The sequence below is a fragment of the Trachinotus anak genome, unplaced genomic scaffold (assembly GCF_046630095.1).
Source record: "Trachinotus anak isolate AG129_WGS33_773 ecotype Australia unplaced genomic scaffold, CSIRO_AGI_Tana_v1 ptg000003l, whole genome shotgun sequence".
Classification (NCBI taxonomy): Eukaryota; Metazoa; Chordata; class Actinopteri; order Carangiformes; family Carangidae; genus Trachinotus; species Trachinotus anak.
Genome location: NW_027273854.1, coordinates 21,719,045 through 21,858,634, shown reverse-complemented (window position 1 = coordinate 21,858,634; position 139,590 = coordinate 21,719,045). Strand labels below are relative to the sequence as shown.

The window sequence follows — 139,590 nt, the reverse complement described above, 5'->3', positions numbered from 1 at the left end:
TACGGAGTGTTTGAGTGTCTTTCAGCTCAGTGTTTTGGATTTCAGCCCCACAACTTTACTGTTTCAATTCACTTGTTACATCAGCATCAGGCAGCTGTTTTCAGCAAAAAATCCTTAGAGCTAGGGCTGTTAATGATGTTCTGCGGGACATGTTGAACAGATTTGTATTTGTGTGCCTGGATGACATCCTAATCTTCTCCTGTAAGAACATCAGCAACAAGTAAGGTTACTTCTCCAGAAGCCACTACAGAACAAATTGTTTGTAAAGGCAGAAAAGTGTGAGTTTCACCGCGATTCTGTCAGTTTTCTAGGCTACATTGTGGAGAAGGGGAGACTGAGGTCGGATCCAACAAAGGTACGAGCGGTGGCAGAGTGGCCTAAACCAGAGAGCCGTAAGGAGCTCCACCGTTTCCTGGGATTTGCCAACTTCTACCGTCGATTCATCAGGGATTACAGTAAGGTTGCTGCACCCTTAACTAGACTCACATCCACTTTGCTCCCATTCTCTTGGTCCTCTGAAGCTGAGGAGGCTTTTAGAGAATTAAAGACTTTGTTCACCAGTGCTCCTATCCTCATGCACCCTGATCCATCCCGGCAGTTTGTTGTGGAGGTAGATGCCTCAGACACTGGGGTTGGAGCGGTATTGTCTCAAAAATCACCCAAAGATCAAAAATTGCATCCTTGTGCCTTTTTCTCCCGTCGTTTGTCCCCCGTAGAAAAGAATTATGATGTCGGCAACTGGGAGCTTCTGGCGGTGGTCCTAGCCTTGGAAGAATGGAGGCACTGGCTAGAAGGGGCTGAACATCCGTTCCTGGTCTGGACAGATCAAAAGAACCTCGCCTACCTCCGGTCAGCCAAAAGATTGACCCCCCCACCAAGCTTGTTGGTTTTTGTTCCTGGGACAGTTCAATTTTACCCTGTCCGACTGGCTTGGCTCCTGGAACGGCAAACCCGACACTCTGTCCCGTCAAACAGAACAAGAAAGGACTAGTCCTTCACCCGAACCCATACTGCCGGCATCCTGTGTTGTTGCTGCCGCCACCTGGGAAATCAAAACACTGGTGAAAGAGGCTCAGCTCACTCATCCAGATCCAAGTAATGGTCCCCCTTACTGTTTGTTTGTTCCCGAGCCTGTACGTTCCCAGGTACTCCAGTGGGGGCACTCATCTAAGTTAACCTGTCACCCTGGCGTCTCCTGAACCTTCTCCTTCATCAGACAGCGGTTTTGGTGGCCCACCATCTCTCGAGACACAAGAGAATTCGTAGCTACCTGCTCTGTTTGTTCCCGAAGTAAGTCTTCTCATTAGCCACCAGCCGGCCTGCTGTGCCCGCTACCGGTCCCAAGCTGCCCTTGGTCTCATACTGCTGTGGATTTCATCACTGGTCTGCCTGCTTCTGGAGGTAACACCACCATACTCACTATTGTGGATCAATTTTCCAAGGCTGTACACTTTGTCCCCCTCTCAAAACTTCCTTCAGCTTCAGAAACGGCAGACCTACTGGTTCAAATATGTGTTCCGCGTCCATGGTATTCCCAGCGACATAGTGTCAGACCGGGGCCCTCAATTTGCCTCCCAGGTATGGAGGGGGTTCTGCAAGGCTCTGGGTGCCACGGCCAATCTCAGCTCGGGCTACCATAGGACAGAACACATTTGTGCCAAATCTGAAGGGATTCCCATGAGGGGTTCCCAAGATATTGCATTCACAAGGACAAAACTGTGTTTTGTGAGGTAATTTTGATCTTGACCTTTGACCTTTAACCACCAAAACTGATCAGTTCATCCTTGAGTTCAAATGGACAAATTTGAAGAAATTCCCACAAGGCGTTACTGAGATATCGTGTTCATGAGAATGGGATGGACCGACATACAGAGAACCCAAAAATATAATGTCTCCAGTCCAGCCTGTCACCAGCACCGAGGCATTATGTGTATATTTCAGTGTGGTTTTACTGGTTGTTTCACTGTTTAGAATTAAAAGTCAATTCAGTTCAGAGAGAAAATGTAATAAAGGCTTTGCAAGATTTTTCCCAAGCTTAATCGCAGACCACAGATCACATAAACTCCATAAAACTAATACATTAAAGATGTTACATCAGATGACCAGGTCTTACAGTCGTGCATAAAATTACAGTTGACAGGAATTACTTCAAATTAATTATACTGTCCAAGCCTTAGAAGGCAGCTAAACTTTTTTAGGTGACGTTTTCTGATATTTGTATACATGAGAACCTAAATATATACCCAGTCATGTACTTTCTCAGCGCGTGTCTTGTGACAACGATGTAGGTGTTAGGCTGCATGTAAATGACATCATTACATCAAATGTATTGTTGTCAGTGATCACAGAAAGAGAAACATCACATTATCAGGCTGCAGTCTCAGCTCTTTTTTGTTTAGGTGGCTGCTGTGGCTGGTGGCTTACAGTGGTTTCAGTTAGGGGATTTGACAAATGAAGTGCTGTGCCACTTTCTCACGGCCAACAGCTTCTCTATCTTTCTGTCACCAGTTTACCCCCACCCACCCATTTACACTCATTTTCTCACATCTTTCAACTTTCTCTCTCTTTGGTTGGCAAAAGAGCAAAGTTTACGGACAGTTCAAGACTTTCTTTTCCTTGTTTGGCAAAATAAAAGAAATCAAAAAAGACAGAGAGCTTAGTGAGAGTTTGGTGTTGATGTTGATAATGTCCAGATAACACAAGAGAAGCAGTGGTGACAGAAGAAGACATTTTCTTTGCAGTATATGACGTATGAAATCTATAATTACTATAGCCATGGGAACTGTGGACGGTACCAGCTCTCAATATCATACTATATCGCAGGGTCATGTACAAAGGTAAAGCCACAACACTCAACTAGGCTTGTGCCTCCCACTGAACAGGAAACAAGTATTTGCTGAGGTATTTTTTTTCTTTCTTACGGCTTATCATATCCTCCCTCTCTCTTCAATCAATTTCTGTCAGATTGAAAACATCACAGATTCAGATTAAAGTCTAGTTACAGTGTTTTCTATCAAAGAAACTGCAGAAGAAAAAAAAAAAGAAAAAGTGTAGTGAGACACTACGCCCCCACAGTGGTGTCTATGAAAATATTTTCCACCCTAGCTCAATATACTACAACTGATAGCACCATATAAGGAGCACAAAGAAAACGATGGTGGAGATATTGGTGATGGTAATGATGATGATGATGATGATGATGACAATTTCTCAAGTTCAGCCAACAGATGGGCATCCCCACTCCCACACATGCAGTCATCACTCAGAGTGTATCACTCTGACAATGCAAGGTTACAGCAAGGTAAGGGGGTGTGAGAACACCAAAATGATATAGTACCCAAGAAGCAGGCTGCCTACACTGGCAAGATTGGTGTTGGAATCTGTAAAGAGCATTTAAATATCTAGGGACAAGCTTAAATAGTAAATAAATGTATAATTTAGTGTTATATAATCCTCATATATTCACTTTCATGTCAAGACAGATGTCTTAATTTAGATTAACAACAATGTTTCAAACAAGACTATGAATCTACAGGATTGCAAGTGGCTCTTTGAGGCTGTACTAGTCAACAACAGTGCTACATGCTAATGTCAGCATACTGATATGCTCACAATGACAATGCTAATATGGTGATGTATAGCATTAACCATGTTCATCATCTAAGTTTAGTATATTTGCATGCTAATATTTCCTCGGACATAGTACAGTAGTATTGCACAAGGTGAATTTTAAGCTGCTGATGGTGCTCGATGAAAAGTTTAAGTTTCATCAGAGGGTTTGTTGTAGTGGTTGAGACATTTAGCTGAAAAACCAAAACTGTCTCAACAAAAATGCAGAAGCCCTCATCTAAGCTCTTCATTTAATTCAACACTTTGTTGTTGCAGTAGTTGTCCTCACACAGTCCTGACACAAAAGAGTTTCAATGTGTTGGCCAATGTAAAGACACATTTTAGATACGTAACATCTAATTCTACAGTTTACCCCTCATCATCACTGTGCAGGTTAACACTATGACAAATGATAGCTTTCCAAAGTTGTAAAACCTGTCTCATAGTTTAATAAACCACTGCCCAGTGCTTTAGCCTCATGTGAACCTTAATTATAGTTTGACATTTTTGGAAATATACTCATTTGCTTGTTGCAGAAAGTTATGAAGCTAGATACCACTCTGATGCCAGCACATCCAAGTTTACTAATTAGCATTTTGTTTGTTTAATCCATACAAAATCTAAAGTATAAAAACAGCACATTGTGGTTTTACAGAGAGTTATCTGTCAGAATAGATTAAGCTAAATTACAATCTCATGTTTTGTTCTTTGTTACTATATTGTCTTATCGTCTGTTGTCAGTCATTTGAAATGAAAGCCAACTCCAGACAAAGAACCATACAATTAACTAATTAACTCAAATCCAAAATCCTTAAACATTAAGTAGCTCTAGTTTAACCAGAGGCAGTCATAGTGTGTGTAATGTCTAAAGTGTTTGCAAAGATATTTCATCTGCTGAGGTCTGTAGTAAGCTTGTGATGTTTTTTCGCAACATGGACGTGTGAATCCTTTCACATAACCCCACCCAAAACATCCCTGCCTATGGGTTTGGTTGAGCAAGCGTGTCAATGTGCGTGTGTCTGTGTGTGTATATTGCAGATGAAAAGGTGTGAAGCCGCAGGCCTTTTCTCAGCAGAACTTCTAAACCGAGGCTGATGATATGATATCGGCCCCTTCTAATGTTGAGGCTGCCACACCACAGCCCTGCTGTCTAATTTTAAAGCCATGCTGCTCTCAAAGGGATACAAAAATCAGTTTCTCATGCAATAAGCTCATGGGACCTTTACTGCCCTCTTGAAAAACAAACTAGTAACAGGAAAAGAAAAAAAATCTTCAGGCACTTTCTTATCTTCTTCTCTGTATACCTGTGAACCTAATTCCTTTACTCGCCAGCTGTCTACAGAGGTGGAAAACAACCCTCTTGTTTTGCTTCTATTTATATTACTTATTTTTTTCTATTTAATTAGCATGCTAATCAGCTGGCTTCAACCCAGTGTGGTCACGATCCAGTACCGCTCTGTGTATTGTAACCTCCTTTACTTGAATATATTAATGGCTGAAGCTCTTGACAAGACTGTTAAGAAACAACTGTTAATACTAATACTGGCTATGTAGCAATAGCAAAACTCACAAATAGCTCCTTAAAGTTTGAAATAGTTAGACATTCTGGGTAATGCACTTATACACTTTCTTGCGGAGGATTAAATGAGAATATTGATACCACTCTCATATCTGGGCGCTGAATCCCAGGAGGCAGTTAGCTTAGCATAAAGCTTTTTTGGCAATGAGCATATTTGTGGCCAAGCTAGTGGTATGGCTTTAGGGACAGCAATACTCCATATGACCTGTATCTCCTGGATAAGTAAATAGGTAACTGTTTGCTAACACTTTAGCAATAGCAACTTTACAAGTGATTATATGTCAATGTTGTGTTTACAGCTGGAAGTGAATTAATGCAAGTTTTAAGACAATGGCGTAATTAAAGGAGGTTTGGAGTTTGAGATGAGTTTTGCTAGTTCACAGACAAAAAATATCTTCCTTTCTAATCCAAAGTAACACTGTAGTTGTTGATATCTGGTTTCATGAATGTTGTGTCTGTTGCCCTCATATATGTACTGTAATAGCACTAATTTGATGTGTAGCCTAGTGTCCATCCATGGTCAGTCAGTCCGTTCACCAGTCTGGTCCAGACTGAAATATCTCAACAACTGCTAGAGAGATTGCTGTGATATTTTGTACAGATATTCCCCAGATGATGAAATTGGCAAAACAACTGACCTTTCTTCTGGCACCACCATGAGGTTTTGTATGCATGGACTTATTGGATGGATCATCATTAAATTTGTTTAAGAAATTCATATCCCCCATTCAGGATAAATTCTAATAATTCTGATCATCCCTTCCAGTCTCATCATCATGTCAAAGTTTTAATTTGTTTTAATTTTTTAATTTGTGACCAAACACTTGCAAAATGAATAACATTCCCACCAGCATCAGCTGTATTTCATGTTTAGAGCTATAAGCAAAATGTCATCATGTTCACATGATAAACTAAGTTGATGAACATGGCATACTTTATCAGTGCATTTGTATTGAAGGCAGACAGACTGCCAGGGCAACGCTGCACTGTGATTCTTTAGGCTATTTATCAGATACTGTGGATTGCACTCAGGTGCCCTCTGTAGCTGATTTCAGATTTAACAAGTTTCAAAAACACAGTAATCCAAGTACAGTATACTGTGGGCTTGACTTTGTATTTAGCGGTAGATGGTGATAATACATTACCTAAGGAACAGTCCTCTTCCCTCAAAGTTACTCTTTCACGCTTTAGCTGGAGATTTTAAGCTGTGGCAAAACTAGAAGCCAGTCTTACTCACACATACCGTTTACCACCACTGCTGCAACTACCACATTTCTGCACACACATATGCACACTTACACACATGCACACATGCACATTTAGCACAGCATACATAGTAAATACACACACCAGCTGTGGGGAGTAGATCACGTTGTGGTTCAGTGTCAGTTTGAGTCTTTGCTGCAGATTCTTTTTAGCCCAGATACAGCACACTGACTTACATATGACCCTCTCACACACACACAAACACACACACACACACACACACACACACACACACACACACGTATTGACACACAAGAACTTGGCTCATTTAAAAATGTTCCAAACCTGGTTTTTCTCTTCATCCCTTCATAAAGAGTCAGAGTGACACGCCACCATACAGAAGAGCACATGTCCTGAGATGATTTGTGTAGATTAAAAGCCTGTATTAAGAGCTGCAGCATCAACTCAATTAGTCAAATGCTGCTGTTTAAGTCATTAAACTTCAGCAGCCCCTGCTGGATATTGCTGGACATAGAGTTGTTATATTATTTCTATAGGGAATCCAACAGTCACTCAAGTAAAAGAAGTGAAAGCGTGGGATCCAAACTAAATTTACCAACAAAAACCTTATACAAGAGTAGTAACAAAAGTTTCATTATACAAGACATCTGTTAATGTTGGTTAAAAAATCTTTTATCCAAGTAACCGACAGAGGTTGATAATTAACTTAACAACTTGTAAGACAATGTCAGCAAACATATCAGCAATGGACAGTGACTAATTAGGCCTACATCTGTTATATTAATACCCAAAAGTAGGCCTATATAACGATAAAATTAGTTCCACCACAGTAGCAATACTGAAATTCTGAAAAGGGCTCTTCTGTATAGTAAGTGTTTTTACTTTTGATATACACTGTAAGAACAGTTTTCTAGCGTTTTGTCTTCTGACTGTGATGTTCATCTATTACTCCTGTGATGTCTTCCTCAGTTTAATTCAGTTCTGAAGGAGTTAAAGGGTGCGAGCATGCCCCTGGTGGGTCTTGAACGCTCTTCTAGTGCTGAATTAGATTTTTCAGCCACACATCCTCCGCTGCCATGGCAACCCTTGAAAAGCTGTGTGACGGCCAGCTGAGGAGGAGTTTGTTGTAAGTTTGAGGAGTTTTTCACGGCAGAACCGGACAGCGCCGGAATAAAGTTTCTGTAGGGAGGCTGTGAGCCGATCAGGAGAGGGAGAGGAAAGAAGTAGAACAAGCCGTTTCCCCTAGGTAGGTGAAAGTTAATCTGGGCTTTAAACGTAGCATGAATTGTTCAGGTCTGATTTGCTTTTTACTCAAGAAGTAGAGTTTGCTACAATGGACATTTCGTTAATTAGTTTACTCTCATATTCAAACAATAATCAAAAGATTTTTATGATATGATTGAAAAAAAAATTGTCTAGTAATGTTAAGATATTTAATTTCCTCTTTTCCTGACTCTCTTGAAAGCACAAGGCTTTCCTTGTTATATGTGCTTTTGTTTGAAGCCCCTGGAAACTCAAATCTGCTATGGATTCAAAGTCAAAGTTAAATTCATGAAAATTAAACATCCTTGGGTAAAAAATTCAGCTAATCTGCCCTGCCATCAGGACTGTGTGGGAGCAAACAACCCCACAGCTACAGGTTCAAGTATTGTTAAATCCTGGTTGCTGCAGTGAAAAACATGGCATCATCTTTTTCAAAAGCAAGGACAAAAAAACAAATATAGAAATTTCTCGTAGAATAGAAAAAACACTGTTCTAAAACAGTCAGATTACAGTGTGCTAAGATTATAGTGTGTTCACATTGTTCATAGTACGAAGCTGTTAAATAAAATTTGCTTTCAGGGCCTTTAAAACAGGATCTTTCATATTCTGTGACCTGATTAGGATTTTCCTGGATCAGGCTGTGGTCACATGCTGTAGTTGATTTTTTTTACCAGGACTGGTGACTCCACAGATAAATCACATATTTTGATAGTCGTTATCATGTGTGGTGACTCTTTAATATTTAGATAAATTAAACTGTATATAGATTGTAATAATTGCTTTAGTAGAAACTGTTGTGCAGTAGTGTTTAGATCTCCCTGTAGAGCCATAACATGATATCTGCCAATATTTCACTCATCTTTGTTCATCAAAACATCAGTTCATGTGTATAGCCCAGACCTTTCTTCACCATCTGTTACAGTCATCCTTGTAGAGCCCAGAGGTCGCCATGTTTTCCCTGTCAGAGCTGGCGCCTCTGAACCAGCATCAGAACAGGTCTAAACTGTTGAAGCCCTGGTGGGAGGTCTTCATGGACTACCTGGTGGTCCTGATGCTGATGACATCTGTTTTGGCTTGCACTGAGCAGCTGTCCCGGGACCGAGTGGTGTGCATTCCCTTGGATCCACCCTCTGCAAATACTAGAAATCACAGTTTCTCAGTTAGCAGCAATGTGGCACTGACTCCATCGTCAAAGCCTCCAACCCACAGTCCAAACAACATCAGTCCAAATCTTTACTCTACAGCCCGGGGCCGACGGACTCATCTGGTCTACCAGCAGTATATTTACATTAGCCAGGTACTGTAATACTCATCTTTATTGCCTTTGCAATTATAAATGATGCAACAGAGTGGGTGAAAGCAACAAAAATATGTCTGTAAAGTCACTTTAAGGTGGCTGTTATCAATATCTTTATATCAACAATGGATCACATGACCACTTGTATGTGAAAGGAGTTATGCGTAGCAATGAAACCACAGAGAGTTATGACCTGACTCTGCAGGTCTCCTCAGCTCGTCAGAGCTTTTTACTGATTTGGTTCAGGCACAGATCTAAGTGCCATTTTAGGTTGCAGAGGGCAGCTACAGGAAAAAGAAACTGTAAAAACCTCCCGTACACTACCTGTACTGCGCTAAACCGCAGAGAGTTGTACTTAGCAGCTAGTTTGTAGAGCAATTAACAGCTGAAGAGAAACCAAAACCAAAGTTAGAAACCAAAAACAGAAGTAAAAGAGAGAGAATATTGGACTTACATTTATTAGGTGACACAAACACAACTCCAAATGAATGCTAATGTTGCTACATACTTTCTTGATGTTTAAATAGGCAACTGTTTGCTTAATAGATTATAAAATGTCAATGTTGAGTTCTTAGTTTTTTGTGTCTGCTGCCCCCAAGTGGCTGAAAACATCAGGTTCAAGTGTCTGTTTGTCTGTCTGTCTGTCTGTCTGTCTGTCTAGGTATGCTACCATGAGGCTTTGCCTTTGTGCTCCCGCTTCTTTCCCTACATGGCCTTGCTGCAGTCTCTAGTGCTGGTGGCCAGTGGCTCCTTCTGGCTCCACTTCCCCCACACCTCTGCCCGCATAGAGCACTTCCTGGCCATCTTAGCAAAGTGCTGTGAGTCACCCTGGACATCTCAAGCCCTGTCCCACGCTGCCCAGCAGGAGAACATCCAAGAGAAGGAGGTGGAGAGACGACAACCCCAACCTCCTCCCTCTTCATCTTCACCCCCAATGACCCGCACAAGACGTTCAAGCATTGACTCAGGCACAGACAGCCCACTTTTAAAGAGGTCAGATAGTGTGTCCTCTGCCATACCTCCCTCCCCGTGTCCTTCCACACTCTCCTGTAACTCCACGTCGTCTGTATCTCTTGGCTCTCCGGTGCAATTTCCTGATTCCAAGCCGTCAGTCATGGTCGACAGTCCCAGGCAGGTAATCAGGCTGGATAAAAGTGATGGGGAACAGGCCAGGGCGCTTTTCGAAAGGGTCAGAAAATTTCGGTCCCACTCTGAAAGCTCGGCTGTCATCTATAAAGTGAGAGATCCTCTTGTCTATAGCATCAGTTGACTTGTTTTTTAGTTATCTATTTATTTCATTTTTGTCAAAGAAATATAAGTTTTATGATGTGTTGTTATCAGGCTTTATATTTATAGCAACCTGCTATTATATGATACTCTATAACATTGAGTCATCCACTATTTTGAGAGCATATTACTGTGGTTTAATCTTACAGCATGAGTTAATGTTTAATCAGGCTCAGTCTAATGTCAAATTATTCATAATACCCTCTTTCATCCATTTAGGTCTACTTGGCTCAGACCATATTCAAGCTGCTGATGGTAACGCTGATCGTGAGTTACACCATCCCTCTTCTCAACAACTTATCCTTCACCCACACCTGTCACCCTGAGGAGCAAGCCCTGGTGGGCTACTCTACCTTTGAGTGTATCCATGTGCTCTCCTCACTTCTACGCAAACTGCTGGTGGCTTACCTGACCCTGCTGGGGCTGTATGGTCTGCTCAACCTTTACACCCTCAGCTGGATTTTACACAGGTGTGTACAGTGTGCAGGGATAAATGTGTTGGTGCTGTAACAATACTGTAAAAACTGTATATATTGACAAAACATGTTAAAGCTGCTCTATTTGATCATTTTTATCAGTGGAAAAATTACTATATGTAATGTGACAGGGGGTCAGTTGTAGTTACAAACCCAGAGAGAATTATTACCCAATTCTGCTGTTCCCCTCATCTCTATGGAGAGTTTTAGCATCTTTCAGCTCATTGTTTTGGTTTGACCGCCCACAACATCACTGTGTCATCAACCTAATGTCCAGCAGTAAGAGACTGTTTTCAGTATATAAAGCCCTGATATACCTACTATACTTTTCTAGCACACAACATCAGTTAGCGATCTACTGGTGAACACAGTGGGGAATTTAGCTGTTACAGTCAGATATTTCCTTGAAGGAGTTGGTAGAGACCAAAACAAAGGTTTAGGGAGAGTGTGTATTGGACTTACAGTGGCCAGAAAAAGGACTCTGAATAAATGCTGATGTTGCTCCACATCTGTTGAATCTGTGAAAGAGGTACCTGTTTGATAACACGTTAGACCAATCAAATTTCAATTACACCAAGGTGTCTTACTGCACTGAAGCTTTAGTGATGGCCCTCACTTCTAAGTCACCTTGGGTAAAAGCATCTGCCAAATCAGTAAATGTAAATAATATGTCATTGTTGTGTTCACAGCTTGTAACACTGCCTCCGCAAAAAACATGACTGCACCTTTAATTATTATGAAAGAACCATATTTTTGCATATGTTCCATTACTAGTAACAAACTGTTTTCATGCTTTTCACATAACCTTTTTTCATTTGTTTCAGACTACACGACTTAACATCAGTAAAATAACAAAAGTAACAAAAAGATATAACAAATCAAAATGCTCCATGTGATGAAATACCTACCTCAAGCTCTGCACTTTGATTTTCATACTTTACTGAGGTGAATGCTAAGCTTTTGAAACTTTCCAGCAATAATGTAAAGTGTAAACAAAACATGAAATCTAAAACATGCAAAATGTACATTAAGTGAAGAGGAGGTTGTCCATGCACAGCCATTGTAGGCTGATCAGGCTTATGGATGAATAATTTGTCACATTTCTTAAACAAGATAAATTTAAAATGATGAATTAATCATTTTAAGTTGACTACACAGGCAGTGATTGTTCATAAGGCCTTTAAACAGAGTAATACCCATGGGGTTGGGCATACCAGAGGGCCTGTAATAGGATTAGAGTTTAATGCTGTGTTTTGGGCTGCAATATGTTCTGTGTGATATAGTTCTCATTTCGTTTTTTTGGTTTGTGTCCTATGTAGCTCTTTACGACAATATTCCTTCCACTCACTGAAGGAGTTGTGCTCCCTGAGAGATGTTCCAGACCTGAGAAATGACCTGGCCTTTCTTTTACACATGTCAGACCAGTACGACCCGTTGCTGGCCCAGCGTCTGTCTGTGTTTTTGTCCCCGGTCAGTGAGAGCAGGCTGATGGAGGAAAGCTTGGAGAGGCGCTGGGGGGAGGAAAAGCTGCGTGCCATGACTAGTGTGGACGCAGACGGCTGCTCCAGACTGCAGCTGGTGGCGCTGCCTCGTCTCCCTCCAGCCCTCTTCACCCTCAGCCAGCTTCAGGTCCTCAAACTGGAGCTCATCACAGATGCCAGGTTCACAGCACAGGTAGCCAACATGACTTCACTCAGGTGAGTTATACAGTGGTGTAGTTATGATTCACATATTTAAACAAAGGACACCAAAAGTTATGACTTATTTTCATATAATTGTATCAACTCAGTGTGATGTACATAGTTAAAACACTTATTTCTACGTGATTAATTTACTGTTTTATTGGCTATTCCTACAACAGAGAGGTCCACCTGTACCACTGCACAGCAGCTGTGGATCCCAGTGCTCTTGGATTCCTCCAGGAGCGTCTGGAGGTCCTCCACCTCACCTTTACTCAGGTATCAGAGATCCCCAGCTGGGTCCTCTCCCTCCGCAGCCTGCATGAGCTGCACCTCTCTGGTCGCCTGAGTAGTGAAGGTGGGGTGGGCCGCAGCTGGACACTAGGGAGCCTCCGCCAATTGCGTCACCTCCGTGTACTGGTGATTCGAGGCATGTTACAGCGGATCCCTGGGGAGCTGTGTGAGGTGGCAGGCAGCTTGGTGAGGCTGGAGATCTACAATGAGGGTACCAGGCTTCTCGTGCTGACAGGACTGAAGCGAATGGTCGACCTGACAGAGCTGCTGTTGCAGGACTGCCAGCTAGAGCGTTTGCCCTCCGCACTGCTGGCTCTAACCAAGCTGCGGACACTTGACCTGCAGCATAACAACCTGAGAACTCTGGAGGAGCTGCTTAGTCTGGCTCATCTGCGGCGTCTCTCTTGCCTCAGACTTGCCTATAATCGTGTTCTTGCATTGCCGGCCAGTGTTGGTGTGCTTCGCGGCCTTGAGCTCCTGGATCTGTCCAACAACCACCTGCAGAGCCTTCCTCCAGCACTCTTCACTCTTCTCCGTCTTCGTAGGCTGCTCCTGGCTGGGAACCTGCTCGAGGTGCTGCCTGCAGAGATAAAGGCACTGCAGCTGCTGACAGAGCTGGACCTCAGTGGGAACAGGCTGGAGAGCCTGCCCCCTCAGCTGCTCAGTGGTTGTTTGGAGCTGCGCATCCTGAATGTGGCTCACAACTCTCTTAGTTCGTTACCCAGAGGAATGGCAGCTTTAAGTCAGTTGTGCAGGTTGGACTTGCGTAGTAACAGTTTGGAGGAACTGCCTGCTGAACTGGGCTGCTGCTCAGCTCTGCAGGGAGGTGGTCTCCTGGTGGAAGAGTGGCTGTTTCTTTCTTTGCCTCCCCATGTCAGGGACTTTCTGAGCCGTTCATGCCCCACCTCTGGTGCATACTCAGAGGGTCCTTCCCGGCCAGAGTCTGACAGTTTCCCATACTTCTCTCCAACACAGTGGAGCTTCTCCTCTGCTCTGGAATCACAGATATAAGACTGATAACCATCTGACTTCTAACAGTATCCTAATCTTTTTTTACTTACATATTTTGTATTTTATAATGGGATTTGCTTTTGCAATGATTTTGGCTGAATTTGAATTTGATGCTGATGTGACCATTTCCTGCAGGTTACACTAGTCCTAAAACCAAAATTTAGAAATTAAAACAGCCTAACACACTTTTTTATCATCACTGCTGTTGATTATGTTATTCATAATTCTAATGAGTTGTACTTACAAGTAGTGATTTTACAAATATTAGCACTGTCTCAGTTACAAATTTGAATTTGTGTTGCAGCTCCTCTCTGTGAGCACTGGAGGGCAGTAAACACCTGTGTTTCTCGGTACACTCAGGTCAACAGTTAACTTTACCTAGGATCATAGCAGACACAATACTATTATAAAACCTGTGGTAAAAATGAAAGAAGGTATTTGCAGACTGATTGGAGCAGGATGTGCTACCTAGTGTATGCTGAAACACTGGAAGCAGGACCAAACCTGCTAGCTGGCAAGCTATCCATCAGTGCATTGAAAAAGAATCACCTGGGGAACTTAATATGTAGAGACAGACAATCAATGGTAAAGAAATCAATACATACAGAGAGATGAGTTGACGACTTTTTACAATAATATTTTTAATAATAGTGTATTGAACTCTTGGTATAATAAATTAATTCATTAATTACAAAAAACAACAATACTAATAAAATAATATAGAAGGGAAAGCACGTCTTGTCATATGTACAATGAATAATAGTCAACATTACACATTTACACGCCCACATTATCAATGAGGACATGAACAGTATTGGTGCCGTTTCGTTGATAACATAGGCTGAACGATTTCCGCAGAAGGGGTCTTTTTTACAGGCAAGATACCTCATCCTGGAAATCAATCTTTGCCCAAGTCGTCCAGCTCCAAGCATGTGAAATAAGACAAAGGCTTTTCCTTTGCAGCTGAAGGGATAATACTTGATTTCATGTATTCAAGGACCCTCAAGACAAAGTTTACATTTGGGGGAACGATACATTAGAATATATACTATCTTTCATATCGACTTATATGCTCTTATTGTTTATTCAGTTTGTTTTAGCAAAAATAAATTAAAAATAAAAAAATGTTTTTTAAAAAAAATGTCATTGTAGTCATTTTTTCACTACATATTGTGTACTTTCCGTGTCCCTCACAGGCGCCCATTTATAGAGTCTACCAATACTCTTTCGTCCTCTGATGTCCCGCTTTTTTAAACTGCGGTGGACTGCGGCACACTTTCTGTCCAATCGCCGGCTGCGTTTGTCAGCGATCGTCCAAATCCACCAATGATGTCAACGTACTTCAGCGGGGGCGGAACTTCCGGTTACTCGTATAAACCAACTGAGGCCTCCCCATGCGGTTTTGATCTGGTGGTGCACTGGTAGCTAACGCCGAAAAGAGAAGGTAAGGACGCAATATCGATTAATTGAGGCAACTAGAGAGTTTGTAAAACTTAGAGTGGTGTCCAGCATATGATGAACGTGATAAGATAAGGTTTATTTCGCTAATCTCACAATGTAGCTACTCCGCAATGAATTAGGTTCCTTCATTGTTTGCTTGAGGGTGCTACTCGGCTAGCTAGCGTTTTGTAGCCTAGCATTAAATAGCTTAGCTAGCCAACCAGTCTCCTACATATTAGTGTTCAGTAAATGTGTAGTGTTTTTACACTCTTCGTAACGTGTTCTCTATAATTATTTTAATGACTTCTGTGCACATCATACGTGTATTTTACCTGGTCAGTTAGCAGAATATATGTTGCCGTGTAGCACCTTAGCTTGCCACGTTAGCAATGGTTATGCAACACAATAGCTTTTCAGTGTTGTACTCGGCTCGGAAGCTAACCGGGTTGGTTAATCCGACAGATTCGGCTACACTCATGGCTGCCTGTGGTATTGTGTGAGTTGTAGAAGATACTTGCTTTACATGTAGCGTACTAACTGCCATGTAGCGTTCATAATATATGATCCCACTCGATTTTAGCTAATTTAGCTAGCATGTCTCACTCACTTGCCGCACATTTTATTATGGGGTTGCGAGAGTGCTCCCAACAACACCGGTATCCAGCGTAGGCTTACATCAATACTGGTTATACTAGAATCACTAGTTATACAAAACCAAACACATCTTCTCATAACACGGGGACATCTACACTGTTCAACCTGTGCTCAAACATCTTATCTAAATGTATGTAAAATGTATGGTTGAAGGTTCGTGCCAGACACAAAGAATGGCAACAGGTGGGCTTAATCAGCCCCCTTTGTAACCCCAGTAAGGGGGCATTTCAGCTAAGGCAGCTGATGACCAGACAGAAACAGATTCAAAAACAGACTGTACATTTTTGTCTTTTTAACAGACACAATGGCTGAGAATGATGTTGACAACGAGCTGCTTGACTACGAAGAAGATGAAGAGCCACAAGGAGCCCCTGAGAGCGCAGCCCCAGCAGGCAAGAAGGAGGTGAAGGGCTCCTACGTCTCCATCCACAGCTCTGGTTTCAGGGATTTCCTGCTCAAACCAGAGCTGCTCCGTGCCATCATTGACTGTGGTTTTGAGCATCCATCTGAAGGTGAGAAGCACGTGATTGTCTTGGTTTTTTGGTACGTTTTAAGTAAGGAAAACAGGCTTGTCCAACTGGGCTATTGGAAGAGTGGGCTCTGTTTTATTTTATCAGAAGGCTTAAGAAGTTGCTGTAAATGTAACCTCTGTAGTTGCTGCATTAATAATGCTGCACCTGGACCTGGTGTGTGTGTGTGTGTGTGTGTGTGTTAATTAAATGCAAAATGTAGGTCAATGCAAAAGCTTTGTTGTTGCACGTTGTGTTGTACAATAGCTTGAAATAATTACTGTACCAATAATAAGGTGAATGCACTGGGTTAAATGTTTTTTGTGTTTTTTAATACAGTTCAGCATGAATGCATCCCACAAGCTATCCTGGGCATGGACATCCTGTGCCAAGCCAAATCTGGTATGGGCAAGACAGCTGTGTTTGTGCTGGCCACACTGCAACAGATTGAACCAGTTGATGGACAGGTTAGTATGTGTGTTCAACACACACGATGTATGTGTTTGTGTTTGTGTCAACAAAGGTGGGGCTGTCCTTTTGACTTATGAGTCGAAATAGACATTAGAGGGATTTTAGATGGCATAAATGTTTGCTTCTTGGTGATTTTCATGCACCCAGATACATGTTCAGTAAAAACAAGTCCCAAGTAACATACTAAATGCAAAATGTCTGTTCCTGTATTTGCACCCCTTCAGGTGTCTGTATTAGTCATGTGCCACACGCGTGAACTGGCCTTCCAGATCAGTAAAGAGTATGAGCGGTTCTCCAAGTACATGCCCACGGTAAAAGCAGCAGTATTCTTTGGTGGCCTGGCCATCAAGAAGGACGAGGAGGTCTTGAAGAAGAACTGCCCTCACATCGTTGTCGGAACACCAGGCCGCATCCTCGCTCTCATCCGGAACAAGACCCTCAGTCTGAAGAACGTGAAGCATTTTGTCCTGGATGAGTGCGACAAAATGTTGGAGCAGCTCGGTGCGTTCTTTAGTCTTTGACTTTTCCTCTTAGTTCTAATTCATTTTGCTTTGATGTGTCTGTAAACTCAATAGTTAATGTACATCTTATCTTATCTTATTCAGTTGTATTTGTTTGTCTTTTTTTGTGTGGCAGACATGAGGCGTGATGTACAGGACATCTTCAGGATCACACCCCATGAGAAGCAGGTCATGATGTTCAGTGCAACCCTGAGCAAGGAGATCCGACCAGTCTGCCGCAAATTCATGCAGGACGTAAGTGAACAACGAAGGGTTATTTGTTACTTAAGAATTTCTTCAAACACTGAAAATCAAAGCTGCTGCTCGTTTTAAGGATCACATTTTATTTAATGTTCTACTGGACTAACACACTGCCATCACCTGTGCAGCCCATGGAAGTATTTGTGGATGATGAGACCAAACTTACACTCCATGGCCTGCAACAGTACTACTGCAAGCTGAAGGACAGCGAGAAGAACCGCAAGCTGTTTGACCTCCTTGATGTGTTGGAGTTCAACCAGGTAAACTGGTGGAGTTGCTGCATTTAACATCAGATTATGTTGTAGAAAGTCATGTATTTTGTCATATATTCGTATATTTTATTTTTTTTTAAATGCAGAATTTGGAAAAGCTGCTTAAATGAAAACTGTAAAATAAGTTTATGGCTTTAAATAATGTTACTACAGCTAGTGCAGACTTCAGGAAGTTACTACTCCAATCTCAGACGTCCTGTGGCATATGATCTACCATAAAACTGCAATTCATAATTTTATACACTTTGGTTTTTGTACAGATTAAACAAATAATATATAACCTTTTTAAATCAGTGAGCCTTAGAGGTTCTGGTAGGCATTTTTCCCATTCTTTCTAGTCAGCTAATCTGTCCCTTTTTTAAAATCCGAAGTTCATAATTCAGCCCATGCGGTCTGAGCAGATGTGCCTCCTTTTAATTTCTCTGTTTCGACTCTAGGTGGTGATCTTTGTCAAGTCAGTCCAGCGCTGCATCGCTCTGTCCCAGCTCCTGGTGGAACAGAATTTCCCTGCCATTGCCATCCACAGGGGGATGGCTCAGGAGGAGAGGTGAGACACACACACCCCCCACTACTCTCCTTTTACACGCTCTCATAAACACATTCCCAATTGCACTCTGATTGCTAAGTATGTTTATGAAGCATGTGGCCTCATCAGTTAACTCAACACATCATTGCCTTCAAAGGGGATTCAGTCTAGTAATGACCACAGCAGCTGTGTTGATAAGCCTCTCTCTGGCTCTGTCCTCCCTCCTGCCCCATCTTAACCCCACAGGCTGTCTCGCTATCAGCAATTCAAGGACTTCCAAAGGCGGATCTTGGTGGCGACCAACCTCTTTGGCCGAGGGATGGACATCGAGCGAGTCAATATCGTCTTCAACTATGACATGCCAGAAGATTCTGACACCTACTTGCACAGGGTGAGAACTGCAGCGGGGGAATAACTGCATCTGTTTTCCCTTCATATGTTTGCTTTTTGTTGCATCAGTCAATGCAAATGCTCAGGGACATCGGGTTGAGAAGTTTGTTTTCCACTGCCCAAGTATTGCGCCATAACCTGCAAAATTGTCACTTTTCTATTTTGCGTAAAGCAATGCTGCTGCAACTCGCAACAACTATTTTGCCTACAAAAAAGCATGGGAAAGTTGTTTCTTTCAGTCTGGCAGCAATGCCTTATTTCAGGCAACTGTGAGAGTTTATTCTGAAATGCTCTGACAGGAAGTTCCAAAGGTTCTGTGTAAGACACAGATACAGTGGACATGCGATGTGTGATATGGGGGGAAAAAAAAAGTCACTTCAGTCAAACGTGGGCCACAGTCCCACATAGGTGAACAGGAACAAACAAATTCCAGTTGCATTTTTATTGTCAATTTCTGAATTAAGCCTTGTATTACGTTCTGGCCCACAATCTAATGGATTGGAAACAAGGCCAAACTTAGTTGTTGACCCCTTATGTAATGTATTATATGTTTCGTACATGTGTTTTGAGATTTCACTCACTCGTGTCTCTACACCCGCCAGGTTGCCCGTGCTGGTAGATTTGGGACCAAAGGCCTGGCTATAACCTTTGTGTCTGACGAGACCGATGCCAAGACTCTGAACGATGTGCAGGACCGCTTTGAGGTCAACGTGGCTGAGCTGCCAGATGAGATTGACATCTCATCTTACAGTAAGTCTTTCCATATCCTAATGTCTGCTGAAATGCAGTGATGCTTGATGTCCTTATTGAAGTAGGCCTGTTGGCCAGACCTTTTGGAACGACTGTAATGTGTGGATTAAATGGACACTTAGGACTGCCCTACAGATAATCAGCTGATGGTATAAACCTTTAGAGTTGTTTTGGCAACTAGAGACAGCAGTTGGTGCTGCCATGTAACTGCAGAGCTCCCATCAAATCCCTTACATGTTTAACCTGTTGGTGAAAAGCCGGTATGCTCAGCTGTTGCTCGTCGCTCTGATCTTTTACATGCTCAACTCATGTCTCTCCTCCTCTCTCTCTCTTTAGTCGAGCAGTCCAGATGAGTCCTCAAGCCAAGCAGAAGTCTCCTCTCCATGGATCTTGTGTCTTGTATTTGGAAGTAGACGTACTTCACTGTTAATCTGAAAGCTCTGCGTGTTCCCTATGTTCACCAAACATTTATTTTTATTGCCAGTTTTTGGGGACCGGGTATGGTCGATTTTAAATTGTCTTTTACTGTTTTGGTTTTTTTGTTTTGCTCAATGACATTAAAACTTTTTATAAAATTCCATTTTTACTATTGTGGTCTCTTGAGGGGCTATTGTCTCTACCACATTTTCATTGATTTCAGTGTCAAGCAGAGATGTGTTCAGAGAAGTAGTCCTGAGGAACGTAAAGCAATTTTTACAATTTTTAGCCCCCTTTTAATTAGTGTGTGTGTATAGAAAATATATTTGTTTTTGATTTTTTGTTTTTTTTCCCACTGCAACACAGTTGATCTTTACAAAGTAATCAAGTAGTCATGTAGTAACAGTTGATGAAGACAGGATTTTGGCTCATATGGCAGCTCTTCTTTGAATTTCCAATTGAATGCCTCCAATAAACAAGTCACCAAGTGGAGCAAATTTTAATACGAGTATGTCATTAGCACACTGTATAATGAAATGATTGATGTTTTAAATGTGTCTGTTATGTTGTTTTTAGGTATTAAACACTTCACACACAAAGCTGCAATGACAATATGTCATTAATTTTATTCTTTCCTGTTCAACCTTTAGAATCTAGCAGAAATCACAGTATTTCACTAAAAGCAGTCTGATAATGATTTGTGATAGTGATCACTAGCCTTACTAGCAACACGGTGTTTGAAATGGCTCTGTTGGTCAGTCCATCACTTAGGAAATATCTCAATTCTGGGATGAGTGGATTTGAAATTTTCCAGAGGAGCCTCTGACTCTGCCAATGTGAGGTTGTCCAGTATATTGGTTTATGACCTAATACCTGCAAATTAATGTCATTCCCATCAGCCTCAGCTGGACTTTGTATTTAGTGCTAATCATCAAATGTTAGCATGCTAAAAGGCTAAACTAAAATGGAGATGAACATCATACCTCAAACAGCACTGTTATTGGAGCGTGTTAGCATTTAGCTTAAAACACTGCTGTAAACAGCCTCAGTTCGGGCAGCATGGCTGTAGACTCTTCGACTTGTCTGGTATAAATTTAAACTTAACATCAGGTAATTGTATCTAGTTGGTATGAAAATGCTCATATTACTGAGTCTTTAACACAAAGTGTAGTGAATGGAAATTTCTTTATTCAAAAAAAAAAAAAGCAAACTGATGAACTCATTCAAATGTGTGGAAAACAACCAAAGAAGAAGAATCTGAGGAATATGGTTAATTGTTTTGCCTCCAAGTCTTTTTTTTAAATATATAATCTTAAAGAAGCATGACTTTATTATTACAGATGGTTTTAATGTTTCTCTAGTAGACATACAATCATCATGCTTTTAAATTGGCACTTAATGCTCATAAAGGATCTGAACCCTGCCTCGTTCAGTGCTAAACTATACATGGACTACTTCAGTATAACTCTGTAAAAGGACTGGCCCTTATACAGCAGATAGAACTACAAATAAAGTAACAATGCATCTGTACATAGCTGCTCTATAGTGTCCTTTAACAAATCTAGACAAAGTACCAAAACCACAGCATCTACATAGGCAAATAGCAATGGCAAACACATTTCTAATCACCTGTAATGTTAAAAAACCCTTAACAAGTTTGTAAGTATTAGAGGCAGCAGTCTCTTATCTAAGGAAGCCTACTGTTGCCAGGAGCTGGTAGAAAATGCAGATATCTTCCAGTTTCACAGAAAACTGCAAAAAAACGTCTACGCACATGGCACAACAAAAAAAAAAATCCTTGACATAATGAAATGGTGCTTCAAATGATTTAAACTCACCATTTTTAAATATGTATGCAGTAGAAATAAGAATCCCCCTCCCTCTGCATTACATTCTCATAAGATAAACCTACATGGTCAGGTTGTGAATCAAGGCTGCTGTAAGGTGCGTGAACTCAACTAACCCAACTAGCAGTTAAGAAAGATGCTTGGGTTCTCCAGTCATTATAAACGGTCTCAGTCACAAAAATGAGAGATTAATACAGAGAGTTCCTCTCCTCCAATCGTGTCTTTACAGGTGTCCAGCAGGTTCTTGTTGACGCCTGGCAGCTCTGGCCCCGTCCTCTCTGCAGCCATAGAGCTGCTCTCTGTCTCCAACAGTGACGTCAACCGACAACAGCCTTCAACAGCGTTTCTCAGAAATAGACACCACTTTAACACAACGACGCATGACTTATTGTTTTGTTTCATTGAGCTGGCTTGTTGCTTGATTACAGGCCAGATTGGGCACCAGAGCGGTTCCACCCGCTAGTCACAAATTACATGTTTACCTCAGTACATGCAGTTTTCAAATCTTATTTTTATAGCAAACCAGAGAGTGGCTGATTTTCTCTCACTGCCCCTCGGAGTCAGGATTGTAATTTGCGCAGAATTAGGCGGTCGACTTCTTGACGCCAGAATCCCAGGCTTGTTCTTCTGGTGCTTGCTAAATGTCTCAGTTTCTTGTGGAGGCAAGGCAGGGGATGAGTCCAGCTGTGTAAATAACCTTTGACATATTCCCCACTAATGCGTGCAAAGCCTTAAGCCATCAGGTTAAACTCTGTCTTTTTCCAGTACATACCTCCTCTTCTCCTGTAGCCTTCATCATCCATCATTAGATATGGCTTTCTGACCGCTGTGACCTCTGATACAACCCTGGGGCCAAGCCCTGGATCTGTGGGAGTCCTCCTCTCCCTGTCATGGGTGACAGCTCTCAGCTGTTTTGTCTCTCTCAGATCCTCGTTCAGCCACACTGGTGCTCCAAACATAGCAGCACCGCCTTCCCTGGTGGCAGGCCACTGTGTCTGTCTCAACAATAAATACCAATGAATAAATACCATAAAAAGACACGAGCCACGCTTCTGCCAGAACATCTGAGATGCTCGTCCATCTTTTGCTATCACTGTCTCCATGAGTCTTCATTTGGTTTATCGTTACCCAGATACTGGAGTGCACAGACACATGATTCCAGCTGGTTTCATATTTGGCTCCGAAGCACCAGCCAACTAGACCAGCTTTCTATTAGCTAGTCTGATCTGTTGCTCAGTATCTGAGATGTGAATTCACACCGTCAACACTTACTTGTACGTGTCAGCTCTTGCTCCGTTGTCCCCAACAAAAGTCTCCGAGTTCAGAGGACATTCTGTGCGTGGCAGCAACATGGCAGCTGGCTGCATCCATGTTTCCACAAAGATTTAGTCAAAGTCTGAAGTAGTCTGACCGGAGCAGAGCTACTTTTTATCTACACTAAAGCAGGGGCTGGTCACTTTGCTCTTTCCAAGTTGGAGATGCGCCCATCTGATGTATTCTTCTCCCCATTCCTCCCCAAATAATTTTCCAGAAAAGATGTTTTTGTTTGTGCACCTTTCTCGCGTCTACTCAAAGATACACTAAGGACAGCTAATCTATTCTATGGGGGGAGTTAAAGTCTTTTTTGTGAAGGAATGTAGGGGGGGTACTGCTAGTCGATGAACTTGTGTGTGTCTCCGTAGAGCCATCGCTGGGGAGGCATGGCAGCTTCATTAAGATGGTTGCACTCATCGCTGCACTTGCAGGACTGGATGAACATCACGGACCTGTTGAAGCGTTCACCGTCAGGGCAGGCAAAGGTCACGCTGGCTGTACGGGTGCGACGGGGCGAGCAGCAACGGCCATCTCTGCATACGCCGCAGTAGTTGGGCCTGTACAGGCGAGTGCTCCTGCAGCCGGCATAGGACAGACGGTGGGGCTCAGGGGCCTTATGGGTACGAGAGCACTTCCTTCCTTTCTGTGGAAGGAGAAAGACGAGAGAAAGAGTGAGAGGGGTCTGCAGACTTGGTAGATGATCTTTGAAGTTGTATGTTGAGATAAATGCTAACGTCAGTGTGCTAATATACTGACAATGACAATTTAGCAGGTATAATGTGTTTAGTATCCAATATTTGTCAAGACATGTCAATCAGAACTGCAAATGTCAGCCTCCTTTAGGAACCATGATATAATGGCAACCCGTTCAGTAGTTGTTGAGATTTTTCAGTCCGGACCAAGACTGAGAGACCAACATTGCCGTCCTTAGAGCCACGCTGCTTGCATGTCTAAAGATCTTTTGTTTGGCACAGCTGTGATGCTGCAGACGACAGAAATGTGGAGCAGGTAGGACACCGCTTCCCCGTGAAAGTTCTTTAGGATCACATCACCATTAGCTTGGGATCAGAATACCCGCATGGCACCATGACATAACTCATTATTCGACTGTGAGACATGAAAATCAAAGTTAATGCAGTTAAGTACAGACACTGGAAAACAAACTAAAGGTCAGAACAACAGATGAGTGCCAGGGAGAGCTGCATGCCAACAATAGTTAAGGATTGACACTGATGCACATTAACACCCACAGCAGCTCTGCAAACATTGGGAGAGCGCAGCGAAACAGGTGTATAACAACCCATCAGCCCCGTGAGTGGCTGGCGACGGGAGGCAGAATGTTTCTGAGGGTGTTGTGTATGAGATGTGAGGGAGCAACAGAGTGGGCGAACTGAGTGCTCTTTAAATCACACAGCACAGAACCACTAAGTGCAGCTGACAGCCACAGCGTCGCAGGTTGAGTGTGGGAGAGCTCAAAACCCAAACCCCCGCAGACAAATGAGAGTTTGTCCTGAAAACATATTCTTTGGCGTGTTATTTATAAAGATGAGCCGCAATGATTGAAGTGAAAACATAGAGACAATAGAGTACAGTTTCTTAGTCTTTGTGGCAAACATTGTGTGTTCTGAAAGAAGCCAAGAAAAAAACTAAGGATTAAAGCGACAATTCATGTTTTACAGGGGGGGACGAGCTAGACTGTTTGACCACTGCTTCTTGGCTCCAGGCAACAAGAAGTTACCGCTCCCAGCCAAGACAGTTTCAGCACATAAACACATAAAATGTACAAATGTCAAATGTCTGGCTTTATCTTCACATTTAAGACATGAGAGTAGTATCAATCCTCTCATCTCATCTGTCTCTTTACGGTGGGACAAGCATGAAGCTACACGGGTCAAACCTGGTCTAAATCAGCTCTGTCGTCATCCTGCCACACAGCAACAGAACCGCGAATAGACAGAATGAACCAGAAAAGGCTCCAGCTACAGAGGGATACAGGGCCGGGGGGCTGTAAACATGCCATGATATTAATACCAATCTGACCCCTTGAGAGACATCCTTTCCTGAATCCATTTAGCATAGTGGCTGGGCTGCATAGTTGTGGGCCATTAGAGGAAACACTGTAATCCATCTCTTTATAAGAATCTTAAAAGCACCACACACATTCCTCACCTTGACAGGGATAGACATGGAGCTGCACGGCCGAATGTTGCACAGGCGCGTCTCCTTGACCAGCTTACAGCGGGCATTGTCATTGGTAACACGAGAGGAAACGCCCATCCCACAGCTCCGAGAACACTGAGACCAGGAAGTAGTCTGAACCACACACTGATCTCCCACCTGCCTCCAGGCTAGAGGAGATGAAAGAGAGGATGTGTGAGGGAGAAGAACAATGCAGCGATGCAAAATACGGAGTCAGAGAAAGAGCAGCAACATCAGCAAAAGTAAAACTAGGGGAGGGAAAGGGCTGCTGGGAGAGAGAGGGAAAAGGAGAGATGCAAAGCACACTAGCCTCATTCACTGAACAGGCAACACTGACGCATAGAGAGGGTGATTACAGAGAGGGGAAAGCTGGGTGACAGAGGTATGTGCTGTGTGAGAGCAGTGTGAGAGAGAGAGAGCACCTCTGGTGTGCAAGGAACCAGTGGAAAACAAGCCTCACATAAATGCTGACACACACACACACACACACACATGCACAGATGCAGAGGGAGAGGCTCACAGTGAGGCCGTTTGTGCGTCAGGAGACTAAAATGGTTAAAACATAAACATGATGCTTTACTGCGCAGAGGAAACAGGCGGCACTCTGAGGCGACACGGCGGCACCCTGTCTTACCCGCCAGGTGCTTGTTTCCACGTGGCTTGTCCCACTTGCGCCCCACCTCCACCAGCTCGTTGCCCATGGTGTCCTTCTCCTTTTTGGGTTTGTAGGGGTACAGCTTCCGGAAAGGTTTCGGATAAGGCTTGGGGTAGGGGTAGGCCGGGTAGGGAATGAAGGGGTATGGCGGGTAAGCTGGAGGTTGCGGTCGTCTGTGTGCTGGGGGCATGACGGTGGTCCCCTTGTGGCAGTCGATGCTGAGGCAGCACTGGCCTGGCACCTTGACCAGCTGTGGGGCAGGGCAGGATGGGGATGCCAGGGGCACATGGCTGGGGCAAAGGGGCACACAGCCCACTGCCCCATCGATGCAGGTGCACTGGTGCTTGCAACCAGCACGGAAGTTCTCGCCATTTTGATAAATCCGCCCGTTGTATTCGCAGGAGCGGCCCTCTGCCTTCGCTGAGAGGAAGAAAGAAGACAGACAAGATGGTCAAAATACTTTAAAAAACAGTCTGCAGAAATCAAATGCTCTGGATCCAAAGAAAACTTAAGAGACAGGAAGACAGAACAAACAGGAAGAGACTCGTGTAAATGCATCTTTAATTTGAATAGAAGGTAGATAAGAAGAGAGACGGAGAGACACACTATCTCCAGATTTATGCAGCAAGCTCTATTCTTAGACCAGAGGAATTTTGACTTGTTTACAATGTCCTTCCCCTTCGCTCCCTCAGTGGAACTCCCCATACAACACCCCGGATACCCCCCTTTATATAGAAACACCCCCAAATAAACACACATATAAAAATACCACTGTGTGTATGTGTTTGTGTGTTTCATGGGGCTGTTTATGTACACATTGAACTACTTATATAAATCCCGGAGTTGGCCAGGTTTCAGTCGCAGCTCATGAAGGTGCTCTGTTTTCGAAACGTGGCACAGGCTTCAAACCTCTAGCCCCTATCAAAGAGAAACTCCAGCCGCTTGGCTCGGAAGCAAGGTTCCCCACCCTGAAGTTACACATTCCCTCACTCAACCCCAAACTAAACCCCAAACTCTGCGCCCAATCTAAACCATAAAACTCGTTAACCCTTCCCGTCTGTGATTCCTGCCACTTCTGTTGCACGTACCCCTGCAGATGCCATGGGTACGGCCCACATCATTGCCATAGTTGCACTCCAGGCCTTTATGGTGGTCGCAGGGCCGTCCTTCGTGGCAATCCTGGTTGAGCTGGGCAGCACACACCTTGCAGCAGCCGCAGCCATCCGGGACTGAGCTGACCCCTGGAGGACAGGACGGGGGCCCTGCCGGACACTCACAAACCACTGGGCAGCCTGCAGTGACCTACAGGAAGGGAAGTATGGTACAGTCATGACTTTAAGTACGCTGTTATTTACCTCTCTGTTGAAAAAACCAACGTCATACAGTAGCTTTTCTCTGTGAGGAGGAGTCATACTGGAACCAAGCAGGACAATAGTGACTCATGTTACACAGATCACAGAAATTCCTCAAAGTGTGTGTGTGGCTTAAACATTAGCTGAATACCCAGCACTGTCCCAAGCCCCACAGGGATATCTGTAACCCTCTGTCGCCTTCCGCTTGGCATTCGTCGCACAAGCAGGGATGAAAGGGACCTTCTCTGACCCAAAAACTCCCCACCTCCCTGCCCCTACATCTTTTGTTTCTCACTCTCTCTCTCCACACACACACACACACACACACACACACACACACACACACACACACACACACTCCAACAACTCCCAACAGGTATCGAGATCACAGGGAGCTGCCAGTCTGACTGTCCATACTCAGATCAGCCAAAGGGAACCCTTCCCAACTCTGCCACTCTCTAAACCCCAGCCAGGTCTCGGAGCCATGTCCCCTCACTGGGGTCACTGACTGTTGAGGGTCTCGGCTGGGTTGGATGGTTGGATATGACATCACACAATAGCTTTCCATTTTTAGCTTTGTTTTTAGTTATAACCTAGTTATGACCTGGTACTGATATACTATTCTGATACATATTTCTAGAGTGCAGTGAGTTCATATTGACATTTAGTGTATTTTTATCTCCAGTGATATAACTGTTGAGTAATATTACTATGGTGTCATTTTGGACCGACAGTAGAATAGAAGCCTATGTACTTATAGAAGACCTATGAACTCTCTCAAAGACCCTTGAGAGACACAAATGTGTTCCAAATGATGCCACTAGTTTTGTTGTTTAATCCAATTATTTAGACTTAAATGAGTGTCTGAACTTTGGATATGGAGGTATAAATAAGCAGCTGTGAAATGTAACTGAGTAAATTTACTCAAGTACTGAACTGAAGTACAGATCTGAGGGACATGTACAATTTCATGCTACTTTTTACCTTGTATACTACATTTCAGAAGGAGGTTTTGTACTTTTTTACTCCATGATATTGCAAAACAAACAATAAACTTATTAAAACACTATGTACCGTTATAGGTTAGATTACCCCACACAAAGGTTGAAACTGCAATAATAAAATACTATTACATATTAATGCACCATTATAATAAGAATACATTAATATATAATAACACTCACAGTTGCCATATCTCTGCATTATGAATACTTTTACTTTATTACTTAAAGTACATTTTGGTAATAATACTTATATACTTTTACTTAAGTGACATTTTCAGTGCAGGACTTGTAATAGAGTATTTCCATATTGCAGTATTGGTACCTTTACCTAAGTAAAGGACATGAATATGTACTCCAGCACTGTAAACAGGGAGCGTGAAACTTCTGAGCTCCCTCATCTTTATTTATCCTGATATTAGTCAACAAACCCAGCTCTGACTCACAGAGTCGTGGGGTTGCTACATTATTACATTATTATTAACTTGTGAGGGCCTGAGTAGCGAGGAGGGTTTCATTACCTTGAGCATTATTTTGACATGCATTACTAACTAGGATTAGGGAATATGGAAATGTAACCAGACGACAGGCGCTCAAATCCGCTGGAGCTGCTGTTACAGGACAGACACGGTCTTTATTCCTCAGTGTTTACATGCAGCAGCAGCGACACAGAGTAAACCCCAAACACTTACCAAGCCGACCGCCACCACTTGTAAGACAGCAAGTAACAGCACTATCCCCATGTTTAAAAAAAAGAAAAAAAAAAAGAGGCAATTTATATCACAGAAAAGTAGATCCACCACCGGCTCAGGAACAATAGATTTTGTCCACAAAGGTTAAATCCGACTTCCACGACGATCCTCAAACGTCCTCCATCATTTGTAAATTCCCATCGATCAAAGTTTGAGCCATGTTTTTATATCAGCCTCGTGCTTTTTATGGCAGCCACGCCCACTCCAGACATCCTTTAACCAATTAGGACGCAGGCGAGCGGCCAAGGTGTCTCAGCAGCCACGGAGGAGGGCGGGGCTTGGAGCTGCAACACGGATGGCTGAGGTTTGTGGGTGGGGGCGTGGCCAAGCATGAATGCAGTCATTCATAAAAATTCAGAATTACTACATTCCAAGGAGGACCTGGCTTTCGGGTGTTTATTTATTTATGTTTGAGCGAAAATAATATTTTTGATGCTTTAAAGTTCTTTTCACACGCATACCTCTGTCCGGCTGCTGCTTTGTGAAAAGTAAAATAAATATACTCAGCTGCTAGTCTCTGCTACATTAATACTTGGGGCAGCCATGGAAAACAGCTAGGAATTTCCTTCCCCCACTTTATAAAAATACTTTTAAACAAGAGCTGGACTGATAAAGTACATATACCAGGACAGCAGAGTTGGCTAGAACTACACGATTGAGTGATAGTGGTGTTGAAAATGATTATGATAATCTCCCGTGCAATTCATCACCCTCTTTTCCTCCTTCCATATCCTGTCTTTAGCCCCCACATCCCTTTTACCTACTTAGAGGTTCCCAGGCCACCACTTTCTACACACACACACACACACACACACACACACACACACAAATGGCATGTAAACAGACAAGAATTTATTTTTTGGTTTAAGGTTTTCATTGAAGAGAGCAGAGCGGAGGTGAGAACCACCTGGATAATCTTCTTGTCATCCCTGCAGACATGCACACAGGAAACCAGCCATCTCAGAACCTGAGCTGGAGGCTAACACACACACACACACACACACACACTAATACGCACTCATAATGTATGCGTGAGAGTTAAATACATATTCCACATATGCACTTCACAAACGTTACATTAAACTGTTCACCAGTGACACAGGCACACACAGTGGGCTGCTTACTGAAATTCAGTGAGATGGATTGTGGGTAGCTAAATTGTTGTTTTTCCTTACAGTTTCCCTAATATGTATCATTAAGCAGAGGGATGCCTGCAGTCATTTGTGCCAACAGGGAAGATAGCATCCCCCTTTTCATCCTCTATAAATCATCCCCTTTTTATGTAACCCAATGGTTACATTTAGAGTGGTGCATTTAGCAGGTTTGTGCTGCACAGAAATACACATACAGTATACACAGTAGCGGAAGATGTAGGCTACTTACATCCTTTGCTGAAGTAAAGAAATTCAGGGGCTGCAGCAGTACAGGACAGAAATAAGTACAGATAAATAGAGAGAGTAAAAAATAAACACATCTTGTAAACTAATAGTGCGGTGCTGTGTCAAATGAAATGACATGGTGGTGTGTTGAGTAGCAGCACAGTAAGCAAGTATACTTATGTAAGAGTAATATGATACCATCTACTATAAAAGTATACACAGGAGTAGTATATAATATCATTATATTATTATATGATAACATGAAGTAATTATGCTTATGTGTTAATAGAAATATAATATAATATATAATGTATTAAAACAATATAACATATTAAGACAAAGTGAAGCAAAAGTACATATAAAAATTAAATACTCAATTATGAATAAAAGTCCTTATTTCAAAATCACCCTCAAGTGAAATTACCACAGTTTTTATCAGCAAAATGTACTTAACATGGGATTATGTAACTTTTGCTTAACACCAGTCACAGTAATAGTAAAATGGTGGATGCCAAAATGTAGCATAACAGAAGCACAAGTGGAGGAGTGTCATAAGGTCAGCAAACTGACATATTGATGCCAAAAATACCTGTCTAAAGTTTGCTGACATTAGGTATTGATCATACCAGACCGAATAAAGCTGCAGCAAAACCACTGTGTATTGTTGCTTTTGTATTTGCAAGAGGAAGAATGTGTTATTTCGGCCTTCAGAAGTTACACCATTGCACTTTAAAGTATCAAAAGTGGAAGTGAAAACTATTAACTGTAGCTTTAAAAAAATGTGGTGATGTAAAAAGTACAACATTTCCCCTGAATTGTGGTGTGGTATAGAAGTATAAAATAGGATGAAAAGGAAATAAATGTACTTAGTTATATTGCACCACTGTATATGCACCTGCATACACCCCCATTGCAAGCATACTTACATTTGCATATCAGAAGCTCACTCCACAAGCACTTAACACAGACATAGAAGAGACCATACACACCATCATACACATGTACAGTATGTCCTCACACACACAGACACACACACACACACAGACAAAGGCCTATACAGAGAGCAAAATTATGTATTTACCAAACCTCCATCCTCTTCCCACACAATCCATCTCTCTCTGTCAGTGCACGGAGGTGATGTAACAGGCCCGTGTAAACAAGTCCTACATGGCGAGAGAAAGTGAAGGGAGAAAAAAAAACACTGGATTCGCTGCAGCACCCTCATAACACACACATTTGGAGAAATATGTTTTTGTTGTTTTCATTAAGTTCCATTGACTCATCAAAGAATGTGTGTCCTTTCCACTTTGGTCTCAGTGGCTTCCATCCTAGACATAATAAACAAATATGCAGAATTTCCAACACAGCAAAGTAGAGGCATTCATTAGCTCTCAGGGGTACTAGACACTGCCACTGGGAACTTGCCCTGTACAGTGACCTTTATATTCTGGGCTGACAGCGAACGTCAACTCGTAATGGTCAAAGTGACACAAGTCTGCTTTCAGAGTTCACTGGAAAACCTCCTTGTCACTACTATTAAAAAGTCAAAGGAATGGTTGGAAGTGCAGGAGCAGGGAGAGGAGGGTAACGGGGGGAAAAGGCGAGCAATGGCAGGTGAGAAACAGATCAAACCCTCAAAAACAAGTCAGTGGAAATAAAAGACAGGCAGGCTTGGGGTTTAGGGAGCGAGAGAGGTGTAAAGCACATGCACGGAGCCAAGGTAATATTAGGCAGTGAGAAAAGAGGAAAGTAGATAGAACAGGATAGTAGTGTGAGGTCAGTGGAACAAACACAGCTCACTTTTCATTCCTGATTCTTTGCCACAAAGAGCACAACACTGTGAGTCAAGCAGGAAAGAGGTGCTTTTACCGTAAGAAAAGCTTTGTGTGTCTGTGAGAAAGAGTGTGTTTATACACGAAGGGAATGGACGTGGAGAGGAGGGGGAGAGGAAGACAGGTGTGGGGGTGTTTGTTTAGGAGCGCTTCTGCCACACCTGCTCTCACAATTCCCACTCAGCCTACAAATACACACATTAATATGACTATGCCACTTGAAAGGTCTTGTACATTTTCAGCCAGGTAGATTGGATCCAGTATTTAAGGTCCAATCTACCCAAGGCATAGCAAAGGAGTCAGATTTAAAGCTGTATGCAAATTAAAGCTTCTGGATGAGGGTAGAGCTGTCAGGGAGGCTCTTTCATTTTAATTGGTTTTTTTTTTCGTTTGCAAAATAGTTACACAGATTATATCAAGAAAGATAGGTTTCACTTGTTCCATGGTTCATTTTGCCTTGTAAACAGTTCGATTTCTGCATCAGGGTTTTATTAATGTGTACATAATTAGCAAGTTCCATGAACCTATTAAATGAATTTGTAATACATGATTAATGAAGTTGGATGAATGAATAAAATAATATAACCATGGTATAACCTGGTTATGTTATTTCATGTTGCAGTTCTAAGTCAAGCGTTTCTAAGAAAACATTACTAATCCTGGAGAGGGCCTCACTTTTTTGCCTTTAATGAAACACCTTGACATCGACTGAACAAAATTTGTATATTCATGATTCCCAGGAAATTAATTATAAGGACACAATTAATCAAACAATCAATGTTTATTTGTCTAATATTTTTGTTTATGTCTAGTAAAACTAAGAAATTCCCATCAGCCTCATCTGTAATTTCTGTTTAATGCTAATTAGTAACTGTTGCATTACACCTGCTAAAGTGAAGCATGTCGACATGCTTGCACGTTGCCATTAGCGTTTAGCTCAAGACACCTCTGTATCTAAATCACAGTTCGCAGTTTCTAGTGTGGCTGTATGGGAGGCTGAAGGTTGTTAACTTGATTAAAATCAAATCAGAGGTAAAAAAGATTCATCAAAGGTTTAATCCAAACTGTCTTTTGAATGATTTATTCTAATGGGTGTTTAGTGCTTACAAGCACCTGCTTCACACCATCATGTCAACACAATGGTGCTTTGAGCTAAATGCTAAGTAGCCAAGCCACTAGTATTTATAGACTCATAGCCTTGTTTTGTTTTTTTTCCTTCCCGTTTCTGTTGTATCCTTTGTCCTTTTACCACTGCTATTGCCACCATCATCTGTTTCTTTGCCTTATGATCTCAAGGATCAAGGAGGAACTTCACTGGTATGTTGCAATAATAGGGTACATGTTGTATTGTTGTCCCTGCTTGAGCCTTGACAAGTCTGTTATTTCTGAAAATGGCAATCGAAATAGAAACTCTTAGGCAAAGTGAAGCTGTGGATGTTATTAAACTTGTTCTGCTGCATATGTGTGTGTGTGTGTGACTGAGTGTGTGTGTCTGTTCAGTAAGGACAAAGACGGGGTGACTGAAAAGAAAAAACTAGAGTGCAAAGCTTGTTCCAAAACAGAAGAAGGGGGAAAGAAAAACAAGCAAAGAGAGAGGTTAGGGGAGTGCCAGTAAGAAAGGATGAGGGGGGGGGGGCAAGGAATTTTAGTCCTAAAGTTATTTTTAAACCAAGAACAGGAACTCTACTGTTGACTTCCCAAACACTGAAACATAGATCAGTATAAGAGTAGAGCTGGGAAAAGGAGACAGGGAGGGTACACACACCCACATGCACCCCCTCACCCACACACACACACATGCACACACATACACTCATATAGCTGTCAGGTGTCTCATCCCGTACACGTGTCTACATCCATACACATGCATCCCTCCAAACACATTCCTATCATTATTTACACCCTCAAATTCACACGTGTGGCTGCATATTCATCACATCATTCACACCACACAGCTCTGTGTTTTAAGACGTTCAAACCTTCAATAAAAAACGAGAAAGGCGTTCATTTAAACTTCTATTTGTACAATTCCTGTTTCCCCACATATATGTATATATACAGCATTTGGTCCAACTATAATCAAGACGTGGTGTAGGAACAGACAGACAGAATATGGCAATTACAGGCCAATGGTAAACGTAGACAGAAAGAGAGGAGTCACAACATTTAAAAAAGATGACAGACCGGCAAAGGACATTTAAGGAGATTCAAAGATGACTGTGGATACAGTTTCACACTAACTGAAATAAATATAAGGTCACCTCCTGTAATCATCCTTTTGGCACAATCTGTTCAACAATAAGTTTTACACTGTGTGTGCTTTTCCACTGGGTATGCCACCAGGCTGTTATCAACAAATAAAGACATCTGGGTTTATGGGGAGTGAGTTGGGACAAAACTCTTGCACAAAGGCGGGAGGGAGCGTTCTGTGTATGCAAAGAACACACACCCTGCTATTCATGCGTGCTTTGTCAGAGGCTGTTATGAAACCTCAGCTTCATCAATGGCTGTTGTATTCCCAACTGCAGGCTTGTGCAGCCAGGAAACAAGTAAGGAGTGGGAATAAACAGCCACAAGAGGAGAACGGTGCAGGTGCAGCAGTTACAGCCATCCTAAGAAGTCGTTATCTTTTAGGAGACACGCAGGACAGTTTGCTCTGCGTCACAGAGTATCATTTCCTTCTGACCTTTAGCCCGGGTCAGCTCCTTCTGTGACGACAGAGGTCAGCCTTAGCACGCACTCTGGGCACTCCTGATGGGGTCAAAGGAAACTGGGTCACCTGTACCTGTTCATCGGCGAACATGTATCCTACTGTTGGTGCCCACCAACCACCCAAGGCAAGGTCACGCCCTTCCTTCTGGATCCCCCCTCCCTCCTTGCATCTTCGCCCTCCCTTCACCTCCAAGGTGTCACAGAGAGCACCCTTGTTCTACCCTTCTCCTCCTTTCCACCGGGACCCCTCAAAAATCCCAGATATCCCTGCAATTTCCGGTGCAATGTTTATTTGGTGGAAAGAGGGCTGGGGGGCGAGCTGCCTTGAAAAAAGAGCCTCACTCACAAACAGTTTGGGCTGCGTTTGAGGGTAAACATGTGCAGGAATGGGTATGTGAGGCGAGCGGTAAGAAGGACTGAGGCTCGTGTGTTCTGGTCCTGACACACAGATCCCACCTCAGCAGGGACACAGAGCACAGCTCTGTTCAGGCCCCAACGGCCACAGTCTAATAAACACCCCACCACCATCACCAACCTCCACCCCCCTCCTCCCCTGTCTGTTCAATGGACATCGCCCTCTCCTGGAAAAACGAGGGCATGACATGAAAAAAACAGGTAAGAACAAACAACCCAGGCCCTGAAATAAACATCTCTCTCCACGCTGGAATAATTTTGGTGATTTCATGCAGCATAATAATGATAGTCAATGCAGACATTGGATGCAATTCTATGAACGCCTCTTGAACAGTATTTTCCAGTCTTTTTTATCTAACGTACTACCATAACCATTTTAACTCAAGTGCCCTTTCATCGACTCCACCAATTATTTTCCAAATGTGTTTTGAATTGATTTGTTGTTTAAAACTATGTAAAAGCGGATATTGTTCCAGTGTTTTTTGCATACAATTGAACTGTTACTGTTTAGATGTGGTTGGTCAGGTTAGCATTTATAACACTAGTACCTTCTGGGGTGACAGAACTCAGATGTTTCAACAATGTACCAATAACGCTTTGCTAACTTCTTCAACCATTTATCCATTAGTTTTAAGCTAGCTAACAATTTCAACTGTTTACACATTATTTAAGCTTGCTATTTTAACTTAGCTAACTTTAGCTAACTAAAATCTTAATGTGTTACTTTTAGCTATCTATCTCTTTTTTCAACCTTTTATTGATTAACTTTAGTCTTTTCACCAGTTATCTGTCATCTTTAAGCTAGCTAATGTTTCTAACTGTTCCTCCATTACTCTTAGCTATTTCAATTTCATTTTTACTATTTGGACTGTTTATTCATGATTTATAGCTATTTATTTAACCCACCATTGCATTTAACTAACTTCTCATCTCATTTTTTCATGCTAATTTGCAACAGCATGTTCAGCTGACCTGATATGTCAATCACGTCAGAATTTCTGTTTTTTTTTTTAATTAATTGAGCTACTCCACAATCGTTCCATGTGCCCCCTGTCACATGCAGAAGTGCTGCTCTATAACATGACACAAACTGTAATGTTAGTTGTCGCCCTGTATGAATATGTAAAAAAAAACAACATGATCATGCAAACATATAACAATTCCATCAACTGCTGAACAAAACCTTTACAGCTTCACAGAAGTTAGTTTGCTGCAGAAATGCAGTAGGCTATGCAGGTGTTCATGTTATTGTGACGTTTTGGTTAATCTAATTCAAAAACCAGAGCCACTAGACCTGAGGAAGTCAGTGGTCGCCCATCTTTGGCTGGCCGACTGCCTCTCACTTCCTCCTCGATGAGAGTGGCTGCAAGGGCCGTACAGGTAAGGAATGAATGGGGGCGTCTGGGTAGGTGCAGGGTGAAGGCGGGGGGGAGTTTTCTGGAATCAGGAGGGGCACATGTAGGAGGGAGTCTGACTGGCAGATGGGAGGTAGGAAATGGGGGCGTCTGTCTCTCCTGTGGCTTGCCGCTGTGTCTGGCTCTCTGTGGCCCCTCACCCCCTTGCATCTGGATACAAATAGTCGTTGCTGGTTGTTTGTGGTGATGGAGTCATTGCTATCTGCAATGCCCAAGCTTTGGAACCATTCACAGAGCCTGGCATCCTCTTCTTTCTCAGTGAGCGATGGCACTATATATTTATGTTTCCCTGCACAGTCCACCTTGTAGCTCCTCTTTCTCCTCTTTTGCTGCTGCTTTTCTTTGATCGCAGGATCCTCTGATGTCTGAATTGGAGTCACCAATCTGCCCTGTCTGCTTGTGTGTCTGCCACTGGCTCTTGCAGATGGACAGAGGTGAGAAAACAGATGTCTGTCTTGCTGCCCACTTTGTACCTGAGGACTCTCTGAGACTAGAGACCATGTATCTGCAAAAACCCCTGACCTAAACACAGCTCTCCTGTGCAGATCTGAGTCCACTTCAGGCCCAAATGCATTCACCATGGTGCTGGACTGAATATCCTCTGAAAGTGTATCATTGCACCCCAGTGGGCACATAATTGTGCGAGCACGGTTGCCTGCCAGTATGTCTGTAAAAGTGTGTATGTCTGAAGCTTTAACGCTGTGTGTGTTTGCTGGCAACACAGCTCTAGACCTGCAGAATATAGAGCGAAGTCGTCTGTGTGGGGGCACGCTGGCAGAGAGCCCAGACAGTCCTATGCTGCGAAACAGTGGAGGAGGTCGAAGCATTGAAGAAGGTCTTGAAACTCCAACTTTCCTCTGTATGCTTTTATCCATCCTAATATTTTGGGACATACTTTACAACTGCCCCTCAGATGTCTTCCAGTGTAGGAATAAATGGCCCATTCCCATGTTCAAAAGTTCAGATAGTACAATAATACAAATCCACAACAGTCCAAAGTGACACTGATCAAAAATTCTTGCACTGAAGTTACAAAAGAAATCTTCTTTACAGCTTCACTTCCCTAAGAACTGAGAAGTGACAGGATCTTAGGAGAAATAACTTTTCCTCCGCTGTTCCTCATCTGGCCCTGGAAATGGTTTACCACAACGACTTTATACTTTAAAATCCTCTCTCATGTACTATTTCTATTTACTAACAGTCCATTTGTGTTCTTCTCAGTCCAGTGTCTTGTTCAGTCTATTGGAGTCTGACTTTTTTGGACGACGCCCACCTCTATTCCAAACAACCCACCCACCCACCCTCTCTTTCATCCTGTTGCCCCCTCGGACATCAAAGGCTCAATCCATCCACTGTGCTGGTCCATCTCTATAAATTATGAATTAATCGTGCAAAGCATGAGAGCAGGAGATATTATTTTTTTTACGAAGGAAAAGTGGATCCACACACAACTCATTACTTTTTTATTGTTCATACACATAATAGCACAAACAATGATGCAAATATATTGTCCTTTTAATACTGTAGGGCAGTTCCTAATTTAAAAGGATTGGTTGACAGATTGGGAAACATACACTTATTTTCTTTCTTGCTAAGAGTTTGATGAGAAGAATTTAATTTTATTTTATTTTAATTATTCATATTATTTATATTCAGATTTTTTTAAATATTTATTTTAATAGGGACAAATCTAGCAGGGGCAAATATGCCACATATATTAGCAATTATTGCCTAGGCTAGTTTGCAATGGCATCCAGAGATGCTGCTTTTAGCCGTCCTTGTATTGGTAAATCTACACTGAAAGAATGTGAACAACACAACAATATGTCTGTACATTTTTTGTACTACAGGCTATACCTGTACACTGTACTGTGAGTGTACAGTGAGTGTACACACTCATACTCTATTGTATATTCCCCAGCATATTATTTATTATATAGTCAGCATCCCAAAATGATGAAACACTTTCTTCACAACACACCGTGTAATGAAGCACTGTGTGTTTTTAAAATTGCATGGACATCATGTGTGGAGGAGAAAATTCCTTGAATTTTGAATGTTGTTTATTTAAGTATTAAGGTTATTTAAGTGTTGCTCACCACAGAAGGACACTATTAAAAATGTGCTCAGCAGGCCTGTCAGATCATATGTGAAATGGGAAGGTCGCGCTTAAATTATACGTCATAATTGTAATATTCTATTCCAGTAACTTGGCCCAGTCTAAAAACACAGGCAGCTGTCTCACTGATGCGGAAGTCATAACCTTAAGACTTGAACTGAAGATATCACCAGGTGACATACATCCAAATTATTTTCTCTCAGTGTTGAATTACTGTGAGTCCAGAAATGTCCCCATCCTATGGGACTGCAGGTGAAGCAGGTACAGGATTTCTCTGTAAATGACATCTGTGTGTCAATCAGGCTCAAGTTGAACCAGAGCTGTACAACAAAATACTACAGTAGTAATATGTGAACTGCTGTACTGGGATGTAACTGGGAAGTACCTTAACTCCAGTATTATACTTCAGTAAAGTATAAGTTTGAAATATTTATACTGCACTTGAGTATTACCATTTTCTGTAACTTTATATTTGTACTAGATTACCTTTCAGATTGTGATACTGCACTCTGGGCTCCACTTCATTTATTACACAGCTATAGTTTCTATTTGATTGTCCAATAAAGATCTTACACAAAAATATGTAAGATAAAACTATAAAATTCAGAGTATTATTAAAGATGAAATAAGTGGTTCCCAGCCTTTTTACTTGTAATCTCTTCCAACAAATATTGGCTAGTTGTCATGTTTCAGATGTCTTAGTTTTTTGCAGTTCCACCATAAATTATTTCCCCTCTAAACATATACACTGGTTATCTTCACACATTTCAATAACTGATCAAATTATCCAATATTTCACAAAAAAAGATTAGAGAAAATTCAAATTTGGTATAACTTTGTGTCTTCTTTTCTCTCTCATTAATCATCTCACATATTAATGACCCTTCGGAGAGGCCTGACCCCTTGGTTGGGAAACACTGAACTAAACCACCGAACTCTAAATAAAGTAGTTAAAACTTGTTCCATCTTGAGCAGCTAGTATAACAACAACAATGAAAACAAAATACTATCTGTATATAGTAATGTATCAGTCACAGGGGGCATTTTACTGCAGTGCCACTTTTAATGTGATACTTTCAATACATTTAAGGAAGCACTGAAATGCAGGTATTTTACTTATAATTGGGTGTTATTGAATTGTGGTATTGGTCAGGCCTGACAGCCGGACCGCGGTGTGCTCCCTGAGCTGACCGGGGGGCGGCGCTGCTCACGGCGCTGCGGCCGGGACCAGGCGGCAAAAGCCGCTCGGCCCCTTTTTTAATCTGCGGCAGCACACCGGAAGTACTTCTCTGGTCTGCGAGGTCAAGATCAACGCTAGCTACACAGCAAGGTAAACACGGAGAGTACCTGGCTGCTCTTTATTTCATTTGTGTGGTACGTGTCAAATGTGTTGGTGAAATTGTCCGGTGTGTGTGTGTGTGTGTGTGTGTGTGTGTGTTTGTTTCAAAACGAGGGGAAGCGGCGCAGGGTAAGGCTGGGAGGAGGAGGAGGAGGAGGAGGAGGAGGACGAAGAGGGCAAAGTCACACGTAACCGAGGCTAATGGAGTAAACGAGCCGCCTGTAGAGAGGCAGGGGACGACAGGAAACTGCTCCGGACAAGTTGGGGGTGAATGGGTTGATAGTTAAGAAGGAAGTGTTCAAGAGGAAGGTGCTGATGGTTTAAGCTCGGCTGCCTCTTCAAGTGTGTTGTAACACTGAACAACATGGCTGTACATGTGTTCACAGAGAGGCTGCCTGACTGTGCAGTCACCACTAATGAGTGAAATACTACAGAACAGTCGGTTTGTGAGCAAAGTGTTTGAGGGAGTAAACTACATTTACAGGCCACAGAGACTTCCTGAAGCAGCGTCACCCAGGTCATGAGTGTAATAAATGATTTACTGTGCAACAGAAGATCTGCTGATGTGGTACTTTGTTTCTTCTGCTGCTGATAATATTAATGACTGATTCATGATTTAAACCGCTAAAGCAGTGATAATATTTCTTAAGGGACTGAACCTAAAGTCAGAGCGATCAATCAGTTCTTCTATCGCGTTTGATAATCAAATACGTGTGTGTGTGTGTGTGTGTGTTTGTGTGTGTGGTTTTTGTTTTATTGTTTGTTTTTTCATATGAGAAAAAAAATCTGCTCTGGTTTTTCCGAGTTCCTAGATAAGATCTTGTCAATTCAGAAAAATAGAGTTGTTTTTTTTTCTTTTTTCTTTTTTTTTTAAAGAAAACTTTTCTCAGAAGTCTGAGATTAACCTCATCAATTCAGAAAAATAGAGAGGGAATTTAGTTTTTCTCATGAAAATGTTTCACAGAAATTTTAGATAATGATCTCATTAATTCAGAAAAACAAAGCAGATTTTTTTTCTTTAGCAAATGCATTATGCTTCCATAGGTTCAGACCAAACAGGCAGTTTGAATATTACAACTTGAGTGCAGTAAAGTTGTGACGGGCATTTTTCATTTGTTGCTGTCATTTTATAGACCAAACAATTAATCCAGTAGTTTAGAAAATAATCAACAGATTTATTGATAATGAAATAACCATAAGTCGCAGTCCTAATTTTATCTACATGAATCTTATTCTGATTATGATCAATTTTGTCTATAAATTGTGAAAAAATGCCCGTTACAATTCACTAAAACCCAAGATGACATAGTCCAAAGTCCAAATCTCTAAAATGTTAAACTACTATAATAAAATACTTGTATAATGTATAAAAGTAAACCAGGAAATGGTAACGCAAATCAAACCGACAGTGGTAAATTTCCTGTACTTCTGTTTGATAAATGTTCTGTTAGGTGACTGTTGAGCAAATGTTAAATTGGTTCACCTCAAGTATCAGTCCCGGCATGTAACTGGTGTAATTCGTTTATACATACAGGGTCTAGAGTGGGTTCAGACTGTAATGTCCTGCCTTTTATGTGAAATCAGATAAGACCTATAGCAGTTTTTGATGGGTTTGTTTGTGCTATGTAAACTTACATAATGTTGGTGACGATGAAAATCTTCTTAAACTTTGTGTGTACTTCAGCTAAACAAACATAAAACATCCAGGAAAACGCATCCACCCACTGTAAACTGTAAAATGGTTGTAAATGTTCTGGCCTTACATAAGACTCCTCTTTTGTGGCCCAGTCAAAACATTGTGTAGTCCTCCTGCTTTTAAACTGACATGAAATCACAGTAAATCCTATTGATCAGAGTCAGTCTTCTGTTTTCTTTATGACTTTCTTACAGATGGCTCACAGACTACTAGTACGTAGAATTTGGACGCTGTCTATGAAAGATATCCGCTGCCACCCAGCATCCACCGCCACCATCGCTTCCTCCTCCTTTTCCACCTCCCTGCAGTCCACCACAACTCGAGTCTCCTTCCTCTCTCCCTCACGCACTCTGCCTCGCTCCCTTCCTCACACCTCCCGCAGGGCAGTCTCCTTCAACGTTCAGGACCACGAGGACTTCACAGAGAGGGTCATCAACAGCGACCTGCCCGTGCTAGTTGACTTCCACGCACAGTAAGTATTCCAGGAAGGTATGGTTATAGTTTACTGGTGATTTTTGTGTTTCTAAAATATATAATGAAAAAAAATAAAAAGGAAATTAATAAAAGCTATCAACTCTTTGCATTTGAGAACAATATAGTAGTTTTCACTTTATTCTAAAAATCACTAAAGCTGTTCATCACTTATAACAGTCAGAGACTACAAACCATCTGTTGATTGTATAATTGGCTACCTGACTAACTGACTGCAGCATGACAAACCCTCCGGATGAATAATGTAGAAACTGAAAATGAGGCCAACTAATGAAGATTCTGCAAATAATGTCAAATATAAAAGTTAAAGTGGTGGTTGTCTCTGATGTAATTTTGAAGATGACACATATTTTTCCTGTTTAGAAGAGTAGAGTTGAAGCCATGGTTGCTAACCATGAATATTTACAGCTGTATTTAGGAAAAGACTCCTAAATGCTAAGGTTAAAATAATTCTTTCAGCTATTTGAGGCATCTGTCTTCCACAATGTTACATTTTTACTGTTTTCACAGAAAGCTGTTACTTGGAACATTTTGTATATACAGTTTGCTCTTTTTACTGCCCCATTACATCAGCTGGGTCATGGGCTGGAGGACCGGGGGGGTGGGTGGTGGGGGGGGGGGGGGTATCATTAGTTAAATGGAAAGATGGAAAGTACCCCTGGTACTGTGCTGGATCACGGTCACACTGTCGCGGATTAGTGGGACACTTGAATGGAGCAATCACTGATGTTGCATCAAGGCAAATGGTCTGATGTGAAAAAGGCCTGCTGCTTCACGCTTGATATTTTTCAGTATTCCTTTGTTTTTGCACCTGTTGTTCAGCTCTTTGTAAACCTCTACTGCTGCTACAAATACATGGAATCATAATTAGTTACAGTTAAAGACGAATGAATCGTGACCTGCATTTGAACCGATTTGCTCTGTGTTCAGCAGCTTGAGGTCATGTTTTAAAGAATGAACACTTCGACACTGGTTCTGTTTGTGTGTTGTGTTTAGGTGGTGTGGTCCCTGTAAGATCCTTGGGCCGAGATTGGAGAAGGCTGTTGCGAAACAGAAAGGCCGTGTTGCCATGGCAAAAGTCGACATAGACGATCACACAGACCTGGCTATTGAATATGGGGTGAGACTTGAAGTGTTTTTGTGGCATTTGTGACATTTTAGTAAATTTTTTAATAAAATTTTGCTAAAGGAACATGTGCAGACAAAAGAGGATAATACACAGCATTGTACTTAACTGCATTACATAATGTCGTTAAGTTATAATATTATTAAATTTCTCTTATAACACATACATTCGTCCGTCTCCAGGTGTCTGCTGTTCCGACAGTAATCGCCATGCGGGGAGGCGACGTCGTCGACCATTTTGTGGGGATCAAAGATGATGATGAGCTGGACTCTTTTGTCAGCAAAATCATTGGACAATAGACCAACTGTTCCCACCCTGCCATCACCGCCGTTCTGGTGCCGTTTTGTATGATTCTGGCTTGGTCGGCAGCCCTCAGCCACCATTTTGACTCCAAGCAAACGCCAATGAATAATAAATGAAACCTTGCCACCATCCCAGCTGGCAAACTCTCAGATGCCCACACCCATCCCTAGACACACTGCTTCAGCTGTGCATTACTGCTTCTGTCTGTCTGTCTCCCCTCTGTTTCCTTTGTCTAGTGCTGGGTGTGTGCCTCCATTTAACCTTTTAGTTCATGCTGTGCTGCATTGTACAGCAGTTCCATTTCTCTCAAGTAATGTGACGGCTCCACGGCTCTATTCAGACCACTGCCGCGCTTGTGTGCTAAGTCTGTAGAATGGAAAATACACAGCTGTAATGCACTTATACTGTATGACATGAGGGATGAACATTTATAGATTTAATGGTGAAGAGGATTTAACTTAAAACCTGACAATAGAGAATGAGGTTTGACAGTGTTACCTGTAGTTCCTGCTTTTGTCCACAAGAGGGTGGCATTTCTTTGACATCGCAAAAGCCACACATGGTCATTTTACACCAGTATGCCTAATAATGTGAGAAAGGAAGACATGTTTGTGTGTATGTGTGTGTGTGTGTGTGTGTGTGTCCTTGGGTCCTGACTGTGAAACTGAAGTCAAGCAGGAATTGCAAATAATGAGTTTGATTTAGTTTATTACTGAGATGAACTCTATGTACCACAAACATGATCAAGTGACGTAATAAAGGAGTGAAAAGATGTTCTGTATGGGATTTGTGTTTTTGTCTGTGGTTGAAAAAGAGACGAGGTTTGGAGTTTTACTGTCCCCGATGATCCTGATGCAATATTTCTGTGAATTCATGTACTTTCTCGCCCCTAGCTGTTTTGACAGCAGTGGGAATCTGCAGGAATAAGCTGCTGGTGTGATTCTTGTGTGCGTGTCTATGTCTCTAGGGCTCAAAGCAGAGAGGGTTAGCTCTCAACTAGTCCTCATTTTATTATGTCCATGTTATATGTTCCCGCACATAGCTCCACCTTCTGACCATTTAGCTGTTACTCATGCTGTCACAACCCTCTCATCAGTGTAACTGGAAAGCCTCCACACTACCCTCTACTTATTGCTTCTCTCTAAATGACCTCCCTGCTGTCATCCCCGTAAATCAACAGTGTCTCCCTTCTCATCCGTCTCTCTAATCCCCATCGTGTCTTGAGTCTCACACCTGACACAACATCCTCCTCCAAACCACTTTTCCCTCCCCTGTTAGAGTTGGGGGTCAATATATGCTGTAGCCAGACAAACTGCGACCCTACAGCACACAAGTGACTTCTCCATTTGACCTCTCACTTTCTGTTTCACCTGCTAGGTCACATGTCAAACCACCTGCCTGTGTCTTCACCATCGTAGACCACACTGTACTGTTGATTTCTGACTTTTGGCTTGCTTGAAGCTCCCAGTGATTAAAGCAAAAGTAATAAAGTGCTGTGTTATCACTGGACACTGTAAATGTTTAACAGTGGAATAATAGGGCAAGTCAGGTTTGCATAGCACAAGGAAATTAAGTGTTTTACATAGGACTACAGAGGTAAAATACTGTGTTTTACCTGTTTCACTAGGAGGTGCACCCACATGCACTTTCTATGCAAGGACTCTTTCCTATGTGTATGTGTGGACTGTAGGATTAAGGCGTTTCTGTGTCATTGCCCGCTAGAGACACTCACTTGAGTAAATGAGGTCAAATGGGGCTGAAGGAGACAGGAGAGCACCTGCAGTCGGAGAGTCCCTCCAGTCATCATATCATCATATCATCATCCCCTCCTCTCTCATGACTCGCTGACCAAAAAAACTTCCCATCCTGGCATGCCGTAACAGAGCCCACAGCTGACAGAGTCATGACAGGGGCCTTCAGACTGCTTATTAAGTGCACATCATTTGACATGTTCCATCTGCACTTTTAGCGGCCCTGGCTTGGATTAGATCATCGCAGATGAAGCCAGGGGATACATAACCGTGCAGAGCTGCTCAGTAGCAACCAGGGGCAGAGACCCTGTGGTTTTTTCTTTTTGAATAGAGGGAATTCCACTGGCATTACATAAGCAGGTGTGAATGAGGCAAGTGATCCAGATGTACAAACAAAGTTGTTGTGTGGTGGATGAAAGACATTCCTGCATAGTTTAGAGATGTCTGGGACTGCATCACAGCACCTTTGTTAATGATCTGCCATTTTAACCACCGTGTGTTGCTGTCTGTTTCTCTGCCTATCAGTAATCACTGACTGGGCTCACACTCATGAATCAATCTGTGCCCCCCCCCCCCCATCACCCCCCCACCCACCTCATGTTGTCTGCTCATCCTCTTTGTCTGCCGTCAGACAGGAGGAGAGAGGTGACTGAAGAAATGACGACAAGCTCCAAAGGTTCAAGAGCAGAACGTAACCCTACACCTCTTCCGCCAAAAACAATAGACCACACCTCCACCCTCGCTCCCGCTGTCTCTCTCTCTTACTCAACCACTCTTGTGACCATATAAGGCAAAAAAAAAGACAGGGGAAGCCAGCGGCTGCTGCTGAACAAATGGGCTGAGAGGCAGAGTTGCAGAATTCTTCTAGTGACTCTATCCCGATTCGCCTGCCTTTCTCAGAGCCTGTAACTGTTCATGTTTGCCGTGTGTTTGTTTGATATTAAAGGACCTGTCACTGGGCCAAATGCTTTAGCTGTGTGTATGTTTGAACAAGATGCATGATTGTGTTGAAATGTCTGCGTGTGTGTGGGAGAGAGAGCGAGAGAAACTCTGTAACGACACCCAGATCTGGCACGGCCTGAGAGCATTCTGTGTTTATAGTAAATACATAGCTGTATTTGTATTTGAAACACATGCTGCCCTCCACTTGTTAGGTCTCCGCTCTGTTCCAGAGAAATACCAACCCAAGACAGACAAAGCAGCCACGGCTGTTTATATCCTTCCATCTTCTTCTCTCATGCAACATTCACATGACTTACAACAATAGATTGACTTAGGGTGCATTAGAGGTGTTGTCAAATCAGTACAGATGATAAATGGGCAAAGAGACGTTAACAAAAGAGGGGAAGCTTTCTGTATTTTCCCTTCTACTCCACATTCCTTAGTTTTGTGAGTCAACATGTGTCTTATCACTCCTTCCTGTGTACTGATTACTACGGAAAGAAGGAGGATGGAGGCACTGGAAGCACAGCCAGACTAAAGAGCAGAAGGCAGGGTAAACAGCCAGTCACTCTGCCATACTCTCATTACTGCATTATCTTAAAAGCTGGAGTTACTCTTAATTATTCTTTGTGGTTCTGGCCTTTTTGGTACATACAAACAAACAGTTAGCTTCAGCGTGACGAGAGACTTTGTGAACTGAAGCAAGTGGCGTAAATAATCTTGGCAGGGTGTTGTACACGGCTGGGGAATGATGGTGAACAAGGATCACGTTAAAGCGTGTGTGTGTTGAATCGTCTCTCAGCATACGTCAGGTAAGAGGTTACAGATAGATTTGGCACAGGTCTGAGCCACAGGATACTGCACGTACATATTTCTGTGTTCATGGATGAGGGCACAGATGCACACATTCTCACCAAGACGCTCAAGCGTGAATGCCCACACACATGAATTCACACAAGTAATTACACAGCCAGCATGGTGAGTGAGTTAACATGCCACTCTTTTAACATGCTGTCACTGAATGGGTCCCTTTCTTTCTGACTGGATGATATAATGGCTTTGCACACCCTGAATTACAGACACACCCTGCTGCTATTACAACCAACTGAAGGAAAGAGAAAGAGAGAGAGAGTAGGTCACAGGGAAAGGGAGAGCGGGAGGTAGAGAGAGGGAGGGAGATAGTGAGGTCAGAAGTGTCCATATTTGGTCATTTATGCCTGCATTTTAATCCTACATTTCTGTCTTTGCCCACTTCTCTTTGTTTTGTGTCTTCTGCCATTTACTATGCCGTGTAACTAGTTTATTTTAATATGAGAACTTCTTGCTATTTTGAAACTTGCTTTGAATTCAAAACTGTTTATTTTCTTTGTAAGCAATCTCACTCTTTTTTACTCCTCATCCCCTCATTCTCCTCCACTTGGCCCACTCTCCTCTCTCGGCATCTGGTCCTGCTCAACTAATGGGTGACAGGGTGACCTTTGACCTCGTAGCTGAAATTTGGGGATATTTCCCATCCATACGGACAGGGGGAGAGTGTGAGATTTATTGATTTTTCCAGGCAGCCTTGCTGAATGTTCGATGTTTTGCTCTACATACATGCGATGTCCAGCTGCTAAACGTATAGGAAAACACACAGACACATTCCTTTCATAATGACACATAGTGAACATAAATCACACGCTCTGCAGAAAATGTGAATTTCCTATGTTTGTGAATGGATGGCAGCCATGCCTGAGGCCCCATTACAATGTGACTTCTTGGGCTAAATTGGCGTGAAAGGTTGTGTGGTATGCTGAATGTGAAGTCGATGCCTCTTATAGAGGCAATATCTGCAACGGGGTCTTGTTGAAAGTTATCCCTGGACCACACATCACATCGCCTGTTTTATATTCCTGCCTCTTATCAGGCATCCCCTCCTAAGGATAGAAGATAAAACAGAAAGAGGTCAAGATTTAGCTTGTCTGAGGAGAATTATCTTTGCACTTCCTTCCTCTAAACCAATTTTTTTTCAGTTTTTTCAGACCTATCAGAGGATTACACCATCAACACCATCCATCATGTTTCTACCTGAAATAGATTTCATTTAATGTCGCTGAATATATAAAATACTATTTTCTTGTCATATAATTGAAGTGTCAAGGGTTGAGTCAGTTTGCATTGCATTTATGTTACTTTTAGCTAACTATTTATACTGTCTTATCCATTACTTTTAGCTAACTACTTTAACAATTTTTCCATGACTATTTATCTAACTGTTTAGACTTCTCTGCTCACTTACTAACTAGTTTTCACACACTCGTTTGCAACCTGTGCTGTTACAGCTGACTTAATACATGGGAATTTCTTTTTTAATCAAATCATAGCCTGATGTTTTTTCCCAAATTAATTGAGCTCTTTCCCCTGACAACTGTGGTTACCCCCTGACGCACATGTACCCCTGGGTGGGAATCACTGCTTTGAATTATTTTTCAGCCTCAGTTTGTGCTGATCAAAGCTGCTGATTTTTTTTAAATCCATGTTTCCCACTGAAAAAAGTGAAAAATATCTAGTTTCCATTGCTAATGTTTCCCTGCTGTTAGTGGCATGCATTGGCTCTGTGCCTTCAGTTCCACTCTACAAACTGTGCCTAAATCACCTAATTTGAATCCCACAGGAGTATTTGAAGTAAACAGGTTCATATTGTACTGTTCCATTCCTCTGTGTAGATTTTGGCAGTAACACCACATAGCTTTCATCTCCACAGCTTCACACATCTCTTTTTATTCAGTTTTCTTGCACCGTCCCACCACCTGTTCCTCTCTTCTACCAGTGTCACTCTGTTTACAGATATTTGTTTTGCATTTCATTTCATCCACATAAGCATGTGTTCTCTCTACAAATCTCTTTTCTTCTTCATTGTTTACTTTCATGACGAACAAGTACAAATATTTCTCTCCCTCACATTAATTAGATCATCACCCGCAGCGGTTCCCAGGTAGTGTTAACATGTCTGGTCATGAACCTGATCTTACCTGACTGGATGATGGGAACCTGTGAGAATAAATCAAATAACTGCACTGGTTCATTTGCATCAATGCAAAACATCAATGCAAAATTTCTGTATAAGAGCACTGAAGGGACATGTTGAAAAGTTCAGTTATAGATTTAAAGTTGAAACTGTGAAACTTAAATATAAGAAAATCTCACGTTTATTCTTCTATTGTGGGAGAAATCACACACTGCTTTGAGAAGAGGCGAATGGAAATATGAGTGGTGATCAAATTGGCATATACACATGAATGTTTAATTATCATTTAAAAAAGGGTACTTTTTACTATTTATGCATGAATTTACAATTAAAGCACATCTCAAACATTCCCACTTAGTATCATAAAATTTCATCTGCATTCATTTTTTCCAATTGCATCAAGAACTCAGGCAAGTAAGAAAAAACGTTTTTATGAAGTGGATTATGTAAAATATTTCAAATTCCTTGGCCTGAATCAGAGGCCAATAGGGTGAAGCTATTTAGTGTTAACAGTGAAATGATTGCTGATGTTTTAAAATGGCCCTATAAGCCAGTGTCCACCCTGCCAAAGTGTCCTACTAAGTCTTAAACAGTTCCATTGGCCCTATTCTGCTGCTGACCTCTGACCTCCTTTTGGAGGGGGAGAAAGCAACATATAAATATAAATAAAGTGCTATACTATTAATATAGCACCTATGAATATATTGCCTTCTTCCGGTGTTAGAAGCAGGTAGACAGTTAGTGTTTGTATTACAGAGTGCCAGTACAGAATACCCCAGACAGACCTGTATGCGTGGGACTTGTCTGATATTTGGCAGCCTTACAGCAGAAATAGTATCAAACAGTTGGAGCCATCACTGCTACTTGTTTGCAATGCAGACATTGGTCAGACTAGACCCTGTTGACACATGGGGAGACCCTGGATGATGCAGTCCACCCTGAGAGTGACTGGTACATATATGGTCATAAAAATCCTTAGTATGCACATACCTCTCTCATTAAACACAGCTTTATCTGTCCTCCCTCCGTCCGCTTAACTCTTTCAAGTTCAGTTTTGCCCTGCCTAGCGGCTGTCACCCCTCAATTTATGCACGCCTTCAGGACACCGTGATTGGCTCAAAGTGTGTGGATCCTGAGAGAGCGGCACACATTGGCCGGGGGGGCGGATACATGAGCGCCGGGGCCCGCCTCGTCCTGGACCGCACCCCGGCGCCTGCTGTCTACGTACTGAGTGAAATTACGCGACCCAGTGAGCAGCCAGTGGAAGAGGGAGGGCAGAAGGAAGAGGGTAAAAGAAAAAAAGATTGAAAGAGTGACTGAAGTAGAGAAAGAGAGGGAGGAAACAAGCGCTGTAGTTTAGCCTGAACTCTGCGAAGCTGCTGTCGACGGGAAAAGAAGTTTGAGTCACGGCGACGCTGACTGAGCCACTCGGTTGTTGTTAGCCACCCTCAGAGAGGCGTCCTGCACCCCGAAAGCAGGTAATATTCCCGGTTTGAACACTTTTGTCTGCCATGCTTTCTCCCTCGGTGCTCTTTCATTCAGTCTGCCCAGCAAGTGCAGTGAATCAGGAAGCGCGGCGGCGGGTTCACGGCTGCAGCTGCAGCAGGGTGGAGCGGGACCCCCCCGGCGCGCTTACCCCGTCTTTCTTTAACTTTACAGCGCCCGAAAACGTATATTGTTGTAAAAAGCTTTAACACACGGAGCCGTGAACGGTATGTGAGAAGGAGGTCGTCAAATGAAGAGTCGGCGCTGTGGCAGCTGGCGAGAGGCTGAAAGCCATAACTGCAGGGGCAGGAAGTGATTCGCCTGAATGAGCCGCAGAAACAGGGGCCGAGGACAGAGCTCAAGTCGAGTGGAGAGCAAAGAGGAGTGGGCTCAGACTACATGAGCGCCGGTCCGCCGGGGGCACCGGGAAGCGTCCCATCGCTCTGCGGCTGAACCTCGCGGTCAGACACGGGCGACGTGTGTGGCGGCATGACGTCACCCGTCCACCGGTAAACCGCAAAAAAAAAAAAAAAAGAGACGAGGCTGAAGCTTTTCCGCCGCTGAGCAGCTCATCCTCACTCAACCATGTCATCTCTGTGTGTGGACTTTCTGCATTTCTGTCTCCTGTTGCTGGCAGACCGGGGCCCTTCAGGGGTTTTCAGTGGCCCCCGGGAAATAATGAATACATTTGACCGTGATTTAGGTCACTATAGGTTAACAGCATGCACTGTATTCTTCATAGGTTATACTCCCCCTTCTGGAGATGGACCTAAAGTCATTCAGTATTATTTATTTATGTTTTATTAAAACTCTCTTCAATTGAGAACAGTACACAACAGAGTCGGATCATACATTTACACGATTCACACACACTTCAAGACGGTTGTATTCTTCATAAAACATGTTTTGGATGTTGTGTTTCAGTGTCTGATATGAAGGCAAATGAAGTTTTACTCCAAGCCCATGGTGCATAGTGTGAAAATGCAGTTTTAACAGTCTCAGAACAGAGTCAGGACTCTGAAGGTCATCTACATAGACGATCTGATCTTATAAATGTTTGAAACAGGAGACAGCTTTTTACAGTGGTAGATAAGCATATGTTGTTGTATCAGTTAGCCAGATATTATCCAGAGTGGTTCTTGGAATACACAGGAATACCAGCCGAAAATGACCGGGTTTGTCTTCTCCTTACAGTGCACTTCACTGTGACGATCATGAGCTGGGCAACATGAGTTTTCCATGGCTTAAGAGATTTTATGGGGTATATCAATATCCAAGTGAAGTACATTTTATTTCATCAGGCCAATACCACAAATATTCCTTCATAGAGAGCTTCATAAACTGTAAAACATAAGACTGCCTCCAATCTTGGAAGCTTGAAACCCAAGGACATGTTTAGGCTAAGTTAAGGTTTTCAATATGTAAAAGTGTAGTGGAAAAATATGGATCAGCAAAGACTTAAGTGTCCAGTTAGAAATTTGTCCTCTGATTCTTGTAATTTTTTCATATCAGATATGAAAGTTTGTTCGCTCTGCAGTCGGGACATGAGTCATCACATTCATTCAGCCTAATACAAATGCACTTGATGTAGTCATTCCTGTAGGCCAGTCTCAGACACTGGTTTTTACAATCTGACTATCATCACATTCTCCTGAGGCCTGACTATGCTATGTCATGGTGCATTTACATAAGTGTTGTGCTTTTGTCAATACAATTTATGTTTGCTGTTTTGGCACATCATTGTGTTTGCACTTAAGGAAGTAAGTAAATAGACTCTGGTATGCTTGCACGCCCTTCCGAGTGAACATACTGTATGGCAAGCTGTGTGGCTCAGTATTTGAATTCAATTCAATTCAATTCAATTTTATTTGTATAGCGCCAAATCATAATATACATTATCTCAAGGCACTTTACAGGGTAAGGTCAAGACCTTACTTTGTTACAGAGAAAAACCCAACAGTTCCCACAACGAGCAAGCACTTGGCGACAGGGGGGAGGAAAAACTCCCTTTTAACAGGAAGAAACCTCCAACAGAACCGGGCTCAGGGTGGGCGGCCGTCTGCCTCGACCGGTTGGGTTTAGGAGAAGATAGAAAGAGGGGGAGGGGGAGGAGAGGGGAGAGAAGAGAGAGAGAGAGAGAGACCAGGAACAGCTGTGTAGGTAATGGTGTTATCAATAATAATGATGACAGGTAACAGTGGTTAATAGTAAAGATGAGTAGTGGTGGATCTGGATCCTGCTGCTCCCGAGGCAGAGATACCTGCAGAATGAGGACAGAGAGAGGGAGAGAGAGGAGAAGCACAAATTGCAATTTGCAAAAAAAATAAAAAATTACAAGGCATTTCTCCAGCCTAACCTCCTATGCTCATTGGACATAGTGTAAGTTGTTACAGGAAGTGAAAGCAACACCTTTTTGCACTTAGTTTTAGTAATCAGATCTGTGCACTTTGATTCTGAAGTTTGCCGCCAAGAAGCCATTAAACCACAGTGTGAGCTCACCACATTAATAACTTTTTGATACTCAGGCATGCAAATGACTGTGCAAATGATAGTTCATGCTGAAATACTCTAAACAGTAACTGATGTGTGTTTATAGTTGAATGTAGGATGTGTGTATCTCTTTCATCAAAGTCATCTGTCATGGTTGTGTTTCTCCGGATGATACACCTACGCTCCTGTGTTGCTTGACAGAGACACATCTGTGAATACCTAGCCTTAACGGGACATATTGGGTGACATGTGGTATGTCATATCCTGTTATTGCGTTTGAGTCATTTGGTTGAATAAAGTCCTGGCAATTCATTGTGCAATAGCTTCTCTGGAGGCCAGTTCCTCTCCCATATTGCCAGTTTCAGTGCAGTTATGAAGCCTCCCGCAGAGATCGTTACATTCCTTCATTCGTGTGTCAGCAATGTCCGTACTCGAGGCCTCCTGGGAGAGTTGTGTACTGTAGGCTGGACAAGATTAAATGCAGACATTTTGAACAATGACAGGGGAGCTGGTGCGCGAGGCTGTTGAGTCTTCACAGAATGATACAGTGTTAGACAATGTGCCTGTGGATGTTTAGATTTCATTGAACAGACAGTTGTCCTAGCTGAGCCAGATTACTTGCAGGCCCCTTGCTTTTGTTGAGAGCACAGCACGGAGAGGGCAATGTGACACAGTTTGGCACACTGCAATCCACAGCTGTCTTTTGTTATGAAAGTCGCAAGGTTCTTTTAAGAAATGTGTGTCTCTAATCTTTTATCTGTTGAGTGTGTGACCTTCTGTAGCCATAGGCCCAGTTATCCCTTTACCTCACCTTGTCAGGCTAAGACAAGAAAAATGCATGGTAACACAAACTGGAGATGGTCAAAAAGAGCTGAAATGACTGGTTGCTTAGTCATTCATAAGAAAATTAATCAGCAGCTATCTTGATAATGGATTGTTTGTTGTTATTTTATTTTAAAAGATGCCAAAAAATGACTGGTTCCAGCTTTTCAAATGTGAATCAAGAGAAGAATTAGCAGACTAACTGATAATAAAGACAGCTGTTAGTTGCAACCCCAGTCCGAGCTTTTTGAGTTAATACATAATATATTAACACGGCTAAAGGGCTGAAGAGGAGGTTGCCCATTTTGTTTTCTGAGTACATTATAATCATTTGTTTTCTAGTAATACTTGGTGCTAATGCTCGTCGATGATTGATGGGCCAGTAAAGTCAAGTGTCATACATATCCTAGTTTCCTACATAGTCAGCTGAGATTCATTCATGCAGGCAAAACATTCCAGTCAGAGCTGAGTCTGTTGAGGTTCTCCATTAACCGTGGCAGAACTGATCGTGCCATTTCTCAGTCTGTAGTTACAGTGTTGCTCGCAGTCAACACAGGGTGAATTACTGTGTCCAGAAAAACACATAATGTCTGTTTATTTCAGACAGACTGTGATGTAGACGGTATCAAATACAACAGCACTTCAGCCTGCGCACATACTGAACGTGCTGTCTTTAGATTGTGACATATATCATTAATGTTGGCCTGAAATTCGGGTTTTTCAAACGGCTACTTTTTCTTGAATATCTCGTCTATTTTGGTTCAGCCCAAACGCATTTCTTCTGGTTGAATGAGCAGCATAATTAAGTTGCCTCAGTCAGACTGGTTGAAATGTCTGGGCTCCGGATGAATCTGCAGTAGTGTCTGCTGTGGGTTTCCTTTTTTCCTTTCACTGCACTTTATTTCTTACATTTCCTTGGTGTCTCAGCCTCCTCATCGGGCCTTTCTCATTGGTCTCTGTTTCCCCATCTATGATCTCCCCCTCATTTCCTTCTTCTCTGCCCCTTTTCCTCTGCTTGTGTTTTTTTTTTTTTTTTGCCATCACCCCATCCTTTCCTCCATCCTCCCCCTCGCAGCACGCACCTGTAAGACTTCAGTACAACCGAACAATACAAGGAAGTGACTGAGTTCTTACTTGGACTTTGTCGGACTTTGTCAAATTTCTGATCTCGGAGGACGGACCTTGACCGTGCCTTTTGTGATGATTTTTTGTGGTTCACTAGATAAAACTGCTTTCTGTTTTGTGGCAGAAATTATGAGGTAATGCTTGATCAGAGATTACTGCCCTTTTCTGGAGTGCTGGTTCATTGATCCAATTTCCTGTTGGTTTAAGCTTAGGGGAAAGTCACCACCTGGCTGTAACTTCCTTGTAGCAAAGGATTTTTGTCATTATTCTAGTTGGCAGTCTGTTTTTTAGAAATGTTTTTGTCTGCTCTTGTGATGTATTTGTATCACATTGAAGTAATGCAAGTAAAGTGAAGACGTGCTTTTTTACATGAAAACCTAATAAAGAAAATGGATCTAATCTTTGTTGACTGTGGTGCAGGTGTGTTACTGTACGTGACAGAAAGTAGACTTTGTCCGGACATGGGTGTGTGTGTGAGCTGCACATCTGATGTTGAACTGTGCAGAGAAGTGGTTAATACTTTTACATTGCGCAACACATTCACCACAGATGCTTTAACCTCTCGTTTGCACTGTGAACTTTGAAACATGCTCTGTAATGGGTCTATCTTCTGATTCCCATTGGACATGTTTTCCCAGTGTCAGTCTAAATTGTCCTGCACACCAGTTGTCCCAGCTGTCATGTGGCTCTTTGAGGTCTGTGAACACATTGTTTAAGGAGATGATTGTTTAAACGAGATAGCTTTGTATTGTCTGAGCAACTGAAAGGGAGTGCCCCAAGTAGAGATAACAAGTGATATAGTTAAAAAGAGCCATATAATAATCTGTGAGGGTAAAGCAGGTGTGGGCTGTCTGGTAATAGGATGAATAGTATGAGGATACAGGAGCAGGAGAGAGGTAGCAGTAGCAGATTTTCTTCATCGGTTCTGCTAGAAATATAAAACCCAGTTGTGCCAGTGCAGCATTCCCCTGAAGAAAAACGACTGCTGACAAACAGAAATGTGTATCTTAACTCCCCTCTGCATTCTTTCACTGTCTGTTCACAGCTTACGTAACCATGTATTTATCTAATGGTCAATACTGTTGGAGTGTTTCAGTAAAAAGGGCCAACTGGTGCCGTGCTGTATCTGCCCTGTTTTAACATATAACCAGTCAATTGAGTGTGCAATGGTGTAATCACATAGCTGTTTGAACGATAGACGTGGAGTTTGTTCTGTGTCCCTGAAAATGACGACCTTATCAGGCCAACGCCCTATTTCCAATAATCTATCATCCCTGTGATTTACCTCAAGTGTCCAAAAGGTCTTCCTCCTGACTCCCATTTGAAGAATGGTCGAAATAGGTCAAACAGATATCAGTGTATGCAGTCGTGTAGGTCAGTGAATCCCAGCCAGGGGGTACTCATACCTGAAAGTAATGGATGAACGGTTGAAATAGCTAGCTAAAAGCAGAGGAGAAAGGGCTGAACACCACATGTTGGGATTGAGAATGTGTGAAAACTGGGTAGCAACCAAAAAGAGACGAATAAACTGCTAAAATTAAAGGATAAATGGTTGAGATAGTTAGCTAAAAATAATGGAGAAATGGTTTAAATGGCTTAAAGTTATGGATAAATGCCTGAAATTCCAGCTTCTGCCACTCAGAGTGGTAGTAATAGTATGAATGCAAAGTAAACACTGACAGTTCAACATCCATGTTATATAATGGTGTTAAATAACATTCAGCTTAAAATCAATTCAAATGAACACAGTTGGAACGTGACTGGTGGGGCTGATGAAGGGATAATTGTTCGTCTGACAGAGCTGTGGGGGAAGTCTACACCACACAAAAAAGGTTGGGAGCCACTGGTGTAGGTGATGTGCTGAGGGCTTTATAAGACCTAGCAGGGGCCTCTCTAGTTGTAAATGGTAGATGGCATTGGCCAGCTTGCAGTTCAAAGTGAAATTGGATCCTGGTTGGAGCAGGAATGTGAAAAGTAATGTGGAAAGTGATGTAGATCTGTCATGCAGTGCGGTTATTTTCCAGCAAGGGCTTAATTTACTTCTCACTCCTCACAGCCACTCTGCATGTGCTCAAGACAACGCCACCATCCCTCCTCCTTGAAAGACTCGCACACAACAAGTTCCACAAATGGCAAAATAGTTTTCTCAGTTTGTCATTTCCTCTTTCCTCCCTTCTCTTCTCCTTGCCCCACCCTTCCCACTTTCGGAGAAGGAGGGTGAAGGGGGGAGAGAGGGAGTCGACGTGTGAGCCCATAATGAATTTTGACTGACTCAGTACCTTTCCCTGTCTGGCACCCAGTCTGTCTTCAAGAGAGTGAACACGCAGTGAAGCGGACAAAGTGGTAAAGCCAGAACACAAGAGGGACTGTCGCCCTAGAGATGGAGATGGGAGTATTTGTTGGAAAGAGGAAATATAAACAGCCAAAACCAAACAGACTAGAGTGACAACAGTGTAAAACAATATCCACAGCATGAGGAGGACAGCTGAGGACAAGCAGATTTGGCTCAGTCTAGGCTAGCTGGGATGCTGGGATGGGATGCAGTTGGTAGAAATACAGTGTTATTGACTTTGCTGCTGTTCTATTAATATTCCTGTCAATGGGCAGTCAACACGGCACAGCTGGTTTATGGGTTCCCTTCAGCTGGAGCAGGAGGTTTGACTGTACATGGTAATGCTGTGGTAGATGCTGTCACGACTCCTGGTTTTTACAGTAACTCAGGGAGAGTCACTGAGGTGGAAAGGAATGAGAGGGAGCCTGACTGATGGATAGATGGCCTCAGTTTTATAAAGACTAAGGTTGACCTGCTTTCTAAACGGGACAAATGGGACTGAAAGGGACGCTCTGTATCTCGTCCCTTTTCCATTTCTTTCCCTGTTCCTCCTCCACATCTTTCTCAAAGTCTGGCGACTGCACTACTTCCTCTGTTTGTAACCACATTCTGGTCTCTGTGATGAGGCCGGTTTCTAAAACTGGCCCTTGTTCTCTTCCTAGTGTTATTTATTTTATGGTGCCTCTTCCTCTTTCAAGCAAGCTGCTGCTGCTTCGACAGGATACTGCTAACTCTGTTGTCATTTGGGAATTTTTTAGAATATAATCCTTTAATGGTATCTCTGTCAGGTTCCATGAAGTTCAAAGATTTTTGCCAAAGGTTGTTTTGGGATGACTGTGTGTCCATGTATTCAATTACTGAGTAATCCTTGTTATGAATATCTAGACCAGCTAATCTCATTGTAAATGGGCCTGAAGAGAATAGATAGTGAATGCTTTCACAGCCGAGCAGTGTTGCAAAGTAACAAGGACTCAAAGAAACCTTGATTCTTACAGGATTAGAGAGGACTTGGCAGAGAGGCTGCAAGAACCTGAGCCATGAACCTTAAGTGGCTGTGGGCGATGAGTGTTAATGCACATTGTTTTATCTCAAAGTCAAGTCAACATCCCTGTCTTACCATAACTGTCAGCCTCCACATGGGAAGGCCTAGGTCTAAAAATGTCTGATGGGAGTTCTTTATCCTTCCTCTTCTTTCTACTTTCAATATAGATCAGCACTTGTCAAACTAGAATAGCTGTTGGAGTAATTTATAGTCCTCATGTTAGTCTCTGGAGACATAGTTTGAAGTGTGTCACTGAGTTATCTGTGTCAAGCATGTGTGTCGGACTGTGGCACACATCAGCAGCTTGACTCTCACTTGTGTCTTTGCTTCTTTATAAATAATATCCAGATTAGAGTTCAATCATCAATCTACTGCTCTGCTCTCATCCACTGTTAAAGCCATTTTTCAACCAATACTACCAAACATTCCTCAGTTTCAGCGTCTAAATTTAAAGGTTCTGCTTATTTTCCTCTGTCTGATGTGATAGTAAACTGAAAATCTTTGGGTTTTGGACTGCTGGGCAGACAAAAAAATGATTCAAAGAAGTCAACTATGGGGTGGCTTTTTCTGACATTTTGGAGACCAGGACAGCAACTTAATTTTCGATTAGATCAACAGAGAATGAATCGACAGCTGTTTTGATACTGAAATAATTGATTGTCATTTTATCAGAAAAAATGTCAAAAAATTAGCTATTTCTGGTTTGTCAAACATGAGGATATGATGTCTTTACTTGTCACACATGACAGGAAACTGAGCGCAAACAAGACATCTGTAGATCTCACCATGGACTGTGGGAACAGTATTTAAAGACAAAACTATTAATCGATGAATGGAAAAAATAATTAATTGATTGATTGAAAGTAATTTGCAGGTACAGCACTAGTCTTGATTTGTCAGTAACGCACACACGTATAATCAGACTGTTAATATAAAGACAAATCAAGCATTGTGGTGCTACTGAGATGCCACTGGTCCCGGCGTACGGGAACATATGTGTTTGGCAAAACTCACATTATCATAATTTTTTTTTCAGCCCTATCGTGATCTAAAACTGCAGCGCAGCTTTGGGTGTGTTCAGCCTGTTCTACTTCACTTCTTGTTTTTGCCAAACAACAAAGCTACAGGGATTATAATCAGTCATGGCTCACATTCAACCCTGCATGGGGCCAACTGATCCGAATGTACTGGAGCAAGAAATGGTGAAGTGAATTTTAAAGGAGCACGGGAACAGAATCAAGACACATGCACAGTGAATAAGAGCGCTCAGGTCTGTTCGATCTATGCAGCCACGGGTGTGCAACCAGTGTGAGGTGATGCTGATCTCCCCTGAGGGATGAAACGCCTAAAGGGACACGTGACCGGCTGGTGTGATGGGAATAAGGGAAGGGAAGAAAACAGGAAGGAAAGCCAGAGAATAGGTCTGAGAAAGATGTAAGGGAGGAGGCATAGAGGACAGAAATTTGTGGAATGCCTCTGCTCCCTGTCTCTCCCTGATAAAGGGTGAGTATGGGAGGAATGCGACCCTGAAAAGACTGGATAAACAGAGAGAGGGGGGGGGTTAGGACTCTGGAGAGGGAGAAGAGGGAGAACGGGGGACTGAAGGCAGAGGAGGGAGTGTAGATCCAGCTGAGAGGTATAGCAGGACTAATTTACCCCACGTTCTGTTATAGGATGGGGTCGGTACACTAGAGATGAGTTGGGAGGCGGGGTGAGCAGCTTTGGGCAGCTGTACCGCAGCCTGACACTGTTGATCGAGGATGGAGGGATGCAGGGGTCATGAGAAGAAGGGGCTCTCCCCCTGTGTTCTTTCTCACAGATCAGGGTTAATGTGCTGGAACAGACAGGACAGACACAAGCTTTTTAAATGCAGCAACTTCTACTTTTCTCTCTTCCACAGGATTCTTAAGGGTCGGTCACCTTTTTTTTAGTGCAGTTTAAGAAAGCGTCAGAGTTTGCATTTTGATAGAGCTCTGCGGTGGTTCTTTTAATAGATGTTAGAAGCAACTTTTAGTAAAATAATAGTAACTTGAACAATACACATTTGCTATTAATCAAAAATAAACGTAGGGATTTTGGGAAGACGTGTGACTTAAGTAGCCACATCATAGTTGATCTACAATCATAAATATAAGGAATATTAGTACTTCTACTAATACATGTGGGACCTGTGTTTTACTGCACTGTTAAATACAAGCAGTGTTTTATAATGTTGAGCATGAGAATTTGGCTCCACTATCTCCCACTGGGCCATTCTGCAATGTGAAATTACTCACAGGGACATAAAAAACAATTCAGCTAATATTCTTTCAGACATGGTGATGAAGTGTACGAGCTGAACCTGACCTCCACAGTGATTTTCTTTTTTCCAAGTGTTTGCATATGAGCGACACAGCATATGCAAACAAGTGTCTATAAGGCTGCTTTTAGTGTTGCCTCAGAGGTGAGGGAACATTGAGAGAAGCTAACGACCCTGGTGCTGCTGGGAAAACGTTGTCATGCCCCTGCTGTGTTGGAATGATAATTGAGATGGTAAAGTCTGGGGCACCAGTGTCAGTGAAAGCACACCATGTTCAGCTAATTGCCCCGAGTCACTGCACTCCCTGAAGTGGGGCGTTTTGGCTCCAGCACACTCGTCGTTTTCCTTCATACTGGTTTAACTTGTCTAGTCACTTTCTATATGGGTTAAACTGTAGCACTCCTTGTCAACAACATGTTATGTACAAGCTTTCAGAGGTGTATTGAAGCAAGAACAGCCTGTGCAGAGTTTGTTTTTTATATGCCTAGACAAGTCATTGTTTGCAGTGGGTAGTGTGCTCATGTTTAATATGAAACCTCAGCATGCAGTGTTGTTGGTTTGCTGCAGATTTGGGAAGTTTTACTTGGTTTGATGGTTGTCTTCTGACTCCAATAAAATTCTATCAAATTGTGTATTTAAAGTTGGAAGATGCTTCTTTTCATTTGACTGCCAGAAATTTCACCAATGGCCCATTTCTGTGGCCAAAGTTTTCTAGGACATGAAGGTCTTTATCTGCGTTGGTCCAGCAATAACCTGGCTCCAGTTTTTGTTCCTGCCCCCAAATAGTCACCAACTCAACATATTAGTTACTAATGACCCAGGAATATTTTAGGTAGAACAGAGTACTGAACTTTGCTGACTGGTCAGACAAAAACTGTAGATAAGAATTTGTTCTGAATGTTATTGACATTTAAGCAAACACTCACTCAATACCATGACTAGTCTAAAAAAGGGTAACATAAAAAGAGCTGGTAGGCTGCCAAGAGAAAGCGCAACTTAGCCAAACAAAACGTGGAACTTTATTTACCAATAGTTTTAATGTGGTTATAGACTTAATCGGAAAAATAACCAAGAAACGGATCGTTAATCCTTAACGAAAGCCAGAGATGAAGAATTAAAAGAAAGGATGTGACTCTGGTGTTAAATACAAAAACTGAAACTTGCTTTTTGCTTCTCTTATCTTTTACACTATTATCTTTACTGTTCATCATAACCATAAAAATGGAAACAGGAATGTACAAAGGCGACTTTTGTTTCCAGATCTACTTACTGGATTTAGTTCATGGGACTAGTTGGTTAATAAGGAGATTTACTCTATCTCATCAAGATCACCCGCAGTCAACTCACCTTCCACCGCCTCCCTAACTAAGCAGTAGGAACGACAACAAAGGCCTGCTCCCTCACAGGCTTCCCACCAGCAAACATACAGTTGTGTTTGTTGGAGCACTCAGCCAAACTGGAGGCACCTCTGCTGGGAGATGAACTTAGATCTCTGTGATCCTGGGCAAATGTTTCTCCTGTCACTCCTGATGGTGTGGCAGCTGGAAGTATTCACAGCAGCCAGCCAGGGAGTAACATGGGGCCTCATTTGACATGGTTGTGTGTTTTGTCAGACTTTTCCTGTTGTACATCACTTCAGTGGTGACCTTTGCATTCCTCAGAGATTGCATGTAAAGATAGCAAAGGTCTCGTCCTACAAACTAGACCTTTTACATAACTACCAAGATTTTTTTCTGCCAGATATTATTGAAGACTTGCAGCAATACACATTTCACTGTGAAGATTAGTAACAAACATTATTTGATAATCAGTTTGATTTTTTTGTGGTTTGATGTCTGGGTTTCTGACCTCTGTCAGTGATTTTCTTCGTTTCCCTGCACTGACCCCAGCACATTTTCTTCCACTCTCTCTGAAACAGCTACCATGTCAGACGCAGACAAGTTCCTGTACGTGGACCGCAATCCGGTCAACAACCCCCTGGCTCAGGCTGACTGGGCCACCAAGAAGCTGGTATGGGTGCCCTCAGAGCGCCTGGGCTTCGAGGCCGGCTCTGTGAAGGAAGAGCGCGGCGATGAGTGCGTGGTGGAGCTGGCGGACTCTGGTAAGAAGATCAAGGTGAACAAGGATGACATCCAGAAGATGAACCCGCCCAAGTTCAGCAAGGTGGAGGACATGGCCGAGCTCACCTGCCTGAACGAGGCGTCTGTGCTGCACAACCTGAAGGAGAGATACTACTCTGGTCTCATATATGTGAGTATGAAGCAGCCTTTCACACAAAATGCCTCAAACCTAACATTGATGCATAAAGTGTAGCTTCTGTTTGCTTAAATGTATTGTAGCAGTGATACATGGGGCTTATGTTCTTCGTGTTTCAGTAGAAAGACTTAATTGAAATTTTAAGTATGAGGCATATGTTACATGTTTTAGATAAAAATGCAAAATGTGACATTTCAAATTTCCTCAGCTCTGTGTTGCTACTCTTTTTGTGGTGTTTGTCCACAAGCCAATTGTCAGGGTAACTTGAACCCATTGGTGTGCTCTTGAAGCATTTTCTTCGTAGGACCAGCGTGTAGGATTTAGTGGATTTAGTGGCATCTTACACTGCAGACTGCAAACAACCCCTCCCCTTAACCCTCCCTTTCCAAGCCTGTAGGAGAACCTACAGTGGCCCTAAGGTAACGTAAAAATATGAAAGGCCCTCTCTAGAGTCAATGTTTGGTTACTGTAGAAACATGGCAGTGCAACATGGCAGGCTCCCTGGTAGAGAAACCACTCCTTATGTAGGACTCATTCTAACCTGATAATATTATATTTAATTTCGGCCAGTAGATCTCTCTAAACCCTACACACCGGTCCTTTAAAATCCCCACTGGCTTAAAGGAAATATTCTTCCAAGGCCAGCCTCCAAACCAATTTATCTCCCTGTCCGACCTCCTAATTATCTCATTAAGCCCCATTGTTTAAGACAATCCATTGTGTGCAAATTGCTGCTGCATGGAAACGTATTCCATGCAATGCAAGCATTCTTTTCCTTCACCCTCTTCATCTGTCTCTCTTGTTTGCCTTCCCTCTTTTTTTTCCTCTCTGTGTTTGGGGTTATCTTGTAAACAGGAAGTTGACGGGAACAATGCAGTCCAGGGTATGAGAGATGTGAAGAACAGCATTAGGGGAGGAGGGAGTGGCCAGTCTTTGCACAGATGGACGTGGAATGTAAAATGTGTTGTAACTGCTATTACTGCCCCCATAATTAATGTTATTTATCCCCCATGGCCTGGGCTGGGAGTGATTTGGTCTCTTTGTGGTGTGACCCGGTCATATCAACAGTCTGTTGTCCCCTCCCTGTTTCCTTCCAGAGATCCAGGCTACAGTTGGCTTGCAAGGCTCCAGGCTCCTCTGTAGTTTTTAGGTTGACCGTCTCCCGTGGGAGAGTGGGTGTACAATGGAGGGAGAGATGCCTGGTACAGAGATGTTGGAAGGGCAGCGCAGGAATGCAGCACATAGAAAAAAATCAGAAGTGGCAGGAGGAGAAATGAGTCCAGATACACACAAGAAAAGATTTAGTGGAGTTGATAGAAAAAGGAAGAGTTTAACACGTGGCCTCAAAGCTGAAAAGGTAATTCTACTAAGTAGATCTGAGATATGACTCGTCTAAGCATTCAAGTTGCTGTAGTTTGACAAAGCCAAGGTCACTCATCAGTTTAAACTTGCAGCAGGGTGGGGTTGAGATTACATAATATAGGAGGGTAACAAATCAGAGTTCATGAGAAATGTTCAGCTTGGTGTGGATGGGAAGGAAGGCTTTCTCATTTCTCAAGTTCAACTTCTGCTTTTTAAGGAGAAACAATTGTTTGCAGAAGCACGTATACTGTTAGCACGTGTTAGCATATGACATCACTAGTCTCAAATTTTGTTTATGGTATTTTCATGTGTCCAGTTTTTAAGCCTAAAAACATTTTTAAATGTCCCATTTAACACAAATGCATGTCCATTCACTTCATTTCCTTATTCCACATTTAAGTGAAGATTTTTTAAATGCCACCTCTCTGTCCTGCAGACGTACTCTGGTCTCTTCTGTGTCGTCATAAACCCCTACAAGAACCTGCCCATCTACTCAGAGGAGATTGTCGATATGTACAAGGGCAAGAAGAGGCATGAAATGCCGCCTCACATCTACGCCATCACTGACACATCTTATAGAAGCATGATGCAGGGTAAGTGACCATCCTTTGCAAAAGAACATTATGAGCAATAGAACATAATGACGTGGAATTTGCAGTTTGCTTAAATTATGTACTTTTTTTTTTTTCTTCTTCCTTGACTCAAACTTTTTCCAGACTTATTTTAACATCCCAAAGCTTGTAATATGGGTCCCTTTAAGACTACATGGCCAGTGAAGCTACAGTGTCCTGAGCAGTACCACACTGAGCTATAAACTGAGGCTCCTAAGAGAACACATTTCATGCACACATGTTGTAATACTGGCAGATTATTTGCATCAGTGCCTGCTCTTAAAAATCAAATGCAGTGCATGAGAATAGTTTGTATATTCAGTTTGGGCCTTAAAATAGAAGACACTGGGGACCAAGTGCTGTAGAATATTGGAGCTGATACTTGCTCCTAGTATTTGACATGATTTATTTGCCCCACTGGCCTCAGAAAATACCAGGCTCTCAAGTCTTGCTAAGTTTTATTAACTCTAGCAAAGTTGTAGTTTGAAAAAATGAGGCTGTGCATCTCCTGCAGCTCATTTGTCACACTTTTTGAACAGGATATACATTTAAATCTGCATATAATAAGATAAGATAAAAATTTTATAGAACTCCTTGTGTTTTATGTTGTTCTTGAGACTGATTTAGCTCAATTTGAATAATTGTACACGATGTACAAACACATTTCTTATACTTTAAAGTGAGAAAAATATCCTGTTAAGTGCTCGTAGTACTTTCCTAATGGATTTTTCCTGTCTTTGACACTTGCATGTTTTTTTGAGAGGCTACCCCTTCCCTCATTATATAATTACAGTGTTCTGTAACTTAAATCTATAGTTGCAACAAAAACGTAACATTACGATCACGTAATTGGTATTTCCTGCAGCACTACTGCGTTGTACTATGCTGTGTTTTTTTTCTTTAGTCCACCTCCTGTGTGTGTTTTCTTAGCTTGACAACAGCTTCTTTTTCAGGCTGTTCTTCCTTAAGTGCTGAGCTCTGTCATCTGTCTGAACTACTCCCCTCTGTCCAGTTTCTGGTCCTTTTTCCATATTTGGCTCCAAAGTGTTGAGACCACATTATAAGAGCTGATGGGTAATTAACCGGTTGGTCAGAAACCCGGCAGCACGTCTTTCCAGTCACAGGAAGCCGGATATTGATTTCCTGTCTGTGGCCAATGTACATCCTGCTGTACAGACAGAAACTGTATGCGCTGTGGTGATAACATAGGCTCACTTAGAACATGCAGCATTGTTGCTTGGCATAATAAGAATTTGCACATTTATTTTGCAGATCGTGAAGACCAGTCCATTCTTTGCACGTGAGTTTCACATACAGACATCACGTTCCTCCAGTGTTGTATCAACATTATTTTCATTTTCATCAACTGTTGACTGTCGCTCTTTTTGACCATCCCTCTCTCAATCCTGTGACTGCTTATTTGTCTTTGTCTCATGTAGAGGAGAGTCTGGTGCTGGAAAGACAGAGAACACCAAGAAGGTGATCCAGTATCTGGCTCATGTAGCCTCCTCTCACAAGACCAAAAAAGATCAGGTCAGTCCTGCCTCTCATCCGCACAGTTCACCCTTCAAACCTTCCTCCTGTTACTCTGTTACACCCTCTGGTCATACCTTTTATCCTTCATCTCACTCCCTTCATCTCTCATTTCACTCCCTGCTCTTACTACTTATTCAAATCATCATTTACAGGTGAGACACAATCCCTCATTCCTCCAGTGCTTTTATTTCACAGGATCAACATTTTCCTGTTCCTCTCTGCACAATCGATCAGACACTTTTTTTTTATTGTGTATGTGAACATGATTGTTAATCCATCATTGCATTGCTGTGTTCAAACAACTTGTTTCCAGCAGTGGACACATTCTGATGTGGTGCAGCTGCTATTAAAGGAAAAGAGGTGGCAGTCAAGATAACAGCCCTGCAGGCACAGGAAAACAGTAGTGTGGATTTAAAGGCTCCTGACATTTAATACAGACCAGAGGCCTTACTTCATCTGTAATATATTCTGATTTGCTGATATTACTGCATCTTCTCATCTGAAATAAAACTCAGTCTACCATGTAGCAGTCATGCATTACGTCAGACTCCACTAGAAAACCTGCACTCCTGTTATCTGGCCTGCCAACCTTTTGATAGATGCAGCTGAAAGCAACATGGTGGGGTTTGATGAAAACCACATCTGTCATCCCTTTTTTTGAGGTTGTTGTATTTTTCTCTTCCCATCAACAGAACAGCTTCGTCCTGTCACATGTGAGTTAACTCTCTCCCTCCATTCACCCTTCCTCCCCACCTGCTTCTGTCATCACCTTCCTCCTCCTCCTCTTCCCCGTCCTCCTCCCCCACCCTCCCTCCTCTTTTCTCCTCGCTGGAGTGCACTGTTGTGGGAGTCACTCTGTATTAAGGGCAGAGGTGACATGTTGTGCCAGCCAATAGGAAGTAGGGAGGAAGTTTGTTTGCAGATCAGTGGCAGCCGTATGTGTTCCTGTGAAAAATTCAGCCAGACAATAGTAGGATAAAGGGGGGAGGGGTGTGTGCTGAAGAAAAAAAACAGCAATTTTTGCTCTCATGGATGAATTCATATATTTGTCTGGTTGAATTTTTCATAACTTGTATTGCTACTTTGTGCGTGCACCTGACTCCAAAGTTGCTTTTCTCTTTTTGCCTAAAATATTTGCTTGGTCAGTGTGTCTGGTCCCAACAGACACACTGATACCCCATAAAGTGTACATGTTGTGTGATGGCCTGCTTTTGTGGTCTTAACATAAACTGAACTGATTAGTTATTAAAGTTTTTTTTATCTGTGAAGATGCTCAGTGAAGGGACAGTAGTAAATAATCCAGAGCCTGCAGTCAGTCAGTGATCCTACACCATCGCTCAGAAAAGCCTGATACAGACCAGACATTTGTACAGTAAATTGTCATTGCTTTGAATTCGTATGTAATATGAGGTTTACCTATGAATCGGAGCAATGGCAGCTCTTTTTAAAATTTTCTTACATGATGTCCGTCCATGTTATTGCTGGATGGATCTGAGTGATCATCAGTCAAACAAGTGAAAAACCCTTTATATGAAAAGCCGGGTAACTGGGAAAGGCAAATATATTTGTATAGCACATTATTATAAACGTGCCATTCAACGTGCTTAACAGAAATAAAAGAAGCATAAAAATAGAGGTAAAAACGTAATAATAAAACAGAATAAAAACTAAAAAAATTGCTCAAAAGTGCACACATGCTCAGCAAACTATTTTAAATTGTCTTTTTGTACTGAATGTTCATATGTGTAAGGAAAGTTTAAAAATAACTTACCAATGATGTGATACTGTATTGCACACAATGGTGTACTGTGTATGTGCAGAGACTCAGTGAAAGCCAGAGTAGCTTTAGGGAAGAAGTTAAATGTTGTACTGGAACTGAAAGGACTTTGTTTTGTGCTTTGGTTCACTGGAATATTCTGCTCTGGGTAACAGGTGATGGGTTACTGATGCGGGTCACAGGGTCTCTTGGGTGTTTGCAGACGTGGGCACTAACCTAATGTTATGTGTGGGGTAAAATGCTTGGGTGCAATGTGTGTGTTTGTGTGCGTTGCTGGTGTGTGTATGTGGTATCCCTCTTGTCACTTTTTGTTTTAAATGTCATGATCTCTCTTGTCCTCAGACGTAAGTACATCATGGCTAAATTAACAAATACCATGTCAACATATTTATTTAAAAAGAAGAAAACTGATCAGTTTCTTACAACATCAAAATATTCTAGTTAATCAATAGCAGATTATAATTCGAGGTTCTCGTGAACATCACAGTGAATTATCAATTGTCTTGTTAGATCTGAATCCATGGCTGAGAAATATCCAGGTGTAATGGCGGCGCAGAGAGAGCATGTACTTTATATTGTGCTTTGCTTTTCTCTTCATTTCCACCAGGGGGAGCTGGAGAAGCAGCTGCTGCAGGCCAACCCCATCCTAGAAGCCTTTGGAAATGCCAAGACAGTCAAAAACGACAACTCCTCCAGATTTGTAAGACTTGAAGCTACATCTTCTTCTTTTTCTTATAAACTGCCTGTTAAGATGCCTTTCTTAAATGCTGTTTTTTTTTCCTCCTCCAGGGAAAATTCATCAGGATCAACTTTGATGTCAACGGTTACATCGTTGGTGCCAATATTGAAACTTGTATCCTTGAAACTATCTGGTTGCTTCCCTCTAGAACTGAAACCACTGTAGTGCTTGTTTTGGCCTTCTTTTAATGCAATGAATTTAGGTCCACCGCAGGAATTTGAACTGTCTCACTACATCACATAAAACCGTTCAGAGAGTTTTATCATAATAGTATCAGAAAACTTGTACTTAACAGACTGACCACTAGACTTGTTGGAGAAATCCCGTGCCATTCGCCAGGCCAAAGACGAGAGGACCTTTCATATCTTCTACTACTTACTCACAGGAGCTGGAGACAAACTGCGCAGTAAGCAACATGTTATATAACTAAATGTTTAAAGTGAGTGAGGATTTGTTAAGGATTTGCAGAGTAGCAATTATTTGTTTCATTCTGAAATCGAGCAGTGTTGTTTGGTTGTAAGGATTTTTAGATATTAATCTCACTCCCATCATTTTCTCTCAGATGAACTCCTCCTTGAAAATTACAACAACTACCGTTTCCTCTCCAACGGGAACGTCACAATTCCTGGGCAGCAGGACAAGGATCTGTTCACAGAGACCATGGAGGCCATGAGGATCATGAGTATCCCAGAGGACGAGCAAGTGGGTAAGACAAGCAGCAGATTGGTTTAAAACTACTTTTTTATCCTTTAAGTGGAACTTTGCTGTTGTACTCATTCTGTGTGCAACATAAAACCATGTTTCTGCTGTTGTCCTCTTCCTGTGCAGGCATGCTGAAGGTGGTGGCCTCTGTGCTGCAGCTGGGGAACATGAGCTTCAAGAAGGAGCGACACACAGACCAGGCCTCCATGCCTGACAACACAGGCAAGTTAGACCGTCACCTTCTGCACCTTCACATGTGGTTTTCTCCTCTCTTTCCCTGTCAACGCCACCATTTCTGTGCCGCTCATTTCCTTCCTCCCATTTCCTCTTCTACAGCTGCCCAGAAGGTGTGCCACCTGATGGGCATGAATGTCACAGACTTCACCAGAGCCATCCTGTCACCCAGGATCAAGGTGGGCAGAGACTACGTCCAGAAGGCCCAGACTCAGGAGCAAGCAGAGTTTGCTGTGGAGGCCCTGGCCAAGGCCACGTATGAGAGGATGTTCCGCTGGCTCGTCATGAGGATCAACAAAGCCCTGGACAAGACCAAGAGACAGGGAGCCTCCTTCATTGGCATCCTGGACATCGCTGGCTTCGAGATCTTTGAGGTAAACAAACTGTAAATGACGTGCCTGTGGGAAAGTGTAGAAGATAAAACAGTGAATCTGAATGTGCAAATATGAATAAAAAATCACAGAAAATCTTAACCATGTTTACATTTGTGCTGTTGATTCTGAACTTTTTTTTTTTCTTCTCCCTCCAGCTGAACTCCTTTGAGCAGCTTTGTATCAACTACACCAACGAGAAGCTGCAGCAGCTCTTCAACCACACCATGTTCATCCTGGAGCAGGAGGAGTACCAGAGGGAGGGCATCGAGTGGAGCTTCATCGACTTCGGCCTCGACCTGCAGCCCTGCATCGACCTTATTGAGAAACCTGTGAGTTTGCTCATTTCACTCACCTGTCAGGCTTTTATTTCTTTATTTGATAAAACATTAGGCCCATTTTACTTCTAATCAGATGCTGCTGTTTTTGTACTTGAACTTTGTTTTTCTGTTTCATGCATTAAGATGTGCACTCTCCGTTTGTTTCCAGGCCAATCCCCCTGGTATTCTGGCTCTGCTGGATGAGGAGTGCTGGTTTCCAAAGGCCACAGACAAGAGCTTTGTGGAGAAGGTGCTGCAGGAGCAGGGCACACACCCCAAATTCTTTAAGCCCAAGAAACTGAAGGACGAGGCTGACTTCTGTATCATCCATTATGCCGGCAAGGTAAACAAGTCTAGTTAATTATGGTGTATTCTCATTGGGCCTAATTTGTACTTGTACTTGTCTTTTCTGAATTCATGCCCAGTTCTCAAGCTTTATAATAATCTTCAAAAGAGATGTGAGTCTAAAACAGACATCTTGGTTCCTGTCTGGTCTTACCCCTCAGGTGGACTACAAGGCAGACGAGTGGCTGATGAAGAACATGGACCCCTTGAATGACAACGTGGCTACACTGCTCAACCAGTCCACTGACAAGTTTGTCTGTGAGCTGTGGAAGGACGGTGAGTTCAGACAGATGTTAACTTGTTGCAGTAACCCAGGAATGACTGCTTCTCTAGAGGCGGTGTTTGATGTGGGAATATGTTTCATGTTGGCTTCCTGTTTTCTGTTTTGCATTTCATTGTGCTTTCTTTCTCTTTTTACTGTCTCATGTGTGGACCTTTGTTTTTACCTTCAAATCCCACTTGTTGTTTCCGTCCATTTCTTCCTCTGTGCGGCCCCGTTTGTCTGTCATCTTTTTCTTTTACTGGGTCTCAGAGGTACAGAATTGTCAGAGAGCCTATTTTTATCAGCGTTTTCCTATTCTACACTCAGACTCAGGTGATGAGGTTTCTCTTTCATTTATTCAGTCCTTCCCTCTTTCTCCTGTTGTCTGTTTTAAAAATGCTTATTTCCACTGCAACTCATCCCTTTCTCCTAAAATGATCTTTCCAAAGATGCCAGTAAATTTTGTGAGTTGCTTCATTGTCTTTTACCAGCTCTGTGTTCAGAAACAAAATCTTCTGGTCATCTGAGGACTTGTTGCTGTATTGAACTCTCCTTCTCTCCCTCTGTGTAATAGTGTTGTTTGGGGACTCCTGGTGTTGGTCATGGGTACTGCAGCGATGGGTATATACTGCATGGGTTTGGTTTGGTTGTTTTTGTCACCACAAAGATACATGCCCACTGCAAGCGCCTACGTTTGTCATCACCCTGACACACATACACATTTAAGTGAACCATCACACATAGTTTTCACTCAGAGAACCACAAACAGGCAGCGTTAACAGTTGACAAACCTCCTTCACTCATTGCACTGAATATTTTTTCATTATGGTGTGTGATCTGTCCACACTTCACTGGCTTTTTGTGACTCCCCTCTGTCATCCTCCCCGATTTCTGCTTCCCTCCACATTCACTCTTGTTTGTGTGGTGTGTCACTGGTCCCATCTCTCCTCTCTCCTGGTGCGTGTTTACCATGAGGAAGTGGGAGACAATGGTCATATTCATTCTTCCTTGTGACATGCATTTGGTTTGAGTTTGCCTGGTTGAATACTTAAATTATTAAATTAAACAACTTTGACTTTTTACCTAATGTCATTCCTCCTATTTCTCTCTTTTTTCCCTTCTTTCAGTGGACCACATTGTGGGTCTGGATAGGGTGTCTGGCATGTCTGAGATGCCCGGTGCCTTTAAGACCCGTAAGGGCATGTTCCGCACCGTGGGCCAGCTGTACAAGGAGCAGCTGTCCAAGCTCATGGCCACTCTGAGGAACACAAACCCGAACTTTGTTCGCTGCATCATCCCCAACCACGAGAAAAAGGTATCAGAGAAACACTGGCATCTATTTGGATATTTCCACCACAGGAACTTTCCCAGGGGACTAAGATCTTTGTGAGGAACTCGGGTACTAAACCTGATTTTCAAACCATGGAAGGAACCATGTACCTATATGATAGTTAGTGCTAAAAAAGTCCCTGCTGTGGGCAAAGTTATTTTTAAGTAACCTTGACTGACTGTCACTGGTCACACACAGACACCGTGGCAGCTACAAGTTGTGTACTTCTTCATTCATAAATTCACAAAACAGGGAAGTAGGTATTGATATTAGGAGGAGGGAAGGATGTTTTCATTGTTTATAAACATTGAAAAAAAAAAAAAAAAAAAAAAAAAAAAAAAAGCTGCTCATGTGTGAGCGAGCTAGAGAGTGAATAAGAGTGAGTGGATGGCAGTCGAGCAAAGTGAGTGAAGGAGAGAATGTAACATGTCGTTACATTATGATATAGAAATAAATGACAAACACTCAGCAGATCGTCACTGTGGGTAGATGCTTTGGAGTTTTCAGGGTCTATTTCTATATCTGCATATCACCCTCTCCTTCATTAATTATAATCACACTCAAACATCAGAGTCAGGGAGCAGTAAAAACATACAACAACAGACTCGCATTTACTGATGTGCTAAAATTGTGTGTCAAATATCATTTTTTTAAACCCATCGTCAGTCGAATTTTCCTGATAACCACAGGACTTTAAGGGTGGTGGAAACACACAAAACAGAAATGCACAAAAGAGACTTTTAGTTCCTGAATTTATTTCCTCTGGTTCTTTATTGTCTGGAACTTATTGGCTACAAAAGAACCACAAACCACTGTGGAGAATAAAACTGTTTCTCTGTTTTGCCAAATTGCTGATCAGAAAATGTTCCCCTTCCTCAGGCTGGTAAACTGGACCCCCACCTCGTTCTGGACCAGCTGAGGTGTAATGGTGTGCTGGAGGGGATCCGTATCTGCAGACAGGGTTTCCCCAACCGCATCGTTTTCCAGGAGTTCAGACAGAGGTAACAGAATAATATCACTGCTCCCATTGAATGTCACTCTACAGTGTAAGAAAACACTAAATCGTATCATCTGCCCCACCTCCAGGTATGAAATCCTCACTCCTAACGCCATCCCCAAGGGCTTCATGGATGGAAAACAGGCCTGTGTGCTCATGGTAAGGGGTCTACAAAATTCTCCAAAATATCTAGTCCTACAAAATACAAACAAGTCACTCTGTAGTGTGACTGATCAGTGCATTTCCTGTCCTGTCAGATCAAAAGCCTGGAGCTGGATCCGAACCTGTACCGCATCGGCCAGAGTAAAGTTTTCTTCAGAGCAGGTGTCCTTGCTCACCTTGAGGAGGAGCGGGACATGAAGATAACAGATATCATCATCAGTTTCCAGGCCTGGTGCAGAGGCTACGTGGCTCGCAAGTAAGAACAGACAATCACCACATTCTTTGCTGTACTGGAATCAGGATCCTGTTCAGTAGCAGCTGACATTTCAGCACAGTCAACACTCAGGCTTAAACAAGATTTTCCTGCATGTCAGCCTTTAATGCCAAGAGTGATTTTTCAAAAACTGACCTGGGTGAACTTTTTAATGTGCAGATGAATCAAAGGAAATAACTTGTGTATTGATATAATGCATTTATAATGTTAATGTTCGCTGCATTGGACTGAATGCTTATGTTTTATTTATGTAGCGCCAAATCACAACAGAAGTTATCTCAAGGCACTTTCCAATTGGAGGAGGTCAAGACCTTCTCTATAAAGTATTAGTATATAGTATGATTGTCTGACTCTGACTGATGTTGCTTTGCAGGGCTTTTGCCAAGAGACAGCAGCAGCTCACTGCAATGAAGGTGATCCAAAGGAACTGTGCCGCTTATCTTAAACTCAGGAACTGGCAGTGGTGGAGGCTCTTCACCAAGGTGAACCTCAGTCTCCTACAACATCTTAGCCAACATCTTGCTAACTGCACTTTTCACAACTATGTTTTTTTCTAACGCTGCCTATTTGCACCATTTTATCCTCAGGTGAAGCCTCTGCTGCAGGTCAGCAGGCAGGATGAGGAGTTGCAGGCCAAGGATGAAGAACTGGTTAAAGTGAAGGAGAAGCATTTGTATGCTGAGCGGCAGCTCCAGGAAATGGAGGAGAAACAACAGCAGGTAACATGAAATACAGGATAATGTAATCTGATAATCATATTCATAGATGGATAATGAAGGATGCTGCTTTTAGTGCTGTTTAACCAATGCACAATATTAAAGTGATCTTTTTGCTCTGCTTGCAGCTGAGTGCTGAGAAGATGGCCCTGCAGGAGCAGCTGCAGGCCGAGACAGAACTCTGCGCTGAGGCTGAGGAGATGAGAGCCCGCCTGGCTGCCAGGAAGCAGGAGCTGGAGGAGATCCTCCACGACCTGGAGGCCCGTGTGGAGGAGGAGGAAGAGCGTGCGTCTCACCTGGTATCAGAGAAGAAAAAGATGCAGCAAAATATTTCAGTAAGTAGAGAAAGTTCACTCACTCTCCACCAACTAATTTAGATACATATGAACTGTAAACATTTTACAGGGTACTTACTGTTTTTGCCTCGTGCCATTTTTTTCTGCACACAGGACCTGGAGCAGCAGCTGGATGAAGAGGAGGCAGCCAGACAGAAGCTCCAGCTGGAGAAGGTCACCTTGGAGGCCAAGATGAAGAAGATAGAAGATGACGTCATGGTTCTAGACGACCAGAACAACAAACTAAACAAGGTTAGGATTAAAAGACCCAGAATCATTGTGATTGGTTCATTTGAGTGGTGATCTATACATTTTAGGGAGCTAGTGACGAATGCTGCAGTGCTTGATTTGAGTCTTTCCGCTAATTTGGTCCTAAAAATACCAAATGAAAATGTGCCATCTCTTACTAAACCTGTTGTTTCCCATGTTTGTGAATCCAGGAAAAGAAGTTGCTGGAGGAGAGGATCTCTGAGTTCACCACCAATCTGGCAGAGGAGGAGGAGAAGTCCAAGAGCCTGCAGAAGCTCAAGACCAAACACGAGGCCATGATCACAGACCTGGAGGGTAAGAAGAGAAGACAGGGACATACAGTAACATATGTGATAGCCATTATAAATCCCATTGGCCCCACGCTGAATCTAAACACAACAAGATGTTATAACAGTTTCCAACTTTTTTGTCCTGCCTATAATTTGACATTTGTTCTTATTCTCTGACAGACCGCCTGCGCAGGGAGGAGAAGCAGCGTCAGGAGCTGGAAAAGAACAGACGCAAACTTGAGGGTGACTTCACTGAGATACATGACCAGATTGCTGAGCTGCAGGCCCAGATTGCTGAGCTCCGTGCCCAGCTAGCCAAGAAGGAGGAAGAGCTCCAGGCAGCTTTGGCCAGGTCAGCATGGACTAAACAGCTCATTGTTTTAAGTTATTGTTTCCCTTTGTTGCCCTTTACTCAGTTTATTAGTCAGTCATAGCATTTATGTTATGTTACTCAAACGAATGATGCATGGATGATAAGTTTAACAGATTCCTCAGCTCCTGCTCCATTTACTCATTTTCACTGACCTATTTCTTCCTTAAGGATCGAGGAGGAGGCAGCGCAGAAGAACTTGGCCCAGAAAAAGATCCGTGAGATGGAGGCTCAGCTCTCTGAACTGCAGGAGGATTTGGAGCTGGAGAGGCAGGCCCGCACCAAGGCAGAGAAACACCGCAGGGACCTGGGAGAAGAGCTGGAGGCCCTCAAGACCGAGCTGGAGGACACTCTGGACTCCACTGCTGCCCAGCAAGAGCTCAGGTAGAGATAATGGTCTGGGGATAGCTACAACAGTTAAATATTTCGTTATCATGTTCCATAGTATTTGCGTCCGTTGTACATCTTGACAGATGCACATTAACCTCTGCTGTTCATGCTCAGGTCCAAGCGTGAGACAGAGGTGGCACAGCTCAAAAAGACTCTGGACGAAGAGGCCAAAGTCCACGAGCAGCAGCTGGCTGAGATGAGACACAAACACAGTCAGGCCTTCGATGAGCTCAATGAGCAGCTGGACCAGGCTAAGAGGGTAACTAAAGTCTAACTAAAGTTTTTTTTTTTTTTTTTTTTTTTTTTTTTTTTTTCAGAGCCTCTATCCACCTTTTTTCCCATCTCTCTTTAATGGTCATTTGTTTTTCGACCAAACCATTCATGTTTGTGTCCTTCCCTGCAGAACAAAGTGTCGATGGAGAAGGCCAAGCAGGCTCTGGAGTCGGAGAGGAACGAGCTGGCCATTGAGCTGCAGACGCTGATGCAGGGTAAAGGAGATTCCGAGCATCGCAGGAAGAAGGCTGAATCCCAGGTCCAGGAGCTGCAGCTCAAACATTCAGAGAGCGAGCGGCAGAGATTGGAGCTGGCTGAGAAACTGTCAAAAGTGCAGGTACAGCTCTTAGAATTAGTTTGATGTGATTTAGCAGGACTCTTCCTCTGCCTTTTGCTTTTACTACTGTTATATTTATGTTTTCTGTGCTTCTTATAACATTGACGGTAAATGATGACCTTTTACCTTGTGTGGTAATGTTACTAAATGCTAAATCAAAGTCTTTATTAACCAACTATTCCATTAGTTGTTTTTTTTCTCTGCAGTGGTTCATTTGTTGTCCTTTGTCCACAGGCTGAACTGGATAATGTAAACAGCGTGCTGAGTGAGGTGGAGGGCAAATCCATCAAGGCAGCCAAAGACTGCTCTGCTGTGGAGTCCCAGCTGCAGGATGTTCAGGTACGCAGACACACTTGCTGTATATTCAAAGATGTTACAAATAAATTAGTTACCCTCCCTTGAGGTGCTTTCAGGACACACAGGACATGTCCATTTGATATTAATGATTAAAATACGATCAATTTACCATCAGCCGTTACCCCATTGCAAACATCATGTTACTTAATCAAGGGGCCTAGTTCATATAATTCAGCTTTTCATGTCCATGTTTACAACAGGAGCTACTTCAGGAGGAGACACGCCAGAAACTGTCCCTGGGCACACGTCTGCGGCAGCTGGAGGATGAACAGAACAACCTGAAAGAACAGCTGGATGAAGAAGAATCAGCAAAGAGGAACGTAGAGAAGCAGCTTCAAACTGTGCAGGCTCAGGTAAAACAAACGATCATGTCCCTCAGACAAGCTCAAGGAAGCCTGTGGTCTGACTGAGGTTCTCACAATTACTTAATTCAAATTGTTGCCGCTTTATCCAGGATATTTTATGAAGCGCACATCAACCTCAGAGCACTGAATGTTTGAGTGACACCACCTCTTTCACATACAGCTTGCTGAAATGAGGAAGAAGGTGGAGCAGGACGCAGGATGCCTGGAGAGCGCTGAGGAAGGAAAGAAGAGGCTTCAAAGGGACCTGGAGGGAACAAACCAGCGCCTGGAGGAGAAATGTGCCGCCTATGATAAGTTGGACAAAACCAAGACGCGTATCCAGCAAGAGCTGGATGACCTGCTGGTAGACCAGGACCACCTCCGACAGATCGTCTCCAACCTGGAGAAGAAGCAGAAAAAGTTTGACCAGGTCAGACAATGTGTAAAGTGTATATACAATATCCTAGATTGACGGTTAACATATTTTAGGAATAGGATTTGAGGGTGGTTCAGTCACATCTGTCTTCATTTGAGCTTCACAAACATTAAACACTTTGTCACGACTTTTCTCCAGATGCTGGCAGAGGAGAAGAACATCTCCGCCCGCTATGCAGAGGAGCGCGATCGAGCTGAGGCTGAGGCCCGTGAGAAGGAGACCCGAGCACTGGCTTTAACCCGCGAGCTGGAGTCTCTGATGGACATTAAGGAAGAACTGGATCGCAACAACAAAGTGCTGCGGGCTGAAATGGAGGACCTGGTATCCTGTAAGGATGATGTTGGCAAGAGCGTAAGTCTGGGAAATGTGTTTGCAGAGGTGTATTTGTGCCTGTGTGGTCCGCTCATAACGTTGCCCTCATCACAAAATCCCTCTTCCCGGTTGTGCAGGTCCACGAGCTGGAGAAGTCTAAACGTGCGATGGAGCAGCAGCTGGAGGAGATGAAGACTCAGCTGGAGGAGCTGGAGGATGAGCTGCAGGCCACAGAGGATGCCAAGCTCCGTCTGGAGGTCAACATGCAGGCCATGAAGGCCCAGTATGAGAGAGACCTGGCAGGGCGCGACGAGATGGGCGAGGAGAAGAAGAGAGCACTGGTCAAACAGGTACTGATGGGTTACAGACTGAACCTATACATGTTAAGTTTCTGCTTCCTGTGGGAAACTGGTTCTTGACTGTTTGAACGTTGAGGCATACAAGTGTAGTTTCATGTATGGAACGTGGTTAAAATCAATTGTGCATCCTTCAGGTGCGGGAGATGGAGATGGAGCTGGAGGATGAGAGGAAGCAACGCTCTGCAGCCGTGGGCGCACGCAAGAAGCTGGAGTTGGACCTGAAGGAGCTGGAGGCAGGCATTGACATGGCCAACAAGAACCGCGACGAGGCCCTGAAACAGCTGAAGAAACTCCAAGTGAGTTGGTTGTTGAAATATCTTAAATACAACAAATCATCTCCCTTCTACATCGACTCAAATGTGTGGTTTATTCCCAGTTTCCTGACTCAGTTTTGCTGTTTTTATTTTTTTTCCTCCTCAGGCCCAGATGAAGGATCTTATCCGTGAGCTGGAGGACACTCGCATGTCCAGAGAGGAGATCCTTGCCCAGAGCAAGGAGACTGAGAAGAAACTGAAGGGCATGGAGGCTGACATGATCCAGATGCAGGAGGTCAGCATTCACACCCTTCAGCCTTCTTTTCTATATCCATCCCATCCCATCCTCTTTGCTCTTTAAATAATGAATGTGATATGAGCCATGAACTCTTCTTGAACATGTTAATGAACTGCTGTTTGCTGATTCATCCCTGTGCAGGAGTTGGCAGCTGCAGAGCGAGTGAAGAGACAGGCCCAGCTGGAGAGAGACGAGCTGCAGGATGAGATTAATAACCAGGCCAGCAAGAAGTAAGATGTCCTCCAATTTTTTGTAAAATGACTAAACTGTCAGTTGTTTGCATGACTTGTTATTCACCCACATGTGGTATCCCCCACCCCTCCCTGTCTTTTCATCTCTCCTGTCTTCTATCTGTCTCTCAGTGCTCAGGCTGCAGAGGAGAGGAGACGGCTGGAGGCTCGTATTGCTCAGCTGGAGGAAGAGCTGGAGGAGGAGCAGTGCAACACTGAGCTGACCAACGACAGGCTGAAGAAAGCAATGCTGCAGGTTATTATACATTTCATCACTGCAGGTTCTGATGTGACGTTCAAGTGGTTCGAGCTTCTTCAGCACCCAGTAGTGTTATTCCAAAAAAGAAACGCTGATTCCTGGCTGTTTGTGGCTGACGAGTCTCTGTCCCACTTGTTTAGACTGACCAGATGAATGTGGAGCTGACGGCAGAGCGCAGTGCCTCTCAGCGTGTTGAAGGAGCTCGTTCCCAGCTGGAGCGCCAGAACAAGGAGCTGAAGCTGAAGCTGCAGGAGCTGGAGGGAACAATCAAGTCCAAGTACAAGGCCAACATGGCCGCCCTGGAGGCAAAGATTGCTCAGCTGGAGGAACAGCTGGACATGGAGACCAGGTGAAAGCCTCAGACATGGAAATTAGAGATAACTGACTAGGGACTGCACATTCACTTGACATTATATGAACTTAAATAATTGAGCTACTTGTGTTTTTCCATTTTAATCCATTTCTGTTTTACTCCATTGTAGTGGCAATTATTGTATTTTTACCCCACTACAAGTTTTTCCATTAGAAACAACCTTCATCAGCTACAGCAGTAAAATACTACTTACATATTAATGCATTAGTAATAATCACCCAATAATGTTAAACCTGCAGGAAAATATGCAGGGGTCCAAGTATAGAATGCAATTGAAGGGGCATCATCTTGGTGCAGTAGTGTAACTCAGAGGAGCCATTTTTCAGCATCATGATTACTTTTACTTTAAGTACATGTTGCTAATGATACTTACACACTTTTACTTAAGTGATATTTTCAATTCAGTGTGTGTTATATTGTCGTGTCTTAAGCCTGATCGGTGTTGTGTTCTTGACTCAGGGAGAGGCAGGCTGCCACCAAGCTTGTGAGACGCACAGAGAAGAAACTGAAGGAAGTCATCCTGCAGGTGGACGACGAGAGACGCAACACAGAGCAGTACAAGGACCAGGTCAGAGGTTTTCCAACACTGTGGTTCTGGCTTTCCCGAGTATTATCAGTGTAATGTTTATGTAGATCTACATCAGTCCTTTCCAAAAGCCTGGTGACTGACTGTGTGATGTAAGTGAAATATTGTTCAGGTGTCAAAATAAGTGGTGACTTAAACACTTTCATATAAAACAGTAGGCAGCTTCCGTAGTGTATCAGATGTATTATGAGGATCAGCTTTGCATTGTTTTTCATTGTATCTAATCACTGTACATAATCTGTGTCAAATTCTTAGGTCGACAAGTCAAACTCTCGTATGAAGCAGCTGAAGCGTCAGCTGGAGGAGGCTGAGGAAGAGGCTCAGAGAGCCAACGCCAACCGAAGGAAACTGCAGAGGGAGCTGGAGGATGCCACGGAGTCGGCAGACGCCATGAACCGTGAAGTCACCACCCTCAAGAACAAGCTCAGGTGGGCGAACGGACCGTAGAGCTTTGTACTAGTCCTACACAGATCTGTTGAAGTATTGAAGATCAGTTTGCAAGATGGGCTTCCATGACATTATCTGAACCCTTTTCTGCTCACTCACCGTTTCTTCTTCTCTGCTTTAGGCGTGGTGACCTCCCCTTCACCGTGCGCCGCACTGTTCCCCGCGCCGGCATCGAGAGCGACGAGGAGAGCGAGGCCAAGAGCGAGACCCCCGAGCCCAAGCCTGAATGAACAGCCACCATGCCACTTGACTCCTTAGAACTGCATCATAAATACACAGACCCAAATACACATGATCACACATTACTGTACCTGCTGAACAGAGGGGCACAAAACAAACACAAAGCCGTGACAGTCTGATCTTTAACATTGACAATCTATGCATTCTTAACACACTTTCACACATACAGAAGACAGTAACCTGGGACAATCATCATGCTGACAAATACACGTTATTTTTGGGCCAAATTTTTCTTTTGCTTAATTTTTCTTTCTCTGGGAAAAATAAAAAAAAGAAAATGATATTTTTATAAGGAAACATTCCAGCTATGATAGTCCTGATTTAGGATCTATTTTTCTAATTGAAGAAAGAGAAAACAAAGAAAGACGTATACATAAATGAAGACCGATTACTGGAAGGGGACCAAAGTAATATCTCAATCTATAGAATTGTATTTTATGCAGAAGTTTTTTTTAATGGTTAAGAATGGAAGTGCTTCATGTTTATTCCGCTCACGCTCTCGCCTCGGTTTATAATGAAGGTTTATATGCTGAAATGTATTCTATCAGTTTAGCTGCAGTTAGCACTTGTGACTACGCTTTTGGGCTTAATAATTTGATACACACATTTTCATGTGTAAAACATAATTTGAGGCAGATTTGAAGTAACAATTGGAAACTCATTGACGCATACTGAAGGCATTTGATTGTGATTGTGCTGAAATATCTTAATTTTGCACTGACAAGGAAAAAAAACACTTTAGCCTAGACATCATAAACCACTGCATTTGTGTGTTAAAGGAAACGGTGACAGTGAAGTTTTGGACCAATTGTGGATGTGCTCATATAGCAGACACGCAGGCTGCCGACACACACTAAGGCCTTAAATGCAGCTGAATTCTACTGGGCAGGGTTGTTGGCTTTTTTTCTGGACATGCATTGATTTTTATTTTTATCACTATCAGTGTTTTTGTTAATGTTCAGGGTAAAGTTTAAATGGGGTGGTGGGGTAGTTTAATACTTACAGCACACACTGTATTCTCAGGGCACAGCTTGTTGAGGGAGGAGTAGCTGAGGTTGTTACAAACCAAAGGCAGATTCAGGAGGTAGGAGCGTACTTTGTTAGTCTAACCTATGTACACTATACTCTGACTGGCCTATAGGGCTTCATATAGACATGAGGAGTTGATATGTGGCCGGGTGTAGAATAGACGTATCAGATGAAGTCCTGTTGAGATACAAACCCCTCACAGGCTGTGCTCGAGGGCGGCTTTTGGCTCACACTGCTGGGAAGTGAGAGGAATGTGTTACTTAAAGAGTTCACAACGGTTCACATTTAGAAGGATCACACCTGTCGCACTTAAAAACAAAGGAAATCCAAAAACTAAAGGAAAAAAAACTGCATCTCCTCAATTCTTTTGTAACGTTTGTCTGTCTGCACCTCTGATTCTCGTTTTGTGAAATGTCGGTATTATTGCAATTAAAGAGGCTTTCTAAACTGCTACATGTCGACCACAAGTCTCTTTATTTCATACTGATGTTTATTTGCACAACTGAAAAGATCAGGGTTTTTAGGATGAGTAAGGTAGGTTTGAAGTCCAAAACCTGACTTCCCAGGGGTCCAGCTTGTTGTTTATGATCCTCTGTCACCAGCAGAGGGCAGTCAGGGTTTCCTATGAGGGTGTAATAGACCACTATCAGGTCAGAACCGGTTTCACCATAGGGTAAAATATAGTAAACAAGGATGGGGAAATCTGGGTGAGAACTCTTTGGTATTATTGTGTCTTCTGTCATGTTACTTTTCTAGTGTAGCCTTAAACTGAACACATGTATGATATGACTAACAACTATGGCTAAGACAAAATAGAAACAACAAAAGCTGTAAGAAGTGTTTTTTTTTTCTTTCTTTTACAACAGTTGTGATTGAAATATAGATGAAAATCCCCCTGGTATTCTCTAATACAGTCAGTGGTAGAAAGTAACTAAGTACATTTACAAAAGTACTATTCTTAGAGTTGAGTATTTCTATTTTCTGCCACTTCACTGCAGAGAAGAAAATTGTACTTTTTACTTGACTATTTGACACAGTTGGTTGCAGTTTAAATACTATTAATATTCGTGTTTTACGTGCAAGCCTATGATCTTTAAAAATATGATGTAATCCTATAAATGAGCTGTACAACAGTGTGTTCATAGTTTAACTTGTCTCCACCCAGCTACATCTTTAAAATGCTGTTTACACATCAGTAACATTAATACAATAATATATGATAAAATGATATATGAGCACTTTAACTCGTTTTTTAATTTAAGTACATGTTTCTTAAACACTTCTGCATTACTTAAGTAAAATGCTGAATGCCACAACATAGTAATTTCAGTGATTAACTTAATTAACTTTAAGTACAGTTTCTTCACCACTGAACATACAAATTGGTTTTTAGTGAAGACCTAAGATGCGCCTTTATGTTTCAAGGTGTTAGACATTTTACATGTTATTTTTCAGAGAAAAACATTAAAAATAATGATAATAAAAAGACAGTTTGTGGATGCAGTTTTGTTTTGTGTTCTATAAAATACACATTTATTCTGCCTACACTGGGTTTCAGAGAAGCTGCGGACTGACTTCTGGATCAATGCGTGCCTGCGGTACTCCACCTGTCACGTACTCACTAGAGTAGCGCCCCTCTCACAGTGACGTCACGATCATAGTGCTGTTTCACCAATCAGAACAAGGGGCTCGTAGGTGGGCGGGGCTCCGACGCGGTTACGACACGCCCCGTCGTCAAACAGGAACCGGCCGGTTTAAGTTATCAGTGAGAAACGCGGTTATCGGTGTTTATGAGGCGGAACAGCGCTCCGGTCACCGGTGAGGCTCAGGGCTGTCTCCGCCCTGGACATGACAGTCTGAGGGATTGACGCAGACGTTTAACCTCGTTTACTTTTCGCTCCCTCGACGGAGAGAAAAATTCACCGCAGTAAAATAGTGAGGTGCGGAGCGGCTGCCGTGTCTTAGGACGAAGAGGAGGAGGAAGAAGAAGAAGAGGAAGAAGAAGAGGACCGCCGTTTCCTTTACCCTTTCAGTATACAGTCGGTGGTCCTACTGTGTGTTCATGTAATAGCTGCAGAGTTTTGATATCAGTCTCTGCACACTGCAGGACATTTAAGGAGGTAAGCTACACAGGAAGACCTACACCTTACATACATACATGCACTGTGCATATATGTCAAGATAATAGGGCACACTTTGTTGAATCTCTCTGGTGAAATTGTCAAATCATATTAAATTATTAGGTTGTTTAAAGTAATGCAGTTGGTCTACTGACCTTTTCACATATTTTAAATAATACTCTTGTTGAAGGTGAATGCAGGTGTTGTCACTGTGTCTCTGTTGGGTGTCTGAAAGAGTCTGAAGGAGTCTTATCAAATTATTGCCAAAACTACAGATGTGGGATTCAAACCCAGAAACATCTGTTAGGAAAAAATGAATACATTGTTCAGGAAGGACTTTTTAAACTCTGTGCTAAATCAATCTGGACTCAAGTGCATCGTGTTTCTTTCTCTCTCTCTCTCTCTCTCTGTCTCTCTCTCTCACTCTCTCACTCTCACACACACACTACATTAGTTCATCATGTGTTCACATTCATACTCACGTGAAAAACATGTCACGGGATAACAAACACAAGATCCATCCTAATATGTAGCAGGATGATCTTTGGTTAGTTAATGAATAGCTGTGTGTTGTGTCGGGTGGTCGCAAATAGGGAGCACAGTGTCCTTCAGGTGATCTGTATATTTAGCCTGGTGTGTGCGCTATCATCAGCAGCTTGACACAGACAGCAGGACTGTGCACATCTTCTGAGCGATACTCCACTGGCAAAAACTGTGCTGCTTATTGGATTACTGAACTGGCCAGTGTGTAACTTCTCATTTCTCGTCTCTTTAGGTGTAATTGGCATTTGCAACATTTGAGAGTGGACAGCAGCAGAGTGAAAGGAAGGAAACACAGTAGATTTTTTGCATTGAAAAGACTTAAGCATCATCCTGAAGAACTATGGAGCTGTCACTGGTGAGTTTTACAGTGGAAATGACTATGTACTGTTTTATGTACCTGATATTAGTCATTAGTGGGGTGGTTTCTTTTCCTCCTTTCTGGTTTGAGCAACAATCTTGTCATTGCACCTTTTATAACTAACTTGAGGTCAAGGCATCCTGACATTGTCCTGACATCATCCTGACATGCTGATAACTGTCTTTAACCCCACTTTTCTGACTAAAGCTCTCTGTTGTCTGTCTGTAACCCCCTCCCCAGGCTCACCCAGCTATCAAAGCCTTCATGTGTGGCTCCCTCAGTGGGACCTGCTCCACGCTGCTTTTTCAGCCTCTTGACCTGGTCAAGACTCGTCTGCAGACGCTGCAGAGCGGCATGCAGCCCGGGTGAGTCTGTGTACGCCGAACACTTAAACACACGTTCACAGTTATCAGTCACTGATCACTAGTTTGCATCACATGCTTTGTGACCTCCAGAAACTGATTTATTGACTGGATGGACAGAATAGAAAGTTCACACATGCAGCACATGGGTCCCACATGAAAGCGATCTTCATTATTTACCATCGATCACCTTTCTGTCAGCTTATCTGAATGTTCCTCTCTCAGTTCAGGCAGGGTGGGGATGATGACAATGCTCCTGAGTGTGGTGCGGACAGAGAGGCTGCTGGGACTGTGGAAAGGAGTTTCACCGGTTAGAACGCCATTTTGCTACCACACATAACCACACATTTTCTCCATCCTCCTGTCTTATAAGCCTCCTGTATGTCTGGAAAAATGTTCACTTATTTACCAGCTTCAGAGTTTCCCTTTTCTGACTCCACTCTCCTGTTCATTGACTCCTCTAGTCCTTCGTTCGGACCATCCCAGGTGTGGGGATCTACTTCAGCACCTACTACTCTCTGAAGCAGCACTTCTCCCAGGACCGTAGCTCGGGGGCTTTGGAGGCCGTGCTGCTGGGAGGTGGGGCCCGGACAGTGGCGGGGGTCTTCATGCTGCCAGTCACTGTCATCAAGACACGCTTTGAAGTAAGCACAGACAGATGTGTTCGTGTGTGTGTGGAGGTGTGTTTCCTGTGGTATCCTGTGTGAATCATGATAAGGAGAGTGTGAACAAAAATCATGGTCGGTTGAGACATAATTGTCCTGAATGACCCAATGACATGATGGAAACCAGTGGTTCCCAGCCTGTTTCTGGCAGATGTATCCCCACAGCTGTCAGATGACCTCAGGTAGCCCTTCATCAACACCACCTGTTGAGTTTCACATGTGTTAATTTGAACTGATTTTAAACTGGATGTTAATTAATACTATTTATTATATAAAAGTGAATATTGCTACAGTATTTTTTGACTGTTAAATCACTTTTAAGTAACTGTTAGACATCTCTGCTCACTCACTTATTAGCTTTGAATCTCAATATATAGTATTACAGAGTGAATATGTGAATATATTTTTTGATTAATTTGTAGTTGTATTTTTTATTTTTTTTTAATAATTTGAGCTTATCTCTCGCCCTCACACATTACCCGCTGGCCCCCAGAACCCCACAGAGTGTAAATATCTGTTTGGAAATTACTGTCTTTAACCAACCAGTCACATTGTAACTGTTGGTTATAGGTGTGCGATGCTCTGACAGTGGGTGGATGGTTAGGACCTGATAATGGAGTTCAAGGCAAAAAAACAGACCACAGAGCTGTAGCCGTTTGTAGTTATATGATGTTCATGAATAGGAAAATAAATACTTTATGTCAAGTGAATATGAATAAATGAACTTATTTTTGTGTTCTCATGAAATTATAAATTATTATAGATTCTTTCAAATATACTGACCTTGTAGATACTTATTTTCCTGTGGATCAATTACACCAGAAATCTTTCTGCAACCAAACAAAAATCTCGATGCCATAAAAAAAGATCTTCATTGGTCTTATATTCAATCCTTGTACGATTTGCACAGTGTGTCTTTAGTTATTTGTTGTCTTTCCTTGGATGAGTGTGTTAATGTGTGTATTGGACTAAACTAAATGTTTATATCACTGCGTTTCAGTGTGGCAGGTACAGTTACAGGAGTGTGCTCGGGGCTCTACGCAGTGTGTGTCAGACTGAGGGTCCTGCAGCTCTGTTCTCCGGCCTGATGGCCACTCTCCTCAGAGATGTTCCTTTCTCTGGCATCTATGTCATGTTCTACAGCCAGGCCAAGGCCTCACTGCCAAAAGGTAAATATAGGCCCAGAGAGAAAGAGATTCATGATAATAATGTTGAATGTTAAAGGAGCTTGACACATCTACATTTAAAATTCAAACAGGAGCTAAACAGGTTATTGTCTTTAACGTCCATTTGAATTAACAAGCTTCTTTCTATCTGCCTTCAAGAAATCAGCGCGTCTCCTTCGGCCCCCCTGGCTAACTTCAGCTGTGGGATCCTGGCGGGTGTGTTGGCCTCCTTGGTCACTCAGCCCGCAGATGTGGTCAAAACACACGTCCAAGTGAATCCACCGCTGAGGACGGCAGAGGCCATCAGATACATCTACATGGTAACTATCTCATTCTGTTCAGTGTGTCAGGTCAGAAATACTTGATGCTTTTATCATCGAGCTTTTCAGAATTTCAAGGTGTTTTTAAGTTGCATTTCACTTGGGGATAACCAGGTGAACCGTCTGATGTTTTAACTCCACAGTACAGAGCTGTATGATACATTTCATGACTTCATCTGACCCCTGTCCTTGTCCTCTCTCTAAGGAACAAGGCCTCCAGGGTTTCTTCAGAGGGGCCGTTCCTCGCTCACTAAGGAGGACCATGATGGCCGCCATGGCGTGGACAGTGTATGAGCAGATGATGGCCCACATCGGACTGAAGTCCTGAAGGGGAACGTTGATGAGAAGCTTGTGAAAGAAATAAAAGGTTAAAGTCAAGTCACTGAGTGAAGACGGTAATGTGTGAAGATGAAGGAACTGCTACTGTAATGAGAGATGGTGACTGGTGATCAAAGAGAGTGTAAATGGCCGACATGCACATCACAGAAGAGATGTGGAGAGTTTGCTCTGTGAAATGTTTTCTGGGTTATGGCTAAAGTTCAGGAATCCAACCTTTCTGCCTGCGCTATGTACTTTAAGAGACAATATTTGAAAATAATACTGATACGCTATGATGTTCTATATTGCACTACAAGATGTACAGAATGTTTTGATCCCACTGAGTATTTGGACTGAGACTTTCCTCATTTTAGAAATGTGGTGGAAATTCCTGCGTCTGTGTTTTTCACAGTTGTGGAACAAATCCATGTGATTTCAAAATGACTGCAGTGATCAGGACTTCTGATCGCACAGTCTAAAACCTGGACAGGCCCTTAAATGCCTTTCTATAACACAATGTTCTTTATATTCTGATATTTTTGTATGTTTTGTAAAATAAAATGATGTGTGCTTGTAATATTTACTCAGTACATTCATCTGCCTTAAAATGTAATGATTCATATTTTTTGAAATATATGTTCATGCAAATGTATTTACCATTGTAAATATATTTTACCTTTTAAAGGATGGTAATGAAACAAAACACTACAATATATACAATATCTTGATGTTATTCTTGTGTGTGCCCATTTTGTTTCTGTGTAAATGATTCAACAGAAAGTTGAAGTGCTTCACATTAGAGCCTCATGCCTGGCTGACCTCTGAAATGCTGTCATGCAGATATGGCAAGAGGACAAAAAAACCATAGCTGACTCTGCCAGTGAGGTGGCTCTCTGGTTCAGCTGTGGTGTAAAACAATCAGAAGCACTTCCAAGAGATAACAAAGACATATTGGTCAGCATATTGCAGCAGACTGCACGAACATAAAGGCCAAAGACTCAGCACAGTGCTGCAGGACAGATAAGCAGCAGAGGGGGAGTGGTGACATAACATCAAATAGGAAATAAGGACAAGGAGTGAAAGATTATCAGGCTAAGATTTGAAGCTATTTCTGATCTGTCTGACATAGGCAAGTTAATTATTTATTAATTTATTAAAGACCAGTTACTTAGAGACAATATGTTTCTGAACTGTATAGAGACTTGCTCCTCTTCATTTTTATTTGATTTGATATACAAAGAATTTATAGCTAAACCTCAACAGTGTGAGGAATATACGGAGACCTCATTCGTGGTTTAGCTGCACATATTAGAAAAGTTCAAGATCAAGAATCTGTCCTTTAAACCTCATATGACAGTAGGCTGTGCCATGTTTCCACAAGCTGTATGCCACGGTGTCACATCCAGGGGCTTTTTAACACTGTTGACTGAGCAGCAAGGTGTGATTTGACAATGAGCGGCTGAAAACAAAAATACAGGTTGGCCATGTCTCTGAGTGAGGAAATGCTAAATTAACTTTTTAAATTATTTATGGTGAGAGACCAAACCAACACACTCTGAGTGTGATGAAAACCCTGTTGTTTTTTTTTTGGGGGGGGGGGGGGGGGGTGTTTACTGTGTATTATGTTCTTTACCCTTCTCCTTTCCAAGAAAACAGCTCCAAATGTCATTCCCTCATGTGACCCATTGCCCCACTCCTTTTTAGCCATATTTGTAAGATCCATCACCTCTAATGTCCTTGACTTTCATCCAATCCCAAGTTTTGAATCAACACATCATTACCAATTGACCCACTTACTACAGTATGCGCCGGTCTCTGTCCAGTCTCCCACCACACTCAGACGTTTTTAAGACCTGTACTGTCCTTACAGGATTACAGTTTCATCTACAACTCTCTGGGCATAAGACACGTTTCTTTGAAATCATTTCTCAACTTGTTGTGTCATTGTGTACATATTGTGTTCCATTTGCCTGGAACTCTTTATCTCTAGCAAATACAGGACAGTTACAACACAGGTCAGTCTTTCACTGAGGAGTCAGCGTCTCAGCATTGTCTTAATATGGTCTTTCCATCTCCATTGTCTTAATATGGGATACCCATCCGACCCGTGATCTGACCACTGGTTACCTCTGCCCCTGCCATCACAGCGCATAGGGCAGACCCCCACCTAGCCGCCACACTGCGGAACTACATCCAGCTCAGAGTCACACTAACCAACCAATCACACGCCTGGAAATTCAGTATAAAATCTACGTCATTTCCTCCCAGCGTTCTCTTTTCCACCGTGTGGTCGGATTTCCATACGGCGTTGTTTCGTGGTGAGTTTTAACTTGTTATATTTTGGTATTAAACCCCTAAAATCCTGCCAGGGGTACGAAATATTGAGAGACTAACCTATAAACACACCACAGGGCAGGACAAATCCAGCCTGTCGTGTCTTTAATGCCTGAAATTATCTAAAAAAAAGGCCATGCTAACGTCTTTGCTAACTGGCTAGCTGCTGACACGCGCTCACCTCGCCGTTCCCCCTCGCGACCGCCGGTGTCTGCGGCTCGCTCTTCGTCACGTCACCAAACCCAGCTCTTCATCTTCATCTTCATCAGTGTTACTGTAGCCGTGAGGAGAGGGGACATTTGGCGCACCGTGTGGTTTTACGCGTTCACTCGCCGTCCACGACCCGGATGCCATCAGTTAACGTCTCTTACTGTTGCAGCGCCCTTTAGCTCGGCCTCACCAGCTTCATGCATCCTGGCCTTTCTCAACAGAATAACGAGTGTCTTTGAAAAAAGAACAACAGTTTGACACCCATATAGTTTGATGCATAATGAAATGCCATTTTCTCAGTCTTAAAGCACAACTTATTGCACACTGAGATTGTGACTAATGCTTGTCATCCTTTCCCCAGCTCTCCCATCTAACTCGTAACGCAGGGAAAGCGGTCACGATGTCCGGAGGTCTGGATGTCCTTCAGATGAAGGAGGAGGATGTGCTGAAGTTCCTGGCTGCAGGAACCCACCTGGGAGGCACCAACTTGGACTTCCAGATGGAGCAGTACGTCTACAAGAGAAAAAGCGACGGTGAGTCTCTTAACTGTGGTGTTCGTCAAACAGGTTAAAATACAGAATAATCATGAATTAATGTCTGTGCTACGGGCTCCTTCCTGAATCTCCAGGTGTGTACATCATTAACCTGAAGAAAACCTGGGAGAAGCTGCTGCTGGCAGCCAGGGCCATTGTTGCCATTGAGAACCCAGCTGATGTGTGTGTTATCTCCTCCAGGAACACTGGACAGGTAAAGTCAAATATTGTACTGTAACTGATGTGCACACTGTTAAAGCCGGGCACTGATGTCGGTGTTCAGGTGTCGGAAGTGTGCGAGAGCAATTGGGCCGGGTTTTCGCTAACACCATGAGGACGGCTGTCCCATGACTGGGGTTTGATAGTGACCTGAGCCACAATTGAATTTGTTCAAGGAAAATGAGAACCAGAATTTACCTGAAATCTTGAGTAAAACTTGTTCTCTCTGCCCACTTCAGAGAGCAGTGCTGAAGTTTGCCTCTGCCACCGGTGCCACCACCTTCCATGGCCGTTTCACCCCTGGTACATTCACCAATCAGATCCAGGCAGCTTTCAGGGAGCCCCGCCTCCTGATTGTGACAGATCCTCGTGCTGACCATCAGCCGCTGACTGAGGCTTCCTACGTCAACATCCCCACCATTGCCCTGTGCAACACTGACTCCCCACTGAGATACGTGGACATTTCCATCCCCTGTAACAACAAGGTGAGACCAACTAAACATAACATGTTCACTAATTGTGCCTTTTATTTTCCTCCCCTTGGTGAATCGTTCCATTTTGCACACTGTTAGAGCCCGGTGCTGTCCTGTCCGTGCAGTGCGGGGTGTAGGATGTGTGCTAAAAAGTATGCATGGCCTCTAACCTTCTCTTTCTGAACCACACAGGGGGAAGTAGGTAGAGGTCTTGCTACAACTGCCGAATTTTGTTTTTTTTTATCTGCCTTTGAGGATATGAAATAAAAGAAGCATAATACAATAGTAGCTGCTAGGATTTTTACTCTGGTTATCCATGGCCAATCTGAAACTGTCTTGCAGGGCCACCACTCTGTGGGTCTGATGTGGTGGATGTTGGCCAGGGAGGTTCTCAGGATGAGGGGAACCATCTCCAGGGAGCACCCATGGGAGGTCATGCCAGATCTGTACTTCTACAGGGACCCTGAAGAGGTAAGATAAATGCAGGGCACCTTGTCACATGGACAGTGGCTTGATGTTGCTGTATGTATTGGTTACATGAGTGTGTTTACATGCTGTAATACACTTTTTTTTTTTTTTTTTCACTGCAGATTGAGAAGGAGGAGCAGGCTGCAGCTGAGAAGGCTGTTGGAAAGGAGGAGTTCCAGGGTGAATGGAGCGCCCCTGCAGCTGAGTTTGCTCAGCCTGAGGTAGCTGACTGGTCTGAAGGTGTTGCTGTGCCATCTGTGCCCATCCAGCAGTTCCCAGCAGGTAAGAGCACAGTTCTCTTCTGATCTTAACCTAAACTTTGTGAAACTGCATCTGGTTTTCTTCTGTTGTGTGATGTTGAACCACTGTTAAAACTTTTTTTGTTTCTCTGTTACAGCAGCTGCACCTGTCAAGACAGGTAAAGTGTTTTCTGGTGAGTCTGTGTAGTAATTGAAGATGTAAGTATTCCTTGACTTAATGCAAATTTTTCTTTCCCCTGCAGAAGACTGGAGTACTCAGCCTGCCACCGAGGACTGGTCCACTGCCCCTACTGCCCAGGCATCTGACTGGGGTGGTGCCACTTCCGACTGGTCTTAAATCATTGACTCTGGCAACAATAAAAGTGTTTTTTTTACACTTTAACTTTGTGATTCAGTTGCTTCATTTGATATTTACTCAGGTCACTATTGGTTCCTCCAACCTGACATCAAATGCATACTGGAGTCCCTGGAATAGCAACACTTTTTTAAAAAAGAATACTTGTACTGTCAACACACCACATTATGTCTATCATAGCACATGTAAGTAAATCCCCACCACTCTGATGGTCTGAGGAATTTATTGTGGTAAACCAACATATTTACTAAGGTGAAATATATAATCGATAATGAATGATGTAGTAAATTATTCGGTGTAAGTGAGATATCAGTGGTGGAAGAAGTGCTGTAAACCCTTAAGATAGTCGGGTGTGTATTGAGCACAGGTACAAACATTCTGACTGCTTTCCATACTGGATATATTTGCAGATCCAGGGGACTTGACCCACTGACATATTTAACTTAAAATATCTGACCCCAAATGTTGCATAACCTTAAAAAATGCAACGCTTATGGAACAAGTTTATTGCATGCTGTAGATTAAAAGATCGCTTGACTAATTGAATTACTTAAATGCATGTAATGCCAGCACAGTTTGCACAATATTAAAAAATGGGCTGAATGGAAGATAATGGTGAGTTATAGCCAAGCTCTACATTGAAATGTGTGTCTACATATCAAGTTGGGTCTTTGCAGCTGATTTGCACATTTTATATTAATTGCTGCAATAATTTGAGTAGAGACTGATGGAAATGGCAAAGCAGGGTTGTGTATAGTGTGCGGTCTTGTAGATGTTACAGACTCTAATCCCACTGTATTTGTGGGTTACATGTATATGAAGAATAACTTCTATTGATGATTTAAAAAAAAAAATGCCTGAAAAGCTGTAACCAAAACTATCATCAATAAATTTCAAACTATTAATTTCAGTAGAAAACTTGTGCAACACAATACACAAAGAATTTTAAACTAATTGTGAGTCGGGGAAATCATAACCAACCAGCTTATCATTGCTGAGCAGGAATGAAGGTAGGAGATGTTACTGTAACTGCCACTTGAACAATACATGCTGTTGTTTGTGCATTAGTTTTAGAATCTACCTACTGTCTGTCCCTCTGTTTTCATAAAAATGTTCTAAGTACTGAGGCCAGAAAAGTCCCAATTGCACCATCATTTTGATGGCATGCCACAGATTCTACACAGTGTACAAAAACCGTTTTACATTGTCTGCAGTGACCACAACAACTGCTGACATTATTCAACACAGTTCATGCTCCATCCTCCTGTGCAACTCCTGTGATTAATTTTTCATGGACTTCACATATGCTCCCTTTAAATTGTGACAATATTTGTTTTAGTACACAATACATATACACATTTAGTTTATTTTTTTTATTCCATGCGTCATCTTGTGTATAGTAGATGGCTGCTCAGATATTACTTCAGTATTTTACTGCGCTACACTGTGCATGTGTTCCTGTGTTCCTGCTGCTGAGACACTCAGTGTGTATGATCAGTCAGTGACAGTCAGGGCCGGAGGCATTCTGTTTTCTGATTGTTTGTCCCATTCTCATGAACACAATATCCCAGTAACGCCTTGAGTGAATTTCTTCTGAACTGATTAGATTTCAGCCGTCAAAGGTGAAGGTCAATTTCTTTGGCCTCTTGAGTGTAAACCTTGAGGGATTTTTTTTTCAGATTTGGTACGAACATTCACTTGGACTCAAAAATGAACCGATTTAGATTTTGGTTCAAGGTCATGGTGACCTCATATTCTAGTGAAAATATCACTAGCGCCCAGAGGGAATTTTATTACACCGGGCACGAACAACTCAAGGATGAACTGAAGGATGAATTTGGTGGTCAAAGGTCAAGGTCATTGTGACCTCATAAAACACATTTTGGCCATAACTCACAAATTATTGTGCTAATTATGGCAAAATTTAACACAAATGTCTAATAGGATAAAAATGATGATGTTTTATATCCAAAAGGTCAACTTCACTGTGACATCATAATCACTAAAAACACTTCTGGCCATTATTCAAAGCTGTAACTCAGGAAGTTGACATTGTCACTATACTTCCTGGAACTTGGCCGGTTGGCTGAGGCAGATAACCACGAGGCAGTAATTTCATTCTGCAACAGAATCACTTCATAATGTGAGAGGGATTTTCACTGAACATTATAGGGTTATTAAAACACTGTGTTTGCAGAAGAGAATCATTTTCTGTATGTTGTCAGTGCGATGAACTGACTTTTGTTTTATCTGTTGAAACTACATATTTGCAACACGCAATGCAGTGACATCAAAAAGACAAATGTAAGGAACATGTAGAAATACAACATAAATAAATATTTTCAAAAAGTAAAAAAAATAAAAAAATAAAATAAATGAATGAATAAATAAACTAGTGGCTGAATAGTATCATACCATGTGATGACATAAGGTACTTTCTTGGCTCCTTTACTACTCATACATTGCAGAGATATGAAATACACATACTTCACTTTCTGCCAACTAGGCTGTACTCTGTACCATTTGCATTCATTGATGAAGAATTGTGCCAAAAATAATTTAACTTTAACATCACTGTTCTTAAAAATCTGTCCAAACTTGCCATTTCAAGTGTTAAAGGTAGTAACTGTACTACCTGTATGACTCTTTTATTCACGTTTTATATTTCAGTATTTTTTTCTTTGATTTATGAATAAAACTGATTTCTAAATTAGTTGCTTTAGGAATGAATCTGAGCACAGATATTATTTTTCCCATTTTTAAGTCTGTTACTCATCTGGCAAAGACAGTTATAGACGCACATGTAGCCTTTTTTTATGACACTAATGTATTTAATAGGTAATCCACACACAATAAGTATAGAGCCTGCTTCAGTCATGGATGAATGAACAAACGTATTGTTTTGCCTTGGAAAAAAAACAGCATGCCTATTTGTGTTTAATGCAAATCATTTCTTATCCTGATTATCTATGTGACAAGGCCGTATTTATTGGGATTCACATGAGCTGTGTATTTGCAGTTATCTACAGTAGATTTATGAAAAATATGTATTTGCCTATCACCGATCTACGATCTCTACATGTGTACTGCAAAAGGGAAACGATTTACAGTAAAAATAATAAAATAAAAAGCATTAGAAGCGTACATTTCATTCGTGAGATTAAAGTGCACCTCTTAAGCTTCAGGATGGACGCGGTTCAAAATGTATCGCTCTGATTTTATGAGCAACTACGAGCAATATATCTCCCTGTTGTAAACAGTGGCGCTTCGTCCCGCCTGTGTTGAACAATCATCTCCTGCATATTCGCGCTAGTCTGTCAGGTGGGCGTGTTCCAGCTCTCCTATTGGTCCACCGCTGTTCCCTTTCCTCCCCGGCTTCCGCTTTCTTTTCATACGCACGCCCAGCCACTGAATAATGATAATAATGATCAAGATGGCTACTACAGAATACTCCTTGCGGTAGCGAAACACCAATTTCATGGAAGCTCTCAAAACTGCGATTTCTCACTGTTTAAGTCCCTCGTAGGTGACGGGGGCCGTGCCAGGGATTATACTATATGGATTAAAACGGGCTGAGAGGAGATAAAAGTGATTGTGTTGTCTGCAGCACTCATTCTGAGGAAGCTAGCTAGCAGAGCAACTAGCTAGCTAGCTGTACTTGTCGACCATCTCCAGGTTTAGCTCTCCAGCCAGCGGCAGAGGAGTGTGGCGCTGCCTGTTTTGTGTGCCCGGTCGACGGACGGAGAGCGTCAAATGGCAGAGCCGAGGAAGGTGCCGTTCGTCACCATCTCATCCTTCAACACCTCGCCGCCGACCCCGGAGTCCAGCAAGAAGCGCCGCCGCGAAGATGAGGCCGTCGACATCACTTTTGGGAAAGATGGAGGTGGAAGTGCCGCCGCGGTGGGGTCAGGAGGTTGCGGAGGTCTGTTTGGTAACACGAAAGGAGGCGACGCCGAGACCGGGGAGACGAAACCTACCGTCCGCCTCAACCTCCCGTTGACCGAGCCAAATGAACGAGGGTCGGCCGAGTTCAACTACGGCGAGCTGGTCAACTCAACTCTTACTCAGGTTAGGAGCGAGTGGAGACACAGGAGGCACCATGATATGAGCAGGAGGGGCCTAACCTGGCAGCAGTTCAGGAGAGACGCACTGGTTGGGCTTCGAGGCTGAGATGTCACACTTACAAATGTTGTTACTTACTTAAGAGAGTTAATTGTGCAGTGTCGATAACGCACCACTATTCATATTATCAGTTTTTATTTATTACGACCCTTGCTGAGGATGAAAAGTTGTATGTTAAAGGAGAAATCCAGTTATTTATGAATGTATTTCCTTGAAACTGGGGGACTTGTGTGTGACAGAGAATTGTTAAACGGAGGCTGTAATATCCTGAATTTTAGTAACTAGTAAGAGTGAAACCACAGACTGACGGATCCTCCTCTTCTGTTTGACTCCTCCTGCCTGGTTAACTGCCTGGTTAATGCTGTGCGCATGTCACATGGGATGGATAGTAGAGATAGGAGAAATCTCCATGTTTACTGGTTGAGTGAAGGTTTAAAATACTGTGTATTGACAGTATAACACTATATCTGTTAGATGTGGGTTGAGTCACAGTGAACAATGGACTTTGGTAGATGTGAGTTGTCCTTATTTGTTTGACTTCCAGGCACTTCTGTGTTGTGAAGCACCGAGTCGCATATATTGGAACTTGTAGAAAAGTCAAGTGACTTAAAATTGTAACTACAACTTGGATGTTGATGTGAACACTATTTACGCATCAGAGTATTGTTTTTACGATTACTACGATATGACATGAACGCATCATAATGCCCACCTCTTCCAAACTCCACATCCTCAGGTTTTAATGCAGACTTTCTCTTCTTAATTTCATGTTTCAAGCTTAATCGGATATCACCCCTAATCGCTGCGTTCAGAGCCGCAGACGACATTATACAACTGTTTTCTCAGTCTGAGTTCTGCAGCTTGTGACGAACATGACCGATGAGGTTCATGGCTGTTTGTGAGAAATGGCACTCTATGAAGAAAAACATCAAAAGCCTCTTGCTTCCGTTTCACCCCTGATCCAATGTCCTTGTTTACCCCAGGTAAAGCTTGCAGGTTCAACAGTCCCTAAAGGACTCACTCCTCCCCTGGACCCCAACGACCCCTTTGCTGATGATGAGCGGGAGAGACGGGAGGTGGAAGAGCTGGCCAAGAAATTTGAGAACAAATATGTGAGTGTTTTATCTGAATATATTGTTACAGCTGCAACTGCCTGGATGTTTTACATGCTGCGGCTGCCAGATATTTTTTGAAAAGGTTTTTGAACCCTGGGTTTTCCCTCTGTTTGCAGGGTGGTGGCTCTAAGAAGAAGAAAAAGGACAGGATGCAGGATCTCATTGATATTGGATATGGCTATGATGAGACAGACCCCTTCATAGACAATTCAGAGGCTGTGAGTTCTTTTTTTTTTTCAAAAACACACATGAACTATAGTTATAATGGTTAGCAATCAGCCTTGACCGTATAAATTAAAATGAAAGATTATTTTCCAAAGTGTGTGCCCCTGCAAACATTGTGAATTAAATTTTTTTGCAACAATCTATAATCTTAAATTTTATGTTTTAGGCTGAGAATGTCAACGATTCAACTAGTCTCAAGTGTAGCTTTGTTCACAAATGCCATTGAGCTTATTACTACTGGGCAGCATTTCACTTTGCACAAAATCACACATTGTGTCCTGGGTCGTAGAAGAAAACTAACAGTAGTTGTATTTCTCACCTGACCTCAGTATGATGAGCTGGTACCGGCCTCTCTCACCACGAAACATGGAGGCTTCTACATCAACACAGGCACTCTGCAGTTCAGAGCAGCGTCCGACTCTGAGGGAGAGAATGCAGGCACCGAGGATAATCACTTCAAGGTAGGTTCATATATTGTAAATAAAAGCACCTGTATATACACAGGTAGATAATACATAAATGTTGTGTTTAAACTGCATTTGTATTGAAAACTGTTGTTGTACTGTATTAATCAGCCTAACTTTTTGCACCCATTTGTAGAAGATGAAAGATGGTGAAGAGCGGGTGATTAAAAAACGGCGGAAAAAGCAAGATGGCATTCTGGAGGACAAGAAACCCAAGAAGAATAAAGTACCAAAGCCTGGGTGAGGTTTTGATATTACTTCAGACTCATTTTAACAATATTATGATGTATACACCTCTTTACAGACGTCTGTGTGGTCATTCAGTTAAAGTTCAGTTCAAAAATCTTACAATTCTGAAATTTTACAGACTGAAACAACGAGTTCCCCAATTGGAAGTTAGTCCAATGTGTCATGGTTTCCCATCAGCACCCTCACCCTCTTAAGTTTGTCAGTTTAGGATTTAATCATGGCAGATTAATCCCTGTGCTGTGTGGTTAAATGTTTTTCTTCTTCTTCTTCTCTGGCAGAGTTTCAGCCCTGAATGTTCATCGGCCAGAAAAGAAGAAGAGGAAGAAGCTGATGAAGGACTCTCTCCACCTGGCCAACATGCTGCGCCGCTTCACCAGGGAGAAGGAGGAGATGCGCAAGAAGAATCTGCCTGCTACCGTTCTGCCGCGGCCCAACGCCAAAGTGCCCAACGCCAACAGTGCACTCCTCAACACGCACCCCAAGGCTGCTGGCACCAACGACTGCAGCATGGCTGACCTGAGTGCTGACCCGGCTGTGATGTCACTGCTGGGTGCAGCCAATAACGACATACTGCAGGACATGATGGGTGACCTGGACTTCGGGATGCTGGACTCCCCTCAGCCCTCCAGCCCAACACAGGGAGAGAACGGCTCCTTTGGGATGGGACACAAAGCAGGTGGTAGCAGGGTGTCACAGGGAAGTGTGATGGCCCCTCCCCCTCTGCCCAGCGGACTCCCAGGCCCGCTCATGAAGCGCATCGAAGACCTGAGAGCGGTACGAACTTCAGTACTACACTGGATAACATGCTGTAGAGTGTAGATCTAAAATATAGTATTTGGCACAAAGGGGGGGCTGCTTTTAATTTTAGCTCAACATTTTTCATTTTATTTTTAACCAGGAAAGTCTGATTAAGATTAAAAATAAAAGATTTCAAAGATAGGGATCAATAACAATTAGTTACAGACAACGCACATGGAAAAAATGCCACAAAATCTGAATTAAACAGAAATGCAATTAAAACATCAGGTATAACATTTCTAATACAATCATGTAAAAGATGTAAAAGAACTTAAGAGCTACCTAAAGCCAACTGCAAACAATAATTTCTTGAGACTAACACATCAAAAGAGAGAGTTTCCACTGTCTGAAGCAATACATTTGTTTTGCAAACATTTTAGACAATGCAGACTTTTTTAGATCAGACTGAAGAGGGTCCAGACAGAGGGAACACACATAAAAGCTCCATTACCAGGCTCAGTGCAGACTGTAGGAACTGTAGGAAAATGAGAACGACAAGCATCACTACTCGCACAATTTAGGAGAATACATTTACAAAGATAAGGAGGCTGTTAACCCAGGCATGGCTCTATAGATCAGAGTGCACCAGTGTCTTAGGCTACATCCACACCACTACAATTTCATTTGAAAATGGTGTTATAAAATGAAAACAATCTCCATCCAGACAAGCGTTTGGAAACCGATTGTCTACTCTCAGGTGTACTCATCTGATTAGTCACAGAAAATACTATGAATGAGGAAAGCAAAAGCTTTTGTAGCGTTAACATGAAGAATTCAGCTGAACAACAGCTGCTATCAAAGACAACAATATCAATAACACTTGTAATTCATGTTTTCACTGCTGGTAGCAGAGGCTGATAAGAGCCAATCAGGGACTGACCTGGTGTGTCTACGTCATCGTTTCCAAAGGTCTCTGTTTTTGGCCGTCCAGACTACAATGTAGCCCCAGAGTTTTCAAACTAAAATGGGGCCAGTGGAGGCTTGAAAACTCTGGAGTAGTATGGACAGGAGGTAGCCTGAGTCTACAGGAGGTCACAGGTTTTAATCACCTCACCCCCGGTTTGATGTCTGTGTTTGTCAAGGCTGTGACACAACTTTCAGAAATGTGAACAGGATTAACCGAGGCATTGCTCCTTAAGTCTGTCTGATAATAATACTTGTGTCTGTCGTCACAGGCGTCCCGTCTGTTCGATGAAGAGGGCAGGAAGAAATTCTTCACATTGGACATGAACAACATCCTGCTGGAGTGAGTAATGTTCACAGTTTCACTTTTACAGACGGGTATAAAACAACAAATATAAATATATGTAAACCTCCCTCTCTCTCTCTCTCTGTGTGTGGCAGTATTGAGTTACAGGTTCAGGAGCAGCCGGCCGAGGTGCGTTCAGCTGTCTACTCTCACCTGGAGGCCTTTGTGCCCTGCAATAAAGAAGCTCTGCTCAAACGCCTTAAGAAGCTTAGCCTCAACATACAGGTGTGTGGAAGTAACTGATATCATCATTAGACACGAGGACGAGACTCACAGTCACACCGAGTCAGACCATGAGGACTGCTTGCTGCAGTTTGCTCATTACTTATCAGATTTTGAAGGATACAGCAGAACGGGTTTGTTATGCAGGAGATTGTCCAAAGAACCAAAGAAGAATGATCATTTTATTACATTTAATTGATCAGCAAATAAAACCTGCAGGTTTCTGTTCTCTCTAAGACACAAGGTGGGCAGCTGTGTCTAAATGTAACTGTGTGAAATCGTTTTCTGTTGTGTCTGCTGGCTGTGTGCCCATTATGTGATTCTATATTTAGTGTGTGAGTGTCCTGGCCTGTGTGTGTGTGTGTGTGTGTGTGTGTGTGTGTGTGTGTGTGTGTGTGTGTGTGTGTGTGTGTGTGTGTGTGTGTGTGTGTGTGTGTGTGTGTGTGTGTGTGTGTGTGTGTGTGTGTGTGTGTGTGTGTGTGTGTGTGTGTGTGAGTGAGAGATATCTGACTGTGCTTATCCCTGTCTCCCAGGATGACCGTCTCCGAACGCCCCTGCTGAAGCTGAAGCTGGCGGTGTGCAGCGTGATGCCGGAGCAGATTGCTCGGTACAACATGGACTGTATCGCTAAAGTGGCAAAGTAAGGACAGATGTGGAGTCAACTCTGGCTCTTTTGAGCCAGAGTTGAAGGCTGTTGAAGTTGAAGGATTTTGAAGGCTGCTCAGATTGTCCCACTGTATCAGTTTGCCTCTTAACATATTTCCATCCACATAGTTTATAAAGGTGATTTAATGTGTGATGTTTGTTTTGTGTGCTCGCAGGCAGCAGTCTGGGGAGGGAGAGAAGAACGGGTCAGAGGATGATGATGAGGAGAAACCAGGGAAGAGGGTGATGGGGCCTCGAAAGAAGTTTGTCTGGGACGACAAACTTAGGTCAGTTTCACAGAGGAAGGAGCTTCATGTCTTATGCGAGTAGCCATAGATGTTCATAGTCCCCTTCCCCTCTGGAGTCATGCAGTATTTGGATAATTGTTTGTGTTTTCCAGGACACTGCTGTGCAACCTGGTGCGAGTGAAGCTGGGCTGCTATGAGCTGGAGGGCAAGAACTCGCTGTCTCTAGAGGACTACCTCAAAGCCTTCATGGAGACTGAGGTTAAACCCCTCTGGCCTAAGGGCTGGATGCAGGCCAGGTGAGTGTGTTTACCTGCTATCATGAGGTAGAGTAATTTTGATGATTACGAGCTGTATTTTTTGTCTTTGATAGTAGCTTTAACTTTAACTTAGCGCCTTTACATGAATATTTCTCATATTAATGTGTGTTATATGTTTCTTTTTTGTCTACAGGATGTTGTTCAAAGAGAGCATCACGGCTCATGGTCACCTCACAGGCTACACGTGAGTCATGTAACTTATTGTTAAGCACTTTTCTTATAACTGACTCTTGTTATTTTAGCTTGTTCTCACTCACTCATGTTGTCATTTCACTCCAGAGCAAAGAAGAAGATGGTTCCTACTCCCAAGGCCAAGCCAAAGGTTAGACTTTTAATTAGTTGTAAATATGATGCATTGAAAGTGTGGTTCACTGAATGTGCTTGGTATTGAGTTGGGCTCTTGATTAATCTTACATTGTTTATTTTTGGTATATATATTATTATGGTTATTATATGGCTGGTTGTCATGGACACCAATTTACACCAGTTATTGGTCACTTTAATGACCCATGGTAATTGGTAATTGCCCATGGTCGACATAATCTCCAGCCCTCTGTGTAAAAACACATTCTAATATTCAGCTCAAACTAATGGGAAGTTTCATCAGTCTGGGTCAGACTGGAAATGTTGTCAGTGGAAACAAAAAGCAAAATGCTATGTTTGGAAGATACCCACTAGACCACTGCTAAAGTCTCATACTTCCTTCAGTTAAACTGTGCACTGCAGTGGATTTAATCCCCCATCTCCTCAGTTGAAATTGGGTTAGAGAGGGAGGAATAATTACAGCTAAAAATAATCTTTAAATGTACAGTTCATGTGGGGATGTGAGTAAAACCTTTATCACCACTAAGAGTAAACTTAACTGTCTGTGTAAATTTCTGTGTAATCTTGAAACGCAGGAGGTTGTCTGGGCTCAGCGCTCCACACCCTCAGCAGGTGCCACTCCTTCCCCTGCCGCCCAGGTTGCCAAGCGACCACCTCAGTCACCGTCTGAGCCCATATGTCTCGACTCCCTTGATGAGGATCTGACGGCGCCCTCCCTGGACTCCATCTCCCAGGCCCTCGCCATCCTCGGCAACGCGGCCAAGGGCCTGGCCCAGGGGGACAGCCCCCCATCCCCGGATGGAGCCAGGACAGCCCCCAACCCCTCTTCCCTCAACGCCTCGCTACTCATTCAGCAGCAGAAAAAGAACTCGGTCAGCACTCCCAGCTCCAATGCACCTCACTACATCTCTACCTCTTCGTCTTCCACCACCTCTCTGTCTCGGCCTTCCTCCATCACGTCCTCTCCTCTGCCCTCAGTGAGGGTGGATGGGATGGGGGTCGTCAAGGGCACGCCGCAGGCACACAGACACTCAGTTTTGAACGCTCAGAGACCTTTGGGTGTGGCAAAAGCCAACATGCCTGCCTCAGCGTCGCCACCTAAACCACGTCCACCACCCACCGCATCTCCACTTGTGGCCCCAGGATCAAAGGCGGGGGTCTCCACTCCTCCCTCTGGCCTCCTCAAAGGCAGCAATAATAAAGCCAACAGTGGTGACGCTCTCATCCTCACATCGCCTCAGTCTCGGCCACACACCCTTTCATCGACCTTGCTCATGAGCCCCAAAACCTTCCAGACGCCCCGCCTGCCCCACACCTCACAGAATAAATCGTCCCCCTCCCCCTCCCTCTCTCAGACGCTCGCTGGAGTTCAGCCCCAGCCACAGTCTAACTTCATCACCCCTATGCACGCCACTCTCACCAAGTCCACACACAGCAGCATCCCGCCTATTGTCAAACTCACGCCCCGCACCCCCAACCCTGCTGTCACCGCCACCACCTCAGCCTCGCCCTCCATCTCTCAAACCCCCAGGTCTCAGGCAACCCCCACCATACACCAGTACTCCCCCAAAACCCCAGCAGGGTTCCGCCCGACGTTCTCAGGTGCCCAGGGAGGAGCAACCAAGCCAGGGCAAGGCAGCTACACTCCTCCAGGCAGCCAGAAGACCCCCAACAACAACAGCACCACCAACACCAGCCTTATTAACACCTCATCCATAAGCAAGCATTCAGGGTCCAGTGCCTCCCCCACAGTGGTCTCAGCCAACCCAGGCCAGCGTCAGAGGCCCGGGAGTGGGACACCTCAGGGGGCCAAGTCTGTCGCGTCTGTTTCATCATCATCCGTCTCTTCTCAGTTGCCACAGGTTTGTAATGTCAGCATGCCCAGATCAGTAACGTGTGTGTGTGTGTGTGTGTGTGTGTGCGTGCGTGCGTGCGTGCGTGCGTGCGTGCGTGCGTGCGTGCGTGCGTGCGTGCGTGCGTGCGTCCCTTTGTCCCAGTGCATCATTATTCAGCACATTTACACACGCAGTAGTAATCTGATCATTCACCACATTTGCTATAATTTATCTCCAGAAAAATCTAACCTAAATGAAAAGTGACAGAATGTTTCTCTTTCAGGTTATCTGAAAATATAAAAATATCTAAAACTAGCTTTGCAAAACAACGAGTTTACTTTCTGTCCAAGACAGTTGAGTCTGAAGTCCCACATGAATCACATTCAACATGTGAACTACTCATTAATTTGGTTTCCTCAACTGAACAATGTGTGGAACAGTTAGTGTTGATCAGCATTCACATGTTCACTGGAATAATACAAAGAAATATAAGAAATAGAAAGAAAGACGCTTTGTAGCTCACCTGCATGACAAACATGAATCATTTGTCCTGAGTGGTGAGTAGCCATGTGGTTCTGTTTGTTGAGGTATTAGATGTTCACCATTGAAACATGCAGCACCAGCACACTTCAGTACATGAGATTTAATCTGTGTCACTCAGTGTTTTAAAAATCAATAGCAATGTGGATTTTCCAGAAACGGTGTCCTGGGTTACTCTGGACAATCTTTGATGTGAGCTGTGTTGTTTTCGAGATGTTTTCTAACAAAGGAAATGAGATTCTGCAGCTGGACCACAGTGAGGTCTGTGTATCATCAGAAGTAGCTCGGACATTTCTTGCAGAACCATGAGACCATTTTTCTCCTCTACATTTCAGAGGCATCTGTGGTTACTTTGTGGATTCAGATTAAATTCACAGAAATGATTAGTTGACAGAAAATTAATCAGCAACTATTTTGATAATTGATGAATCGTTCAAACAAAAATCACAACATTCACTCGCTCCCACTTGTCCAGTGATGATTTGCTCATTTTCTTTTTGACATCGTTGTAGACTGAATATCTTTGGTTTGGGGCTGTTGCTTGGACAAATGATTTGAAAAGAAGTGGTGATTGGGCTTTTTATTAACAGTTTTCTGACATATTGCAATGAACTAATTCATCAGTTAATCAAGAATATAAAGTGCTAACAAACAAGTCAGGCTACATTATTGTAGGTTGAACTGCCTGACAATATTAATACATTATGTAGTAGTTAAAATGAGTTCACACTAAAACTTTGCTTATGTTAATGGATCAGTGATAATAATTACATAATGTAGTATACATATAATACTGACGGGTCATTCTGCAGCATAATCAGTATTTACTTTTGGTGCTTTTGGCTGTTGTACTGATACTTGATGTTTTTAATGGAGCAGTTGTACATTGTGTTATCACAGTTTATACCTAAGGATCTGAGGACTCGCTCCTCTCCTGGTGAGTGGGTAAATACAATAGTGATTTGAGAGAACTGTAAAAATCACATAAACGGGGGAGGATCTGTAAGAAGTCGGAACAGTTTCTGTGTTTTCTGACAAAGCCATCTAGAGTTTGCGTTTTGTGAAACACTTGTAAGATCTTCATCTGTTTCTGTCCAGGTCTCCACAGCAGGTAGCAGCAGTCTGCTCGGCTCAGCTTCCTCTCTTCCCCTGGGGTTTGGGATGCTGGGGGGCCTGGTGCCCGTATCCTTACCCTTCCAGTTCCCCCCACTGCTAAACCTGCCTCCACTGGGTACAGCAGGCTCCAGTACGGCGGCCAGCGGCTCCGCGGCCAGTAGCAATGCATCGTTCTCCACCCTGACCCAGAGTGAGTGATGAGCGCAGGGCAGAAACATGGATCTTTTTATACACATGCAATTTAAACTATGCACCATATACACATTTAAGATTAATCACTCAGGTACTAAATATAAAAAATATTTTCCATTTGGTTTGATTGAGATATTTTTACACAACAGACAGTCTGTGTCTGTGACCATCAGTATGTTGCTCTGCTGTCGTCTGGGTGTTCCTGTGCAGGCTTTGTTTTGTGTTGTATGTTAAAGCATCATTTGTTTTATCACCATACTGTGTGTCAGATGTAAGCCTGTGATTTTTCTCCTGTTTGACATTATTCCATTTTGTTTGCTTCATTTCCCCAAATTTCTCTCAATCCTGTATCGCTTACTTTCCCCACCTGTCACTCACTCGGCCTCACACTTCTTCTTGTCTTTATCTCCTCCTCTGTTTGGCTGTCATCACCTGTTCTTCACCTCTACGCCATCTTGCTCCTTTCCCCATCTGTCTTTTCCTTCTTTTCCACTACCCCCCCTCCTCTCCTTTCTTTTTTTTTGGCATATGTTCCTCCCTCCCCTTGTCCTCCTTGCTCCCCTGTCCTGTCTCCTCAGATCTGTATAAGAGTCTCCAGTCAGGGTCTCAGGTTGCTCTGCCTCCTCACTTGCAGCTCGCTTTCTCAGGTAAAATCTGACCCTCCCTCCACCCTTGAAGCCTGCTCCATTGACCCCCTCTCCTGCCTCTCTTTTTTTCTTTCCAAGTGTCTGGTGTTCTGTCTCAGGTTGTCTTTTTCTGTCTGGTCCTGTTCTGTGCTCTGCTTGTCTGTTGGTGGCAGCATGCCTTTATGGAGTCATTGCAGCTGTTGTCCAAACCCTATGGTGTGTGTGTGTGGTTTTTTTTTTTTTGGTTTTGTTTGGTCTGTCACTGCTTTTCACTGATTTCAAAAACTGTACTATTCCTGTCCAGATGTCAGTCAAAGCCAGGCAGGAGACGCCAAGAGGAAGACTCTATGATAGAGCTGGATTTCTACACCCAGTGGAAATGACGGGACACTGGGACAAATCAGGATGGAACGTGGCTTTGGGTGACAAATAGACAGACCACTGACAACAGGGGTCTGAAACACAGACTGGGCTACACTTAACAATACTTGATCTGAGAAGATCAGCTCAAGTTTTCATGAATACCACAGTTAAATATAACTTTTTTAAACAATTTGATAAGTTTTAAATACTATTCTTCATAGAATTGTTAAATAAAATGACAAATACTGTTTGTCAATGTTTACAAGATAGACCTATATCACTGTGGACAGGGAGAAGGAATGAATGGGTTTTTTAAGTGAGTCTGTGTGTGAGAGAGTCTGACTGTGTCTGGTTGGTGGTGGTGAACGTGTGCCTTTGTATGTCTCCCTCTCTGATGCATGGTCAGTGTCTATTTGGTGCTGTTTTTATCATAATGTAATTATCACTGATACCTGTAAGAAATGTAAACTGCAAATTGTTGAATTTGAGCTTTTTTTTTTCAATGAAAGATGTAAACTTTTTCATTGTATTTGAATTCTTAAATGAATTCATTTCTGTACAGAACCCAAACTGACTTTTAATTAAAATCTTTCCCTTCACAATGGATGAATTTGACTGATGCTCTTAGCGATTAAAAAAACATTTTTTTCAGCACATACATCTGAGGATAACACACTCTATACAAAGCTGAGGCACAACACCACACATAAATAGGCAGTGTAGGTTTAATTGAAACCTTGATTTGGGTATTAACAAATCAAATTTATTCATGAACCCGAACATAAACCAGATGTGACAAAAAGATTTATGAATAATGAATGTCAAGTTTCAGAAACACCTTTTGACACCAGATCAAATGACTGACGTCCAACAAATAACAAGCAAGACAAAAAAACGATACAAAAAGGGAGTAGGGGTGTCAGTCTAACCAGTTTGTGAAAGACTAAATGTGAAGGGTAACTTGAACTGGCAGTATGAGAAGGTCAGGATTGGCCGGCCCTCCTGGAGCTTCTCCCAGATGGTTTTCCCCCTCTCAACATTGTCGCTCCACGTGCACCCTCAGGAGCCTACTTGACCAGAGGCCTGGTTTTATCATCGTCACCACACTGGTGGGCTTTGTACTTTTTCACCTCGGCCATGTACTTTGACCAAGCATCGCTCTTGCCTGGTTCACCCTGGAGGAAAGGAGGCACAGGTGGATCAACTGTGTGGAGTCAAAAGTAGATTCAGATCATGTGAAACCAAACCACCACCAACCCCACTTACTTCTGTGTCCTGTTTCTGCTTCTTCGCAACCATGCCGGTCTTTAGGAACACACCGCCTCTGCGCTTCCCCACCTGGGTTAGGGGATAGAAGACTGAAACCGTTATAGGAGCCCTTGCAGGCGGACTGCCAATGATGGAGACTACACCAGAGCAGAAGGTCTACATTTAGTCTCCTGCCGCACCACCAGCGAAACCATCGTCAGTGAGGAGCATCCCCAGACTTACTTGACTGCTCTATTTCTTACATAATGCAGTGCAAAATAATGCAAGTACAACACTAGCACTGGCATGTGTGTGAAAGGCTACTACAATCAATACTGATCATTATTTCAGGATGTCATAACTGAAGTGTCAGATAGAGTAAGACTGTCAATCAGTTTGTGGTGCTTTAGTTTGGATGTGTGTTGAGCTACTGCTATCTCATCTTACAACTGGCAAACCCCTTACAAAGCTCGTCAAGGGAGGGGGCTTCTTTTCCACTGATGTCTGTCCTTGCTCTGTGGCTCTCGCGTCTCCACCTGTTTGCTGCGTCTCCTTTTTCCTCCTCTCCTCCTCCATCTTCTTCTTGAACATCTCCATGAAGCTGCCGTCGTTAGCGAACACGTTGCCTCCGGGCACCGGGGCTGAGCTGGCTGCCGGTGCGGGGCTGCTGGACGGGGACGCGGGGCTGTCGCAGCTGGAATCGCCGCTGCTGCCTTCGCCGCCCGTTTGAGGTTTGCCGTGTCCGCGCTTTGGATCCATGTTTCCTGGGCGTAATGTTCATACACAGGCACAGTCCGGTATGGCTCTGAAGCGAAGTTGGCCTTTATTGAACAGCACTGCCAACACGCTGCGAGACGGGCTGGACCCCACCCGTGATACAATATAAAAGCTCGAGTTAATCTAAGCAACTTCACAACCCACTTCGGAAAAGGTGGTGGTTTCCTTTTAAGAAATAAGGCAAAATAAAAAAAAACTTGAAGGCGTCACAGTGTCAGCCCTCTAGCGCTTACCCCGTAACAAAAACAAAAGCAGGCGCTGGTTCGGTGCTAACGTGGCTAACACTGCGGGCTAATGCCCAGTTTAGTAAGGCCTTTGCGGACGAACAAAGTCAATTTAAATCTCCAGTTCATGTGAGAGACGCATCCACATATAAAAAAATACATTTGTTGCGCAATACAAAGTTTAAATACCTGCTGCAAACACTGAGAAGTTCCCAGACTTTAGCAACGGTTTTCGCTAACTTCAGCATCTAGCTCTCACTGTCGGCCATGTTTCATTTCCTCCTATGACGTCACGTCGCGACTCCTGCGCCCCCTGCTGTGCCGGAATTGAAACTGATTAAAAAAAACAAAAAAATAAAAAAGACATTTCTAGTGATTCTGGAGAATTTATTGCCGAAAACTTGAACAGGTTATCTGCGTGAGTTGAACATTCAAACATGTCACTTTTCTACAATATATTACAAACCTTGTGTCTAGGTGCACATACGCTTAAACATTGTTCTTTATGATATGGTATATTATAGCTGTTATCTTCCTCTTTGACCTGTTGCCTTGGGGATTACTATTATCTTACATTATTATTTATTTTACAGTATTTACCCCTGTGTTTTTATCATTTGAAGTTCTGGGTAGAATAACGTACGGCTGGACTGTAACTAGGAGTGTATATTACTTATCTCATAGGATTTTAAACAATTTAAGTCAAGCTGAACTATTTTGAGCTTTGTTCAGTCATGGATATGGCTCAGAAACGTTTAGACTGAAGAACTGTAGCACAAAGTACTGTACTGCACTGTATTTGTCATTTGGTTTTCATGTTTAGATTGAGGTGTCAGTTATCACGTCTTTCAGATGCGTGTTGAAAGTGATGTGATTGATAAAGAATACTTTCACCATTTCACTCAACTGTTCGACAGCTGCACAAAAGGAAGTGAGAAGTCTGACTAATCAGTTTGGCCTTTAGATCATGACAGAACTAAACTGTACCCTCTAGATGGAACAAGGTGATAAAACCAGGGTTGGTCTTCTTTCTCAGGTTCCTCTGAATAAGCATATAAAAATGGTTTAGTGAGTGAAGGCTATTAAGCAGTTCTTTACTTATGTTTGAACGTACAAATGAAGACAACACCAGACTTGAGTTCTTAAGATCCCATTTATTTGTAGTGCAAAAGTAGAACAGACAGGACTACAAATCTTTAACTTGCTCTATCCCTGTGTAAAGTACCGTATGCTATAATCTACTAGACCATTATATGATACAAACAAACACTGACAACCTAAAAGTTAAACCCTTCAAGCCATGCAAATGTGCAGCAAAGATAATGACTCAACACCATAAATATCAACTTAAAATAAAGAAACATCAGTAGAAAACAGTGTGCACACAACAGCAGGATTCTGGTCTGTGTAGATCATAGCACAAACATTTACAGGGACCAAGTAGAAGTCACAAACAGCAGCTCTGATATGGGACAGTCTAAAGTTACTACATCTGCTGAAAAGGAAAATTAATCTGTAGTGAATAAAGGCAGATGCAGTGTCGATGAATGAGCTATCTGGTGCAGGCTCCACCTTTTGTATCTGCCTCTGACTTCCTGTCAACAAACAACAAAAGAATTCCAGTGTACTGTTGAATAAATTTCCTTCCAGTTCAGCTGAACTGTAAATGAGGTCTGTGGCGGTAAACAGCCATTAGCTGAGTCATTGTTTTTAGTGTTATTATAATTAGGGGCTGAAATTGTTTTTTTCCAGTCTTAGTGATGAAGTAAGGGGCCTTCAGTTGCCAGTGTTCACATCAGTCTAAAGTGGTGAGTGCAATTAAGTCCTACCCACAACCAACACCCTGTTTCAATCTTTGGGAAGAGGGGATGAAAGGGAATGAAAAAAAAGCAATAAATCACAATCATACACAACAAATGAGAACATTGTTGAGAAAATCATATGTGGAAGTCACATTATCATCAGGCATAAGAAAATGAACCTGCAGGATTCTTTAAGTAAAATGTGTTTCTGCCGAACGAGACAGGGAGACCGGGTTGGCGCTCTTGAACTTCAGTATCACCCAGAGTATTAAGCGAGGCACCGAACAAACCCACCTATTTATCTAGAGAGAAAGTGCTTTGGTGTATCTTGTGAAAATTCTAATAAATTCTTATTATGAATATTTAGTTTAGAGAAAAAGATTCAAGTGAATAAAAAGTAAAACAAGACTAGAGCCATTAAACAACCCTCATGGTATTTTCAATGTCCTTCAAATTCAAACAACAACAAAAAAAATATTTCACCTCAAAACACATGATCTAGAAAACAAAAACGAAAGCTACGAGAAAATTCAAAACAAATACAACCAAAGAGATGTACTAACGGCTGAAAGTGATTTCAGTCTGTAACTTGTGTAGCTTTGTTCTCTTTAGCATAAACAATGGTAAATGTATTACACATAATATCTCCTCCCTCATCTGCCACATTTAGACTGTAACCTTAACAAAACTAGTTCATATTGTATAACATAAAATGAATATTAAAAAAAATTAAAAAAGAGACCTTGAAGAAACAGGAGTGAGTATAAGAGGCTAAAGAGGAAAATAAAAGTCACCTTAAAAGGTGAGACAGCCTCTTTTCAGACCCTGCAGCTCCTTCTTCTCCAGTCACTTCTGTTTCTGTGGCTCAACTCTGAATTTAATCGACAGCAGAGTTAAACACAGCAGTATCTCTTTCCTCTGGGGCCCCACAGAGAAAATAAAAAAAATTCTCAGATCACTATGAGCCAGCAGGGGGCAGCAGCAGCATTAAAAAATACTCTGAGGTGCAGCGATCCAGTGAAGGCATAAAGGCAAAGTTACAGGGAGTTCAGATGAAGTTTGCAGTAGATCACTTCATCTTCTCTATGTTTTTTTTTTTCTGCGTGTTTTTCTTCTCCTGCCTGGACATGTCTATCTTGGGTGGTGTCGTGCCAGCCCTCTCTTGGCGTTGGTGGACTGTCTCTGCTGGGCAAGGAAGGACATGGCCTGGTTGGAAGGTCCCAGCCGCTTGCTGGACGCTGCCTGATACCCTTCGATCCCCTGAGAAGGGCAGAGACAGAGTGAAGAGTGAAGAGTCATTATCTTGTGCAAATAGTTTAGAGATTTTTACTGGACAGACACGCTTTCATTAGAGCGGGTAAAAAGGTGGTTTAAAAAAAACAAAACCTTTTTCCACGTGAAAATCTATAAGTGCTGCCAGTCGGTCTACATGTTTTTATGCATTTGTGCCCTCACCATGTTGTACCACGCAGTAATGATGAGTTTCTCCTCTTGGTCATGTCTGGCTCTGCTCTTCTCATAGTCATGCTGTGCACAGGAACAGATCATCATGCATTAATGTGATTTAACAGAGCTAGAGTAACCTCATTGTGTCTTTAAGTTAAGGGTTTATACCTCTAGGTGGTGGATTTTTCTCTCCTTTTCTGCCAGCTGGTTCTTCAGAGCCTGAATGTCAGGAGGTGTAGTCTTGGGATCCAGGGTTTTGATCACCTGCACACAGGAGAACTTCACTGATTTAGCCTTATATGTATGATACTACTTCATCTTGTGGCTGATTTGGGCGTGTTATTCCTGTAGCAGCTGATGTAGCCTTGAGCTGTTAGCCTCAAGCAGATATGAGGAGTGGGCTACAGAAATTTAAGATCGCTTCTTTCTAAATCCACAACTCAAGATTTTTTCCCCCATTCTCAAACCAACACTGACTCAAGTGACAAGATTTGACATATTCTGTCAGATTTTGCTCTCAGTGGAGCTGAAAAAGGTTTATACAACTTCTTTCACATAGGTGGTAGAACTCCAACAACCAAACAGACAGGATGTGTTAAAATCAGTGGAGTTCCCCTTCAATCAGTGAAAAACAACCCCTTATTTTTTTTTTTTTTTTTTTTTATTTAGAGCCACATGCTGAGGACAACATGTTCTGTTTGGATGGACTGACCGTTCTCGCCTTCTCCATGTAGCGTTTGTATCGCTCCTCCATCTGCTTCATGTCATCATCCTTCTTCCGCAGGATCTCCTGAAGTTCATCTATCTTCTTCGCCACTGAGAGGGAGGGAAAAAAAGTGTTTGGTAGAGACGACAGAGTGGAGAGTGGCAGGTGTTCAAAGAAGCATGAAATGACATTATTAAATAATGACTTACTGTTGCTGTCCACTTTGGGCTCCAGGTCATCAATGACCTCTCTTTTCTTTTGAAGATCGGAGTGAGCTTCATGGAGCTTCTCCCTGCGATAATCATATAACAAGAACGTGTGAATTTATGTTTTTGGATCACACGTGGATGAATGATATGTAAGAAGCAGTGGAGAACTTACAAATGCTCCTCAAGCTTTTTCTTCAATAAGGAGGACTAAGAAAAAGGGGAAAAACACATTAAGATCAAAACTCATATGGTTTTATAAAAGACACAAACAGACAAACACGTGCACACACACACACAGTGTAAGCTGTGAAAGTCAAGCTGTCAAAGAGTTAAATCATGGGCCAGTTGGACAGAGGGTGGGCCGTACTTACGATAGCCTGATTTTGGCAGAGTTGATCGATGGGGGCAGGCGGAGAGAGACAGACAGAGAGGGGCAGGCGTTAACAGTGAATCACCACAGCAGACTTGGGTTAAATTCCCACACAACATGTATCAAAAGTAGAACAGACATTGCAGTCCTTGACAGCCAAGTATGTTCAACAGTTAACTTAAAATAATCACTGTGCCATGCAAACATTTTGGTTTTAAACACAGGGAGTGTTTGCTAAAACATCAGTGCTTCAAAATATAATTTTTGCTTTGTTAAAGGTGCTATATGCAAGTTCTCTCTGCTGTAGAACCTGGATCCTTTCCCGGAGTGGGTGGTGGTGATTGTTGCTTGACAACAGCTTCATCCATCGTTGCGTTTACAGGAAAAGTTATAATAGGCCCTGTGAGCAGTGCTCTGTAGCGCACAGACTGTTCAGGGTGGTCTGGATGCTGCAGTGACTTGCTATCAGAAAGTGATGAGATGAGAGGGCTGGCCGGTTAGCATGCTAACTTCAGTAGAAGAAAAGGAATAGAAATAGAGTCAGCAGTGGTGTTGCTTTCCACTGCAGGATACAGCACTTGGTGAGTAAAGGAGTGAAGCTTGATGCTGAACTCACGTTTCATGTAGACTTTCAAGTAAACAGCTGTTAATGCAAACTTTGGATATGTTGCAATAACAAAAACTTACATATAGCTCCTTTAATTCAAGTAATGAAATGAATGTTATATCTTTGCCATTCCCATTCCACAATATTGTTAATTTACCACTAATTAAAAAAAAAAAAAAAGCTAATAAAGGCAAAAGAACATAAGGGTCAATATCATGAGGAGACAAAAGTTTTGACTTGCACACAGTGTATTTAGTCTCTGTCAGCTTGATTGTAGAAAACTATAATTTGTGATGTGGGAAGTTGTATATGTGAAATGACAAAAGTAGGCAGAGGAGAAGTAACCAGCTGTCTGTCCACTCACATCCTCAGTCTTGCTGTCCTGCTCCTGGAGCGCTTTCTGGAGCTCCTCGATCTGTGAACGCAGCTCTGAGATCTGCTGCTGGTTCAACCTTGGAAACAGACCAGGAGGGAAGGGACGAGGAGGAAGGTTGGTAAGAGAAAGAGCAAAAAAAAAAGATACAAGAAACAGAGAGAAAAGAAGAAGATTTAAGGAACAACATGGAGAGAGCCACAAAGAAAAGGGGGGGGGGGGGTGACAGAGGATGTGAAAACATGAGAGGAAAGATGAAATACAAGGTTATTAAGTTGCTTCTGTGGGTGGAAGATGTTTGCAAAGTATCATGTGGATCCTTGTACATCTGCTGCAGGCAGCGTTCATCCATTCCACCAAGTGTGCTGCCTGACCATTCACTGCTCTGCTCTACTGAGCATGCTCACTCCACTCCTCTCCTCCTGTTACTGTTGCTGGGGATGCTTCCCACACCCTGGGCCTGGTGTTGCATTGGAGACACACACACACACACACACACACACACACACACACACAGTCCACCCACATGTCCACATGCCCACAGGCATGTAAACACACACATACACACAGTCAAGGGACAATCTGGCTTTCTGCTGTCTGTCCTCCAGTCCAGCCCACACAGCTCAGCTGAGCACAGTCCAGAGGGTGAGTTGACATTTAGGCAGATATCACTCCTACTATCAGCCAAACAACCAGATTAATGTCCAGGAACATACAATATGGCGACCTAGAGGGGGGATGATTATTTAACACTGCTGAACACAAAGTTGGACTGTACACACACGTACACACACACACGTACATACGTACACACACACGTACACAAACGCCCTACCTGTTCTGAGTTTCCAGGGTGTTCTTACTACGCTGAGCCTCCTCCAGCTCAGTCTGCACCTCCACTAGTTTCTGCCTGTAGGTCTCCTCCTGGACACACAACATCTTGTTTTCACTCTGCAGACGCACAACTGTCTCCCTGTCGAAGGAGTGAGGAGAGAAAGAGGGAATAGGAGGTGAAACAAAGGGGGAAGAAAAAATTGGAAGACAGATGAAGGGGGACAGATGAAGTGGGTCAGAGAGTGGAGGAGGCAAAAAAAAACAACCTCTGCTGAGTTGACCGAGCCTTCTATACGACAACGCCCAGGCCAAATGTGCAGCACTGCCATGTGTCGCTATTTCAGAGGCCAATTGCACATTCAAGTTCTAAAAATAACCTTTTGTGGCTGATAGCATGTCTGACTAGTTTATCGCAGGCTGTAGGAGATGAATATAGGGTACGAGTGGGCTACTGATAATGACACCAGTGCATGTTTTTTTTACAGGTTTAGAGGGAAAATCTCATTTGTTACGCCCAAATCTGATTGCTATGCACACATTAACCCCTCCACACCACAGCTTATACACAGACATACAGCATGTTAACGATAACAGACGTACTTGAGCTCAGTAGGCATGATCTCTGCAGCAAGGTTTCCCACTGTGACACTACTGTCACACAAGCCCCCTGTGGAGAGAAAGAGACGGATTAAATGCCAACTGGAAATATAACAGATTTAGCTAAAATCACCGCCTTGTGTTTGTATGGCTGCACCACTCAGAATCAGGACCATATGAAATATGAACCATTCGGTGAATTTTTGTCATAATTGCTACGTGAGGTCTTAGTAAAAAGTGTTTGTGTGATCACACTGACCTTGACCTTTGACCACCAAATTCTAATCAGTTTATTCTTGCGTCTCAGTGGACATTTGTGACAAATTTGAAGAGTTTCCCTTGAGGAGTTTCCAAGACATTGTGTTCACAAGGCTAAAAGTGTATTTTGTGACATCACAGTGACCTTGACCTTTAAACTTGACTGTGACCTTTCACCAAAATCTAATCAGTTCATTTTTGACTGCAAGTGAACGTTTGTACCAAAATTGAAGAAATTCCCCCAAGACTGTTACTGAGATATAGTGTTCATGAGAAAGGGACGGGTGGATGGACAACCTAAAAACATAATGCCTCTGGCCCTGGTGGAGGCATAAAAAAATAGCTTCATCAGCTGAGAAATATTTCTCATTGTCACAACATCATGATTAAATGATTAAAACTCTTTTGGGTCAATGATTTTTATGCTTCCACACTAGTGAAAGGCCATTTTAAAAAAAAATTAAAAAAAATTGGTTGTCCATCTGTCCATCCATCCCATTCTATATCTCAGTAACGCCTTGAGGGAACTTATTCAGATTTAGTACAAACATTCATCTGGACTCAAGGATGAGGTGATTATATTTTGGTGGTCAAAATTCAGGGTGACAGTGACCTCACAAAGCACATTTTTGGCCATAACTCAAGAATTCATATGTTACCAATGACACAATCCAACTGAAATGTTTATCAGGATAAAATGAAGTGATGACATTTTATATCCAAATGATTAAAGGTTAGTTTCAAAGTGACATCATAATGTTCTGCAGAAACACCTCCGGCCATTATTCAACACTCTAGGGGGAGATTGTGACCATATTTCCTGCATCTTAGCTGAGGCATATAACTGCAATTCTAGTTTACAATATTCATTTTAATTATGACTAAAAATTGTTCAATTGCATCTGTCACAGTTATCTATTGAATGTTGTTTTAATTATTTGTACTTCATGTAAGTGTATTTTACATTTCTGTGAAAAGCACTTAGTGAGCACTGTTGAAATGTGCTCTATGAATAAATGTGACTTAACTGGATAACTTGACTAACATTCAGCCACCAACACAAAGAAACTGCTGGTCCAAAACTTTGTAAGCTGATAGGTTTACTGCTGGATCACAGCATGATAAATCTACTCTACCACAAGTGGAATATTGCTGTTGGTTATTTTACCAGATTGAAATTTATTACAATTATGACTCACCTGCTCCACTGAGACACCTCTGTTGGACTTGTGCACACCTGAGCTCATCATTTGTCTCCCGAAGTGTGTCTCTTTCTGAGATCAGACGCTGAAGAACAAAGAACATACAATGACCTCAGCTTCAGTTCAGACTGCATTGGATTGCGTGTCAAAGGATTGAGCTTCTATAAAATCGGTCTAGTATAAAATGAAACGCCTGATATCTAATGAAAAAAAAAAAAGCCCCATTAGTTTTGTCAGACCACCCCTGGTTTACAGATGGAAATAGGCCTTAAGTCATTTTGGAGATATCGGATTTACATTACAACATGACCTCACAGCCCCATGGTGTGAGGGATTTCCTGGTGCATCTCAATTTGCACCCTATTTCAATTAGAGATTAGTGTAACATAGAGGAACTGAATGTAAATGTAAACTGTATGTCAGGACAGTGTGCATTTCTTAATTATGACCACAAGTAACCAAGGACATTAATCACTCCCGTTGGATTGGAGAAGGTGTCAGAACTGACACCGGACGTGGGAGTCTACTGAAGAATAGTACGACATTTGCCTGGCAACAGTTCCTCCTGAAGCAGTGTTTGTCCTGTAATCATCACAACAAATGGTGATCCACACAAGGGCTGCCATCACCAAAATAAAAGCTATATCACTACCCCTTGTAAAGTGATACGACAGGGCTTTAGTGTGCGATCATGTTATGAGACAGAGCCACCACAAACAGATGCTACACACTGATAAAACACCACAGTAAAAGCAATGTGGACGTGGCATGAGCACACTTTTTTTTCCCTCCTCCACAATTGACCTTTTATTTCCTGACGGTCCTCATCAACTCACTTCTTTCTCTTTCAGCAGTGCATCATACTTGTCGTGAAGGTTCTTGTACTCAAACTGCCACTTCTCAGCTTTCATGGCCTCTGCCGAGTGCTTGGTGTGAAGCTCATGAGCCTGCAAGTCAGAGAGCACAACAGTCTGTGTTGGCAAGAGCTCTCTATAAAAACTGCAACGTTTTCACGTGCAGAAGCCAAGTATCACTCTCCCTCCTCCTGTCAGCCCACAGCTTGCCTGTCTCTTGTAGGTGTCCAGCTGGTTGCGGACAGCATTGGCCCTGCGGAGCTCCTCCTCCAGCTCGCAGGTGCGCTGCATGTACACAGTGTTGCGCTCCTCCAGGAGGCGCACCTGTCTGCGCAGGTCTCCTAGATCCTCCAGCTTCCTCTTATACGTCTCCACCATTGCCTCAAGCTGGTTCACCCGGTCCGACGAATGCCTGCGGAGGGAGGAGTGCCAGAAGTGTTGAGTACCGGCACCGGAACGTGACTTTTAGTAAACACAATACATCCGTGTGGATATGTACTTAGCTACTGAAAACCAAGTCTGACGCAAGCCAGCATCAATGCATGAAATTCATATTGACAACACGGGTCAGAGAGAGGGGCTGAATGGACGTCTGTGTGTGGGCAGTGTGGCAGTTGTTTCTTTGAGTGGAAAATGATAATAGATGAACTTTTGCTTTAAGGAAAATGCTGGTGATGTTCTTCATTTTTGATATTGTCAATAAATTGCTTCAAAAGATCAGATCAAAAATGAACAATACATCAGTTTATATCTGAAAACTTCCCCATCCCGTCTTTCAGTGGCTCTCTGTGCTAAGATTATTCATTCCTACTCAGGATGTAAATCCTAAAAATGCATTTACTTTTTTAAAGGCTCAGTTTCCTGGGGACTATTGTTTTTCACAAACATTACTCAAACAGGAGGAAATAATTGGATTGGGAAACTGTTGGGGACCATTTTCAGCTGCAAACAAAATATGAGCTTGTGAATATTTATGGCACCAAAACAACGTATGTCGGGTTGAGTTGAAGAAAAACTGCAGTGCCCATGTTCATTATAATAAAGGAACATGTCACCCAGTGCAAGGGTGTCATTAATTGATGTGTTTTAATTCTTTTGGACAATAATGGAGCTGTATGACACAGAGGAATAAAATAAAATACATCAACCTATGATCAAGCTGATAATAATTTCATTACCTGAGATTTATCAATGGTGACAAAAATGCAGAATATCAAAGACTTAAGATAGAGATATTTTTTTGCCAAAATGGTACTTTAATGTACTGTCTCAGAGAGGACTTGTTTAAATTGAAATGTATGTTCAACATACATTTTTCATATCTTCACATAAGGAACATTTAAGGTTCTGATGGATTTTGAATGCACTGCATTTTAAGACGCCCGCAATGCATTGAGTCTTTCATAGCAAATGCTTTTGAACAGCTACAAAGCAAAGACAAAACCCTCATTGACCATGTGACTTGACGGCCACCACATGCAACTTTCTGTAGTTTTGCCAAGTATAAATGTAGGTTATCATGTAACCTCCACTCCCATTGGCTTCCACAATAAATTCAACTTGATCCGGTGCAATATTGTTAGAAGACTGGCGGTCTCACCTGAGAATGTCCATTTCGTCTTTGAGGGCCTGGGCTTCCTGCGCCAGGCTGGTCAGCTCTTCGTTACGCTGCTGCAGGTCGACCACCTCACGCTCCAATATCTCGCCCCGCACACGCATGTCATCTCTGCTGTTCTCCAGTCTGAGACGTACATGATAGAGGAGCAGTCGTTTGTGTAACGGATGCGTTGTTAGATACAAAACAGGGCGTGGTGAGTCAACAATAGTATCTGTTTTTTATGTCTAAGTCACTTATGAATTTTACTTTTTTTTTTTTTTAGAAAATCTTCAGCTACATTTATTCATCGTTCAGCAAATTAAGTAGATGTCAACATGTCTATTATATACAGGCCTGCTGAATGTTTATGAGTGCTTATGCATTTGACTTAAATTTTCCTAAGTAAATCCAACTCTGTGTGTGTGTGTGTGTGTGTGTGTGTGTGTGTGTGTGTGTGTGTGTGTGTGTGTAGACAGCCTGTACCTGTAGTTCTCCTCCTGAAGCTGCTCCATCTGACTCTGCAGCAGCAGCAGCTTCTTGCCAGTGATGGTGTTGGTGGAGGCGTCCAGAGAGTCGCAGCGGCTCAGCTTCTCCTTCAAAGCGCGTGTCTCTGCCTGAAGGGACGACTTCTCCTCCAGTGCCACTGACAACTGTTGGGGGGAAGAGAGAGGGACACAGGACAAACATTACAAAAAGAGGTGTAAAGGCTGGGAGACCTGGTATTAGACTGCTGAGAGAGAAGTCATGAAGATGCACAAAGTGAAAGAAGATGCCAATGAAAAAAAAAAAAAAACTTCGCATCAGAAAAGTCTTCATCGCTGATTTACAGAATAACTGTATCAAGAAAGCTGACTTAAAAAATTCAAATCTTCTCTATGCAGGATTGAAAGCCACAGGACTAGCACTCGACAGATTCAGAGGAAAAACACTGATACACATCGACAAACTCACCACCTTTAGTGCACACAGAACTTCGATCACATGCTTTATTCTCATTTCACATGCTCAGTTGTCAAAAGCTAGTTAGTCAGCTGGTGTGCAATGGTCTCAGGCAGATGGAGCTTTCTCAATAGTGGAATTGTTAGCAGCAGCCTTAGGGTCAAAACCAGATCCATATGATATAAATAGAAATAAATGAGTATGCACAGCTCATTGAGGAGCATTAGTGACACTGGTGATATTATTATATTTGGAGGGGAGAAATGTTCCAACTTCTGAAGCTGAAGCTGATTTGAATTGAAAGAGAGAGACTGTAGTTTAGAGTTGTATTATGTTAACAAATGTTGTGTTGGAGTCAGGCTTAACTGAGGTTACAGTTAGACAAGCTGGCATTCCAGTGTTAAAAAGGGGAGTGTAGACTTACCTGCTGGACATCAACAGCAAAACCCTACACTGAACTTTAAGGACAGATTGCATACTTTAGCATAGGACCAGTAACAGTAAATAGCTTTCAAAACAACACAAATGACTAATCCCTAATGCGTGGGCTAAGTAAGTAAACAAACAGGTGGGCTGAGAGCAGTACAAATTATTGTTGGCTACTGCTCCATCCTAAGGCAACGTGTCAGTTTTATCTTGATGTTATGCAACTATTGACTGGAATGTTTCCTTAAAAAAAAAACAGAAAAACTAAATTAATCCCTTTCTCTGTCAGTGGTGCAAAAACAAGCCATGGGAACACAAAGTCTCAGGCGGGCTAATCAATAAGGGCCAGAGCACAGAAGCTGCAGGCACACACATACAACAACATGCTGCGTCCACACCACAGCAAAACTAGGTCTTCAAATATCCCAATATCTCATCACACGCATACAGTTAAAATGGTTTTATATCACTCCATAACTACAAAACTGTTTGCCCTTTGAGACAATTCTAATGGCTCTGTTAGACAAATTGAAGGTAAAACAAACTCAAGTCCCACTATACCATCTTAAAAGTTATAATCCTTAAGATTTTTATAGAATCAAAGCCTGTTTTTGATGCTACTTTTGGTCAGCAGTTTCTCAGCTATAGCCCATTATTAAGATAATAGCTATAGATAGTTGTTTTCACTGTTAGTGGTGAAATCTGCCATTCCTGTGCTGGATTGAAACTGCATACACAAGGGATTCACAGTGTGCATTCACAGTGTAAATGAAGGATTGGCAGCATGACAGCATGACATGTAATTTTCTGCATTTTTTGACAATGGATGAGGTGTTAAATCTGCAATGTGAAGTAATGCTCAAGAAGCAGCATTTGCTCCTCTATCGTATTTCTGACAAACTAGCTGCTCAAAGAGTGTATGCTGCCCACAGGGGTCTGGGACCTGTAGTATTAAATTGCACCTGTTGTTACCATAGTAACCATGGGTGTTACCAAATTAACCAGGCCCAAAATCTTAAGGATTATAATGTCAAGATATCAGAACACGTTTGCAAGCCATAAACCCAATTTAGTGAACCCACCTGATGTTCCAGGTCTTGACAACGCTGACTCAGGTCCTCCTTCTCATCTGTCTCCTCGCTCAGAAAATAATACTTCCTGGACTGTAAACACAGAACGTGGAGACAGAGGAGATGTCATACTAGTCACAGTAGGAGGGAGTGAACATTAGTGAAAGAGTGAGGGAAAACACAAAAGAAAGAGCTAACAGATCTGCCAAGTGGAGATCAAGTAAACAGAGGGGGGCTGAAAAGTGCTGTTGGTTTCACCTGATAGTCAAAGTCCCCATAGGTCTCTGGGCTTCCTGGGTCAGATGAAGGTTCTTTTGAAAGGAGCTAAAACAAAGCAGCAGTAAGAGAGTCACTGAAAAAGATTAAATTATAGGAAAAACAAGAGCATTTCTAAATTTCTAAAGCAAGTTTATTGGAAATACTGTAAAACTTTGTTTGGTTAAACCTGGCATCCATTTTTTCCATGTTTTATGTTGTTTCCAGTCCTACGAGTGTCAATGGAATGCTAAACATATTCTTGAAACATAACAGAGTTGGGTTTCTGGGACGCTGTTCAGCCTTATACTTATCCGGATTTCTCTGATTGTGAATTCACCATGACTAAGAGCTGGGATTATTGCAAAGTAGAGAGAACCAAGGATAAGGATAAGGAAGAGGTTCACTCACCTCCTGAATGGCTGTCATCACAACATGCTGAACTGATTCCTCAAGTGTCATTATTTGCTGGATTTGCTCTGTGTTTAGGAGAAGACAAAAACAGAGAGCAGTGACGGTGCAGCCAAATACAGATTAACACAAATAATCCCCTAAAACCAAACCAGAACTGCATCTATTTTCAGAGAACCTGTGCTCATCAAGCTAATATTTAACTAAAAAACGCCCTTATTAGCTCTTCTGAGTTAAAATCTGTCAAATGTTTTTTTGTGTGGGGAAATCACCATGTGGCCAGTTTAAAAACTTGTGATGCTCAGAACATGACTGACATTTAACAAGAATCATGTGAGCTAACTTGGAGTTAATCCCATGTGCTGTTTTCACAGATGGCTGCATCTGCCTGCTTTTCTTTCTTTTACAGCAGAAAGCGTACCTTGTTTTTTCTCACAACTGACAGCACAGCCCAGTACAAGCTGCACCAGCTTGCCCAGCTCAGTGACATCCCCCATCTCTCCTATGAGGTTAACATCTGGCAAGTGCTCATCTGACACTTGATGACCAAGCACCTGTACACAGAGAGTAAAGTGAGACAGGATTGAGTCTGAGATATAGGAGAAAATCTAACAAAAGAAACACAAGAAATTCACACTCAAATGCTAATTTAAAAAAGCAAAATGATAAAAAAAATTGTCTTACATCATGATAATATTCCAGCATGCTCTTTAGAATCTTTTTCAAGTTGCTGACCTGAAAGAACAAAACAAGAGTTACAATTAAGATCCTCCTTTTCATCAGGGAAAAAGAAGTAAGAAGCAAAAAACAAATGAGAGACATGTTGATTACTTTTTGTTGCTGTAGGGTATTGTGTCATATCCGTTTGTCGTTTCACAAATTACCTTGAGGCGCCAGTTGGCCCCGCTCTCCTCCTTGATCCTGCCTAGCCATGTCTCATTAAACCAAGAGGGGTCTCTGTCAATGAGAGCACAAGAGAACTCTAGTGACACGGACAACACATCTCCAGACATCAAGATTCACATGAAGCCACAGGGTAACATGGCCCTGTGCTTCTGTTCTGCTAAGTACAATGACATTTGAATGTAACAGTTCATTAAAGTCACATGTCACACATGGGAAAAATGCTCAAGAAGCAGTTAAGGTGACTTTAAAATAAGAGAACATTTTGTTTGATGCAGAAATACTTGGGTTCTCTATTTATCGATGGGAACATGGGTATAAGGAAAACAAAAACTTCACTACAAGCTATAAAGGTCATTAGCCTGGACAGACTGATTTACTCGAAAATTGAACCTACACTTCAAAGCTACAGTGGGGCAAATTCACTCTGAGAAAAAAATGACCTCAGAAATCTGTTCTCAGTTCATTTAAATGACTTTAGCATTTGCATAGATAATGGACTTGTGCAATTCAAAAGGCAATTTAGTGTGAATCACATAGATAAGCAAATCTAAGTGAGTAGGTTCTGAATTAATTTCCATCAGTGGTTTCCTCTCAGTTCATGCTGTACACTTAAATAATCAAAACAACACAGTACCTATAAATACTTAAACATATGTGTGCCCTTACATTCTGTGCAGCACATGTGCAATGGCCACTCCACTTGTTAGGTCGTGCTTGCTGTTGCATGATGGAACCTGAAATGTCTGTAACTGAGAATGGAGATGTTAAGAATTAGTCATTAAATAATTAGCCTTTGACGAACGTTTACATTTAATGCACTTTATCAAATTTTGAACTAAACTGAACCAGACTCATAAATGTGTTACTCATTATCACTTTCCCATTGGAAAAATGGTCTCAGGCCTTTGGACCCCACTGCATATCATATGTTTGCATAGATAATAATATGTGAGATTTGACACCAGCAGTGGCTTGACTTTTACAAAACTACATTCAAATCATGCAGTTAAATAACATTTCTAAACCCACTGAGTTCTTCTAAACACCACTTAAATGTCGACACTAAGCAGACAGGATTTAACAAGCTCTTCATATTAGGAGGTGTCTTAGTTTAGTCCTGCACTTGTCTGTGTGTGAAAAGGTGCCAAACAGGTGGATTTCCCCTGAGCTAGAGTAGTAACTATTTTGGATAGCCTAACATTACTGCATAAGACTCTCAGCTTACACTAAGCTATTTGGGTTAGTTTTTCTGGCAGTCAACTTTGCTGACCCTGCAGTGAGTTTGACAACACAGATAACAAGCTAACAGACCACAAAGGGCAAACTTCTGAACTGTGTGCCTAGCTAGTTAGCTTGACTGGCTAGCGACAGTTAGCTTCAAAACACACTACTTTCATACCTGCTCACTGCTTATATGTTCATTTACTCTGTCAGTAAAGTAGCGTAAAGTAGCGTGTGAGGTCTTAACTTATAAATAATGTTATTTTTCTTCTCACTTTGCCACCACCTGCTGCCAGCTGTTAGCCGGCTGTTAGCCCTGCTACTAAACCCCGCTAATATCAAACTTACCCAGGTTAACAGTGAGTCACACAGCTCTGCTTTGTCCAGACTCATTCTGCTATGCGCAGCGAATCCTCCAGGAGCTCGCAGAGAAGCGACAGGTTTTGCTCTTAAGACTTTGTTTTCCCCCCGAAGTTTGTTACTCACTCCTGACACCCTCCACGTCAGTCATTACCAGCCACGGCCTCCTGCTGCTCCTGCCCGCTTCGCGTTTCGGCTCCTGTTATCCAAGCGAGCTCCCGTATTAAGGGCGTTCCCATGGAAACGGATTATGTTATGGGTTCTCTTGTCTGGTCATGGTTAAAATAATAATAATAATAATGATGATGACAATAATAACCCAGTGTCTTGTTAAGCTCTTTAATGTTCCCGATGAGCTCTGAGACTTCAAAGGATTTCAATATGAAGTCCCACAGAAAAGATTTCAACTAATATATTTTATCAGACCTTTATATTACTACCGGTAACCAGAGATTGTGAAACGCTTTGTTTGAGAGTTTCCTGGCCAAGACAGGCAACATCAGTGTGTCACAGACAAACAACAAAAAACAATGTCAGAATTATAGAGGGATGTGATTAAAAAAACCTGTAAAATGTTTAAAAGCATAAAAACACAAGACCAACCTTTAGACAGTATGTTTGTTTGTATGTCTGTTTGTTCGTTTGTTCATTTGTTTGTTTGTTTGTCTGTGTTTTATCTTTACCTTTTAAGTTAAACACTTAAAAATCCAAACATCTAAAGGGAAGAATGTGTTTTGTATTTGTATTTTGTATTTGAATTGAATATGTTACAAGCACTAGTCACCTCTTTCATTAAAACAACAGTACTTGTAGACTGCTATTCAGTTTTTGTTTAATTCCAAGGGAGAAAATCCCAACATTGAATTGTGGCCATTGTTGCTTTTGAAGGCCTATTGATTTCTCTTCACTATAGTCAAACTTCCTTAGAACACCACTGGATGGCTCTAGTTGACAAATAGCTATAGAAAACAGCCTGACGCACAACTGGCAGCCCTGAGAGCTCACACCATCTCCTGTTTCACAGGTGTTTTAAAAAATGTTTCTAGTAAGACATGTTCACCTCTAAGTAGCTGGAATGTGGATTTTAAAATAAACCAATTATATAAATTCATCATTCACTTTACATTAATAAGTTATATTGGCTTTTATTCAATAATGTGTCACACCTTTTGTGAATTTATACAAATGTTCTACTGTGAGTGTTTTTTTTTTGACAGAGTACCAGACTGTCTCCAGAGTGTGAATATACTGACAGGTTCACACTGGTTTGTGATTTAAAGCGATAAAAAAAACTTTTAGCAGGTTTCTGTCAGTAGCATCTCTCATATTATTAACATGCTTTCACGCACGTACTTCCTTGCCTTGGTAATCTCCCAGTCCACACGTCTCCCTCCTGCACTCTCTGCCACTGTCACAAATCAAATTACACTGACCAATCACAGTAAAACACTGCCCACTACTTCCTGTTTGCTTTGGCAAAGTCCACTGGGCTTGTTGAACACCTGCCTAAGATGAAATATTTGCTATACTTCCGGTCCTTCCCATACAAAACCAGTCTTGTCACAACACCGCCGTACATCTGGCTTTACTGTATTTGTCTGGCAGGAGTTCCTGTTTTTCTAGATGGTTTTCTAGCCAGAGGAATGCACATGTTTACCCATTCCCCTCCACTGGCTGTGGCTGTATTATAAATCATACCACAATTACACTCCTGTTATAGCTCAGTGGATTGTAGTTGAAGTTTTATTGTACACTTTTATCATTTGTTTTGATCTGTTTGGACACGGCTATCTAATTCTCTGGAGGCCCAAAGTGCTCTGTATCTCCAATCCCACACTCCCTTCAGTGGTGTCCTTTAAAAAGCAGTTGTGTACATAGCGGGATTGGGGGTCTCAAATTGAGTAACCCCCAGACTAGATTGGGACACCTGGGAGGAAGTGAGGTTCGAGACATGGGGGGGGGTTTGGTTCGGTGGAGAAGTTAGTCACCCGCTGAGGGATGGGTCAGGGCTGACTAATGCCTGAGTGGCAGGAGGTGTGGTGTTAGGGACTCTGGCAAGGCAAGGCTCGAGCGGAGGCTGACTATTTTTGGCCAGCTCCTCTTCCTCCACTCTAATTCCTCTTTTCACCCGTTCTCTCTTTCCTTATTCCCCAGATGTGTTTCCTTCCTGAAAGTCAAAAGGCTTTACTTCTCCTCTTTTCCAACCTCACACTGACGCACTCGCATCCCTCTGGGGGGAACTGGAAGGGTGGAGGTGGGAGGGCCAGAAGCTAAGATTGAGTAATTATTCCTTTTTTTGAAGCTTGTGGTTTTCTTGTTTGGAAAAAAAAATGGGGACAGTTCCCTTTTTGAAAATTCTTAAAGTGCAACGGACAAACTATCTGCACTCTACACACATCAAGGCTGCATAGCTGTGTGAGGTTCTTCTTGATTTCTTTTGAAAACTACACATATTTCACATTTTTTATTTTATTCATCAAAGTCCCCCTCCACCCTGTTCATTTAGTCTGCCATTTGTTGCTTCACTTGGATGTTTGACCTTCACTGTGCAGAAAATATGTGCAGATTTGGACACTAGAAGGTCGTTTTCACATTCATCTGTTGAGGGTGAAAAGTTTTTCCACTCACCTTAAATCTGAGCTCAATATGGGTGTGTGTGAGGATGATTTTGTGACATCACAATGAATGTGGAATCCAATTGCGGTTCAATATTCAAGTTGTACAAGTGATATGACATTTGACAGATAATCTTGCATGTGAAACAACCAAACCTGTTCTAACTTTAGCAGAAAATTGTATTCATGTAGGATCAGATGACTTATGGTAAGAAGCTAATTGAGAAAATCATTTTTGAGGATTTTTTAACTTTGGGGAAAAAAAACTTATTAGGCAAAGATAGTATCTTTATATGTCTTAAAACATATCTGGAAGGAGTCTTTAAGTATCTGCAGAAGGACCTCACTTTTGACCCCTATGACCTAATTTCCAGGTCATAGTTCAGCCGTGAAGGTCTCTAATAAATTATGAAAAGCAAATCCTTAAACAGGTCTGCACATACCTATATTTGAATGATTGGCGTGGTTTGGAGAGACAAAGAAAGGCTGCACCTTTAAATATAAGAATGCCAATGATGTGCGGCTGTGCCCAGGCATTTAGAGCAGGAATGTGCTGGAATGCTGGCAGTGGTTTATTTCCCCTACAGCTTTCCCAGGTGTTACAGGGAAAGGAAAACAACAGCACCACGGAGCAGAGAGGGACAGGCTATGAATAAAAGAAAGGGCGTGGGGCTGTAGGTGAAAAGCACCCAGGAGTCTGATCAGAAAGCTCCATGCTAGACATGAGGTCACCCATATAGTTACATATAGGTGCTGTCAAGACATGTAAACCAGAGGAGGGAAAAGACAGAGATTTATCACCCTCTCTGCCTTATCACTTGTCTCCTCCCTTGCTCTCGAAACCACAGATTTATGTCTTTGGTAAGGACAGGTTGTCAATAATAAACTCACCTCTGGCACCTGGCAGGGAGTGGTCATTTTGAAATACATAAACAGGTTGTTGACACACAGAGAGGGTGTCTTCCTTTAAAAAACAGTTCTTTTATCTCAGTTAAATTGTAGTATACAGCACGTGTCGAGCACATTTCTTCAAGATGAGAGAATATTCAGCCAGCTAGTTCAGCTCTCCCCTGTGACTCAGTGGTTGTTGTGTCTGTGCCACTAAAAAACAGCAAAGTTTTACTCATGTTATGTAACAGGCACTAAATGACCCTCATACTTATTGATCTCAATCTTAACATGACTCATGGCAACAGCAGCAACTGCAGCAGTCAAACCCCACTCTGTTCTTTTCAGACTCGCTCCAGTCTAACATCAAACCAGAGGCCGAGGTGGAGGAGGAGAAGGGATCAGCTGCGGTGTGGAAGCAGCCACCCTCAAAACTATCCATCACTGTCGTGATATCTGCCAAACAGGTGTGCTCTGCTTGCTTTTACTCTCACTGCACTATTAAGTTTACTCCTTCTTTGTGTTTCTGATAGGTCCCTCTCTCCATCTCTGTCTTGCTTTCTGTTCTAATGCCTCACCCTTCTCTCTCTCTCTCTCTCTCTCTCTCTCTCTCTCTCTCTCTCTGTCACACACAAACAGGCAGCACATGGCCAGCGCAAGTGAGTCACAGTAGACTGGTAACAAGTGCCTCTTCTCAGGGAGAGTCCCTCCATGTGTCTGTGTGATTAAGGCCAATCCCCCTGAGTGTATCAGGTGCCCTACTTCGCTGGGCAACGTGAGACTTGGTTCCATTGTCTCCAAGTTGACAATAAAAATTTGCTCATGCAGCAACGCGCCAGACAGATGATAGGCTACACATTCCTTCAAATAATAACTTGAACTGGAATCAGAAACAGTATGGTTCATTGCTTTTGGTTTCATTGCTTTGATACAGATTTGACATAACACTTGTGCATCTAAAAATAGAAATATTGAAGCGTATACTATGAGACACTGAGACTCCGGAGGATGCAACTACTTGGATAGCAAGCTGACTGGGCTCATGTAGGGACAGTAGGGTGTGCAGAATGGTTCAATTTGCCCAGAAGCAACAAGCACTGCCCCTGCTACACCCAGCATGATTACAGTATGATGAGCTTGAAGGATGGTTATAGAAAGACAAATAACGATTTGTACTGTCCTTCCTTTTTCAAAACTATCAGAAAGAATCAAGGTGGATTCCTGCACAAATTCATAGTAATTTTAAGCAACATTTTACACATGAAACACAGTATATTGACCATGGTTATGCTGCCATGCTAGCAGCTCCGTGAGGCTGTACTTATGCACAGCAGTGCTTTGAGCTAAATGTCAATGCCAGCATGCTAACATGCTTCCTGTGACAATGCTAACATGATAATGTTAGGAGGTGTCATGTTTACCTTTTTTTTTTCTGTCTTAGTTTTGCATGTTGGCGTATTTACTTTTGCTAATTAGTGCTAAACAGCGGAGTACAGCGGAGCCTGGTGGGAATGTCACTAGTTTTGCAGATGTTTGGTCAAATCATACAGGGGTCATCAGCTGCGAGTGCTATTTATTATCAGCAAAAATCACCTCTTGAAGTGTGGTTATGTCTGATTATGGTGTTTTTTTCAGTGGTCATGAATGCAATAATTACTGTGCAGGACTAATAACAGGCAAGAGGCCCAGTACTTAAGCCTGCTCCTCCCAGCATATGTCCACAAACTAGCAAACACACCTCACACACTCATGTTTAATGTAACAATAGAGGACTGTGCACTACACTCCACCTCAACAGTGCGAGCCAGGTGTATCTTTCCTCCACCCTGTTTGCCTTTTCAGATACACTCCACACACCTTGTACCAGAATAATCTGTCCCACTGGGGTGCTGCTTTTGTGTAACCAGGCATGGTGGCCTAGTGATGTTGGTGGTGGCTGGCTGGATTTGGACTGCAAGGGTGTGTGGTTAACAAGACTGGGCCTGCCTGAAGGGCTGTTATCCCTGTAAAACAAGTAATCCATGTCAATACTGCAGAAAAAAAGGTAGTGTAACTGTCAGTTTTCTCTGTCTGTTTGCTGCTGGTATATGGATATGAGTACTGTGTCGGGTCAGTATCAAAGGACAGGCTCATAATTTTTTTTCCAAATCTGTCTTAAAACAACACTCACATGCCCCCATGTGAAGGGTTACTGGTCACTGTAATTGTTCACTCCCTCAATACTGACCCTGAAAAAAAACGTTCTTATGTAATTCCAGTTTAAGTGATGAGGGGACAAAATGCACAGTCCTCATTCTGCGTAAAAGTTCATTTGAAGCTAATATGAGGCTCCATGTGTCTGAATTGGGCAAATCAAGTGGGGCTTTTCCAAAACGACAGTGTTTTTCGTTTTGGAATCAAGTAAGGAGGACATCTCTTTCCACCCAGCGTGAACAGCAGCAATAATTTCAGCCATGAATAACTGTTTCAATGTGCATAGGTATGTAATTGAGTGTCCATAGGTATGTGAACCTATCTGTTAATAGCCACAAATAGCAGTGATCTCAAAAGCCACCGTGCTTGACAGTTTGCTGGGTGTGAGACCAGATTCTAATGAGTTGTCAACACATGCCAAAAAACGTCAACCACACCTTCTGCCTTGCGCAACTTCCCTATTCTTTTGGTCCACACACTCTCACCAAACACACCCAAACGATCTTTGCCCTCAGTCCTCTGTGCTCTGTGTGCTGCAGCCAGCCCAGTTTAATTGATGCCCTTCCCTAACAGCCTAAATTACACAGTGGGGCTTTGAGGGCAGAGAGCGGGTTGTCAACAAGTGTGGCCTGAGTGAAGCCGCGGTCCTTCACCCGGAGTGACACTCCACCTGACTCAGCAGCACACAGGCCCTGTTTACTGGACCTGTCCACCGCAATCAACACGCCTGCATCTGGCCTGACTGTAATCCTACTGTTAACCTCATCAATGCTGAGAGAGGGGAGAAGTCCGGGAGTGGAGGCGGAGAGGAGGCTTACCCCCCCCTTCCCTTCCCCTCTCTCTCTGTCCTTCCTCATTCACATCATCCACTTGGGCATGCAGGGAAACAAATTAGGCTCACACGCACAGGGCAAAAACTACATCTCCTCACAAACACACAGGGACACACAGTGAAAGCATCTGCATAAATTATCCTCCAGAAAATGCTAAATTGAATTGCAGTTTCATTTGCTCCACACAGCGCCTGCACGTAACGCACAGCAAATGAAATTAAAATTCAATATTCCAATTACAGCCAAAGTTAAAATGAAAATGAAAGCTTTATTTAGGACTCCACATATTTTACCATATTGAAAGCATAACCCTGCAGGAAAATATAAAATGGAGCAATCACATTTGCATTTCTATTTTCTTTCTGTGTTGACATTTCTTATGACAAAAATAAATACCCCTATATTTCACTTAATATCTCATATATGTTTTTTTTATTTATTATGTTTTCTTTCTGATCTGGTCTTGTTATGTACTGTAGACTCAGTGGCATTTAAAATCTGAAGCAAAACAGAAACAGCTCAGCCTTTACAAAGATGACAATGTTAATTTGACCCCCCCCCCCCCCTTTCAGAAAGGTGTTAAATTAACTATATGTTTATTCTTGAGGTTATAATTTGTGGTGTTGTCATACTGGACTACATTATAATAAGAGGTGTTTCTACTGTTTCCCAAAAGCAGCCCTGTACCAAACCAACACTAACCTCAATCTAAGTAAAAAACATATGCAGTGTTGGGGAGTAGTGAACTACATTTAATTAAACTAGTAGTTTAATTACATTTTACAGTAGCTTGCTGGAACTCCAACTACATTCATACGTGCATAGTAATTCAAGTTGCTAATTTAAAAAAAACAAACATTTTTTGCGTTCTTAACTACTGAAACTACAAACAATTTTGGGCCATAAAAGAAAAACAATTTTTTATTTTTATTTTTATTTTGTCTCTCTTTCATCCTGGTGACTGTGAAGGCACGGCCAGGCAGTGCATTTGTCAGGGAGTCCACACCACGCTCAGCGACAACCTCATCATGGATGAACCTCCTGAATCTCAGCCTGAGGACGAAGCACCATGGCCATGAAGCAGTTATTGTTTACAAAACCAAAGCTGACGTTCCAGCACTTTCCCGTGAATAGTGGGGTATTTTAGTTTTTTAGTACGTACTTTTTGCAATAAACTGCATATGACTTCTTTTGTATTATGCTTTGTTATAATTGTGTGTCACATGTACATCAATTTGATCTTGTTTTTTTTTCCAAAGTAGTTTGAACTACCTTTTCTCCGTGGCTTTGGCTAAACAGACTAGGTTTCCCCCTGGGTTAGCTTTGCTGTAGTTTAACTTCTTCCTGTGTAAAGAAATTGTTAGCTTGCAAAGCTATTCTCTCAAAGTAGCTGAACATATGGTTGAATTTACACCTCTGTGAAATCTTTAACATAAATATTACAAGCTTTGTAAAGGAAGAACATGTGGGAGAGGTGTTACACTGGATTGCATTAGATTGTATAGGTTTACTTTCATGCATTGTGCTGGTTGCTCACTTGTTGCTGGCCCATCTGTCTCCAGCACCGTCACCACAAATCTAGTGTGGACTGTCCAAGTGAGACTGATCCACTGAGACAACCGCCTATAGTTACTGATTTGGACACAGGTGAACTAACTGTCCCCTCAGCTCACACACACAAGTGATGGAAGGGCTGCTCGGCTGACTGACACACTGTGAGCCACAGCAGGCTGATGACCTGAAAGAGTGAAAGATGCTGACCCCACATGTTGTCTCATATCCTCAGGATCCATCAGCTGCCGTAAACTTGTGATGAACTTGTCACGTCTCTGATCTCCCTTTTGCAAAAAACGCACTCGATGAATGAGAAGTTGAGTTCAAAGCCCTTTGAAGTGGCGATGGCTAATGCGTGGCAAACACACAGTAAAAGGTATGTAGTTGTCATATACTCCTGCTACAAAGAGATATATACACAGAAAGAAATGATGGCACCTGTGGTTTAAGAGATAATTACAGGAGAGTGAGTAAAGGTTCAGTTTGAAATGTGTTTGAAAAGGGAGTTGTCATGTAGGATTAGAGCCTTGTTTAAGCAATAACTCCCATGACCTTTCAACCCTTTTTGGAGGGTCAGCCTGAATTCCTCCCAACAGAACGCCTGCAGCATCTCTCCCAGACCTGAGAGCCAGATGACCTCACTCCCACTCCCACTGTTACGCCACTGCTGCTGTTTTCTGTAGAATATCATGCCAGTAAACGTTCTGGACTTACTGTCTTTGCTGATGAAATATTGTGATATTACAAACATGAGAAGTTCAAAAGTACAATATTTATGAAAAAAAGAAAAAGCTTAGTAATTGTAATTCTTGTGCACATTGTGAAAAAAAAAATCCCAATGTTCTCACAATACACAGTTGTAACAGCTGTGCATAGTATTAAGTATATTTTAGTGCATTTTTGCAAAGTGGTTTAATAATTTGACAATGTGTATTGTCAGCTTCTGGTAATAAAAGTAGTTTAATATTTGAAGGTCCAAAGTGTATCACATAAGATAAAACAAATCATCATATTAATCATTTGTGTAAAAAAATATAAGTGAACCAATAACTTGAAATAATTCATGAGGGTATTCTAACAAATTTAATTTAATCATTGTTATTGTATAAATAAGTCTTTTTTCAAAATACTGTTTTTAAAAAGTCATTTTTATTCTTAGAATTACTTTTTTTCCTCCTTTTCACTTTTCATAATGACTCATTTTATTTAAGGACTCAGATAATCTTACACATGCTGGCTGACTAACTATAGGCTGGGTTGTGCACTTGGATTATTACTCAACATCAATGTGAAGAGTTCAGCTAGGTTTTATTGTCATTTCCACACATACACATGTCGTGCCTATACAGGGAAATGAAATGTCCTTCCTCATGGACCACAGTAAGTACATGTGCAAAACAGGAAGTGCAAAGAACAAAATAATTGTAGAGAAAAAACTAAAAGTTAAGGGAACAGATACAAACACCACAGTCTCAAGGTTAAGTGTGTGTGCTTACTTGGCTTCTCATCAGCTGCCTTTGTAGTAAACATTACTGTAAACAAATGACTGGTACTTTATTCTGTGAAGCACAGGGGGCTAAAGTGATGACGGAAGTTTGGAGGTGTTGAGCTGCACAGCTGTTGATGATCCTCACAGCTTGAGGGAATAAGAACGATGAAGAGCGGAGGCTCTAATACTCCCATACCTCTGTGTCAGTGAGGAAATTACCATTGAAGAAATAAAAACAGACTCACCACAAAACATTCAACATCTTCAGATCTCATTTGCACAACAGGAGCCCACCTGAGGTGAAGAGTGGAACAGTGGATGACGTCATCATGACATCACTTGTGACAGCTGTGGGCCAAAGGAAAGCACCCTGACATCAGAAAGGGACGACATCAGCTATCTGTGAACATCAAACACAGCATGGGTCAAAGGTCATCGACCGGGAGTCAGTGGGCAGCTTGAGAGTAATCGAGGAGGTCATCTACATCTGACACCAGAAACTGTCTTTACACAGCTACTTGTTCTCAAGTGATTGAGGGTCCACACTTCAGTTACATAATTACTCTGGGGCCATGTTTAATTCACTGATGAAGACCATGCACTTCAAACTTGCTATGTGAGAAAAATAAAGAAAAAAGCTAGTAAGCAGACCTTGAGTTGCACACTGGTTCCATGTGTGGAATAAATGTCATATAATCAGCATTTAACTACTTTGTTAACAGCTTGTCTGGTCTCAGAGATGCTTTTAAACAGCACACAGCTTATGAAATCCTTCAAATGGCTTAAAACAATGTGGTTTATTAAAATCTCTTGAGGAAACCTAAAACTAAGCAGCTCATTTCAATTTCGCCTCTAATCCCTTTTAGATGAACAGTGAATTAATTTGTCAGTTGGTAAATCCCACCCTCTCCAGTGTAAAACATTGGTATAAAAGGCCTGGTAGTGATGCAGAACAAAGGCTTTTCTGTTCCACAAGTGAGTGCTCCATCTATTCACGCCCTCCCCCGCACCGCTAACAAACTTTCAAATGTCCGCCTCACATAATTAGACCTGTTCGGCAGATTGGCCCCCACAGAAAGGGATGAAACAATCCCACAGACAAACATTAACCCAGGCTCTGACCCTGCAGCCTGTCAAGAAGATGAACGTCTGAGACTGGAGAAAGAGAGAGGGAGAGAAAAAAAAACAGCATTCCATTTCCCGTAAACCAGGAAGGGGGGAGGGAGGGGGATTTTGGGAAGTTTGGTGAGTCATCACTTTTTCTTTTTCTACCGGCGCTCCCCCCCCTTTTTGGCGTCGCAACGTGGAGCTTGAATACCTCCATGGCAGATTGCCCCGTCATGCTTTCAATGGACCCTTTTGAGATTTGACAAGTGTCTCACACTGAGCGTTAATGCCAGAGTCACAGCTGTCTGCACGGCTGTCAGCATCTCATGAGCTCTCCTCTCTGCCTTCACTTTGAAACCTGAGGAGATAACAAGTTAAGACTTACAGTACGGCATAAAAAAAAATAAGCAAGCAATGACTTGAACTGCTGCGGGATCAAACCCTCAGTTTGTCGCTCAGGTTTTTATTTTTTTGTGATCGTGTGTTAAACAGTTTGAAGTGATCAGGTCAAATACAGTGGGTGAGATGAGTCAGTGGATATCTGCTACCATGCTGAGCATTTATAACTCGCTAACTTCATCTTGTGTGACAATAACAAGCTGACGAATGCTTGTAAAATGATGACAGAGCTCAAATATGGGAGCTTTTACAGCAGTTTTAGGAGCACTCCATAATGGAAAGTGCTTAAATTCTCATTGAGAGAACCACAGATTTTATTGCTCCACTTTCTTCTCCTATTTTTATGTCAGCTCTTTTGTGTGACCACTCACTCGTCCTCTGTTCCACTAACTGATCATCAACATCATTTTGTGGTCAGGGACTCTCCCCAGCGGGCCCCCTGCACACCGCACAATAACACCCTCAAACCTTCTATCAGTGGCTATTTAGCTCCAGGGGCCAAACGTCTCTCTCCACTGTTCAGTGCTGCACACACACACACACACACAGGATATTTATCACCCTATAATGACAGACTTCACAAAGGGTGATGTCACCGGCCGCAACACAACAACGTACAACAAAAAGGCGGCCATCCCACTCTCCTCTTAGCTGGACCGCAGTGACCTCACTTGATTGATAGGCCTCAGTCTTACTGGGCTCTTTGTGCCAGTGTGGCTGTCGTGGTATGTGGCACATGAGGCCTCAACGCTGCTGCTGCTGCTGCTGCTGCTGCTGCTGCTGCTGCTGCTGCTGCTGCCACTGATGACTAAGAGTGAGTAATCAAAACAGTCGTAGAAAACCAGGCTGCTTCACAAAGACGGTTGTTACCATTAAAATGTCATCGAGCACTTGATGTAAGGCAGTGTTTGCTCTGGCGGACAAGCGTCTATCGCCTTCATCAGCTGTGGTAGATAGTCAGTCTGTTTGTATTGTGTCTGCCCATACACAAGAATATATGTACATATAAAATAAAAGCATACATGTAAAAATTAGGCAAGATAACTATTTCATATATTGACATACAGTGTATGTGTTGCCCAAATATGTATATTTATCTAAGTATGCTCATATTGTAGACGTATGTTACAGTATGTTGATATTATATACAAATAATATGTTTATGTTGTTTTAATACAGTTGCAACATATAAAGATTCATCATAGATATTTTTATGAAAATATGTACATATCCAAATTTAACTATACGCTTTTCGTATATGTTATTAACAAATATCCTCATGTATCCAGAGGTATATGTATGTGTATGTATGTATACATGTGATAATAATATACAACATCACAGGTGACACATATGGCAACATCAGTCTTGGTATAAGGACACAGGTGTCAAAGGTTATATTATGTATGGGTGTGCACAGTTAGTGAAGCAGTATGTCAAAATATGTGGCCCGAAAGGTGAGCGTGTGTGTGCATGTGTGTGTGTGTGTGTGTCAATTGTCAGACTCATTTCTAGATGTGCCAGTTATTGTGAAGAGGCGTTTTGTCCAT

The 139,590-nt window shown here is 42.5% G+C and overlaps 10 protein-coding genes and 1 non-coding gene across 17 annotated transcripts; 8 read left to right on the top strand and 3 right to left on the bottom strand.

Annotated features, from left to right (window-relative positions):
• Positions 1 to 7,411: 7,411 nt before the first annotated feature.
• Positions 7,412 to 14,489, top strand: LOC139618541 (volume-regulated anion channel subunit LRRC8D). The gene is made up of 6 exons (XM_071474534.1): positions 7,412 to 7,661; positions 8,601 to 8,975; positions 9,637 to 10,212; positions 10,482 to 10,732; positions 12,058 to 12,435; positions 12,600 to 14,489. Exons 2-6 carry the CDS (start codon positions 8,628 to 8,630, stop codon positions 13,720 to 13,722), a joined length of 2,676 nt encoding a protein of 891 aa, XP_071330635.1. The 5' UTR covers positions 7,412 to 7,661; positions 8,601 to 8,627; the 3' UTR covers positions 13,723 to 14,489.
• A 518-nt stretch (positions 14,490 to 15,007) lies between these two features.
• Positions 15,008 to 20,075, top strand: ddx39ab (DEAD (Asp-Glu-Ala-Asp) box polypeptide 39Ab). The gene is made up of 10 exons (XM_071474535.1): positions 15,008 to 15,166; positions 16,116 to 16,328; positions 16,665 to 16,792; positions 17,021 to 17,297; positions 17,433 to 17,551; positions 17,686 to 17,817; positions 18,267 to 18,376; positions 18,602 to 18,746; positions 19,348 to 19,495; positions 19,832 to 20,075. Exons 2-10 carry the CDS (start codon positions 16,121 to 16,123, stop codon positions 19,846 to 19,848), a joined length of 1,284 nt encoding a protein of 427 aa, XP_071330636.1. The 5' UTR covers positions 15,008 to 15,166; positions 16,116 to 16,120; the 3' UTR covers positions 19,849 to 20,075.
• Positions 20,076 to 20,237: 162 nt separating this feature from the next.
• On the bottom strand, positions 20,238 to 29,239 carry LOC139618543 (CCN family member 1). Its single transcript, XM_071474537.1, has 5 exons — positions 28,973 to 29,239; positions 27,016 to 27,229; positions 25,907 to 26,347; positions 25,243 to 25,421; positions 20,238 to 23,716 (listed from the first exon to the last, which is right to left on the bottom strand). Exons 1-5 carry the CDS (start codon positions 29,021 to 29,023, stop codon positions 23,411 to 23,413), a joined length of 1,191 nt encoding a protein of 396 aa, XP_071330638.1. The 5' UTR covers positions 29,024 to 29,239; the 3' UTR covers positions 20,238 to 23,410.
• A 10,850-nt stretch (positions 29,240 to 40,089) lies between these two features.
• Positions 40,090 to 44,632, top strand: txn2 (thioredoxin 2). 3 transcript variants are annotated; one of them, XM_071474532.1, is made up of 4 exons: positions 40,090 to 40,233; positions 42,133 to 42,410; positions 43,427 to 43,550; positions 43,739 to 44,632. In XM_071474532.1, exons 2-4 carry the CDS (start codon positions 42,133 to 42,135, stop codon positions 43,853 to 43,855), a joined length of 519 nt encoding a protein of 172 aa, XP_071330633.1. In that variant the 5' UTR covers positions 40,090 to 40,233; the 3' UTR covers positions 43,856 to 44,632. The 3 variants fall into 3 exon arrangements, with proteins under 3 accessions (XP_071330633.1, XP_071330634.1, XP_071330632.1); XM_071474533.1 differs by having other exon boundaries at positions 40,198 to 40,277; XM_071474531.1 differs by lacking the exon at positions 40,090 to 40,233 and adding an exon at positions 40,748 to 40,810.
• A 6,241-nt stretch (positions 44,633 to 50,873) lies between these two features.
• On the top strand, positions 50,874 to 83,369 carry LOC139618537 (myosin-9-like). 2 transcript variants are annotated; one of them, XM_071474527.1, is made up of 41 exons: positions 50,896 to 51,037; positions 63,073 to 63,404; positions 65,209 to 65,365; positions 66,656 to 66,683; positions 66,823 to 66,916; positions 67,612 to 67,632; positions 69,304 to 69,396; positions 69,486 to 69,549; positions 69,743 to 69,841; positions 69,998 to 70,141; positions 70,264 to 70,359; positions 70,474 to 70,745; positions 70,901 to 71,074; positions 71,232 to 71,405; positions 71,569 to 71,683; positions 72,797 to 72,984; positions 73,879 to 74,000; positions 74,086 to 74,155; positions 74,254 to 74,414; positions 74,806 to 74,914; positions 75,020 to 75,151; positions 75,277 to 75,483; positions 75,598 to 75,735; positions 75,924 to 76,047; positions 76,203 to 76,374; positions 76,564 to 76,776; positions 76,897 to 77,041; positions 77,186 to 77,392; positions 77,627 to 77,731; positions 77,950 to 78,102; positions 78,275 to 78,523; positions 78,668 to 78,880; positions 78,979 to 79,191; positions 79,335 to 79,496; positions 79,621 to 79,749; positions 79,894 to 79,982; positions 80,115 to 80,238; positions 80,382 to 80,590; positions 81,074 to 81,182; positions 81,456 to 81,628; positions 81,769 to 83,369. In XM_071474527.1, the coding sequence occupies exons 2-41, from the start codon at positions 63,078 to 63,080 to the stop codon at positions 81,875 to 81,877; spliced, it is 5,883 nt and encodes a 1,960-aa protein (XP_071330628.1). In that variant the 5' UTR covers positions 50,896 to 51,037; positions 63,073 to 63,077; the 3' UTR covers positions 81,878 to 83,369. The 2 variants fall into 2 exon arrangements, with proteins under 2 accessions (XP_071330629.1, XP_071330628.1); XM_071474528.1 differs by lacking the exon at positions 67,612 to 67,632 and having other exon boundaries at positions 50,874 to 51,037.
• Positions 83,370 to 84,909: 1,540 nt separating this feature from the next.
• Positions 84,910 to 88,918, top strand: LOC139618538 (mitochondrial glycine transporter A-like). 2 transcript variants are annotated; one of them, XM_071474529.1, is made up of 8 exons: positions 84,910 to 85,036; positions 85,812 to 85,934; positions 86,178 to 86,302; positions 86,525 to 86,609; positions 86,764 to 86,943; positions 87,965 to 88,133; positions 88,290 to 88,450; positions 88,656 to 88,918. In XM_071474529.1, exons 2-8 carry the CDS (start codon positions 85,920 to 85,922, stop codon positions 88,776 to 88,778), a joined length of 858 nt encoding a protein of 285 aa, XP_071330630.1. In that variant the 5' UTR covers positions 84,910 to 85,036; positions 85,812 to 85,919; the 3' UTR covers positions 88,779 to 88,918. The 2 variants fall into 2 exon arrangements, with proteins under 2 accessions (XP_071330630.1, XP_071330631.1); XM_071474530.1 differs by lacking the exon at positions 84,910 to 85,036 and having other exon boundaries at positions 85,774 to 85,934.
• A 2,012-nt stretch (positions 88,919 to 90,930) lies between these two features.
• On the top strand, positions 90,931 to 93,647 carry rpsa (ribosomal protein SA). Its single transcript, XM_071474523.1, has 8 exons — positions 90,931 to 91,086; positions 91,674 to 91,845; positions 91,941 to 92,059; positions 92,304 to 92,549; positions 92,880 to 93,008; positions 93,128 to 93,287; positions 93,403 to 93,423; positions 93,508 to 93,647. Exons 2-8 carry the CDS (start codon positions 91,713 to 91,715, stop codon positions 93,600 to 93,602), a joined length of 903 nt encoding a protein of 300 aa, XP_071330624.1. The 5' UTR covers positions 90,931 to 91,086; positions 91,674 to 91,712; the 3' UTR covers positions 93,603 to 93,647.
• On the top strand, positions 92,088 to 92,227 carry LOC139619373 (small nucleolar RNA SNORA62/SNORA6 family). Its single transcript, XR_011690372.1, has one exon. It is a non-coding gene; the product is annotated as a small nucleolar RNA SNORA62/SNORA6 family (small nucleolar RNA).
• Positions 93,648 to 97,027: 3,380 nt separating the features above from the next.
• ubn2b (ubinuclein 2b) lies at positions 97,028 to 108,876 on the top strand. Of its 2 annotated transcripts, XM_071474507.1 has the most exons (17): positions 97,041 to 97,688; positions 98,726 to 98,854; positions 98,974 to 99,075; positions 99,412 to 99,543; positions 99,683 to 99,786; positions 100,074 to 100,569; positions 101,769 to 101,839; positions 101,938 to 102,067; positions 102,598 to 102,704; positions 102,886 to 102,996; positions 103,110 to 103,253; positions 103,408 to 103,458; positions 103,554 to 103,596; positions 104,174 to 105,460; positions 107,072 to 107,279; positions 107,860 to 107,928; positions 108,212 to 108,876. In XM_071474507.1, exons 1-17 carry the CDS (start codon positions 97,374 to 97,376, stop codon positions 108,256 to 108,258), a joined length of 3,546 nt encoding a protein of 1,181 aa, XP_071330608.1. In that variant the 5' UTR covers positions 97,041 to 97,373; the 3' UTR covers positions 108,259 to 108,876. The 2 variants fall into 2 exon arrangements, with proteins under 2 accessions (XP_071330609.1, XP_071330608.1); XM_071474508.1 differs by lacking the exon at positions 107,860 to 107,928 and having other exon boundaries at positions 97,028 to 97,688.
• A 101-nt stretch (positions 108,877 to 108,977) lies between these two features.
• On the bottom strand, positions 108,978 to 110,815 carry trir (telomerase RNA component interacting RNase). The gene is made up of 3 exons (XM_071474526.1): positions 109,984 to 110,815; positions 109,537 to 109,608; positions 108,978 to 109,445 (listed from the first exon to the last, which is right to left on the bottom strand). Exons 1-3 carry the CDS (start codon positions 110,275 to 110,277, stop codon positions 109,338 to 109,340), a joined length of 474 nt encoding a protein of 157 aa, XP_071330627.1. The 5' UTR covers positions 110,278 to 110,815; the 3' UTR covers positions 108,978 to 109,337.
• Positions 110,816 to 111,653: 838 nt separating this feature from the next.
• hook2 (hook microtubule-tethering protein 2) lies at positions 111,654 to 127,167 on the bottom strand. 2 transcript variants are annotated; one of them, XM_071474511.1, is made up of 23 exons: positions 126,951 to 127,167; positions 126,048 to 126,130; positions 125,360 to 125,432; positions 125,160 to 125,210; positions 124,897 to 125,029; positions 124,476 to 124,543; positions 124,068 to 124,133; positions 123,822 to 123,902; positions 121,858 to 122,024; positions 121,378 to 121,518; positions 119,988 to 120,189; positions 119,760 to 119,870; positions 118,921 to 119,008; positions 117,467 to 117,533; positions 116,868 to 117,005; positions 116,024 to 116,111; positions 115,054 to 115,059; positions 114,855 to 114,889; positions 114,683 to 114,765; positions 114,480 to 114,583; positions 113,936 to 114,031; positions 113,763 to 113,848; positions 111,654 to 113,571 (listed from the first exon to the last, which is right to left on the bottom strand). In XM_071474511.1, exons 1-23 carry the CDS (start codon positions 126,993 to 126,995, stop codon positions 113,391 to 113,393), a joined length of 2,193 nt encoding a protein of 730 aa, XP_071330612.1. In that variant the 5' UTR covers positions 126,996 to 127,167; the 3' UTR covers positions 111,654 to 113,390. The 2 variants fall into 2 exon arrangements, with proteins under 2 accessions (XP_071330612.1, XP_071330611.1); XM_071474510.1 differs by lacking the exon at positions 115,054 to 115,059 and having other exon boundaries at positions 111,654 to 113,581; positions 113,777 to 113,848; positions 126,951 to 127,165.
• Positions 127,168 to 139,590: the final 12,423 nt, after the last annotated feature.

What these genes read in the sequence shown, in the direction of transcription:
- LOC139618541 (XM_071474534.1), top strand. Translation starts at nt 8,628, where the DNA reads ATGTTTTCCCTGTCAGAGCTGGCGCCTCTGAACCAGCATCAGAACAGG. An exon ending in AGTATATTTACATTAGCCAG is followed by an intron (nt 8,976 to 9,636) that starts GTACTGTAATAC and finishes CTGTCTGTCTAG; the next exon opens with GTATGCTACCATGAGGCTTT. An exon ending in GCCAACATGACTTCACTCAG is followed by an intron (nt 12,436 to 12,599) that starts GTGAGTTATACA and finishes TTCCTACAACAG; the next exon opens with AGAGGTCCACCTGTACCACT.
- ddx39ab (XM_071474535.1), top strand. Translation starts at nt 16,121, where the DNA reads ATGGCTGAGAATGATGTTGACAACGAGCTGCTTGACTACGAAGAAGAT. An exon ending in CAAAATGTTGGAGCAGCTCG is followed by an intron (nt 17,298 to 17,432) that starts GTGCGTTCTTTA and finishes TTTGTGTGGCAG; the next exon opens with ACATGAGGCGTGATGTACAG. An exon ending in CTGACACCTACTTGCACAGG is followed by an intron (nt 18,747 to 19,347) that starts GTGAGAACTGCA and finishes TACACCCGCCAG; the next exon opens with GTTGCCCGTGCTGGTAGATT.
- LOC139618543 (XM_071474537.1), bottom strand. Translation starts at nt 29,023, where the DNA reads ATGGGGATAGTGCTGTTACTTGCTGTCTTACAAGTGGTGGCGGTCGGC. An exon ending in TACCCATGGCATCTGCAGGG is followed by an intron (nt 26,348 to 27,015) that starts GTACGTGCAACA and finishes TCTTCCTCTCAG; the next exon opens with CGAAGGCAGAGGGCCGCTCC. An exon ending in CCATGTCTATCCCTGTCAAG is followed by an intron (nt 23,717 to 25,242) that starts GTGAGGAATGTG and finishes CTCCTTCCACAG; the next exon opens with AAAGGAAGGAAGTGCTCTCG.
- txn2 (XM_071474531.1), top strand. Translation starts at nt 40,763, where the DNA reads ATGAGTGTAATAAATGATTTACTGTGCAACAGAAGATCTGCTGATGTG. An exon ending in ACAGAAGATCTGCTGATGTG is followed by an intron (nt 40,811 to 42,132) that starts GTACTTTGTTTC and finishes ACTTTCTTACAG; the next exon opens with ATGGCTCACAGACTACTAGT. An exon ending in ACCTGGCTATTGAATATGGG is followed by an intron (nt 43,551 to 43,738) that starts GTGAGACTTGAA and finishes GTCCGTCTCCAG; the next exon opens with GTGTCTGCTGTTCCGACAGT.
- LOC139618537 (XM_071474527.1), top strand. Translation starts at nt 63,078, where the DNA reads ATGTCAGACGCAGACAAGTTCCTGTACGTGGACCGCAATCCGGTCAAC. An exon ending in TGGTGCCAATATTGAAACTT is followed by an intron (nt 69,550 to 69,742) that starts GTATCCTTGAAA and finishes ACTGACCACTAG; the next exon opens with ACTTGTTGGAGAAATCCCGT. An exon ending in AGCTGGAGACAAACTGCGCA is followed by an intron (nt 69,842 to 69,997) that starts GTAAGCAACATG and finishes ATTTTCTCTCAG; the next exon opens with ATGAACTCCTCCTTGAAAAT.
- LOC139618538 (XM_071474529.1), top strand. An exon ending in TCATCAAGACACGCTTTGAA is followed by an intron (nt 86,944 to 87,964) that starts GTAAGCACAGAC and finishes ACTGCGTTTCAG; the next exon opens with TGTGGCAGGTACAGTTACAG. An exon ending in CCATCAGATACATCTACATG is followed by an intron (nt 88,451 to 88,655) that starts GTAACTATCTCA and finishes CCTCTCTCTAAG; the next exon opens with GAACAAGGCCTCCAGGGTTT.
- rpsa (XM_071474523.1), top strand. Translation starts at nt 91,713, where the DNA reads ATGTCCGGAGGTCTGGATGTCCTTCAGATGAAGGAGGAGGATGTGCTG. An exon ending in CTACAAGAGAAAAAGCGACG is followed by an intron (nt 91,846 to 91,940) that starts GTGAGTCTCTTA and finishes CTGAATCTCCAG; the next exon opens with GTGTGTACATCATTAACCTG. An exon ending in TCTACAGGGACCCTGAAGAG is followed by an intron (nt 93,009 to 93,127) that starts GTAAGATAAATG and finishes TTTTCACTGCAG; the next exon opens with ATTGAGAAGGAGGAGCAGGC.
- ubn2b (XM_071474507.1), top strand. Translation starts at nt 97,374, where the DNA reads ATGGCAGAGCCGAGGAAGGTGCCGTTCGTCACCATCTCATCCTTCAAC. An exon ending in TCAACTCAACTCTTACTCAG is followed by an intron (nt 97,689 to 98,725) that starts GTTAGGAGCGAG and finishes TGTTTACCCCAG; the next exon opens with GTAAAGCTTGCAGGTTCAAC. An exon ending in CTCCCAAGGCCAAGCCAAAG is followed by an intron (nt 103,597 to 104,173) that starts GTTAGACTTTTA and finishes CTTGAAACGCAG; the next exon opens with GAGGTTGTCTGGGCTCAGCG.
- trir (XM_071474526.1), bottom strand. Translation starts at nt 110,277, where the DNA reads ATGGATCCAAAGCGCGGACACGGCAAACCTCAAACGGGCGGCGAAGGC. An exon ending in CCCCTCCCTTGACGAGCTTT is followed by an intron (nt 109,609 to 109,983) that starts GTAAGGGGTTTG and finishes CCCCTAACCCAG; the next exon opens with GTGGGGAAGCGCAGAGGCGG. An exon ending in AGCAGAAACAGGACACAGAA is followed by an intron (nt 109,446 to 109,536) that starts GTAAGTGGGGTT and finishes CCTTTCCTCCAG; the next exon opens with GGTGAACCAGGCAAGAGCGA.
- hook2 (XM_071474511.1), bottom strand. Translation starts at nt 126,995, where the DNA reads ATGAGTCTGGACAAAGCAGAGCTGTGTGACTCACTGTTAACCTGG. An exon ending in GTCAAGACCTGGAACATCAG is followed by an intron (nt 122,025 to 123,821) that starts GTGGGTTCACTA and finishes TCCCCCCAACAG; the next exon opens with TTGTCAGTGGCACTGGAGGA. An exon ending in ACCCTGGAAACTCAGAACAG is followed by an intron (nt 116,112 to 116,867) that starts GTAGGGCGTTTG and finishes TCTGTTTCCAAG; the next exon opens with GTTGAACCAGCAGCAGATCT.